At 36.7% G+C, this 117,152-nt stretch overlaps 6 protein-coding genes and 1 pseudogene across 10 annotated transcripts; 2 read left to right on the top strand and 5 right to left on the bottom strand.

The window, feature by feature from the left end:
• Nucleotides 1-4,840: 4,840 nt before the first annotated feature.
• LOC132632633 (uncharacterized) lies at nt 4,841-6,443 on the bottom strand. The gene has a single exon (XM_060348631.1). It carries the CDS (start codon nt 6,251-6,253, stop codon nt 5,180-5,182), a length of 1,074 nt encoding a protein of 357 aa, XP_060204614.1. The 5' UTR covers nt 6,254-6,443; the 3' UTR covers nt 4,841-5,179.
• A 6,101-nt stretch (nt 6,444-12,544) lies between these two features.
• On the top strand, nt 12,545-16,458 carry LOC132632634 (SUMO-conjugating enzyme SCE1-like). Its single transcript, XM_060348632.1, has 5 exons — nt 12,545-12,746; nt 12,980-13,063; nt 15,387-15,539; nt 15,631-15,747; nt 16,138-16,458. The coding sequence occupies exons 1-5, from the start codon at nt 12,678-12,680 to the stop codon at nt 16,198-16,200; spliced, it is 486 nt and encodes a 161-aa protein (XP_060204615.1). The 5' UTR covers nt 12,545-12,677; the 3' UTR covers nt 16,201-16,458.
• A 7,212-nt stretch (nt 16,459-23,670) lies between these two features.
• LOC132631392 (uncharacterized) lies at nt 23,671-24,708 on the bottom strand. The gene has a single exon (XM_060346968.1). It carries the CDS (start codon nt 24,706-24,708, stop codon nt 23,671-23,673), a length of 1,038 nt encoding a protein of 345 aa, XP_060202951.1.
• A 2,734-nt stretch (nt 24,709-27,442) lies between these two features.
• LOC132632635 (cysteine-rich receptor-like protein kinase 42) lies at nt 27,443-31,239 on the bottom strand. The gene is made up of 6 exons (XM_060348634.1): nt 30,016-31,239; nt 29,473-29,592; nt 29,010-29,360; nt 28,680-28,914; nt 28,446-28,590; nt 27,443-28,063 (listed from the first exon to the last, which is right to left on the bottom strand). Exons 1-6 carry the CDS (start codon nt 30,791-30,793, stop codon nt 27,668-27,670), a joined length of 2,025 nt encoding a protein of 674 aa, XP_060204617.1. The 5' UTR covers nt 30,794-31,239; the 3' UTR covers nt 27,443-27,667.
• A 928-nt stretch (nt 31,240-32,167) lies between these two features.
• Nucleotides 32,168-58,696, bottom strand: LOC132632636 (homeobox protein knotted-1-like 6). The gene is made up of 6 exons (XM_060348635.1): nt 58,285-58,696; nt 57,615-57,752; nt 56,567-56,693; nt 51,437-51,442; nt 33,703-33,965; nt 32,168-32,451 (listed from the first exon to the last, which is right to left on the bottom strand). Exons 1-6 carry the CDS (start codon nt 58,483-58,485, stop codon nt 32,299-32,301), a joined length of 888 nt encoding a protein of 295 aa, XP_060204618.1. The 5' UTR covers nt 58,486-58,696; the 3' UTR covers nt 32,168-32,298.
• A 3,627-nt stretch (nt 58,697-62,323) lies between these two features.
• On the bottom strand, nt 62,324-63,777 carry LOC132631393 (primary amine oxidase 1-like; annotated as a pseudogene).
• A 37,567-nt stretch (nt 63,778-101,344) lies between these two features.
• On the top strand, nt 101,345-110,445 carry LOC132632637 (protein TORNADO 1). Of its 5 annotated transcripts, none has more exons than XR_009579448.1 (6): nt 101,345-101,656; nt 102,591-102,677; nt 104,353-105,871; nt 105,976-107,216; nt 107,303-108,805; nt 109,871-110,445. XR_009579448.1 is itself a non-coding variant. In XM_060348638.1 (6 exons), exons 1-6 carry the CDS (start codon nt 101,501-101,503, stop codon nt 108,686-108,688), a joined length of 4,293 nt encoding a protein of 1,430 aa, XP_060204621.1. In that variant the 5' UTR covers nt 101,345-101,500; the 3' UTR covers nt 108,689-109,058. The 5 variants fall into 5 exon arrangements, 3 of the variants coding, with proteins under 3 accessions (XP_060204621.1, XP_060204619.1, XP_060204620.1); XR_009579447.1 differs by lacking the exon at nt 109,871-110,445 and adding an exon at nt 108,888-109,058; XM_060348638.1 differs by lacking the exon at nt 109,871-110,445 and having other exon boundaries at nt 104,353-104,470; nt 104,567-105,871; nt 107,303-109,058.
• Nucleotides 110,446-117,152: the final 6,707 nt, after the last annotated feature.

Raw genomic sequence — 117,152 nt, forward strand, 5'->3', positions numbered from 1 at the left:
GAGCTCTGACACTACCAATGGACGATCGGGCCACCGTTGATGATGCATTTCTGGCTTTCATGGCTGTTCAGCTCCACCGTTGGTAGCACAGGTTGGACACTTTAGCAGTGGTCTCCCATTTGACTCCCATTCAGGATTACATGCACTGGTATCATAGGATCACACGCCGATTGATCGGCAACCCAACTTTGCGTCCCGCAAGGGATGTAGGATACTCAGCACTCGCGGGGCAGTACGAGGCATTGGTAAGTTTATCGTATTTATACTTATTCAATTGTATTAATTGTTACGTTTTAAATATAACTTTTTCTTTTACTGTTGAACACAAATGCCGCTGGTGGCCGTACAGCCATTACGCATATTGAGGTTAAAGCATATGCCTTACCTCGGGGTTGCGGGGTGTGCGGCGGAGATTGTTCGGATATCCGAGAATGGTATCCGGTAGGCAGGAAAGTTTAGGCGTATGGATGATCGTGTTCCAGAGGCTGAGTATTAGGCAGCGCCAGGAGGAGGACGTGGTGCTGCCAGAGGAGCGGTGCGCGTAGAGGATGCGGTGTTGCTGCTAGAGGGCCTGGTGGTGGAGGACACCATCTAGTAGATAAGACAGATGAGGTTGTTCCCGTGCTAGTCCATCCGCAACCGTTCCAGGCGGTAGGCAGAAGAGTTTAGGCGCATGGATGATCGTGTTCTAGAGGCTGAGTATCAAGCAGCGCCAGGAGGAGGACATGGTGTTGCCAGAGCAGAAAGCGGTGCTGCCATAGGACACGGTGCGCATAGAGGACGCAGTGCTGCTGCTAGAGGACCTGATGGTGGAGGACACCATCTAGTAGATGAGACAGATGAGGTCGCTCCCAGTCCAAAGGCCGTTCCCGTGCTAGTCCATCCGCAGCCGTTCCAGGCCAGTGGCAGATCACCTGGACAGTCACCTATGTTTACGCCCGCGCTCCTACTTGCTGATATACCTAGGTCTCCATCTCAGCTGAGCCAGAATACGTACATGGAGGAGCGTGATGACTTCGATTAGGCGGCATTACGCACGTCATTAGCTGATGAGCAGCCTGTGAGGAATTTAGACGGACCCAGGATTCTTGACTTCGATGACTTTTTAATCCAGGTTAGTATTTAAAATACTTATTCGATCATTTAAATTACTTATTTTAAATATATATGTTACTTATTATTTCGTAATTTTTCATATTTTAGGATTCGGCCCCAGTGGGTTCACAAGAGCGACCCACTCAAGCATTTTCTCATGGGCCTACCGAGCCAACAGTGTCTTCCTATGTGACTGTCGAGCCACAGGTAAGCTTTTTTATTAAAATCAATTTTATTCAATATAAGGTGAATATTTAAAATACATATTTGATTATTTAAAGGACTTATTTTAAATATATATATATATATATATGTTACTTATTATTTTGTAATTTTTCATATTTTAGGATTCGGCGCCAGTGGGTCCATAGGAGCGACCCATTCAGGAGCCTACTCATGAGCCTACCGAGCCAGAGGTGTCTTCTCATGAGACTATCGAGCCACATGTAAGCTTTTTACTTTAAATCAATTTTATTCAATATAAGGTGAATATTAACTTAATATTTTTAACCTTTATTTGGACCTCGAACAGCATCTCGTCCAGGAGAATACATCATATTCAACACCAGACCCATCTCAGGAGCCTACAGACCCACCTCAGGAGCCTACTCAGGCGCCCGTTGATACACAGGTTTGATTATTCAACAAACGTTAATGTATTAAATTGAATAAATAAGAAATGGTACTATATTTTGCAGGTTCATCCTTCGGCGTCTGCGGTGGCAACTCCCGACGAGGAAGAGGTCGAGTTTCTAGACTTAGCTCAGCCTGAGGTTCTAAGCGTGCCAGCTGGACTAGATCCCAAGAAGAAGCACGTTATCGTCAAGGGCGCAATAGCGAGGGAAGAGGAGATGATCATGAGTTGTAGCGCCCGGTTATTAAGAGGAAAAAGGGCGATGAAAACGATGGCGAGGGTGGTGGGGATGATATGAGCCTTAGGCCTAAGGATAGTCTCCTGCATACCACATGTGGGACCCACTAATATATACTATTATCTTGTACAGTTTAAGTAAGTATTGTATATTTAAAGCGTTTTTATTTATATTTATAATATTATCGTAGTCTTTATTATTATTTATATGGTGTCACATCCTAAATTGATAATAAAAAAAAGTGACACATTCGAAATAAAGTTAAGCATTAATTTAAAAGAAACACGAAACCCTAAAACATAAATAACATAAAGCTAAGGACTACAAGTCTTCAAACGAAAATGGACTTCGAGGACTTTTCAACCACTAAAACGACAATCCGAATTTTTGCGTATCCTTGATGTATTGAACCTACCTTATTAATTGCACAAAAATAAGCAGGATTCTATATAAAATATTGAAGTTCCGGAGTCTCAAAGCATGATTAATATACGGCTAAATTACGTAAAAAAGTGTGAAAATGTAATAAGAGTCTGTTTTGGGAAAATAGTAGGGGTGGGCGTTCGGGCCATCGGATTGGATATGAAATTTTCGGTTTGGATATTCGGTTTTCGGATTGAAGAAGTTACAATCCAAATCCAATCCAAATAAGTTCGTATTGGATTGGATATTTTAAGTTCGGTTTCGGATTATTCGGTTTGGATATTTCGGAGTTTCGGATTTGACTCTTGAGGCTTAGGGAAAACTTATTAGGAACAAAATTCATGTGTTAGTTCCACAGAGGTAAATCTAAATCATAATTGCTCAGTAAAAAAAAACCTTTCAGTTCAAATTAGGATTAACAAATCCAAGTCATGTCCAACATGGTAAATCCATACCAAATAAAAACATTCTGGAAAAGTGGAAATGAATAAAATAAAATCTAAGTAGTCATCTGGAAAAATAACAAAGAACTCTGCCATGGGTGACACTAACGTGAGACTTTTGAGACTTGAGAATAAGAAACCCTATATTATATTTGATTTAGTAGAGAATTATATATTGGACTTAATATTTTAATGAATAGGGCCTTAGATACTAATCTATTGGACCTTTAGAAACTAGACTTATTAGTATTGGGCACATATGATATAAGTTGGGCTAGATATAAGGTATAAAAATTTGGGCAATTCTTTTGGGGTGGTATTTAAATTTTGCCCCTCATATTTGAAATCTTTAAATTTTGCCCTTCGGCTAAACCCCATGGGTTCCAGGTTCGAACCCCCACACAGTCAAATTTTTTTAAAAAAATCGCAAGGCAGAGTTTAAATTTCGCTATGCCCCCACTGGCATACACTTGTGAAGGAATTACCAAAGTTATGCCGGACCCAACATACTTATGCCTTATGGGCAGACTTGGTATAAGTATGTCGGGTCCGGCATAACTTTGGTAATTCCTTCACAAGTTTATGCCGGGTCCGCCATAAAAGTTTGCCCATTAAAAGTTTGCCCCCACCGGCATAAACTTGTTAAGGAATTACCAAAGTTATGCCGGACCCGACATACTTATGCCAAGTCTGCCCATAAGGCATGAGTATGCCGGCTCTGACCCAAACCTTGCCTTGCAATTTTTTTTTTAATTTATGCTTGAGCGGAGGTTCGAACTCAGAACCTCATGATTTCTGCGTGACCGCTCAGAGTTGCAATGTGAAGGGCAAAAATTAAAGACCAGCAATATGAAGGGCATAATTTAAAGACCACAAATATGAGGGGCAAAATTTAAAGACCACCCCAAAAGAAGGGCAATCCGCGCAAAAAAATGTAAAAATTTTGGATTTTCAGATATCCAAAAATCCGTAGTACTAAATCCATATTCAATCCGAAATTCATAAATTTTAAAAATAAAATCCGAAGTCCAATCCATAATCCAAATATCCAAACCAAATATTTAAAAAGTTCGGATTTCGGGTTGGCCCAAACTGCGTCCACCCCTAGAAAATAGGGACTCCTATAGCGCAGTATTTTACCGTGCTAAAGGAGAGATGGAATATCCTTTAGCGTAGTAAAATACCGCGCTAAAGGTACTTTTATACCAATTTTTTTTTTTTTGATATTTTGGTTCACTTGGGTTTTTATTGGGTCATATTAGTTGTGTACTCCAATTTAAACTTGCTAAGTAAATTAGTGTTCAGGCAACTGTTGATACGTTTCTATGGTAATTAATGTTGGATTTTAAAGTCTAATAATGGTAGCACGTGAAGGGACTCACGGGCTTCAATGACATGAATGTTACTACTATTATGCTGGTAAATAAGAGGCATGGGATACATGGTCCATAGGTACGTTTTAGCTAACAATAAAAAAACATGATAATTAATATGGTTTGGATATATATGATCCAAAACACCTTCAAACAAAAGTTAGATTATCATAACACCCACGAAAGGTTGAACAATTCTTCTGCCCTTCATTTAACGCTACTTCCATAATACAGTCAAATCTCTCTATAATAGCATTGTTGGGGCCGAAATTTTTTGGCCGTTATAGAGAATTGTTGTTATACACCTATAACAGCATTGACATATAAATAATATTTTGCTGTTATAGGCAAAAAAGACGCATAAAATCTAATTTTTCATTTTTAATTGTCAAATTCTAAGATTAATCACACTTTGTATAATGAAGGAAAATCATTAATGATGACAATATATATATATATATATATGATATTTTGGGTCATAAATATTGTATTAAAGGATCAAATATTTGGTCAAAATCTCTACAATTATTATTGGAAATCATAGATATTCTATTTTTATAAAGATGGTTAATTATTATATTACCAAAAAAAGAAGATAGTTGTTATATGGGGGTAATTTTACAAAGAGCGTACTATTATAAAATTGGTTGTTGCTGTTACATGTGAAATGTTGTTATAAAGAAGTAAAATATAAAATAAAACAGGGTCATGAATGTTTTAATGCACAAACATTCATTATTGCAACATTCCACAAACGAATTTCTACGAAGGAGATTGGGGTCATGAATGTTTTATGCACAATAAGAGGCATGTGGGATACATGATCCATAGGTACATTAATTTTAGCTAACATCAAGTGTTCAATACATACAGCCCTTAGTATAAGTTTCTAAATGCAAAAATTGGGCAAGTTTAAGTGGCCGTGTATGCATTCAGCCTAAAGAAATTACAATTTAGATAGAGATAATCACACTTATTGACGACGAGTCATGGACATAGAAGAAGCAACACTTCTAAAACTTGTATCATCCATTGTCGATGGAATGAACCCTAAGCAACCTAGTACCCCTAATTTCTTGTATGGCAAGAAAGTTTTCCTCTTCATCTCTTCGGAGAATGCCCTATTCAACGTGTAATGAAACTCATGAGCTGAAACCTCCCTCCTCCTCATCAAGGAGCTTGATACCGATGATGATCCAACACTACTAGCAGTTGATCTAAAGCTTGAATTACTCTTCACATCATCCTCTTTCTCATGAGTTTTCTTCAAAAACTTGTTTAAATGATCTTTACTGCTTGCTCGGCCTTCAGAAGCACTTCTGAATAGAAACAAATCTTTCAGCTTCCATTTTCTGTACCAGAGTGATATCGATGATGAAACTGAACACAAAGAGAAGGAGCTGGTCTTTGTGGTTTCCTGATTGCTTTCAGGATCAAACAGCAGATCGGGAACGGATAAAGATCTTGTCTTTTTGGGCCTAGAATTTGCAGAATTCTTGATTTTTCTCCTTCCAGGGATATCATTTTCTGTTCGAGCACTGTGTTCTATGGCTGCAGCAAATGGATCAAATTCCTTCTTGTTTCGGGCTGGAGAGAGAGTTTGCTTGAACCTTCGCTTTGGTGATCTCGGTGAATGGAAAGGTTTTCCAGCTTCACACTGTATTAACCTCGGTGGTGGTTTCAAAGGCCTGATCTTTCCACCATCAAAAAGCTCATCAGCGGCCGAAAACGAGCTTCTCTCCAACTGCCCACTAAAATCAAAAACAAAATCATCCTCATCATGAGCAATACTGTTAGTTTCTCTTGCTTTTGGAGTTCCAGACTTTTCCTCCCAATTGAATGGAACTTCACCTGTTGCTTTAAGAGCATCGCCGCTGCTCATGTTGAATTCGTCGTCATAGAGGGCAGGGACACGGGCAGGGCTAGTGGGGGCGCTAAGGAAAGACGTGCCATAACGTTGAGGGCTTGAAGAAGCACTAATATAAGGAGTAGTACCAGCACTGTCCAAGTTGAAGTCCCTTGGAGGTGACTTCACTTTTATCTCCATCTTTTTAACTTTGGTGTGGAGCTAGAGAGAATGGAGGAAACTCAGCTCAGTTTCAGAGAGAACAGGAGAAGAGAATGATATGATATAAGTAAATGCAAGGTGAGAATCATGTAGAACTTGGAAAGGGGAAGGAAAGAGATGATTAATTTGACCATAGGAGCAAATGGCAACGGCAGACAGAGTTGTAGCCGCCTTTGGTTTCTGTCTGGCTTTGTGGACTTTTCAATCCTTCTGGTCTTTGTTTTGACTGGGAGGACATTAAGCTTTTGGCTGGTTTAAAAGTACAATTTCTGAACAGTTCGAGTGTTTAATATGAGCAAATTTAAGTCCTAGTGTCCACGTGAAAGATGTGAACGAGTTTAAGAGGCCTATTATGTGAGCCTAAAATAATAAAGTAGGTACCTAACTAACTGTATGATAGAAATCAAAGTTGTAACAATAAATTAAGAACAAAATCGGGAGAAAGAGATAACAAGCATTTAGAAGGAAAAAAGAACAATTCTAACAATTAAGATAGTATTTAATTATAGAACTAATCAAAAAAAAAAAAAAAGAGAAAGACTCATATTTAGAAATAACAAAAGTGACTTTGATAGGTTATTTTCATTAATTATATGCCATTCAAGAAATTAACTCAATCTTATAGTAGATGACATTTAAAATTTCAATACTGCCTTCTAATCCGCAAGCATGGTGACCATGAGATGCATGCTTATCTTCACTTATAATACACTCTTTCCGTTTAATTTTACTAGATCCATGTTTATTTAACACTTTCCTTAAGAAAATATTTATTAAAGGTTTATTTTACTAAATTAAATTTGACTATTAGTAATTTACGTAGTTATTTAATAATAAGATTAATAATGTAAGAAACTAATAACTTTCTCTTCAAGTTAATGGAAAAATAATTTTTTTTTATTTTTAGTATAAAGGTCAAGTACAATGAAACGGAGGAAGTAGCGATAGAAGTCGAAGTAGAAGTAGAACTAGATATATTTTTATTTTTGGAAGGTTATATCCAACATTTATATTGGTTCAAATAATTTATTCTTACAAGTTAAAAATTAGAGTAAGATAATACATCAATTAATTATAATTAAGTAATAAGTATCTATCTATCTATCTATATCTATCTATACTCTATTAAAAGCATGAACTCCAAAATTAAAAAGTTAAATTATCTAAATACCCTTCTTTTAAACCTAAATACTAATTTATTTATTTTTAAAAACTAAGGCCTACTAACATCCCAAAGCCAGCCTTCGTACTCCTTCCTCAACAGACACAACCATTCAAATACAATGCTATTTTCTTAACCACTTCAGCAAAATATGATTCTTTGCAGTCTGCATGCATTGAGAGTCCCCCATAAAGTATTCACAAGATATTCTCAACCAGAGACATTGACGAATACCAAAACAAAACAAAAAAAAGATCTTTGAACTCTTGAAAAATCTTCTATCATGTTTGTGGGAAATTGGTATGACAACATTAATATTTTGGTCGGTATGTATGTCTATTGATTTATTATTTTTGTCCTTCCTTTTTTCCCTTTTAGTTGGTATACAAATTGATTGTTAATCACTTGCAGAGGGAAGAAAGTTAAGCTGTAGAATTAATTACACGAAAATTGTTGCGATTTAGGTTGCGGGTTCTATCTTCTTTTTTTTCTCGCGATTGTCGTTTAATTTATTATTTAACTATCTTTATTCCCTTTTCTGATTATCTACATATTATACTTTTCAGAAGCAAATCTAAAAAATCATAGTGTGTGTAACATTAAATCAATTTAAACGTGAATTGAGAAGAATAGGTGAAGAGATGTGAAGACCGAAGTACCTGAACATACATAGAACTCAGTTTAGGTAAATTTAAAGTAGGAGCTTGTTTACGGGTAAATTATATCGTGGTCATCCAACTTTAATTTGGAGTTTATAACGAAAAATTACTTTTCATTTTTTCTACGTAAAGTCATCCGAACTTTAAAGTTTATCACACAAATATCGCATAAACGTCATCAAACTTTACAATTTATCACACAAAAGTTATTTTTTTAATTTTTCATCAACTATATAGTAAACTGTAAAGTCATTCAACTTTGGCCAAGTTAACTGTAAAGTAAATTTCATCTGAATTTTTATAATTGTATCGAAAATATGACATCACACTCCAAATAAGTTAAATTTGGGATAACTTTAGAAACATTAATGTTTTACTTCATAACACTAATCTTTGTTGTAGTATAATATTACATTTACTTTCCATATTTTGACTCTTTTTGTAATAATTTTAATAGAGACATTAAAATTTATGTTTACTTTTCTTACTGGAGTGACATGTCATATTTCCGTTACAAAATATAAATTTAGGTGAAATTTACTTTTTAGTTAAGTTAGATGCCAAAGTTAGATAATTTTTATAAAAAAATAAAAGACTTTTGTGTGATAAATTTTAAAGTTTGATGACTTTTATGTGATAAAATTAAAGAAAAAGTAATTTTTGTATGATAAACTTTAAAGTTATATGACTTTTATGTGATAAAAGTAGTAAAGTAAGTTTGCGTTATAAATTTTTAAGGTGGATGACTTTTATATGACAAATATAGAAACGTGATTTTTGCGTAATAACTTCAAAGCTGGATAACCACCGGTGAAATTTACCCGCTACCTAAGGTGAAGGAAGAAATTGTATTTATCAGTATTTAGTACTTAACTTACATCACAAAATCAGTCACTTTAATTTGAATTCTTTACTGATTGCTCTTATTACATAGTTAATTGGACGGATTGGATGCCTGAACCAACTAACTAAAGTGTGGTCTTTGTTTCATATTTCTACTCTTTTAATTTTTTAAATCTTTACTAATACATATCATTCATTTTTTGAGAAGAATACCCCCACAATGTATAATTTTGACATGAAATGCTTTACACTATATTTTAAAGAAATTTTGTTCCTTTATTCAACATTCGCTCAGGAGATGACTTGGATAATTGTTGATGTTTTTTTGTATTATATTCTATCCTGGACCAGCAACAAGGATAAATAATCAGTTCAGCAAAGGTGCATATCTGGAATCAAGCAAGCACAGAAGTTGATACGTTTGGAAGATTTTTCTCATTTTAGCCAGCTCAAATTTTGAACATTATGTATTTACTTTTCTGTTGGATTCTGTTGGATTGTTTCCATTTTTTAATATTAAAAAAAAAGGATCAATAGGCAATGCATGTTGATATATTTACCAAAAAAAAAAAAAAAAAAATCTACATTCTGTATATGGTGATTGGTAGGGCTTTACTGTATACTGAAGTTACTGGTTAATTTAAGTTAAACGATATTTGCAAAGATTTGTGTTTGATTGGAGTGAGCTAGCTTTCAAATTTGTTTTTTTGATTAGCCGAACTTTCATATGAAAATATTATTCCTTTCCACACAAATTAATGTTGTAACCAGTATAAATTTATTTTGTACTCTTCTAACAGATTATTTAGATAACTGGATTATACAATTGGTTATGCTTCTGCTTTTTACTAATTAGAATTATTGCAATATACATACGGCTAACACAAGATGTTAATCTTTTTTGAAATTATTTTAACTTATTGTCTATTTCAAACAAGAATGTTAATCATAATATAGAAAGTAGTAACTGATATTATCATTATTATTATGCTTAATCAGTCTAACTATCTCAGGTTCAATCAAAATGGGAACTGAAGTAAAATGAAAATATTGTGTACTTATTAACAAGCTAAAAAAAATAAAGAATTCTTCTCACTAGGTGAAAAAATATTAGTAATTCAAAGAGGTTGAGTGACCATACAAAAATTAAAGACATAAAGGTGTTTTTAAGCCTAGAATATTAGTTGAAGAGGTGAAAAATTACATATACCTGATTAAACTTTGAGTGTTATTCTTTGTAGGTTCAGATGATATGCAATCATCTTGACCTTGACAAACAATTAAGTCACAATATGACGATCAACAATGATCGTTCCTGGAACCTTGTACTTCATTCTTTTCTGTATAATAATTCACTTAAAGCTTTGATTTAATATTATTAATATTATTGTAAATAACTGTGAATTACATCGTTTACATGACATGGTACACACTTGCAACGCACGTATTGAGAAACTAGTTATTATAAAAGCATGAATATAAATGTTGGTTGACCAAAAACATCCTTCAAATATTGAATGATTTTTATATCCTTTATTAATTAAATATCTCTACAATATTGATGTACAGAAACGTAAAATGAATACATTAGTTTTTGAGTGTAAAATCCAAATTTTAAGTTAAATTCGTACTCTTTGGTATCTGCAGATTTCTTTTGTTTTTTCACAACACCAATGAGTCTTATTTGTAGGGTCCAATTAATAACAGGTTTTGATAAGCCAAAAATTACGTTACTTGCAGTACTTTAATTCAAATTAGAATCTAATATCAAAATTTAAGAGACCTACACTACTTACAAACCTTCCTATTATTTAGGAATCAGCATGATTTTACTTTTAAAGTCCCTGTCCCGCGGACGATGTGTTAAGTGAGGTGTTAGCTCTGCTAACCCTAAACAAGCATCGTGGTTGGGATTAAGGTATTAAATTTTCTCTTTGGAAGCCATGTTTGAGGTGATGTTGTTTTTAATTTTTATTATAGTGTTTCAGCATTTTAAATTTGAGGGTCATTATTTTGAGCATAATTTTCTATTTTAAGGTTATCAACGCTAAATTTCTATCTTGAATCTTGATCAAAGTACGCTCCTTTAACTCTTTTTTTGTTTTTAATTTTATATTTTAAATCTTAAGGAAATGAGGTAATGCATATACGCCTATTAGTTTCTTCTTCTCTTTTCAACAGTGCATGATGTGTCTTTAATGGACATTTAACGATACTTCTTATATTCAGAAAATATTTGTGAAATCGAAAGTAGTTGTTTTGAAATATTTGACGCGTAAATAAAAGTTTTTGACTATCCTAACTTCTTGATGTTGATAAATTAGCCGGGAGCGAGAAATTCGGGGTACTCGACGATTTTGAAGTTAATTGTGGTAACATTTTTCTGATTCATGTTATAGTTTGCAGGATTAAATAAATGATGATGTTGTAGGTTTCCTTGCTCTTAAACTATTAGCAGACGTTTCATGTTATCTTTTAGTCATTACTTGTTTTCAATGTAGCGAAAAAGATGAAAAAATAAATACCGAGAACATCAATTACAAAGTATTAAGTGGATACAAGCATGAATAATAATGTTGGTTGACCAAAATATCCTTTAAATACTGAATGACTTTTATACCTTTTTAGTCTAATTCTACCATATTTCTATTGGTTATTTTCATAAATAGAAAAAATACAATAATTGAAAATAGAATTTAAAACAAATACTACTTCTGAATTACGATTCTGAATCTAATTAATTAAAGAGTCTTTACCTATCTTCAAATAATGAGAAGATTTCCACCCAGTATTCGTATTTTATTATTGGATGTTCCTTTGTCCGTATTAAAAGAAAAAAAAAATCTAACGTAGACAATTATTAGGTCATTATTTGAAGGTTTAGGTATCGTTAGATTACCTCATATATATGTTTGGTCTTAAAAGATAGAATAAAAGTTCATTAAAGTTAAGTACCATTTTTATTTTAACATGATGAGTATAGTAAATGTTTGATAAAATTATAATCTTGATGAATTTATCACTTAAAAGTAAAAAAACAGAAAAGTGCTTTTGTGTGATAAACTTTAAGTTGAATGACTTTTATATAATAAAAAAATAAAAAACGACTTTTGAGAGATAAATTTAAAGTTGTATGACGACCGGTTAAAATATTTTTGTGGGAATCAATACAGATATAATCAAAATAAAATAGGAGGATGCAAGAATAGGTATCATAAACTTTTGATTAACTTGCAAGTCGGAAGATATACATTTTTATGTTGAAAGAAAATAAAATAGTTGAATTTGTATAAACATTTCATCATGAAAACTATCATGAAGTCAGAAATATTTACGACGATTGGAGGACTTGATTTTTTTTAAGAATAATATATTTTAACTTTTGTGATCAATTAACTCAAATTTATTTAATAAATAAATAAATATTCTTAAAATTGAGAGATATTATTATAATTCAATTCTGCTTGGTATTGATATTCAGGGAATAACGTGCGCAGAGACTGGTGCATATAAAATACACGTATCCTACTAATTTGGCGTAAACAAGTGGGAATAAGATTTTACAGTAATAAAAGAGTGCATAAAAGTTATAAATAAAACCCTTTGGTTTCCCAGAGAAAATAGGACCCTTTTGTTTTTCGGTAAAGAAAATAGTACCCTTTTGTTTTCCCACAAAAAATAAATAAAACCCTTTGGGCTTGAGTTATTATTATTATTTTTGATATTGAGAGAAGGAAAGATGGTTGGTGGAATCGCGCGTGGTCGTCTGGCTGAGGAGAGGAAAGCATGGCGTAAAAATCACCCACATGTGCGTTCCCTTAACATCTTACTTTTGTTTACTTCTTTTAAAGAAAATTCAAGATTGTGATGGGCGGTGAGTAATTCTATATCTTTAATTCAAAGTTTGGAATTCGAGTCCTAAGAAACGGACTTTTGTAGGTGAATCCGAATTAATTGAGTCTCAAAGTGCTGGATGAAAAAGCAAAAAAGATGGATACAATAAGGGGTCTAATTGTTGCTTTTTGTCAATTTTATTGTTAGGGTTTTGTGGCAAAGCCGGAGACTAGTCCTGATGGGTCAGTTAATTTGATGGTTTGGCATTGTACTATTCCTGGTAAACCTGGGGTAAGTTCTCTTTCATTGTTTCTTTACTGCCCTTTTTGTGAATCTTTCTAATTTTCTTTTACTGATGTTCATCATGGGCCTAAAATATATATGTACACGTCCTAGTGAAGGTGTGTGGTGGGGACCGCATTAAGTGGAACTCTCCAGCTTCCACGAATGGTTCGAATCCTGATAAGTTATGCAGTACTTGACATCGTAATACAAAAATTATTTGAAAAAGAAAATAAAATATATATGTGAGCTCATGGGAAGCACCTTAAGTTGTACTAACTGACAGCTCATTCTTATATATACACATGAGCTTGAGTGAAACAAGAAAAAGAAGGTTGGATTTTCCTCTGCTTCTCTAACATTTCCCTCTCAATCTACTCTTCCACTCTTATCGGAAACAGCCTCTCTATCTGCCAAAAGGGGCGGAGGGAGGAAGGGCCAAAGATCCGAACCCCCTTCGGCGGAGAACTATACTGTTTATACATGGTTAAAATTATTTTATATGTATATATAGTAGACGTTGAACCCCCTTTTGGCTTCTTTGTGTGTTTACTTTTTCATATTTTGAACCCCTTAGTGAAAATTATGACTCCGCCACGGTCTGCCAAGGTAGGGGTAAGGTATTTCCCGGATCCATCTTGTGGGATTACACTGGGTATGTCGTTGTTTTTGTTGTAATCTAATCTTCCACTCCAATACTGGCAATGGATGCAACTTAAGGTTCCTTCAATAGTGAGTTGGGTTATATTAATTTCCTGCATTTGTTCCTTCAATGGTGCTGGAGATTTACTTACTACTATTTTCTCTGTTTGTTATATCGTAGATGAGTTCTTAAATTGATTTACTTGGCATCATTACACTAGTATTTTTTTTACAAAAAATTTGATCTTTTTTACATGATTCGAGTGCTTGTGCTAGTTTCTGTCGTAGTCCTTATGATCTGTATTACTGGTTCTGTCTATTTGCTACCTGTGTTGTCGAAGGTGAAAGCTTTAAATAATGCTTCAGGTCTATTGGGGCTTTAGACGCAAGCGCAGATAAAGTGTGAGCTTTGGTTAAAAAAGGACACAGTGGAGAGAAAGATATGTATATGCAATGCTAGAAAAAGTAACAAATTTATTCATAATGTTTTCTTTACAACTAATTATCTGTATGCTGATTATATTTATTGTTTAGTATGGCTCGATTCAAGATAGAACTGATGGGGTTGAATCTACTAACAGTTTGAGCTAGGGCATTACAATCACTGATACCACGTTTGTTAGTGTCCTCCTTTATAAGTGACCAGTCTAGTCCAGCATCCACTTATTGCATAAGGGATGAACATGCCAGCTTAAACTGAATGTATGGTCTGGTTATTTTGTGTCAAGATTAAAAATTTTGAACTTTTAGGACATTTGGACGAAAGTGAAAATCTGGATTCATGGTGTTTGAAATGTGTCTTTCTTTTTCTTTCATTAGTTCCAGATGAATGACCGAAATCTATGAGAAAGTGCACGAAGTCTGCGAAGTATTCATCTGTTTGATCATCTTAGAGGTGCAAATAATGATGACTTTGTTAGCGACTTAGCGTTAGACCTGAATCAATTTGCTGTTGTTCTGGGACAGGCACTGCCTTTTTTTTTTTTTGGTTATGCTTCAATCACTACTTCGTACATACGGAAGTCAGAGGAGTTAATAAAAACTCCCTGCTCTGAAGAAGACAGGCACTACTTTTTTTTTTTTTTTTGTTATACATCAATCACTACTTCGTACATACAGAAGTTAGAGGAGTTAATAAAAACTCCCTGCTCCGACGAAGAATAGAACAAACTCCATCCTGTACTAGATTGTTGGAATATTTCTAATTACAAAAGCATATTCTATCTGAGCTAGGAGGACACTTCATAGTTATCCCTCCCCTGTACAAGATTCTATATCATGGTACTGTGATAGACACTCAAGTTCATTGGAATTGACTTTGAATTTTGGAAATATGAAGAATCTCCGGGGCACTAATATTTGGATCGAATCAGAGTTCATGTTGGTTGCCTTAGACAAGCAGGAGGCCTGAGCAACATAACCGCCGGGTCACACGAAAAAATGTAGTGATGAAGTGATTACAGGAGGCTACTGGTTACTTCCCGTGATTATTCCATCTATCTGTCCCACATTGCTTGTGAAAAGCTTCTCGTTTCAGTTTCTTTTTTGGAAATTTAGTTAAGGCTAGATAATTCCTAGTGCGACATATATTTTGCTTGTGTAATCAAAATCCCTTTCTTTTCCCTAGATCTCTTCTCCCTATTGTATTCCTTCAGTTGATTGTCAAGAATGATGTGTTCAAATTTTGCAGACTGATTGGGAGGGGGGTCACTATCCGCTGACAATGCACTTCAGTGAAGACTATCCTAGCCAACCCCCGAAGTGCAAGTTTCCTAAAAGTTTCTTTCATATAAATGTCTATCCTTCAGGAGATGTATGTTTGTCCATCCTCAATGTCGGCGCTGTAAGTACTACTTGTTGCTGCCATTGTGTTATTTTATATGTTGCTGATTTGTATTTACAGCTCTCAATTGTCGCAATTGACTTTTTCTTAGGGGTGGAGTCCAGCGATTACAGTTAAACAAATTTTGTTGGGTATCCAAGAATTGCTCGACCAGCCAAATCCCAGTTCTTCAGCACAATTTGAATGTAATAAGCTCTATATGCAGCAGGTATTCTACTTGAAATTGACGTGCATTTGGTCAATTTTTTTTTTTTTGGACGTTCAACACTTACTTGGATTTTTTTTTTAATATCTAATCCTTACGACGTTGTCAATTGGATTATCTATGCATATTGCCTCGTAACAACTAATTTGCAGGGTACTAGAAATCCACAATGTTGTAATTCTAGCCACTACTTGGTTGTAGAAGTGAATCAAGTGATGATTAAATGAACTCGTTTAGTCAAATGATTCTTAATTTCCATGTTGCAGTACTTGTGATAAAAATATGCATTTGGGGATATGATGAATGCTGTCCAGAAATAATCTCATAGATTCCTGATAAAAGTGTTTCCCTGAATTGTCATTATTATGAATAATGTGGCTATCATTTTTGCAGGATAAAGCTGAGTACAAGAGACGAGTGAAGGAGCAAGCTAAGCAATATCCAGCTCTACTCTAATATTAGCTGGATGCTTTAAAACAATGTACTACTTAATTAAATTTGACTATGGCTAAACTTCTCTTGATTCTTAGCAACGTCAATATTAAGGGAAATTAGGGCATCTTTGTATCCTGGTTCCCTTTTTCAGAGGATTGTTAACCCCTAATAACTTATTTAGTTAACCTGTTCCCCAGTATAAGATAGTGATTAGTGGGAGCATTATATTCCACACTTTATTTGGAGGCTTACCAAATGCGAGATAAAAACTTCCCTTTTTTTTTTTTGTTTCCCATTTGGCGTCCAGTATATACATTGAGTTTGACTAAATTCGGATTCGCATAGGAAAGTCAACACATTAAGGGTAAAACACTCCTATCAAATGTGATCCAAGATTCAAATCTGAGACCTTTGATTAAGGAAAAAAAAAACTTATGATCCTTCTTCTTGTGGCACGTTAGAAAAAATTGGCGATTCTGTTTATGAAGCTTTAGTGTCAAGGGTTGTGTTGGGTTGGATAAGATTCCTTCACCCTCAATCAAAGATCTCGGGTTTGAAACCCATAATCTTGTTAGGGAGCACTTTTCCCGAGAATTCGGTTTAGTCGGGACATTAATACCGGACACTGGGGAAACAAAAAAAAAAAAAAATATTAACGGAGCTTTTATGACAACCTACCTAGTAAAACACGGACAAAGCATTTGACTATTTGTGCCTATATATGTATTGTCACAAAAGAAAATTATAGGAGAACAACTGGCGTCATCTACTTGTCCAACAGTGCCGGAGCGAAGTGTTTTTTGTTCAACAAGAATTGATTTATACGAATATCTGTAATAACTTTTTAGTACTATCCTTAAGTTTTTCAGTCAGTGGTATCCTTAATTAGTTTTGGATCGAAAGGAATTAAGGAGCAAAATAGTAATTAATAGAAATTGGAATTCTTACACTATACTGCAGCCCAACTTAAAAGTTAAAATAACCTCAACTTTTAATTTTTGTAAATTTTAGCCAATATAATCTGTCAGTTTGTCTAAATATATACGTTACACATTTTTTGATTTCCACTGTACAGTACCCGCATTGGTATTCGACTATATATACGTTACACATTGCTTTTACACTTTTCTTACACTGACTATACACTTTGTATATATTGAGTATACTCGGGTAATAAATACAAATGATTACGAATAGGAGGGTGAATTTTTTTTCAGCCGCCTAGCTATTTTTTTTAATTTTATAACCATGTTTGGTTTAGGTTGCTGCCATCTCGACTAATTCCATAAGGTACCTTCTATCTCCCACGGACGACCATTGTTATGATCTCTTAAGAATCTCTATACTCAATCAGACTATTTTTAGAATTGAAATATAACCGTTGTTGACCTTTTTTTAGTAGACTTTAAAGATAAATGTGCTACAAAAGAAAGAAAAAAAAAATGGGCAATCCCATTATAGCAGTGAAGCGTTCCATTTTGTGGACCAGGCGAGCCATTGGGCTGTACATATAAGAATCTTTTCATCACCTTCGTCTTTTTAATTCATTTTGGCCCTCTTCTTTTAGATGTCTCATTCACACAAAGTATTTGATTTAGATTCTTCTACTCTGTGCCGCTATTTCTATCAAAAGAAAGTACAGTCAATTCTTATTTCTTTTGGCTTGTTACAGTGATGGGTGGTTGTAAACTAATAACAACATTTGGTATTTACATCTTATTTGATTGTTTAGACAAAAATTCCCAAAAAACAGCTTTTTCAATCTATTTTTGTGTGGAAAATGACAGAATACAAAAAGTTTCCACCTTAATCTTTTAATTTCTCACCTCGTTTGAACTATATCTCAAACAAAATACAATTAATAGATTGTTTCTTGGTTATAATATTTGAATAAGATAGTTATAGAGGGGTAATTTTACAAAAAAAATGTACCTCTATAATGATAGATGATGTCATATATAATTAAAAAGCTGTTATAAAGAAAAATTGCCTCTTAGTGGATGTGGAAGATATATTTCAGCATAGTAATAGATAACAATTTCTGTACTTTGAATATAAAAAATTTCTGCACTTTGAATTTAAACACAATGTCTGCTCTTTGAATCTAGGAAGGTCAAACATATAAATAATGTAAACCTTTTAGATCCAGCAAAAGTACACCATATAAAGGGTACCTAGTTTTTCAAAGCATTATTTTCATTTGCGCAAAAGATGGCCGCTTTGCTCATTATTGTTTAGCAAGCGGATGGAAGATTTTGCACATAATTTCACAAACAAAACTCAAAAAATGGAAAATTAATTATCTGTTTCAACTTTTCCATACGTAAAACAATGATATAGAAAAAGTTAATGCAAAGCAGCTTCAAAGAAGCAGTAGAAGGCAAAAACAAAAAAGTGAGTTACACTGATGTATGTTATATGCTATAAAAGTGAGAGACATGAACTTTAACAAAAATCCATACATTGTGAAAGACAATAAATGCTATAAATGGAAAATATTTCAGAAAAAAAAAAAGAACAAAAGGAGGCGAACAATGAAATGAGGCTTTTTACTAGGGTTTGTATTTGTCTTATATAGAGTTTTATAACAACTAAGGTGCTAGAATACATGCTTAGGGTCTAGGGATAAGGGCAACGGGCAAAACACTAAAAGAAAAAATATCATATTTTTGGGCAGGCAAGTTGGCCTGCCACAGCATTAAACAAATAAGTAATACTTGATATATGTTATAAAATAAAACTAACCACTAAAATAAGTAAGTAGTATGACTCACATACAGAGAGAGAAATGAAAAATACTTTGTTTTATTAATTTTTGTTGTACTATCCATCAACAGATGAATGGATATATATAGCCTCATACAATGATGGTCATATGGGCTCACATGACAACATCATCATGACTTTGTCATCAACACTATCTCCACTAATGTCAACTATCTTAACTAATGTCCACTATCTTAACTAATGGACATCCACTATCATTTCATAACACTCCCCTTTGGATGTCTATTAATTAGATGGCGTGCCTCGTTAAAACCTTATTAAAAAAATCTGTGGGAAAAAGTCCTAGTGAAGGAAAAAGAGTACACATATCTAGTAATACGCTTTGAGAGCTGCCTCATTAAAAACCTTACCAAGAAAAACCCAATGGGACAAAACCTTGGTTAAGGGAAAAAGAGTACAACACGTATTTCACTCCCCCTGACAAAGACCAAAATTCAGATGTCGGAGTCTTCGCATTCCAATCTTGAATATCATCTTCTCAAGAGTTGAAGTTGGTAAAGATTTGGTGAACAAATCTGCAGGGTTGTCACTTGAACGGATTTGTTGCACATCAATATCACCATTCTTCTGGAGATCATGTGTGAAGAATAACTTTGGTGAAATATGCTTCGTTCTATCTCCTTTTATGAAACCTCCTTTCAATTGGGCAATGCATGCTGCATTATCTTCATATAAGATTGTGGGTATTTTATCACATTTCAAACCACACTTTTCTCGAATGAGATGTATCATTGACCTTAGCCACACAACTTCACGACTAACTTCATGAATAACTATTATCTCAGCATGATTTGATGAGGTAGCCACAATAGACTGCTTTGTAGATCGCCAAGATATGGCAGCGCCCCCACAAATAAATACATAGCCTGTTTGAGATCTAGCTTTATGCGGGTCAGATAAATACCCTGCATCGGCATAACCAACAAGATCGGGACTGCAATTGCTAGAATAATATAAGCCCAAATCGATAGTCCCCTTTAGATACCTCAATGTGTGTTTAATTCCGTTCCAGTGTCTCCTTGTAGGAGCACAACTATGTCTCGCTAACACATTAACTGAAAATGCTATGTCAGGCCTTGTGGTATTGGCAAGATACATTAGTGCACCAATTGCACTAAGATATGGTACTTCTGGACCAAGAATTTCCTCATTCTTTTCTTGAGGTCGGAACGGATCTTTATTCGCATCAAGTGATCGAACAACCATCAGAGTACTTAATGGATGTGCTTCATCCATATAAAATCGTTTCAACACTTTCTCTGTATAGGCAGATTGATGGACAAAAATGCCATTTGTCAAATGTTCAATTTGCAAACCAAGGCATAATTTTGTCTCTCCAAGATCTTTCATCTCAAATTCCTTCTTTAAATAATTAATTGCCTTTTTGAGCTCTGCAGGAGTTCCAATAAGGTTTATGTCGTCAACATATACAGCAAGTACAACAAACTCCGATATTACTTTCTTTATAAAAACACATGGGCAAATTGCATCATTTGTATAGCCTTCCTTTAACAAATATTCACTAAGGCGGTTATACCACATGCGCCCGGATTGCTTCAAACCATACAATGATCTTTGTAATCTGATTGAATACATTTCCCGAGACTTTGAACTACATGCTTCAGGCATCTTAAATCCTTCAGGGATTTTCATGTATATTTTATTTTCAAGTGATCCATATAGATAGGCTGTAACTACATCCATCAAATGCATCTTAAGTCTCTCATGGACAACGAAACTAATGAGATAACGTAATGTTATTGCATCCATAACAGGGGAGTATGTCTCTTCATAATCAACACCAGGCCTTTGTGAAAATCCTTGTGCAACAAGGCGTGCCTTATATCTTTGTATCTCATTTTTCTCATTTCTTTTTCGCACAAAAACCCATTTATAACCAACAGGTTTAATGCCATTAGGTGTTTGGACTACAGGTCCAAAAACTTCCCGTTTGGTAAGTGAGTTTAATTCTGATTGAATTGCCTCTTGCCACTTTGGCCAATCACGTCTTTCTTGGCATTCTTTAACAGATTGGGGTTCAAGATTTTCACTATCTTGCATAATTCTTGTTGCAACATTATAGGCAAAGACATAATCCACATTTATTTCCAATCTATTCAAATTAGTCCCAACATTAATTGGATTAATTGATATTTCCTCATTTTCTTGAGTCTCAGGCTCATTGATTTCTTCAAGAATATCACTATTGCTCAAATCTCGAATTTCTTTGTGAGGTTCTTTCGTAGTGTCATCTTGACCATTTGTTTTTCTTTTTCTAGGATTTCGATCCTTAGAACCCAATGGTCTACCACGCTTCTGGCGTGCTTTGGACTCGTTTGCTATGACACTAGTAGATGGTCCTACAGGGACATCAATCCGAATCGGGACATTCTCTGCAGGGATATGTGATTTGGTAATCCTTTTCAAATCTGTAAATGCGTCTGGCATTTGATTTGTTATTTTCTATAAGTGAATAATCTTTTGAACCTCTTGCTCACAAATAGAGGCACGTGGATCAAGATGAGACAATGATGAATTATTCGACAAAATTTCCCTTTTTATTTCATTATTCTCTCCCCCTAATTTTGGGAAAATTGTCTCATCAAATTGACAATCTGCAAATCGAGCAGTGAACAAATCTCCGGTTAATGGTTCAAGGTAGCGAATAATGGAGGGCGATTAAAACCCAACATATATTCCTAATCTTCTTTGGGGACCCATCTTGGTGCGATGTGGTGGTGCTACAGGCACATACGGCACATCCAAAAATTCTTAGATGGGATATATTAGGTTCTTGACCCAAAACCAATTGCAACGGAGAAAATTTATGATAGTTTGTCGGTCTGAGACGAACGAGTGTTGCTGCATGCAAAATAGCGTGACCCCAGACTGTCGTGGGCAACCTCGTTTTCATGAGCAATGGTCTTGCAATCAGCTGCAAACGTTTAATTAATGACTCTGCAAGGCCATTTTGAGTGTGAACATGAGCTACAGGATGTTCAACTCTTATCCCAATTGATAAACAATAATCATTAAATGTTTGGGATGAAAACTCTGCAGCATTATCAAGGCGAATAGACTTTATCGGATTATCAGGAAATTGTGCCCGTAATCGAATTATTTGTGCCAATAATTTCGCAAACGCCAGGTTGCGAGATGACAGTAGGCACACATGAGACCATCTAGAAGAAACATCTATTAGGACCATAAAATATCTAAATGACCCACTCGGGGGGTGAATTGGTCCACAAATATCCCCATGTATACGTTTCAAAAATTCAGGGGATTCAAACTCAACCTTTGTAGGTGATGGCCTAATAATTAACTTGCCTTGATAACAAGAAGGGCAAGAAAATTCATTGTTTAAAAGAATCTTCAGGTTCTTTAATGGATGCCCATTTGAATTTTCTATAATTCGTCTCATCATTATAGATCCAGGGTGTCCCAATCGATCATGCCAAAGTACAAACATATTGGAGTCCATAAACTTCTGGTTTACGACAGAATGTGTCTCAATTACTCCAATTTTTGTCCAATATAAGCCAGAAGACAAAGCAGGAAACTTTTCTATAACAACTTTTTGGCCAGAGACATCCTTGGTGATACCAATATATTCAAGATTCATCTCATCCATTGTTTTAATATGGTATCCATTTTGACGGATATCTTTAAAACTTAATAAGTTCCTTCTGGACTTAGGAGAGAACATGGCATCCTTTATAATGAGTTTTGTTCCCTTAGGCAAAATTATGGCGGCTCTTCCGGAGCCTTCAATCAAATTAGTACTACCAGAAATGGTATTAACATTTGCCTTACCCATAAGTAAATGAGAAAAATATTTCTTGTCCTTGAAGATCGTGTGTGTGGTAGCAGAATCAATCAAACATATGTCTTCATAATTGGATTTTAATCCAAACTTACTTTGAGAGTTATCCATATCTTCGAATGAAATGACACAAACAAAGCAAAATAAATACTAAGTATTAGAAATTCCAGTAATCTAAATACAAACCAAAGTTGTACAAACAAATGAAACTACATACCAATACAACGTTTCAATATAATAATCCAAGCCTATATATCATTTAGGATATTTACTTAACTTATTAGGTCAACAGACTAATTTAATAACACATTTCTGTGGATAACCAAAAATTTCTTATACCGAAATAAGGACTCGAAATTAAAAATTATGATTAACAGAGTTGCTGTAAACAATCGCTATAAATAGTACTGTACCCATAATTTCCTTTTCTTTAGTTAGGAAAAATAAGCATTTACGAGGTGTAAAGCAAGTACATAAAATAAAACTGCTTGTAAACTACCCATAATTTCCTTTTCTTTAGTTAGGAAAAATAAGCATTTACGAGGTGTTATAAGTGCATTATATAAAACTGCTTGTAAACTACCAATTGTCTTATATCATATACAAAAGTATCTAACATCTCTTTCTAAGTGTGTCATAGTTCAATTTAATAATTGTGCAACTTCACTTGTTTATTAATGATATAACATTCTTAAACCATTGCAAACGTAATATCTTTTATTAATATCACAAAATATATGCGTACTCGCATTAACTACATTCAATTAACACATAAATAATGATATTGTACTATTGCATTAAATATAGTAATCTTACTCACTGTCACATGGTCTTTTATTCATCAACTACTATGATTAGTAAAGATTAAAATAAACAACTCAATCATCTCTAACCACAGAACCATGACCAATCAAGTGATTTATCTTTCCTTCAGGATGCTCAAAGAAATCTGCTACATCCAAGTGTGTGATGTCAACTTGATTTTCAGAGATAAAATTAGCTTCGAGATTTTTCTCTTTTCTTTTAATTGATGCCTGATAAATCTCAACCACGTGCTTTGCCGTACGACAGGTACGTGACCAGTGTCCACTTCCACCACATCGATAACATTTGTTTTCTGAGCCACGTGCTTCTGGCACTTCATGCCTATCATCCTTCTTTTTCCCCTTTTGGTGGTGATTTTTCTTTGAAGAGTGACTAACAGCAGGAAAATAATTTCTTCTTTGACCATTATAACGACCACGACCACGACTATTATCATGACCACGACCGGGGCCACGACCTTTTCCACGCCTGGAGTAGTGGGCATACACCTCATTCACTTCGGGGAGTGGTGCAGCGCCAGTAGGTCGATTTTCGTGATTTTTCATCAGCAAATCATTATTTTGTTCAGCCACAAGAAGATGAGCAATCAAATCACAATGCTTTGTGAAACCTTTCTCTCGATATTGCTGCTGCAGGAGCACATTCGAGGCATGAAAAGTGGAGAACGTCTTTTCCAGCTTATCAGAATCACTAATCTTTTCTCTACATAGTGTCAATATAGAAGTAATTCTGAACATCTCAGAGTTATACTTCATAACTGATTTGAAATCTTGTAGCCTTAGATTGATCCATTCATGTCGTGCTTTTGGGAGGAAGACCATCTTCAGGTGGTCATACCTTTCTTTCAAGTTTTTCCATAAAACGAGTGGATTCTTAATAGTAAGATATTCAATTTTTAGGTCCTCATTAAGATGATGACGCAAGAATATCATAACCTTGGCATTTTCTTGGTTGGATGCTTTATTATTTTCTTTAATGGTGTCTCCAAGACCCATAGCATCAAGATGGATTTCAGCATCTAGCACCCATGATAGGTAGTTCTTACCTGAAATATCAAGGGCAACGAACTCGAGTTTTGTAAGGTTAGCCATAAAATAGAGAGAATAAAAATATTACCTTAGCCTTCAAGAATTTCTTGAGACGGTAGAGTCTCGTGCTGATAACGTGTTATAAAATAAAACTAACCACTAAAATAAGTAAGTAGTATGACTCACACACAGAGAGAGAAACGAAGAATACTTTGTTTTACTAATTTTTGTTGTACTATCCGTCAACAGATGAATGGATATATATAGCCTCATACAATGATGGTCATATGGGCTCACATGGCAACATCATCATGACTTTGTCATCAACACTATCTCCACTAATGTCCACTATCTTAACTAATGACCACTATCTTAACTAATGGACATCCACTATCATTTCATAACAATATATAAATATAGTCTGAGATCTGAGTCGATGCTCATCTGTTTACTCATAAAATAAAATATTTACCATACGAAGACTTCCGAAAATAGATACTCTACTTTTAAATATATGGAACATTTTGCTAATTAGGGAACTTAATGATGGTGTTTCCTTTATATGGTTTGAAGCATTACAAATTTAGCATTCATATATTCCAAAATAAGAGACAAAGATCAATTTCTTTTTAAGTAGGAATTGAACTAGTGGTGAACCTTTCCGGGAGGTAAGGGTAAAAACTCGGGTACACTTTACTAGTAGCGTACGCAAAAATTTTCGTAAGTGGTGTCGAACAAACTGAAGGGAATAATGAGTAATTTTTCAAGTTAAGGTTTTAAGTTTAGCTTGAAATATAATTCACCTTAAACTTCGTTTCAAAATATTTAATATTGGTTGGGATTTTTTGGCTTTTAGTAAGAACGGTGTTTGGGTTCGATCCTTACTTGGAACCTGCTTTTATTTAGCCATCAACCCTTAAAGAAAATTATAAGAAATGCTAGCGCAAAGGTATAGAGTGGATTTGATCCCTAGGCGTACAGTAAAGTAATGAGGCACCAAACCAGCAAGCCAAATAGTCTTTTGTGTAAGCAGAGTCATTTGTATTATAGTTATACTATTATGTTCTTTTTCTAGATTATAGATATAAATATTAATTAAAATTTTTGACGAAGCCGTGTCGGATGACATCCCTAGCCATAAGTTACGTCCGCCCCTGCACTCTACTCTCCTCAGACTTCACTTGTGAAAATAAGTTGTGAACCGTATGTAGTTGTGTTTTTAGTTATGTTGTGAACCATATGTAGTTGTGCTTTTAGTAAGTGCTAAACCTGCCAATGAATATGCACACAACGGTACCCGGTTTTCGTAGCCTAATTTGGACTCCCTTGTTGACAAAGCTTCAGAACACAAAGAAATTGCACGAGTTGTCCTTCAAATGGGCTGGTCTTTAAATTTTTATCCGTCGGCAATAGAATTTATGCCTAGCGGAGCATATATTCTTTACTCATGCGGGGCATAACTTGTTGATATTATGATATGAAAATATAAATTTATGCGCCGCAAAAAAGTTGTCTGTTATGAGGGGAAAAAATTAAAGACCAACACAAAAGAGGGACAAAAGTGCAAACCCAGTGCTTACTATTATAAAATGCTCCATAGATCTTATTAGGAACATTAAAGGAATGTATTTCAGATATGAAATATGTTTTGATAGAACCTATGAGTCCACCCTTTTAGTGTTCACCACCTGAAGGTTCACCAAAACAGTTTAAGGGACCTGGTCCCTAAGCAGTTTTCATAGATAATGATGGAAAGTAAATAAGACAAGATATTTACGTGGAAAACTCCTTACTCAAGGGATTAAAACCACGACCTACACCAGTAGGATTTCCAACTTCACTAAACTGAGCAATGTTTCAGATTACAAGCTTTTGCAACTTAGGAATTAAACTCTTAATCCCTCCCCTTACAATAACTCTATTGCAAGCACTTTCTTTGACTAACTCTAGTCAACCACCAAACTAATTTAGCTAACTCTAGCTGAATCCTCACACCACTATGACTAACTCTAGCGAAGTGTTTACAACAAAAGCTTGATAAAGACAAACTACCTACGAAACTCTTCTTAAAGAAGTGTAGGTTTACAATGTAGAGATCATAAAGACTAGACAATTCTAGGACTCAAAACATCTTCCATTGTTGAGATCTGGGCCTTGAAATTTGTCTTAGCTTGTTCTTGAAAGCCCCAAGAAGAACTGTGGCGTCTGCACTTGTAAGAGTCTAATCTTTTTAGGTTTTCAAGTGTTAGGTCAAATAATGTCCAACATGTTTTATAAATATGAGACCAAATAAAGAGCATGTGAGGAACATGTGACCATGAGTGGTAACTTTTCAAGGGCTTTTAGTTTCTAGTACACATACAGTTGTGCTGCTGCAGTTCTGCCTGAACAGTGCAGCAGATTTACAGCTGTTAAGTACCGTGCAGTACTCCCATGCAACCTGATGGAGGACCTGGTCCTTGGGTCTTTTGTCAATCATTAAAACTTATGAAATACTGTAACTCATCATGTTTATAGGATCCCCAAGATCTCATCACCATGGAAAAATGTTCTTAATGCTTAGAAAAAAGTTATGCAGCTCAAATTCAACTTCTCTTATGTTATTTTCTTATCTAAAAGACTAGTGCCCAGTAGGACAAGTAGCATATTTTTGCCCCTGTCACCACCATGTATTTTCTGTTTCTTGGAGGTCAATATTAAGTCTCTGCTTCAGAGGCTCAGAGTAGCTATCAACTACTAAGATCATTTTATCAGGACAAGAAACTGAAATTGCATTTTTCAGTACTGGCGATGTACATTTCCATAGACAAAAGCTCTATCGATTCAATCTATTTCATCCTCTTGAATTATACAGTTACAGTTACACCAACGAAAGAAACGATGTGATTTACAAGTAAGTCAAGGCTCTGCTCAGAAAGTTTACATATGTGCAAATAGGGTCAATTCCAAATCATTGATCTTGGTTCATTGCCCTGGGGAGGACTAATGTAAATCCATGAGTAATCGTAAGCAACCAAAATCCTCAAGAGATTTTCAAGAGTCTACTGTTTTCACTCGTCGAAAAATCACTTGATTGAGAGCTAGATAGGCTAGCAAACTCAGAAGATTGAATAGAAATTCCATCAGTGGAATACCATTCTGAGCAGAAACTATCTTTAGTTACGGACGGACTACTTGTATCTGGAGGGGCTAGTAAACTTGAGTTCTGGAATGGAGGTTGCATTGGCACTGGAATTTCAATTTCTTCATTTCTTAGGATCGTTACCACTTGAGACATAGATGGTCGTGAAAATCTTCTAGTTTGTGTACACAATAGCCCTAGCTGAAGCACGCGTGATGCCTCCTGTTCTTGAAAATCACTCATCAGCCTGCTGTCTATGGACTCAGTAATCTTATTCAACTTGTAATTTCTCCACACCTATTACAAGAGTTAAAAACCATGCTTTATTTATGGTCATGTAAATGGCAATGCAATCAGAAACAGTCAAAGGACGAAGCACGAACTATGTGACCAAGTGATCATCTAAAAGCTTAAATTATTAAGGAGAACACACTTTTGATTATGGAATTATATTCAATATATATTTGGGATAACTACATTTTTGGACCGCTCCAAAAAATAATAGCTGGTAAATGCACATGTTTTGTCTATTAAGTATACATATACATAAAGTATACATATTATATACAGAATCAGTGTATATTTTAGCCAGCGCTCGTAATTAATTCTGGCCAAAAATGAAAAAAGCCCATTATAATGTCTTCGAAACTCGATTAAGTGAGGGCGGCGTGAGACTTACAGATTGTAGAACTGATCCAGAATCGCTCACAAAGACATTGCTCTTTATACAACATGCAACCTCTATGGCCACCACTCCAAAGGAATAAACATCTGCTTTCTCTGTTAAACATCCTTGAAGAAGATATTCAGGAGCTAAATATCCCCTACAGCAGAATTATAATCATATCATCAGCACTTTAGCAATCTTCAGCTGAATAATTAAGAAATGAAAATTTGAATACTGATAACTTACAAGGTTCCCGCAACTCCAGTGCTGACATGAGTTTTATGGGGAGCAAAACGTCGAGCAAGTCCAAAATCAGCAATCTTTGGAACGAGTTGATCATCAACCAGAATATTAGTGTTTTTAATATCCCTGTGGATTATCTTTGCTTTGCTTCCTTCATGAAGATATGCAAGCCCTTCTGCTATTCCCAATATAATTTCAAATCGCTCTTTCCAGCTTAAAAATTGACGCTTGTTCTCATCTTCAATAAAAATCAATCAAATTATCGTATATGCTCCAACAAAAAGAGAAAAAAAAAAAAAACAACTAATTAGGCTAAGTTCAAAAAATCGTTACCAAATAGCACTTGATCAAGGTTCCTGTTAGATACACAATCAAAAACCAGAAGACTTTCAGGTCCTTCTATACTACAACCCAATAATTTCACAACATTCTTGTGTTGGATACTACTAATCAAATTGACCTCATTGAAGAATTCCTCCGCCCATTGACGTGTATTGTATAATAATCTTTTCACAGCAACAGTTTTGCCATCAGGAAGAATCCCTTTATATACTGAACCAGATCCTCCTTGGCCTAACTTGTTCAAGGGATCAAAATCCCTTGTTGCTTTTTGGAGCACTTCATACTTGAAATTTAGTTTCGATGTCTCGAGAGCCAGTGGAATCTTATGAACCCTTTTTGTACCTATATATGTCTCGATTAAGCAGAAGATCCATCAGAACATAAACAAACAGAAATTTAGTATATAGAATTCAAGATTTGAAGACATAATATATGTAGTATTAAAGAACTATACCTCCTTTGTCCTTAGAATATCTTCGGTAGCCTAGAAAGGCTCCTAAAATAGCAAATAGTCCCAAGATAGACGATAACACTATCGCTGCAATTATCCATGCATCCTTACACTCCGTTGGTCCTGGAAAAAAGATGAACAAGGGCCCAAAAGTAAGCTAGAAAATATCCAAATTAGCGATTAAATTTGTTAAGAAAATGGACATTTCGGCCTAGCAAAGCTAGTTTAGGAGGCGAAGATTTTCCAAAATCTTACAAGGAGACAATATCCCATCCCCTCAACCAATATGAGACAATGTAACACCCTACACTCCCAAGAATAGACATCTTAAGCGCGGATGATATAACATACGACTTCAACATTAGGTAAACTGAACCCGACCCTGATACCACGTTAAGAAATTGGACATTAAGTCTAATTCAACCACAAAAGCTAGCATGAGAATTGTCCAAAACCATATGAGGAAACTCCAGTCCATTCACTAAACTAACGTGGAACAATCTAAAAAAAAAATCCTTTTGTTTGATTTTTCACATTTTTTGTTACCTTTATCAGCGAGGACTAGTGCTCCATCACTGAAGAATTTATTAGAAGAGTATCTCAAATAGCAACCAGCATTTATGGCTTTTCCCTCAGCAGCAGGCAAACATTTTCTTACCATATCTCCAGCATTATTCAGACACTTAGTGCATTCTTCAGGTCCCAAATAATCCCAACATTGGCCTAATGCATAAATAGCAAGCAACCCGCTTTTCACAACCGTAGCCCCGAATCCACTATTTACTATTGACATGCCCGTGACATTCGCGATTGCACGATCAACTCTTGCTGCAAAATCCCTTTTCATGTACTGATCGTTTGTTATATCCGTGGGAACACCACAAACATAACTCGAAGAATTCTTCTGTATGCTCTCGTCGAAAAAATTATAATTGTCGTATCTGAGAAAACAACCGTCTAAATAAACAGAGCCACCAGGGGCAGGAATGCATTTGGTGAGCTTATTTTTTGCTTCGATGAAACAGAGCTTGCATTCGTCTTGAGAAAGATCGTTGTGGCATTTCGCTAATCCATAAATATCGGGTTCATTTGTGTTCATTTCATATGTTGCAGACTTATTCTCCGAAATAAAATCATCGAGAGTTCCCATGACTTCCATGTATTTAGGGAATAAATTGGTGTTAATCGCCACATTTGTAAGGGGTTTGCAAGAAATATTAGCTATGGTAGTTCTTGGATCAGCAAGAGAGGGAGATAACATAAAGATGAAGGAAATTAAGGAGATGAACGTGACATATTCAAGGTATCTTTGTGCAATAGGCATTAAATTAAAATAGGAATTTGTTTTTTCTTCCTTGTTTATGTGAAAAGAATTAAAGAGACAATGATTGATTTTTTTTTAATCCTAAACTACTCTATTCCATGTACATTTGGTATTTCTGTAACAAATAAACATATTTGTTACAGAGCATGCGAAGGAATGAAAAGATTAAAGTTTCAATATGTGAGTCTTATGGAAATATCTAAAAGTCGACTTATCTTCAATTTTCTCCACCTCTCCTTCTTCTTCTTCCTCTCTCTTTTTGCTTTATGAGAATACACATGAGAATGCATAAATGTGTTGTAAAAATTAAAAATTTGCAGAAGAAGAGAGAAGAAATTAACGGGGCCTACCCCGTTTGGGGAAAGTTGAAAGTAATGTCAATGATCTCGATTCAATTTTGTTCTTTTTCCGAAACAGAGAGTTGAGGTAATATCAATGGCTAGTATTAATTTCCAAGTTCCATCACAGCTTATTTGCTCTCAAATCTTAACGGTCTATGGTAATAATTCAACATGTTGGTTTTTGGATATTTTTGAACTTTTCTGTTAATAGATCATCTATATCATTTTGTTCATTTCTATTTTGCTAAAACTAAAATCAGGGACGAATCCACCTTTTTAGCAGCGACAAAGGGCGACCGTCGTTTTAATCTAGAATTTTATACATGTACGTAATTATGTACGTAGTTATCGTTGAATTTTTTTCATAGGCTTAATGCATGTGCGGCTCCCTAAATTTGTTTTTTATTTTTTTTTATTTTGACATCTCAATTAAGTGTTGTTCCTATTGAACTTATAAATTCGTCATCAAGGGTGTCTATCAAACATAATTCGACTTATATAGTATTCCATCTTCAATGTAGAAACATGCTAATATATATTCTAATTTAATTATGTTATCCAACAGAAGAGTAGAACCAGCAGATTCTGACACATCCATGACCTAAAGAATAACTTACAACATGTCTAAAATATTACTCAATCTTCATTTCCTCAATTTATTTTCTACTTCTAATAAAAATTAGATTTAGGGAGTTTGATAGACATACTTGATGACGAGTTTAGGGGTTCAATAGGAACGACACTTAGTTGAGGTGCCAAAATGAAAAAAATGACAAGTTTAGGGAGCCGCATATGCATTAAGCCTTTTTTATATTTATGCTTACATGCGAGTAGTTAGTTGATACTCATTTCAAATCCCGAACTCCACTTGTATGAGCTTGCTTACATTGCCGGTCTTAACCCCGGCAAGATAAAATAGCGTGTTGTGGAAGAGTGACAGCCAATAGAAAATTTGTCAATTCATGATAAATCTCCTTAAAATCCTGAATCTATATATCTTCTACTAAAATTCTGTAATATGAGACTTGGAGTTTGAACGATAAAGATTATTCCTGATGTAATCAGATCAGGTAATTGAATTAGGATAATTTTGTTACCAAGAACAAGTTAAAATGTCTTCTAAGAAACATTTCAGGAAAGAGATATACTTTCCTATGCTATAAATTACTGAGAAAAGTGACCATGTAGAGTTTCCATAACAGCAAATTGCATGTTTTCTGAAGGTTTCCAGTGACGTTTCCGCTGATTAACGAACCAATTGTTAATCTGCTTTGGATCTAAACCTGTTAATTCAGCTAGACATACTTTGTCTACTTCCTGCAATTCAGCAAGTTCAAAAACAGTTATATTCACATTTTCTTTTGTTGATAGAATAATAAATGTTTACATCTAAAATTGAAAAAGAAAAAAGTTTAATTCCACTTTCGAGTTCATTACTTAAACACTGTACTGCTTTCGAGTTCATTACTAGTTCATTACTTAAACACTGTACTGCTTTCGAGTTCATTACTTAAACTGTGAATAAAGTCATATTTCTTTCTTTTGTACCGAAAAAGTTATTTATATTTTGTTATTTCATTCAAAATATCGCTCAAAATGGAAAGTGAAATATCCGGACACTTATTAAGACGAGACCTGGTTCTTTAAGCTAAGAAATAGAAAGCACTAAGAATGTGCTTGGTATGGAGTAAAATATTTTCCAGAAAAAGTTTTTCACTTTTTTCATATTTGTTTGGTCAAAATATTTTAGACAATGGAGTATTTTTTTCTAAGAAAACAAGTTTTGTTAAAAATCAGAAAAATGACTTTCCTAGGGAAAATAGAGAACAAGTTCCATAAATGACCTTTATATTGATAATCTATCGCTCAAGTTGGAAAGTGAAATATCCGGACACTTATTAAGACAGACCTGGTTCTTTAAGCTAAGAAATAGAAAGCACTAAGAATGTGCTTGGTATGGAGTAATATTTTCCAGAAAAAGTTTTTCACTCTTTTCATATTTGTTTGGTCAAAATATTTTAGACAATGGAGTATTTTTTTCTAAGAAAACAAGTTTTGTTAAAAATTAGAAAAATGACTTTTTTAGTGAAAGTAGAGAATAAGTTCCATAAATGACCTTTATATTGATAATCTAACACCCCCCCTCCACCCCCAACCCGCTCCCCTCAACACCTCATTCCTCTTCACTCACATAGTATTTTTCTTAATTATTAAAAAAAATAAAAATCAAGATAATATTTTCTGCTGCTTATCAAACACCAGAAATTATACAACAAAACCATTTCATTTTAGAAAAATGTTTCAATACATATACACCCTAATCCAGCTTATTGCAAAAAAACTTCTTATCTTTCTATTAAAAAAAAATGGACAATATTTTCTGCTACTTATCAAACATCAGAAATTATACAACAAAATCATTTCATTTTAGAAAAATGTTTTCAATACATACACCCCATAATCCAGCTTATTGCACACCAAAAAAACCTCTTATCTGACCCAATACCCGATCCGTAAAACAAATCATAATAAAAAGAATTCAATTTGCAAAATAAATGAAATGGTTACCGTAGGATAAGGCCAATTGTAGTGAGTAGTCCACCAGTTTAGCAATATCTCCCTTGCTTCTTTTGGGAGTTTTTCCTTCTTATTCTTCTTGCAATATTCTTGCTTTAGACTACTTATTATATATCCACTGTACTTGCTCATTAACTTGTCCTTTATTTCACTCCTCCAGCACATTTCATCACTAGTACTCTTGTTCTGATCATTATTAGCCTCTCCACCACCACCACCAATTGTATAACCATCCTCCGCTTCCGCTCCTTCTTCTTTCAAAATAAATTAAAGTACCCAACAGAAAAGAAAAGAAATGAAAAAAAAAACAGTTAAAATTAGATTTCCTAATATATGGGCTATAACATGCACTGGGAATTAAAAAACTAACGGCTAATGACTACTATTAGGAAAATGGTCAAATTTGCTCATCTACTATTTGAAATTGAATACTTTCACTCTTCGTTGGACTTTTGGTCTAATCTTACCCATTGTTAGAAGGAAAAAAAAATCTTGTTTTTGTCTTACGCCCTAGCGGAGCTTTAATATGTGAATAACCAAAAGCTGAGGTACATGTGGAGTCCACTCATTTCATATCGGAGCTTTGTAAAACCTATAAAAAAATTAAAATTGGTTACGATCTTTGTTACTAAAACATTGCTTTGGTCGTAACTAACAAAAATTTGTGGTAATCTGTTGTCAAATACAACAACAACAACAACAACAACAACAACAACCCAGTGAAATCCCACATCGTGGGGTCTGGGGAGGGTAGAGTGTACGCAGACCTTACTCCTACCAAGGTAGGACGGTTGTTTCCAAAAGACCCTCGGCTCAATAAAAGCATAAAAGCATAAAAAGAAGTCAGATAAGGTTAAGAGATTCGAATAAGAGATTAGAGATTCAAAGCGATATGGAAATGAAATAATGCAAGCGGCACAGGAAATAACAGATAATAGCAGAAATCGGAGCAGATAACACAGGATAATCAAAGCACATGAAATAACAGATAATAGCATAATAGCATAAATCGGAGCACAAGAAACTATATTGCAATAGTGCGACTACTAATAAGAACGGATAACGAGACTATCTACTAGCCTTCTACCCTAATTTGGGTCCTCCAAACCCTCCTATCTAAGGTCATGTCCTCGGTAAGTTGTAGTTGCGCCATGTCGTGCCTAATTACCTCTCCCCAATACTTCTTCGGCCTACCCCTACCTCGTCTGAAACCATCCATGGCCAACCTCTCACACCTTCGCACTGGGGCATCTGTGTCTCTCCTCTTCACATGCCCAAACCATCTCAATCTCGCTTTCTCGCATCTTGTCTTCCACCGAGGCCACCCTCACCTTATCCCGAATATCCTCATTCCTAATCCTGTCACTCCTGGTGTGGCCACACATCCATCTCAACATTCTCATCTCGGAAACTTTCATCTTTTGAACGTGAGAGATCTTAACTGGCCAACACTCCGCCCCATACAACATAGTCGGTCTAACCACCACTTTGTAGAACTTGACCTTAAGTTTTGGTGGCACCTTCTTGTCACATAGCACTCCGGAAGCAAGCTTCCATTTCATCCACCCTGCCCCAATACGATGTGTGACATCATCGTCAATCTCCCCGCTGCCTTGCATAATAGACCCAAGGTACTTGAAACTACTTTTCTTCTGGATGGCCTAGGTACCAAGCCTTACTTCCAAGTCAGCCTCCTGAGGTGCTTCACTGAACTTACACTCCAAGTACTCTGTCTTGGTCCTACTCAGCTTAAACCCTTTAGACTCCAGAGTATGTCTCCAACACTCCAGCTTAGCGTTAACTCCACTACGAGTCTCGTCAATCAGGACTATGTCGTCCGCGAAAAGCATACACCATGGCACCTCACCTTGAATTTGCCGTGTCAATCCATCCATCACCAAGGCAAATAAAAACGGACTAAGAGCTGATCCTTGATGCAACCCCATCACAACTGGAAAGTGCTCTGAGTCTCCTCCTACTGTCCTCACCCTGGTTTTGGCTCCCTCATACATGTCCTTGATCACCCTAATGTACGCCACAGGTACACTTTTAGCCTCCAAGCATTTCCATAGGATCTGTCTTGGAACTTTGTCATAAGCCTTTTCTAGGTCGATGAATACCATGTGTAAGTCTCTCTTCCTCTCCCTATACTGCTCCACCAACCTTCTCATAAGATGGATGGCTTCTGTAGTTGAACGTCCCGGCATGAATCCAAACTGGTTTTCTGAAATAGACACACCTCTCCTCAGCCTCATCTCCACCACACTTTTATAGTATGGCTTAACAGCTTGATACCTTTATAGTTGTTGTAACTCTGGATATCTCCCTTATTCTTGTATAGAGGGATGATTACACTCGCCCTCCATTCTTCGGGCATCAATGCCGTCTTAAAGATGACATTAAACAACCTAGTCAGCTACTCCAAACCTGCCGGGCCCGGGCTCTTCCAGAATTCCCCCGGAATCTCATCAGGTCCGGTCGCTCTTCCCCTGCGCATCCTACGAACAACACCCTTAACCTCGTCAACCTTAATACTCCTGCAATAGCCAAAATCTTGACGCCTTCCTGTATGTTCTAAATCACCACACAATGTCTCTGTCCCCTTCTTCATTCAAGAGTTTGAAGAAGTATGACTGCCATCTCCGTCTAATGAGAGTCTCCTTTAGCAATACTTTGCCATGCTCGTCCTTGATGCATTTTACTTGATCCACATCACGTGCCTTTCTCTCCCTGGCCTTGGCTAGCCTAAACAATTTCTGGTCCCCTCTTTTCTCTTCTAGTTCAGCATACATGCGTTCAAAAGCTGCCGTTTTTGCCGTCGAAACCGCCAACTTCGCCTCCTTCCTCGCCATCTTATAGAGTTATGTATTCGTCCACTTCTCCACCTCATCCGTGCTTTCTATCAACTTCGCATACGCTACCTTGTTTGCTTCCACCTTTCCTTGAACTTCTCCATTCCACCACCAGTCCCCTCGATGCTGACCACGACTACCTGTCGAGACTCCCAACACTTCCCTTGCTACCACCCTAATGCAACTAGCCGTCTTATCCCACATACTGGTCGCATCCCCACTACTATCCCAGGCCCCCATATCCTTCAATTTCGCTCCCATCTCCAGGGCACTAATAGTGGTCAAACTCCCCCATCTGATCCTAGGTCGGTCCTCCACGACCCTCTTCTTCCTCGTCATCTTGATCGCTAAATCCATCACCAAGAGCTTATGTCGGGTTGTAAGATACTCGCTCGGAATGACCTTACAATCCTTACACAGACCTTTATCATCCTTCCTAAGGAGTAAAAAGTCTATTTGAGTCTTAGCCACCGAACTACGGAAGGTTACCAAGTGTTCCTCCTTCTTTGGAAAACTCGAATTGGCTATCACCAACCCAAAAGCTCTTGCAAAATCCAAAAGTGAGACTCCTTCTCCATTCCTGTCCCCGAAGCCAAAGCCTCCATGCACATCATCATAACCTCCCGAAATAGGTCCGATGTGTCCATTGAAATCACCTCTCACGAATAGCTTCTCAGTAGGCGGTATGCCTCCCACTAATTCGTCCAAATCCTCCCAAAAACGCCTCTTCTCCTCGTCCCCTAAGCCCGCTTGCGGCGCATATGCACTAATAATGTTCAAAGTGAGTCCTTCAACGACCACCTTAATCGACATCATCCTATCAGTGACTCTCCTAACCTCTACCACCTGATCCCTTAATTCACTATCTACTAAAATGCCCACCCCATTTCTATACTTCGACCTACCAGAGAACCACAGCTTATACCCATCTGCCTCCTTAGCTTTAGGACCTACCCATTTGGTCTCTTGGATACAAGCTATATTAATCTTCCTCTTCTTAAGAATCTTAACTAGCTCTATGGACTTCCCCGTTAACGTTCCAATGTTCCAAGATCCTACTCTCAACCTAGACGCTCCTTTAACCCACTTACCCCTCCTAACCCTCGCCCCCGTCCCCGAACGAGAACATGACCCTAGTCTACCATCACTAAGCAAAGCAACGAAAATGAGTATGAACTAATAAACTATTCAAAAGTCTAAAGTTAGCAAAAAAAAAATGTAACTACAAGTGTATGGACAAATAATGAATATGGCAACCGAAGGTACCAACTCCGGTTGAAATGAACCTGATCGCCGCCGGAAAACACTGTTCAACGTCAGAGTTACTGTACACTGTTCACTGCCGGAATTATTCTCACAGAGACCTGAAACAGGAGCAGAGAAGAGGGGGAACAAGAAAAGAAAAAGAAAAAAGAAAGAAAAAAAAAGGAGAGAAAGAGAGGGCTGGCCGGAAAATGGTGCCGGAAAAAGTCTCCGGCGATGACGTAGCTGTGTTCTGGCAGTGCCAGGAGCAGCTAAAAAAGGGGAAAAGGAGAAGAGAAGAAGAAGAGGAGAAGAGAAGAGGAGAAGAAGAAAAGGAAAGAGAGAAAAAGTAGATCTGGCCGGAAAAGTGGCCGGCGTTACCTGGTCGCCGGAGTTACCTGGGCAGTGGTGCGGTCTGGTCGCCTGACGGGGTGGCGGGTGGGGTGGGAGGAGGGAGGAGGGAGGAGATGTTACCGTTGGAGAGTTGGATCAGAGGAGAGAGAAAACAGAATATGATTAGAATTTGTCCGTTGCTAATTCCTTTTTTAAAAAATAAATAAAATGAAATTACTAGGTCAAAGACAAGACTTGTTATTAACGACTATGCTATAAGTATGCCAAAATTTTAAAGGATGATAAATTAAAATGTCTTCAAGTTTAAACAAGTACATGTATGATTTTGGACTTCTTTTTTCCTTGACTCTACGACCACTTGGGTTTGTAACTGCGTCAAATCAATCAAAGACATTCATTATGAGTACAAAGAAGAATGAAGATTATATGGTATAAGGACAAAGACACGTGAACTCGTGACAAAGGCGTAGGGTTCGTTATGTTGTTTCAGAGTCAGAGAATCATATAGCTTTTAAAAAAAAAAAAATTAAGCTATCACCATTAGGTTGTGGAACTAAGATGTGGATGTATACTGTGAAAATCGGATATGAGTCAAACCGGAGGAACGAGGAATCGAAGGGAGAAGAGGACGAGAGCATACACGAAGATTTTAGTTTTGAACCGGAGGAACGCTTGGACTGGAGCTAAGCAGAGGCGTTATTTGGTACGGTTTCTCCGTCGCTGGATCGGTCGAGGTCGTTGGTCTGATTATCCGTGGTCATAGGTCCGGTAAAGTCGTTGCGCGTGAGCCATGCTTCGGTAGCATCCTGCCATGGTCAACCACTAGTACGGCCAACCTAATCCCACCAAATTCGTTCAGAGTTGTCCTTGTTATTATTTTTTAATGACTTATGTTGTACAAGGCCCATAGAGGCAGCATTATAAATAAAGCAGATCCCCCTCCTTGGGAGGGGTTGGCTTCTTCACTTTCAAGGACATTTGTAATAGAAAATTTATACAATCTCTCTCTAAGTATCTGATTCGGCCAAGACCCGTTGTTTTTCATTTTTATCGCATTTCTTCCATCTAGTATTTCATATCGCTTATAAACGTTTACATCCACAACAAATCATTATTATTAATCGCTTTATTACAAAACATTCATACGTTTGCTCTCTCTCTCTATCAAATATACATCGAGATCCAAACACATATCTTATACCTATTTACAAATTTTATTTATTACCCGATTTCAGGGAAAACAGTTTGGCGCCTACCGTGGGGCTAGGATAATAGCGATCTTTGGTCTTGATTTCTATCATATTCATCAAAATAAAAAACATCTCCTGCCCGTCTCGGCGAAAACAGACTAAATGGCCGACATCGAACAATCCGGCATGTCAACAACACCGAGATTGTGGCGGAAAATGAAGGCAGCGGACTACGGGGATTGCCAAACCCCGCTGACTCAAACCTCGTCGATTCGAGGAAGGGACTTAACAGGCAAAATACTGTGGACCAGGAGAATGCCGCCCTGGCCACTGATCCTCTAAATACTCACAATTCCGATACGTTGTCTCGGACTCAGGGCCGGAGAGAACCGGACGCACCAAACGACAATGTTAACTTTCGTTTAATTTTCGAAATGTTACAGGAACAAAGAGCGGCAATCGCTGAGCAGGGGATCGCAATTGCCCGGCTGCAGAGCGGAAAAGGTGAAGCAAAGCCGGAAAGGGCAAAGGGTATCCAATTGGCCCTTAAGATCGTCTATCTCTTTCTGGGCACGAATGAAGGCTTCGTTGGCGAGCACCACACTCTTCAAAATAAAGCAAGTTTAAAGTTAACGGCAAAATTGAACGAAGCAAGGTTAGGGTTATCAGCAAAGTTATACAAAGACGGGCAAGAATCTTACCTGGTTGGCTGCGTGCATACTCTCGTTTATAAGGCACTACCAAGAGACCCCGGTTATCTTCCACTTGTCCGAATCCAAAACAAGAGGCCTCAGATAGCTGGCCATACCCACCGGGCGGGAAAGAAAACTGCAGTCTTCGGGGACAGTAACCACATCCAATCTTGTTCTCCTAGGCTCCACGCTTGGGGCTGGAAAGATACGCACCAAGCCATCCCTGGTCCCAGATTCGGAGGTCCGGCTGGCTGACCTCGTGGCCCAAGGGATCGTAAGATGTTCGAATCCTGCGGCTTCGCCGGTAGCGGGAGGAGTGCCCGAGAACATATCCTCAAATTAGTCAGGCCTTGGAACCGGAGTCGAAGAACTTGGAACAATATTAGTATCCTCAACAAAACTCTGGGGCCCTATGGTAGCAGCAGGCTCGTGCTTGGGCGCCGGATGTATATCAATGGGGACTTCAACTTCGGGGACCGGCTCAGTCCTTTGGCCTGTTCCAGCAGCGGCCGCCTCCCCGGGCCTTGTTGTCCTTTGAAGAGGAATCTCTTCAGAGGAAGTTTCACCTGAAATGTTGATGAAATCAATCGACCTTAAAGGAGCTGGAGAAAGGATTTCTTCCGCACCTGTGTGAGTAGCCGGAACTAAAAGTACTTCACCAGCGGGAGGAAAAGGTGCAATGGCGACAGACTCCTCCGGGATCGGGGCCCCTAAAGTTTCAGCACCGACTCTCCGAACTATGATGTCGGGATCTGTTTCGTCCCGTAAGGTCCGAGTGACGCTTCTCGCCCTTTTCTTCTTCGACTGTTGCCCTTTATTCGTGGGTCTTTTCCTCTTAGCAGCAGCAAGGGCTCGAGATGCACCTGCTGAATCAAATTCAGGTGCTAACGTTGTAGGTTTGGTTTCTGACCTCGGCCTGGGATCCACCGAGCCTTTAGGCAAACCTGAAAAGTAAAGATATAATGAGTACGGATGGTAGAGGACGTAATGAATATGGGCAGAAATAAAGTACTATCGTGGTTCTGGGAAACCTAGCGGTCGCGTGATAGGTGGGACCACGTCTGGTTGTCATGGTCATACTGGCTGAGGAGGGATGTGACCCATTCGTTCAGATTACGAACGACCGGAGGCATGTACCCATTGGCTAACAAAAATAAGGAAAACAGTGAGAAAGTGAGGTAGGCATTTGACGAAAGTGCAAAAGCAATCACTTGAAAGTTCGGATCTTACGCTTGTTGTTCCATTTCTCCAGGAAGGGCAAGTGACTGGCCGGACTAATGTCCTCGGTCTTCACCCGGACGTATCGCTCCAGCCAACCCCTATCTATGTCTTCATCCATTTTTTAGAACAAGGGGTTCCGGTTACGCTTGGCCAATTTTATTACGCCACCCTGGAACAGCCTCGGGGAGTATAGGCATATCAGATGGGACAGCGTGAACTCCTTCTCGGTGTTGTTGGCCAACAACCGAAGACACGCTACGACCCTCCAACAATCGGACCGATCTGAGCCAACGTCAAGCCATAAGTCCGGCACATGTCGAGAATGACCGGATCCTCTGGGGGGTCGAGCTTGAGAGTGAAAGGATATGTGTACACGCACGGAAATCCTTCCCGATGGTTAGTAACAGATTTATCTGGTCCAGTGGTGAAAACCCGTAGTCGGCCCAGACTATGTCGAGCCTCTCCTTAGTAATAGATGAAGGGTATCACCTCACATCCAATCCCCTATCGGCCACCGAGGAAGGTTTTTCAACCTCGGGATCCTTGTTGAAGTTAGGCTTGGAAGGTATAATATCCGAGGCAGTGGGCTCAAAAGCGCTTCTTGTTTTGACCGGAGATGCAGGCTCAGTCCTCGGAGATGAACCCGATGGAACATCGTGGGAAGTGGTTTTTGACATTTTGGAAAATAAGAAATGACGAGGATTCAGTAGAAAAGCTCAAGAAGATTGAGAGAACTAGTGATTCGAGAAGTGGCAAAGTGCAAACCAACACTTAAACAAGAACGATTAGCAGGAATGATGACAAATTTGCCCCTTTTCACGTAGTATATGCAACAAGTCAGCGACGGATTGGCCGTAGAAGACAGCTAGATATAGTGATGAAGAGGAAATGCAATGAAGAGTGAAAAATGAAGAAGAGATGGATAGTGAAAGTGTTGGAGTAAAGGGGAAAGGAGCCTTATATAGGCATTGGGCTGTGACAGATATGGTTCCCAAGCCAACCGAGGGATGCCACGTGCCCCCCGTAATTAATGAGAAATGACTCAAAGCGACGTACGTGCGGCGGTTGTCAGAACCGGCCATTCGGGATAAGACACGTGGCCGATAAAGGGGGAGCGTGACGCAACCGTTCCCGCCAAAATGAGAAGATAACGATGAAGCCAATTGAGTCACCGTTTCATGATTCATCCACTTCCCATTACTCTGATAGATCATTGGTCCAGAAAGTGTGGGGACTATTTATATATGGCGAAAACCGGATATGAGTCAAACCGGAGGAACGAGTAACCGAAACACAATTACGTTCTACCATTACGTTGCTTATTTTCAGCCTGAGGATATAACAACAAACACAGTCAATTCTTTCTTGAGCGCTAGTATTAGCATTATTCCAAGCTCTAGGAAAAGTCAATTTATCTAACAAAATTCTCCAGTAGATGAAGGACATTTTAAAAGAAATTGCTCTATGCCAAATTTCATTGATATAAGTGTCAATATTTCTGTGTTTTCTGATCAGTTCCCAGGCAAACCATTTGAATAATTACCATCCTCTATGAGGTTCCAAACTGCATAATCCCCATTGTCATCACTTCTAATTCCAATAGATATAATGTACAGAGCTACCTGATCTGGTAGTGTTCTATACAATTTCTAAGCATTCCACCTATAGTCCGCCATGAAATCCTGCACTTTGGCTCTGTAGTTGATTCTACTGATGTAGTTTTGAGAAAAACGAGCAATTAGGCCAATCTTTGTCCAATTGGCCCACCAGAAACTACAAGTAACTGAATTTGTGTGTCACTGTATATATTTCTCACTTGGCTCTGGCCCAACGAAAATGTTTCCAAGCTTGGGAATTACCAAATTGCCATTTCTTATACACAGAGTGTATTCTGGGGCAGTACTTTGCAATGAGAAAATCAATCCATATGGCTTTTTGGTTCTGAATTGCCATAATCTTTTGACAGCTAGAGTATTAGCAATATCACTCACACTTATTATGCCAATCTCAATTTCATTTTAGGGTAACATAATTTCTCCCAAGCACTCCAATGATACTTGTTCTTTCCACTGACAACACCCAGAAAAAAAATTGACAATGTGCTTCTCCATAAGCTCCAAAGTACCTTTAGGAGTGTTAATAGTAGACAAAATATATATGGGCAAAGATTGTACGCCAACCCCAGTTTCATTTTTAGGGTAACATAATTTCTCCGAAGCACTCTAATGATAACACCCCACTGACAACACCCCAGAAAAAATTGACAATGTATTTCTCCATGAGCTCCAAAGTACCTTTAGGAGTGTTAATAGTAGAAAAAATATGTATAGGCAAAGATTGTATGACACTTTTAATCAAAACTTGTCTACCACCACAAGATAACATTTTACCTTGCCAGGCATTAAGTCTCTTAACAACATTTGAAACCATGTAGTCAAAGTAGGAGATTATTTTTCTACCTATGTAAATGGGACAACCAAGATATGTGAAAGGAAATTTTTTCAATAAAACCAGTACAATTCCTTACTATGTTAATTCTGTAAGCACGAGTTTTGAGGCTAGTAAGAAAGATGTTTTTATCTTTGTTTACCATTTGGCCAGAAACCTTCTCATACCTTATAATTTGCCTTATGATCAGTTTAATAGAAATGAAATTACCACTACTAAAAATAACTATATCATCAGCATAAGCAAGGTGAGTAATTTGAGGACCATTTCTATGCATAGAGAATGGAATAAAGTTTGGATTATTCAACAGATTATTTAAGGATCTTGACAGAACCTCAGCAGTAATGATAAAAAGTGAAGGGGATAATGGATCTTGACCTTTGGAAGATTTGAAAAAACCATGTCTAGTTCCATTAGTTATGATGGGGTACGAAACATTAGAGATGCTTCTCAATATAAGGTTGATCCAATCATCGTTGAAACCAAATTTAGTTAAAACTTTAATAAGAAAGGACCAAGAAAGCCTATCATAGGCTTTGGCCATATCCAATTTCAAAACAACGTTGCCACCTTTGTTTTGTTTAGAAATCCCCTGAATTATCTCTTGGGTGAGCATAATATTATCAGTTATCATCCTTCTAGAGATAATGTTATATCCCGTATTTTTGAACGTCGAATTATTTGTAAGCTGAGGTGGGGCCCACACGTCAAGATATTTTTTTGGAACATGTGACAAGTTATATGAATCACATATGTAAAGTTAAACACAATTCACGAAGGACCCTTGGGCCAAATCAAAGTGGAAGCCCTCCAAACGAGTATTTTTAAGAAAACGTTTTCGGGTGACCTGACTTTGAGGGGAAAACACGGTATTATAAGTTTGGAATTTGGAAAAATACCAAGAAATAGAAGTTGTAGATAATCGAATTAGCTTTCCAACCATAGGTCGTGGGTTCCCAGGTGTCGTCGGTGCAAGGAGATATGGACGTTTTAAGGTCGAAAGGTCAGGGCTAGGCCCAACTCGGGACCAACCGGGTTAGGCCCAAAAAAAAAAAAAGAGAAAATTTAGGCCCAATAGGGGCCATCCGGCCATGGTCCATAAAAAGGACCCAAGCCCAAGTGAATATTCCATGTGATGAATTAATAAAAGGACCATTTAATCATCATAATTCATAGAACTTTCAAGAGAAGTTGAGAAAGGAGAAAAACAAGAACAAGAACACCACAAAAAAATGGCCATTCGGCCAAGCTCCAAAAATTTTGACCCTTTGAAATCTTCTCTCAAAAATTATTTTCTTGTGGTATTCCTACTAATTCAAGGGTCCTCTACAACTTGGTGTAGTTATTTTGGAAGATAGGGAGCTTGTTTCACCAATTTAACAACTTAGTCAAGTGAAGAAGTTGGGAGAAAAAGGTAAGAATTAATTCCTTTTTATTATGTTATGAAAGTTTGTTTATGTTGTAGTATGTAGAAATGAGTAGAATTTATGAAAATATGAAAGTTTGCAAAGTGGGTGTGTATATATATATATATATAGCCATGGGTATGCATGTGTGTAGAAGGATGAACCAATTTTATTTGTTATGTTAATTGTGTTGTTGAAGCCTTGTAATGGAAATGGAAGGAAATGGTTCAAGTTGGTATGGAAAATTATTGAAAATGATTATAGGAAATTATGTGATTTTAATGTAGTTTTTATGTAATTATGGAAGTGAAGTTCTAAATGTGAATTATTATGTTAGTTGGTGGATTTGGAGGGATGTAAGTCCATATTAGCATGAAAGGTTGGTTGTTAAGTTGTTATGGGAAGTTTTGTGATTTTATGGTAGATTTATGTAATTATGAAAATGAAATTGTTAAGGTGCAAATTATGATTATTGTTAATGAAATTGGAGGATGAAAATGTGTTATGGATATTTATGTCGAAGATTAGAGGTTTCGGATGAATTATGGAATTGATGGAATTGTTGAATATTGGATAAATGGCTTGGAATATTCTTGGCTTATGTTTGAATGATCTTAAATTAGTGTATGAATGTGGAAATGTTGATATTGATTTGAAAGTGCAAAGTTGAATTGGAAATTGTTGCACTATTTGGAAAAGAAGACAATTTATGATAGAATGCGTTTCTAATCGATTGTTGATGATTATTGGTATTGTTGTTGGTATGGTTGTTGATATTTGAGCCGAGTTAAATCTCGGGGATGTTGTATATATAGGGGAGATGCTGCCCAAATTTCTGTAGACAAGAATTGGGTAAGATTGAATTCTTAAAACCTTATGATTAATATTTGGTAAATATGACCAATTGTAGATTTTGGACGAAACGAGATTTGAATTTGGAGAAGCATAAGGAGCGCATAAGGTATGTAAAGCTTTACCTATTCTTCTTTTGGCATGTCCTAGGTATGATAGGCTTGGATACGAGCCTTGGAGACGACTCTACTCTTAGAAATCCGCACCTAAATTTGCCCCTTTTTCATTCAGTAGAATTGAATTGAATATGTTATGAAAATTTGGAAAAAAATTGCCTAAACATCTAGAACTTGCACAAATAGGACCCGACTACTTTAAAACTCTCATAAGTGATGTTATGAAGTGTAACATACGTAAATTATGTACGCCACCTCATTTGATCCTAGGTGGGCCCACTATTCCCGGATTTTTCTGATTTGTTCCGTTTGACTTATTTTGAAGTGGAATTCAAAGGAAACTCTTGGCTACTTTTCTAACTACTATACGACAGTTGTTTTGAAGTATTTCGTAAGTCCCACAACGTATTTTGAAACATGAAAACGATTTCAGAAAACTTATTTTGACATAAACCATTGTGACATCCGTAAGGTATACGCTATGATTACCGTCTAGTTTCTTTATATGGTTTGTCATCTGAATTATGCTATTGAGTCTCCGTAAATGTGTTATATTTTATATTGCATTAGTTTCTCACTACTCCATTCGTGGATGCCTCAATGTTTCCTTCACTGAGCCCGGGCCAGGATATGTTATCACGCGTATTCCACTGCATTGTTCGCCGTGACTCGATGTGAGGGGGCAGGTATACATGTACATGGGTTGTGGAGTATGATGTGCCATGTACACACATTCTGATATATGATGATATGATATGATATGACCATCTGATATGTTTGATATGTGCACATTCTGATATGATATGATATGTTACGGAGCTATTCCCTACTCTGGAGTATGCTGTGTTGTGGCGCCAGTGACGGGGTGGCGACCACGTTCTGTTCACCGTGTCCCATAATGGGGCCGGATATGGCATATGTTCTGACATGCATTACCTATGTTTTATGAGTAAGCATTTTTGATACTCCGGTTACTATACTTATTTTCTGTATCCTCTGTTCAGATTATGATTCTGTTTATTGCGCCTTATGCTTTACATACTCCGTACATATTCCGTACTGACCTCCTTTCTTCGGGGGCTGCGTTTTCATGCCGCGCAGGTACACCCTGATGATGCGAAGTTATTATAGAGGATGTTCCAGCAGAGTTGGCAAGCTCCATTTGTTCCTGGGGTGCCACCGAGTCAGAGTTTGTATGTGTGCTTCTTCTGGATTGGTGCTAGAGACTTTGCAGACAGAGTCGTGGGTATAGTATGTCAGTTGTGTATGCGGCTTCATCAGCCGATATGTCATTCTGTATTATAAATTTTGTACGACCATAGATTCTGTTTGATTTGGAAAGCATCGGACAAGCATATTTTGAGAGTTTATTATATATTTTATTTTTATTTGATTTAAAAAGTCTACCAAGATTATGTGTGTCCCAAAGGTATGTGGGTTCGCTCGGCTTCGGATGTGGAGTCGGGTTCCCAGCACACCCTAGTGGAATTGGGGTGTGACAGATAAAGTCACTTTGGTTTTCATAGACAAGATTAGGTAGCAGAACATTAAGTTTAATACCAAGAATTTTGGAGTTAATTTTATTGGTAAAGTTACTTAAACTAATAAGTCTTAACTCAATAAAACTAGTAGGAGTATCAATTTTGGGGATTAAAGTAAGACAGGCATGAGTATAACATTTTGTAAGATGTTTTCCATGAAAGAAATCATGAACAAATGCAATTATATCATATTTAATAATATGCCAACAGAATTGGAAGAATTTACCATTATAGCCATCTGGTCCTAGGGCACTATCCATAGTCATGCTGAAAACTGCTTGTTTAATATCCCTCTTCATCAGGGATTTTTGTCAACATTTCATTATCTTTATTAGTTATGATCTGAGGGATGTAGTTGATGATGCTACCATCTTTATTAGGAATATTCAAGTTGAATTGTTTTTGAAGTGTTTGACAGTAGTTTTGGCAACTTTCTCATCTTTTTGATCCCATCGTCCTCTATGATTCTTGATTATATGGATCTGCAACCTTTTTCTCCTATTTCTTAATACACTATGAAAGCACTTTGTATTCTTGTCACCATAAACCATTGGAGCTGAGTTTTTTGTCTCATCATTAAGTCTTGAAGATTCAACCATCTCACATATTTAACATAGCCTGTATTCAGCTCTTGCCTTCCTTGATCAGTATTATTCATCATATCCAGTTCTTCTAATAGTTCAGCCATAGCTTCCCAGTTTTTGACATTCTCATTGAATCTTTAATGTCTTGTCTAGACCACAAATTAAGAGCCCTGCTGAGTTTTTTGAGCTTGGTTTGAAGTCTCCACATAAGTTTGCCACTAGTTTCCCCATTCCAGTAGTCTTGAATAGTTTGTAAGACACCAGGAAGAGTAACCCAAAAATTGAGGAATTTGAAGTATTTGAAATGGCCATGTTAAGTATTATGACATTCTAGGAGTAAAGGCCTGTGATCAGAGCCAGATCTAGAGAGATGCTTAACCACATCGCTCTGAAAGAGTTTTGCCCAATCATCATTTCCTAAAATTCTGTCAAGTCTCATCCATATTCTTTTTCTAGGAATCCAATAGTTACACCATGTAAATTTAGGACCAATGTAACTAATATCATTCACTCTATAAGAGTTCATACAGTTAATAAAATCCAATCTCTTAGAGGCTCTACGAGGAATATCTCTAAGCTTCTCATTTGAATCCATAATGGCATTGAAGTCACCTCCTATATATCATGGTCCATCAATGTTGGTGTTCATGTCACAAATGCTTTCCCAAAGATCCATTCTTTCTTTAGGGGTACATTTTGCATAAATAACAATAACAAAGATACTTTATCAATAGGGTTATCCTTGAGATTGAGGGTAATTTGTTGATTAGTATTGGCAATGATCTCTGTATGATCAAATTTATTCCAAAAATACCAAATTTGTCCATTTGAGTTGGCTTTGCAGTGATGAAAATCAAAATACCTCTTGTAGCTAGTAATCTTGCTCACATCCATAAATGGTTCATAGATTGCTACAAATGCCACTCTATTGATGTTAACTAGAATTCTTAATCTGAGAAATAATTTCTTGGACCTCACCCCCCCTAATATTCTAAAAGATTGCACTAATCATGGATGGATAGGGGAGAGAGACTGTCTTAGACCTCTGTCTTTTCTTTTTTGAGAAGCAGTATGCTTAACTTTGGTAATTCTACCCCTCATGTCAATAGAAAAATCCTTTCTTTGACTCTGATCAGTGTCTTGTTGTTCATTTTTGTAGTTTTCAGAATATGTGGAATCAATGGACAAAGCATGTGCTCTTCCAAACTTCAAAACTTCCTTTCTTCCTTCATTCCTATTTTATTTCTGTGTTGACTATCATTCACTTTTATCTTGTCATTGTTCATCTTGGACTCTTTAGATAATTCTTCTACCTGCTGATTCTTATCGTTACTCTCAGTCAGGTTTTGGTTCTCATGGTTGATGTGCCGCGGATTTGTAGCACATTCGACGCCTTTTTACTATGAATTTTGGTTGTTTTCAAGTAAGTCTGGGTCTTGTTAATATGTTTTTGTTGTATTTTAGGAAAACAATGGCCCAAAAGCAAAAATAAAGAACAAAGGAAAAATTGGCCAAAAATGAAGAATCGACGTTCCGGCGATCAGCCGATGGACCGTCCTTCAAAGCGTCGATAAGCTCGATTTTCCAGTGATGGCTTTAGTTGAAGACGACAAAGGACAAAGTCTATTGTTTGTGTCGTCAATCAAGATCCGTCAACAAGAAGAGAGAAAGACGGAATACTCGACGGAGCGTCGAACTAGTCGACGACACCGTCGAGTGGATCACATTGCTGAAGATATAAAAGACGAAGGAATCGACGGATCATCGAACGATCGACGGTCCGTCGATCTTGCTATCAGGGGAAATTTTGTCAGTCGTTGCTGTGCGTTTTTGGAGCCTATTTAAAGAACATTTTAAGTTATTTTTGGCACCCGGATTTTATTGTGCACGTGAACAAAGTTCCATTGGTGGGTGAGCATTGATTACTCCACTTTTGGAGCTTAGTGAAGACAATAAGATTCCATTTCCATCATCTTTATCAGTCTTTTGAGACCATTATGTGTGAGTAGTTTCTTTAATCAAAGTTGTGGACCCAAATGATGGGTGTTATTTAATGAGTGTCTAGCATTGTATGTGTATATATATATATATATATATATATATAATGGGTTGTGATGTGTTTTATTATTTCTCATATTCATTATTAGTTAGTGGTTGCAAACACTTGCTTATGCACAAACCCTAGTTTATTTGGAAAGATGAACTAGGGTGTGAGTTGAAATAATATAACAAGGACTCGGGGCGCTAACCCTCGTTTAATGAACTCACTTAGAGATAAGATGAGTTCTACTTAGCATATTTAATCGGTCTTACTTGCAACTTTTCTACATTTGGGAAAATTATGAAAAGAAATACTTTCTAACTATTGAAAAATATTAGGAAGTGCATTAGAAATTAAGTACATACAAAGCCCCGACCCATTAGAAATATATCATATTGATACCCATAACATAACATCTAATCTCAGTGGGGAGACAACTTCGGTTCTTTTAATCCAAACAAATTCCAAATACTTCAAAATAGCGACTACAATCCAATCCTCTCCTCTACACTATTCAGAATAAAATTAAAGTTTCTAGAGATTAGTTACATAAATAATTAGTACATTTTTCTCTCCATATTCCCTATGGGATTCAATCACAACCTTGTTTGGGTTATTATATTCGACAACGTCCGCTTACACCACTAATAGATATAATTTGAGCGTATCAATGGCTATCACAGTTTATTTCCACATACAAGTCAATTCCAGGATCATCTTTGATATCAGATGGAAGGCTAACACATTGCATTTCCCCTTCTTCCAATTCATTCTTCCCATCTTTGTCAACGATCTCATGCATGTTCTTGCTATTTTCCACATCTTTAGTATTGCAAACATGTGTGATATCTACGTGGATACCCCTAGCAATATTAATATCATTATCATTGTTTTGTTTATCATGCTAAAAAAGAATCTCTTCTTTTCTTTTTTCATCAGTATAATCCTTCCTTTGCAGTTCATCTGTCCCTTTTCCCCCTCCTGACCATCTTTCCTTTGTTCGTCAACTTGCTGATTATGGAGAATTGACTTTCTTCTTTTTTTCCTTTTAGGAATCTCTCCAAGGGCTACAGTATTAAAACAACCTTATTTTTTTTCTTAGTAATCTTCTTGGCAGCTTTTTTCTATTTTTATTCTTTGCGATTGAAGCTCTTGCTTGAAGTCTCTTTCTGTTCCCCTTCCTTACCATCCTCTACACCATTATTATGGATGTTTTTACCAGAATCATTATTAGAAATATGTTGTGGAGAAGTAGCATCTATCTCTTTGTTTTACTTCTCCTTAGATTGTTATCCACCTCATTCTCATGTTGTTCACTATCTTTCTCCCCATCTTTTTTGGATCCATCATCCTTAGTAGTCTTATCATTTTCTTTCTTCTGTTCCACTCTTCTACACTGTAATATAGAATGCCCCAAAATTTTGCAATGAACACAAAATTTAGGAGGATTTTCATATTCAACCTTTTTGAGTGAAACCTTTGAGAGGGCAAGATCTTCAAGCCCAACCCAAATAGCATTAATATGGGGTTTAGTAAGATCAACTTCAACCCTAACCTTAGCCATTTTAGGTCTAGTCCTGTAATCAGTGGCAGCATCCATTGATAGAGGAATACCTAGAGTTCTAACAATTTGCTTCAAGTAACACCAAGCATGACAATGGAAAGGTAATTCAGGAAGAAGAACCCAAACTGGTACGATTGGGGAATCTTAATCTGGTCTGAAGTCCGAATTCCATTTCTCAAGCCACATGACGTGGCCTTCAATCTCAATGGATCGTTTAAACCAAACATTTTCAAAGTCGTCTTTGTTGGTAAAAGCTAGGAAGACAGTGCGATAATTAAAGACTCCAATTCTAGGCGTACCTCTCACAGTGATTTTCTTTGCAAATTTCAACCTAATCTTCTCAATTTGTGGTCTCGATTTCATGAATTTACTGACGAGGGTAAATTTTCACTCTTCAGCCATGACCCCATTGAAATCTTTAGCTTTGAATATGACTGTCGATATTTCGTTATGGGAGGCGATTCGAGATTCCACAGATATCCACAAATCGACTCTTATTCGTAGTGTTCTGATCCGGAGAAGTAAGAATAGCATTTGCAAAGTTGATTTTTCTTGGAATTTCAGAATCCGATGAAGTCGTATCATTGAGATTGGGTGTTTTCTGTGAGAGATGCGCCGGTTTCGGTTGACCCGGCGTCCCCATGGGGCGGCGCGTCTCTCAGACTCGGAAATTACCATATGAAATGTATGAAGAGTTTTTTAGTTCAGAAGCGCCTTTTGGTAGATAAAATTGATTTTTGTATTGATTAGCTTGATGTAAACACTCAATATAGATAAACTATCCCCAAAGCTTATAGGTTGTATTGTACAAACATATGGTTGCATTAATCTAACATAACCTGAATTCTGCGCTATATCTCTGTACCTTTTTTCGTTTTTGTCTTTCATGTTTTCTTTTATTGCTCAACTTGAAGTACCTATGTGATCAGTTCATCTGTAGTTCTCAGATAAAGGAACCAAACAAGGTAAATGGCTAATTAATGAGCACTGCAGTTTTTTTTTCTTTCTTTTTTGGCTTATAAAATTGTTCTTAAATAAGTAATACACTTATAGTTTGTTTAGCCAAACTTCCCGGATAAAAAAAAGTGCTTGTTTTAGAGAGTTAAAGTATTTGACCAAACTTTTAAAAAAATAAATTTTTTAAGTAATAGCAAAAGTTATTTTTCAGAAGTTAATGAAAAATAGTTTTCCCCAAAAATATTTTTGAAATCTTGACCAAGCACAAATCTTGTTCTAATATTGTAGAGGTGTTTTTTAAATTGATTATCTAAACATAAACTGTTATCTTCAAAATACTTTTCCGTTAAAAACACTTATAACAAAACAATTTAAAAATAAACAGATTTTAAATTTTGACCAAACAGACTATTGTAAGCTATATTAATTTTTTGATTTAACAATCTACTAGGCCGACTAAGTTAGATGAAGTTCATACATGAAAAAAAGAACTGAAGTGGTAATATTAAACCTGTAAAGGCAGTGACATCGCCACACGGAGTGAAGGGTGTTTTGAGATAGAATTGCAGATTTGAAAACTACATAATAATTACTAGTATAAGTCATAATAATTGATCATTTAAAATATTTAAAAGATATAAAAGGATCGTGGTTAAAGAATAATTCGTTTGACTCATCGAAATTCAAAAAGTACCATATAAATTGGGACAGAAGAAGTATTAGTTTACTTAGCAAGCCCCAAATAACCCTAAAGGAATTCTTCTATGCATGGAATGCGGTCCCTTTTTTTTTTTTTTGAAATCCATCTTCTGAAACCTGGATCATAAGCTTTACACATCTGATCTGTTAATATTATAAATTTAAAAGTCATAATCTCTCAACTACTTATCTTCAACAATGCATTGAATAACAGCTTTTCTAGACTGTATGATGCTTAAATTATTCAGGAGACCACACCATTTGTATAACTATAACCATTATTCTTTTTGATTAACCGGCAACAAAAGCAAATAAAAACTAAAGGTATTGGAGATATTTATCTACTTCTGTGTGTACTAACTGAATATATTATACATACGGCCATCACTTTTATACTATTTAATTACTCCATATAAGTTATAAGGCCTTAAAGTAGAGCTTATCAGACAATGGTGAATCGAAGATTGAAACTATTGGATGTCTGAGGACGACAAGATTATGGAGATGTATTGGGACCTTAACTTTTCTTGTACTTGATTCGGCCACTATATCACATGCTGACTATAATTGACAAGTTAAGATTCCCTCTGCTATTCTTTCTACCCATTTAATATTAGGGTTCTCCATTTTAGGCAAGATCTTTTTAAAATAAAAATAAAAAATTATGTGCATTAATTAAGAGTTGTACACACACTCTATTCTTTTCAGACCTCACGATGTAAGATTTCATCGGATTGTTGTTATTGTAATTAGGAGCTGCGCACAACTCCTTCCAACCAAGATGACTTGTCCTCTCATATAAAAGTTTAAGCATGTACAAGACTTATTATTTTTATGAACCAAGTGAGAATATTTTTTATAAAAAGTATGTAACGATAAGACTCAGACACAAGATATATGTCTGCTCTCGGGAGTGGGCTACCCATTGAGAAAGGAGTTGAAGAATTCGTTGGAAAAAAATATGCCTTGTAATACGGTAAATATAATTTTCTCTTATATTTATAGACTCTTGAAATCCCTCGACATACAAGTAATTTCCAGTAGTTGCTAAAAGGGTGTTTAAAAACTACTTTAGGCTGTAGGTTCAAATCTCAAGTGCTGCATTCTTGTATTTATTTGAATTTCCTTATTAAAAATTAATGTCTTTGCCACTAGACATGGGCCGAGTGAGAGTGGTTGTTAGCGGTTTAGCAGAACTAATAATTTTAGCTCAAATCTCATATTTGTGTTTAAAAAAATTCATTTAATATATATAGATAATTTATTTAGAATTCAGTAAAAAAAATTGTGATGCAGAATCCATAAACTAAAGATTATAACTTCGCCTCTACCACTAGATATATCATTGAATAGTGTGATCATCTCATCAAAGAATTTAAATTGTTAGGGATCAAAACACACTTTTAATTTGTTAATTATATATCTATAACATGAGACGCAGATTTAAGAGAAAAAAATCTTTATTTAACTTTTGGAGGAGTCGGAACTTGGAAATTAACGGGAAGAAACTCAGACGAATCTACTGAAAAACATTGTAATTGCTTTCTCCAGACATGGAAGCACCTAGGAAATGTCAAGTCACTCAGAGCCCGTGAGATAGCAGATGTGTTTTTTTACCTCATTTTTGGAGATAAATTCAAGGAGCTATGAAGTGTCGATTGAACTAAAAAAGAGCTTCCTACATCCAGCAACTGTGCAAAGCACTCATAAGTTTGGACATTATATCTCATTCAAGGTCATCAACTTATTATATTTTCTTAATTTCTTGTACGATATTCAGAATGTTTGCTCTTTCGTTGTAAATGATTCACCTTCTGCATTTCACTTTTTTATTTTTTCTACGGTTCTTCCTTTTTTACTTGCACCATTATTATTAGAAACAACAACAGAGCCCGAGAACAAAAGTAATTAGAAGCATTTGAGCCATAACCAAATTAAAGTAAAATACTACTTTGTCTATTGTAATACTCGTGCTCCGTCTTAATTTATATGACACGGTTTCCTTTTTAGTTTGTCTAAAAAGAATGTCACATTTCTATATTTAAAAATAATTTAACTTTATGAGATGATTTATAACCACCCAAGTATCTAAGACTTATTTTGGACCACAAGTTTCAACAGTTTTCTTTTATTTCTTAAACTGCATGCCTAGTCAAATAGTGTCGTATAAATTGAGATGGAGAAAGTATTATTTTATGTGTTTTAATTTGACCTAAAGTTTTAAAAAGATGAAAAGAACTTTTGAATCTCGTGGTACCTTGAACTAAAGGTGCATAATAAATTAAAAATACTCTTTGAATCTTGTGGTATGACATTTCTCTGAGGAGGGATTGCAAAATGAGAATGTTGTAACGAAGAACTTAATAAATATATAGTGTTATAATAGTCTCATATCTGTTGTGACATGTAATTGGTCTTCTTAAGTAGTTTTGGATAATTCTCAAATTATGAGCAAGTTTTTGGTATTGGGTTGTGTTCAAGATTCATTTTTACATGATATCAAAATCAGACACATCCACTTCTTGATTTACCCGATGTTTGGTTCCATGATATATTGTCCTCGATTTGTAGAGGGTGTTTGATTAGTCCCACATTGGTTATGAATAAGGTTAATCCGTCCCCTTATATGGTTCTCGATAATCTCACTCTAAATCTTTTAGTTGAATTAGGCTCAAGGTCTATTTTTCTCAATAGAAAGAGTTGTTAGTTCCTTCTGAACCAAGCTAAAAAGAAAAGTATACAACACCGTAATGTTGTTTTTAACGGCTAATAGTTGTTATTATAGCGGATACAATGAGTGTTTAAAAAGCATTCATTTCATGTATCCTTCGTCCCAATTTATGTACTTTTTTTTTTCGAGAGTCAATTTAACTTATTTCTGAAGCAAAATTGGCTTGGATCAATTTAATATTTTAAAATTATGAATATTCAAAATTCAATAAGTTGCTATCGAAAAGTGTCACATAAATTGGATCAGAAATATAGTACCGGTTAGGTAGTAATTTGTCTGGCTAAAACACGAGCATTTGTGATGTTATTAACATGCCAACGAACTAAAAGCTATTGTAATTAACAGAGAGAGAGAGGGAGACAGACCTGAGATATTGCTTGTCGTGCAGAGATTGCTAAGTTGAGCTTGAATATCGTTAAGAAAAGTAGTTGCTTCATTTAAAAGCCTTTCCAGATTGGACTTGAACTTAGCTAACTCATCACAGTAAGTTCTCTGCGCAGTACATTACCATTAATCACTAAAGAAGATATTATAAGGACAAACACATACACACACATATATAGATGTAGCGCTCAATTTATCAATTATTGGTTTGTAAATTGTTAAACCGTTAAAGAACCCTTACGATATTGATTAAAGGGTTATCGGTCAATCGATTGTTATTTCTTATCAGTTCGATTATCGGTTTAACCGTTAAGACTTCACAAAAAAAAAAAAAATCAAGAGCTTCGACTACTATTGTAGTCAACCACGTAAAGTTTGACCTGGTATCAAAAGAGGAAAATAAAGATAAATTTCTAAATCAACTAGTCGAAGAAAGATAAATTCCTTAATCATCAACCATGTACATCGTCATTGGAATTATCTAGTGTATAGGAACTGTAGTATTAACAAAAAGACAATTTGCAGAAGAATATAGTACAAAAAAAAAATAGAATCAAAATTTAGAATCCACTGAAAATAAAAAAAGTAGCACTTTCAGTGGGAAAAAAAATAATCTCACATCAATACCATTAACATGTTTTGGTGATCTGAGAAAACAAGAAAAATGGTTATGAAGTGGAAATCAAGTGAACCCTAAATCTAGTTAAGTGACTTAATATATGGAAGGGTAAAATTATAATTAAATAAATGGTTATCGGGTTATCGGTTTACCCGTTAACAAAAATGGTCAAACCGTGACCCGACCCAATAAGTCAATAACCAAAGGGCACCACTCAATACCCGAACCAGTAATCCATTAACCCGAACCATTAACTCAATAACTCAATAATCGGTTCGGGTTATTGGTTTAACCGTTAATTTGCACAACCCTATATAGATCCCCAATCCCTAACCCCCAAATAATATAGAAAATATATATATTTAAAAAAAAAAAAAAAAAAAGAGGGAAGAGGAATTGAAGCTATTTACCATAAAATCATTTAACTCAGAATCGTCGCTGATCAGTCCATTTAAGGCAGTGCTGCTGCTGCTGCTTGATCTCCTATGAAGATCATTTTCTTGGACAATATTGTCAAACATTTTACCAATCTCAGGTGGTGCTCCTACCTGCAAATTATCATTATACCATAAAGATTAATTCCTGATGAAAAATGTCAAAGAAGAAGGGACAATATACAACTCCATATCTTATCCCCAAGGTCTTCGTTAGCCCTAACCCTACAAGGTGCACATCATATCATATAGTAGTAGTGGAAATTCAAAACCCTAAAAGCAAAGCTGAACTTTGCTCCTAGCTGGCTAGCAGTTTTCAAACAAAAACCAAAAAATGAGTAAAAACAGTTCCTTTTTTTGTCTATCTCTCTCTAGGCCTACTTGAAGAATTTTAACTTTGCCTGCCGTTAACATTTTTTTCTTTTGCCTGTTGTGTTAACTATTTATTAAGTTTAAAATCCTATAGAGAGACAGTATTACAGACTTTTCTTCCCTCTTTTTTTCCTCTGATAAAGGGGGAAGGTCTAGGGTGTAGTGAGACATCAATTTAATTTGCATGGGCTAGATTAAAAATATTTAAGTACTCACTTAAATTTGTGAGGTCTTGATTTCCTTTTCCTTTCTAAAATGAAAATTATTAATTTACCTCGTGACAGTCGATGTAAGTAAGAAGAAGCTTAGGAAACAAAGGATGAGAAGAGATCTTTGCTTGAATATCTTCTTGTAAATTAGAAGAAGTCTCAACTACTGAATTAGTAGCTGATCCATATCCCATGGGGACGGATCCATAATATGCCGCCTGCATATTATGATCATCCGAGTAACCAAATTTGAACATTTCCTCCATCAGTTAATCTTAATATGCTAACTACTATATATATGTGCTGTTAATTAGTACGTCGTTGTGATATCAACAAGGAGAAAAAGAGGCGGAAAGGGAGAGATGGAGCTAATGCTTAGTGGAGAGAGAAACTTGTGTCTATAAACAAATGAATTAGTACCTTAATAAAGTTTTGTTGCGCGCAGCGCCTGATGATCATGAAAAGGAAGTACTGTTGTTCTCGTTATTTTATTTTATTTTCGGATTTAACTGATATTTGCAGTCATCGTCAAAAAAATCTCAAATTCTTTTACACTCAGTATATTTGTACGAGATTACTAATTAATATTTATTAAGAAATTTAAATGTAATCATCTAAAACTTAAACTCTTTTTGTATTTTGCGCACTAATTTTATTTTATTTACCCCGTCAATGCATAAAACTTAAGTTTATATATATATATATTGTGCACTAATTAATTAATGGTAAACAACAACAACAACAACAACCCATTGAAATCACACATCATGGGATCTGAGGAGGGTAGAGTGTACGCAGACCTTACTCCTATCAATGTAGGACGGCTGTTTCCGAAAGACCCTCGGCTCAATAAAAGCATTAAAAGAAGTCAGATAAGGTTAAGAGAATCAAAACGATATGAAATGAAATAATGCAAGCGACATAGATAACACAGGATAATCAAAGCACAGGAAATAACAGATAATAGCAAAAATCTGAGCAGAAGAAATTAATTAATTAATTAATGATAGTGTAAAGTTAATTAGTGCGTAAAACTTAAGTCCGAAGAATCCGAACTAAAATTCTATCTAGTGACTGCTGTAAAATTATTTACACAATTAGCATGATTATAGTAACTTCTTAATAAGCATTAATTTGTAAGTAAAAATACATGGTAAGTAACTAACATATTAAATTACATTACATTAATAGTGTAACGTAATTGTGTGTGTATGTTTAAAAAATCACAGGAATTTCAACACGGTTATATAAAATGTTTTTACGCATTCTGGTTAAAGTAAACCTGCAAGAATAAATAATTGTCTATAACCTAAACTTATTAAAGTAAAGAACGTACCAAGCTTAGACTGTAGTGGTGTTGGTAAAAATCTTTCATTTAGTGTGCTAATCCATGATCAGTCCCCTTCTTCTCCTCATATAAATTAAAAAATGTTTGTTAGAAGAGTTAATTATTATTGTGGTATAATATCTTGATATTATTTGATAGCATATTTTTAGGGAAATCCTTTTTCCCCCGACCCCAACTTATATTCTTTGAAAATCAAACTCAAAATTAAGTTTTTTTCCGTATTTTACAGAAGATTAGTCACATTTCAATACACCGGAATATAAATATTTTATATAGAACTTAATATTTTTTTTAGCGTAAAATAATGTCGGCTCATTACATCAAGTATACATATATGTTTGGATCGTCGTTTTACGTGTTGTAAAGTGTCTCGAAGTAAGTTTGGAAACTTGTTATCTTTAAGTTTTTTTTCGTACTTTGATCGAAGATTAGTCACGTTTCAAAACGTCAGAATAATCCCTCAAAGAATCATCATCATTGATATAATGCATACCATAAAGCGCTATACCATGAGAAACTGATTGTGGATATCTGCATGTTATAGAGATTTCATACTCATCTGGACTAATATTCATTTTTTCATGTGTGTAAGTGACTAGTGAAACGTGACTAATCTTCGGTCAAAGTACGAAAAAAAAACTTAAAGATAAAAAAGTTTCCAAACTTACTTCGAGGCACTTTACAACCCTAAAACGACGATCCAAATATATATGTATACTTGATATAATGAGCCAACATTATTTTACACTAAAAAAATAATTAAGTTCTATATAAAATATTTATATTCCGGTGTTTTGAAAGGTGCCTAACCTTCGATCAAAGTACAGAGAAAAGCTTAATTTTGAGTTTGATTTCCAAAGAATAAAGGTTGTGGTCGGGGGAAAAGGATTTCACGCACAGAATTTGTGCGTGAAAGGACCAAAGTATAAATGTACACTTTAGCCCTGTTTGGTTCTTTTTTTTATTTTTTAAGGGTTAGTTTAGCTCCAAAAATTATTTTTGGGGGTTAAAAATGTTTCGGACTCGGTCTATTTGTACTTTGGCGTACAGAATGTTGACAAGAATATGTATCTCCAAGTTGAAGCAAGTTGGTACCGTCTAAGAGTTATGATATTTATAAAAGATGGTGACTTTTATTCAAGTGAGGAAAGTTATCATCTTTTTCCTTTATTTTTTTGTGTGGTGAAAACATCATTTGATACAACATTTTCGGCAATTCAAGATGAGCTGACATTGAAGAAACTATTTTGATATTTCAGGATGATTTGACACAAAAGAATGGTACTTTAAGAAACCATTTCGATATAATTCAAGATGACCTGACGTTGAAAATGTTTTCAAGAAACTATTATAATTCATGAATAGTTTTTTGAAATTATTCTTCAGTGTCAAGATGACTTGACACTGAAGAATAATTTCAAAAAACTTAAAAAAAAAAAAAAAAAAAAAAAGCCATATTGTTTCTGTCAATCCAAGTACATCTAACAATTTAATTTGGTCAAGTGAGCCTTTGGAATCTTCTAATTCTCCCTTGTTTGAGGGATTGAATGAAATAACATCATGTTATAAATTTGGTATTGCTTTTAGGGCTGTTCACAGTTTTGGTTAAAACCAAAACCAAACCGAAAATTTAATCAAACTGAATAAAATAACCGACATTTGGTTTAGTTTGGTTTGGTTTGGTTTTAAATTTGAAAAACCGATAATATTTGGTTTGGTTATGGTTATAGTAAAAAATAACCGAATAAATAACCGAACCAAACCGATAATTATATACATAAAATTTATAATTATTTATATGTATAATATTAGCTTTTCATAAATAATTAAAGATATTTTATACCTTTTAATTATTAATTTAATTTTGGTCTACTTATTTTTAAGGCCCATGTCTTAAAAGAATATGTCCAACAATCCAAGCCCAACTCTAATAAGTCGTAAGCATAAGGGTTGTTTGTATTTTGAAACCTCTGTTTGACTTGTTCTTTTGAATCTAAACTGCGTTGCAAGTTTGATCCACCTGATTTGCCAACAGCGTGTCTTTCCCTCAATATGCAGCAAAGTTCACCCTTGTGGGCCATGAGGAAAAAAAAGCTTCATAAGAAATTTGAAGAATGTAGAGAGAGAATATTTGAATTGTCACGGCTAGTCATAAACCGAAAAACCGAACCAAACCGACAATAACCAAACCGGTGGTTATTATTTTACTTGGTTTGGTTATGGTTTTAGACATTTAAAACCGATTAAATTGGTTTGGTTATGGTTTTAATCAATAACCGACCCAAACCGAACCATGAACACCCCTAATTGCTTTATGTAATGTTTGGTTTGTCTTTTGAAACGTGTACAATTAATAACAGTATAATTTAATAACAAATGATATTTTATTTTATACCACTGACAATATGGGATAACTTATATCCATTTATCACTTATACCTGAATAAATCACCTAAAGGATAAAACTGCTCTAGTCTCTTTCTTAGAAGCCTATGAAGGTGAAGCAATCTCAGGGTGTAATTGTATACTCATTACTTTTACTTTTTTTTGTTTTAAAATTAATTAATTATTTAAAATTATATTTTGAATATCAAACTTCAATGCTATGAATCAGACAGCCCCACAAAACTTGATCAACGTATAACTAAGTTATGCATTAGCTCCGATTGCCACTATAAAAAAGAAAAAAAAAAAAAAAAAAAGCAAACAATCATCAAATATTGAACATATGACTGCGACTATATATGGCTTTTCATGTTAGATTCGAGAAAGTATACAACATAACGATTTACACAAAAAAATGACCCTTTCAGTACATATATATTTTTTTTCAAGAAATATTATTCTTTTTTTTTTAATGCCACTTTTTTTTTTCACAATATCATTGTTCCAGCAGTGGTTTCTTTCAAAGAAATTTGCTGGCCGGAGCTCAAAAGCATCATAAATAGTTGGCATTTTAGGATAATCTTCTTGGCAAGGAATATGATGGAATCCAAGTGTGTACCAAAGCACAATATCCTTGTTCTCAATTGATCTATTCCTCCCGCTCCAGATTGCTAAGTTATCATCACCATGGCTTCTATCAGCATAAAATCCTGCAGCCCATTTTTCTGATTTGTTATAAGGAGTCACCCACAGTTGATACTTGGTATAGGCTGCTCTAATTTGAGGGTAATCATCATCTGATAGCAAAGACATTGATGGTCTACCGGGAATTAGCTTATAAGCTACATCATTTCCAACCTTAGTCTTTTTTCTAGCATTAACAAACCACAGTTCAGCTGGTTCAATCCCAAGTTGAGTCCTAGCTTCAGATTCTGTTTTCATAGTTTCTTTAACAACAGTCCAATAACTCTTCCTTGGTGATATTTTCGAGTCCTTCGCTCTTGCAGTTTTCAGTTTGGCTTTCAAGAATGAATTTTTACTACCATCAACATCAAGATCAATGTGGTAGGTGAGGAAATGATCATGGTTCACTGCAATTGTGTTTTCTGCCACAAGGGTCCCATAAACATCTTCTGTAATTTGATTGTCGTTCGTGTATTTCACAGCTTTCATCTCCAAAATCCCTGTTAGACTTGCTCCAACTTTAATGGATCCACTTTGATTGAACTTCCAATCAAGTATATAGTCATAATTTCCAATTGTTGTCACCATTCTGATCACCAAATTAACTTCTTGCTGTCCCTTGGTGTTTAAAGTGCCAGATACTCCTATTTCAGTATGCCTCCATGCAACATCGCCAGCATATCGTTCAAAAATTCAAATAGCTCGTGGAACTTGCACTACTTGGCCTTCTGAATCATATCAGCCATGTAACCATCCATATACACTGCATTGTTTGGACAATCCAGCGACGGGACAAGGGTGCTAGCCGATCTCCCAAAACCAAATACGCCAACATCTATGAATGTCCTTTTCATGTTGTTTTCGCTGGTTTCAGTGCGATTCACTTCTGTTGGTATCTCATTGGAATCTCTATTTTTTTCATTGCTGACTTTCCATGTATCCTTGAATCTGTTTGTTTCCTGCTTTTTGGATTGTCCATGTTGTGGTCCTGCTTGTTCAATGCTTATGTAAGAGGTAGCTGCAAAACAAGGAACTAATGTTAGATAAAAATTGTTTCCCATGTTCTCCTCCCACAACAGGATCTGAACATGGAAAAAATGACTTGTCCTGCTTCCTTCAATGTGTCCATTCATCTCTTGCATGGTCTGATCCTTAAGTATGGTAATTGTAACTTATCATTGTTAATCCATCTCCTCCCTTGAATTCCCAACTCCTGGAAAGATTCTGAAGCCACCTCTCCATGATCTAGTGCCAAATTTGCCAGGTGATCTGCTAGCATATTACCCTCTCTCATTATATGTATCACCCTAACTGTTTTATTATTCATTAATCTTCAGATTTCCTCCACCATTTCAATTATCTGCCAGGGAATTTCCCAAACTTTAAGTATGATATTCTTTAATAAAAGAGAGTCTGTTTGAATTATAATCTGCTAATACTGCCTTTCCTTCATATATCTCAGAGCTTGTACTATAGCCATAGCTTCTGCCTGAGTATTAGTACAAGTTGGTTCGTCCATCTCCTTTGTCTTAGCAGCTATCAAGTCTCCAGTCTCATTCCTCACACAAAATCCCCATGATCCTCTTCTAGGATTTCCTCTAGACGCCCCATCGGTATTGCATTTCACCCAACTAGTATCAGGGGGCTTCCAGAGAACTCTAATCACCTTAGTTCTTGGGGTATAAGATTGCAAAGTCTGCACCAGTGCATTCCAGTTGTAGGCTGCCTGTTTGAAATTGCTTCTTCTTACCTTCATGAACACTATAATGTTGTGCATAATTTGATATATCAACTTTACCTTGGACATTTTCCCTCCATGTCTTATGGCATTTCTTCTCTTCCATAGTTCCCACATAATAATAGCTAGAACAACCTGAAAGATGTACTTCACATGATGATTAACATGAGTGTCCCACCATAAGTTAAAAAGCTGACTTAGATGTAGGTTTTGAATATTAATGCCTATAGGTCTGCAGAAGTACTTCCAGGTGTATTGTGCTACTGGTGACTGAAGAAACACATGAGATATGGTTTCTATTTCTGGTTCCTCACAACAATAACACCTAGAAGGAAATTAAAATCCCCATCTCTTCACTACATCATCCAGTGGTACCTTTGCTCCCCATAATCTCCACAAGAAGAAAGAGATTTTGATAGGCAAACCTTTTACCCACATCTTCTTGTATAGTATATTAGGTTCCACCCCTTGTCTAATTAAATTAAAAGTTGTCCCAACAGTGAATTTGCCTCTAGAATCAAGTTCCCAGTGAGGTTTGTCCAGTTCCAACTCTTGATAGGTGACTACAGTTTCTGGATAATATGATCAGCTAGATTCTCTGGTAGCAACTCCCTTATCATATCTTCTTCCCATCTTCCTTCAGTCACCACTTCTTTAATTAATACCATAGTATTGCCCTTTCTGAAGTTTTCAGGAATAAGTTTGTATAGTGCTCCCCATCCTGTCTAGTTATCAAGCCAAAAATAAAAATTTCCTTGCTTAGTTTGCCACCAGATTTCGGATTCTATCTCATCTCTATATTGCAACATTTTCTTCCATATGTATGTTCCTCTCTTCTAGTGGACAGTGATTGCATGATCTTTTTTTTGATACTTATTACTCATGTACATCCTCCACAATGATTGTTTGGTTCTGAAATTCCACCATCACTTTGAAAATAGTGCCTTGGAAACATCTTTTAAGCTTCAAAAACCTAACCCTCTTCCTCTTGAGGATGACACAAAGTAGTCCAGGAAACCCAATGCTTGCTAGAATTCCCAACTGAATTACTCCAAAAAAAAAAAAAATTAGCGAACATTCAATAGATTTGTGCCAATACCCCTGAGGGAGGATCACAAGCTGATAGCAAATGAATAGGCATACTCTGTAGTACATGCTTTATAAGTGTAACCCTTCCGCCAATCGATAACAATTTTCCTGTCCAAGATTTAAGCCTATTAAAGATCTTATCAGTAATTTCCTTGTAATGTGCTATCATTCTTCTTCCATAATATATTGGTACTCCCAAGTAGGTGAAAGGAAACTCCTTTCTAGGAATTATGGTAGTGTTATTTACCAAGCTTTCCACCTCCTACGTAACATTATGATGGAGAAATACTGCACTTTTTCCTTTGTTGATCTTCTGCCCACTCACTTTCTCATATGCTGCTAAAGTTTCCATTACCACTTGTAGAGATTGTTCCTCAGCAGAAGTAAAGATGATGGTGTCATCTGCATATGCCAGGTGATTTATATAGGGGCTCCACTTAGGCATTCCAAATCCCGAAAACTTTGAGTTATAGTGCCTGCATTCAGCGCCCTAGATAAACATTTCGAAGCAAGTATGAATAAAGTAGGAGATAGAGGGTCACCCTGCTTAACACCCCTTGTTGATTTGAAGAAGCCACAAGGCTGACCATTAATAAGAACAGAATACCAATTGTTGGAGATGATTCTATAGACCATGTCTATTAGAAATTCTCCAAAACCCATTTTCCTCAGCACTTTAGTTAAGAACAACCATGATACTCTATCATATGCTTTTGTCATATCCAACTTGATAACAACAGTAGCAGGCCTACCTCTTAACCTCATATCATGTACAATCTCCTGGACAAGCAAGAAATTTTCTACAATACTTCTTCCCTTCACAAATCCTGCCTGCCGGGGGAAATTAAGCTGGGCAGTATATGAACTAGCCTCTCATGAATGATTCTGGAGAACTTTCAGTACATATAGGATAAAAATATATACGGTAAAAATCGGATGTAAGTCAAATCGGTGAAACGGGAGTCCGGAGGGAGAAGGGGAAAGAACATACGTGAATACTTTCATTCTGAACCAGAGGAACTCCTGTCCGGAGCTGATGCCGTTGGTCCGGTACAAACGTTGCACACGAGCCACGCGTCAGTAGCGTCCTGCCATGGTCAATCACCAACCATGCGTGTGTCAGGCCGTACGGCCAACCTAATCCCGCCAAATCAGCTCAGAGTCGTCCTTTCTCTTATTTTTTAATGATTAGTATTGTATGAAGCCCATGAAGGCAACACTATAAATAGAGCCCATCCCTTTCATTTGGGGGGGGGGGGGGGGGAGGGGGGGTTGGCTGTCACACATCAAGAACACTTTGTAACAACAAAATCATATATGCAATCTCTCTCTAAGATCGGGTTCGGTCCATAACAATTATTTTTATCCCCAATGTATCCCTTCATAAGTATTGCATGTCATTTAGCATACGTTAGGACACTTCATTAATTTCTTTGCTACATAACGATCATACACTCCATTTCCTTACGATACATATTGAGATCCAAAGACATATCCTATACCCACTTACAAATTCAATTGATTACCCAAATCTGAGGTAAAAAGTTTGGCGCCCACCATGGGGATAGGATAATAGTAGTCTTTGGTCTTGATTCCTATCATATTCATCAAAATCAAAAACATATCCATCTCCTGTCCGTCTCTTCAAAAACGGACTAATGGCTAGCATCGAACAATCTGGTCACGACAACACCGAGATTGTAGCAGAAAACGAAGGCAGCGGACTAAATCCCGGGGGGCTCCGCCTTTGCTGAAGGGGCCAAACTCGAAAAGATACATTCAAAGGCTTTTTTCCTCCGAGTGCGGCTCCGAAATTAATCCCAAAAAGGTTCAAGATGCTGGACATCCAAAAATATGATGGTACAACATATCCGCACGAGCACGTGACCTCATACACCTGTGCTATAAAAGGCAATGATATGGAGGAAGATGAAATTGAGTCAGTATTGTTGAAAAAGATCGGGGAAACGTTGTCAAAAAGAGCATTGACGTGGTACGATCATTTGCCCGAGCACTCGATCACTTTTTTCAATATGCTCGCGGATGCCTTCGTCAAAGCACACGCCGGTGCCAAGAAGGTGCAGGCTCGTAAGGCCGATATTTTTCGTATAGCCCAGAGAGACGATGAATTACTGCGTGAATTTGTCAATCGATTCCAAAGGGAACGAATGGAGCTTCCCCCGATTCCAGAAGAATGGGCAGCACAGGATTTCACAAAGAGGCTCAATGTTCGAAGCTCAATGGCTTCGTTCAAATTAAAAGAAAGTTTGCTCGTGTACGAGGCCATAACGTGGGCCGATGTTCACAATCGGTACGAATCAAAGATTCGGGTGGAGGATGATCAATTCGAAATACCTCCAGGACCGATAATTGTCAGCAAAAGTTTTGAGAAGCCAAGGAAAGGTTATGAAACAAAGGCCGAGTCGTCGAGAGAGAGGTATTGGCCATATTCTCATTCGGAAAAGCCAAGCTTCAGGGAAGAAAAATCAAGGGTCAGCCCGAGTCGTTTCTCAGGTCAGGGTAGTAAGCGGGTCGAGCACCCATCAAACAGCCGGGGTCTCTCATTCAGGAACGATGCCGAGAGTTCCGCCGGTAGCAAGGGTTTGCCGAAGATATCGGAGTACAACTTCAACGTCGGTACTTCGGGCCTCGTTTCGGCCATCAGTCGCATCCCGGATATAGGATGGCCGAAACCTTTAAGGACGGATCCGGGCTAACGGGACCCGAGCATGGTGTGTGAATATCACGGAACCTATGGCCACAGAACCGAGGACTGTCGCGAGTTGAGAGATTAGGTAGCCCAGTTACTAAAGAACGGTTATCTCCAAGGTTTGTTGAGTGAACATTAAAAAATCATTACCAGAAAAGAGAAGCGCATCGCAGGGCCGAGCCGGTAGAACCCCAGCATACAATCAACATGATAGTTGGGGGTGTTGATGCCCCTCGGGGGCCGGTAATGAAACGGACCAAGATTTCTATTGTTCGTGAAAAGCGCACCCATGATCACTTATCCGGGGGCTCTATCTCCTTCGATGACGAGGATGCTGAGGGCATCATTCAACCGTATAATGATGCATTGGTAATTTCTGTACTTATCTTTAAAATTAAGGTTAAACGTATTTTGATTGACCCAGGTAGCTCGGACAACATCATCCGGTGGAGAGTGGTCGAACAGTTAGGGCTGCTTGATTAGATCATGCCGGTAGCCCGGGATCTCAGCGGGTTCAATATGGAAAGAGAAACCACAAAGGGAGAGATCTCATTGCCTATAAACATCGATGACACCATTCAACAAACGGTGTTTTACGTGATCAAAGGGGACATGAAGTATAATGCATTACTGGGCAGACCGTAGATACATAGTATGAGGGTCGTGCCCTCAACGCTGCATCAGTTGCTGAAATTCCCCACCCCGAAAGGGGTAAAAATCATCCGAGGTAAATAACCCGCTGCGAGGTAAATGTTCGCAGTAGAGGAAGCGGCGCCTCGGCCCATAGAATCGGTTCAGAAGGAAAAGGGTGTAACCGAAAGAGAGAGCGCCCAATAGCAATCAAAGCATACCGGTTGGATTCGTAACATGTAGAGGATGATTTTGAGGTACCCAGATCGTTCGTCATGCCGGATAACTCGGATGCAAGCAAGTTAACTGTAGAGGAGATGGAGCAGATCATCCTGTTCGAGTACCTACCGGACATAAATGTATACTTGGGCACAGGGCTTACCCGCTCAGGAGCAAGTTAATTAAATTTCTTCGAGCTAACGCCAATTGCTTCGCATGGTTGCATATAGATATAACAGGTATATCCCAAGAAGTGGCAACTCACAAGCTCAGCTTGGATGGGAAGTTCTCCCCGGTGAAGCAAAAAATAAGGCCCATGGTAGAAGCAAAACACGCCTTCGTAAAAGATGAGGTAACAAAGATTTTAAAAACAGGTTATATTCGGGAGGTGAAATACCCGGATTGGCTTGCTAATGTGGTAGTGGTGCCCAAAAAAGGTAATAAACTTCGAATGTGTGTCAATTACAAGGATTTAAACAAAGCATGCCCAAAGGACTCATTTCCGTTGCCTCACATCGACAGAATGATCGATGCGACAGCCGGACATGAGATGTTAAGTTTTCTCGATGCTTACTCCGGGTATAACCAAATTCGGATGCACCCGGAGGATCAACAGAAAACGTCTTTCATCACCCGGTATAGGACTTACTGCTATAATGTGATGCCTTTTGGCCTAAAAAATATTGGTGCAACTTACCAATGCCTAGTTAATGAGAAGTTTACATTGACGATATGGTTATTAAGTCCCTGGAAATAGAGGACCATTTTAAGCATTTGCAGGAAACCTTCGACGTGCTCCGCAAGTATAACATGAAGCTTAACCCAGAAAAGTGCATCTTCGGTATCCGATCCGGTAAATTTTTGGGGTTCATAGTGTCAAACCGGGGCATTGAAATCAACCCATACAAAATTAAGGCCATCGAGGATATCAAGGTAGTGAATAACGTCAAAGGAGCACAGAGGCTCACCGGAAGAATAGCGACATTGAGTCACTTCATATCGAGGTCTTCGGACAAGAGTCATCATTGCTTCTCCTTACTGAGGAAGAAAAATGACTTCGTATGGACACCGAATTGCCAAGAAGCTCTACAGGAATTGAAGAGGTACTTATCTAGCACCCCGTTGCTGCATACACCGAAGGTGGACGAGCCGCGCTTTCTCTACCTTGTTGTCTCTGAGATAGCGGTAAGTGGCGTCTTGGTCCGAGAAGATTCAGGTACACAATTCCCTATCTATTACGTGAGTAGAACTTTAGGGGATGCGGAGACTTGTTATCCCCATTTGGAAAAATTGGCATTGGCATTAGTGAGCGCTTCTAGAAACCTTAAGACCTAATTTCAATGTCATCCAATATGTGTAGTAACTACTTACCCTCTGAAAAATATCATGCATAAATCGGAATTGGCGGGTAGGTTAACCAAATGGACTGTGGAGATTAGCGGTTATGATATCGAGTATAAACCTCGAACAACCATCAAATCCCAGATCCTGGTCGACTTCGTGACAGATTTTACCCCGGCTATGGTCCCCGAGGTCGAGCGAGAGCTTCTGCTGACCTCGGTAAAGGCCTCGGGCATTTGGTCTCTATATACGGATGGAGCCTCGAACCTCAAAGGTTCCGGGCTAGGGATCATCCTTAGGACCCCGACCGGGGATTCCATTCGACAGTCCGTTGGAACGGCTAAATTGACTAACAATGAAGTCGAGTATGAGGCTATGATTGCAGGTTTGGAATTGGCTCGAAGTATGGAGGCCAAAATAATCGAGGCAAAATGCGATTCGCTTTTGGTCGTGAACCAAGTGAACGATGTCTTCGAGGTCAAAGACAAATGGATGCACAGGTATCTTGAAAACACCCAAGTGGTACTTCATCGATTTAAAGAATGGACCATGCAGCACATACCGAGGGAGCAGAACGGGGAGGCCGATGCGTTGGCAAATTTGGGATCCTCAGTCGAAGGGGACGAAATCAACCCCGGGGCGACGGTCCACCTGTCAAACACATCCATAAAAAACAGACACACTGAAATAAACACTATGGGTTTAACTTAGGATTGGCGCAACAAATACATCGACCAGTTGTGTGATGGTAAGCTCCCAAATGACCCAAAGGAATCACTGTCACTAAGGGATAAGGCAGCCCGTTTTTTCTTAGTGGACGACCAATTATATTGGCAGTCTTTCTTCGGACCGCTGGCCAAGTATTTGGGCCCCGGGGAGATGGAATACGTGATGAGAGAGGTACACGAAAGGACATGCGGCAATTACTCTAATGACAACGCTCTGGTCCAAAAAATTATCAAGGCCGGTTACTATTGGAACCGAATGGACGAAGACTCAAAAAATTTTGTCCGTAAATTCGATAGGTGTCAAAGGCATGCTCCGATGATTCATTAGCCCGATAGTTGGGAATGGACATTGTCGGCCCATTGCCGAGGGCACCAAGCAAAGCCCGTTTTATTTTGTTTATGACTAACTATTTCTCCAAATGGGTTGAAGTGCGGCCCTTTGAAAGAATTAGAGAAAAGGAGGTCATCAACTTCATATGGGATCGCATCATCTGTCGCTTTGGCGTCCCCGCCGAGATAACTTGGGAGAACAGGCCCCAATTCGTAGGAGGCAAAGTCAATAGATCTCTCGAAGGGTTGAAGATCAAGAAAATTACATCGACTCCGTATCACCCATGTGCAAACGGATAAGCGGAATCCACGAACAAGACGATAGTCCAAAACCTAAGGAAAAGACTCAAAGCATCATAGCACCATTGGAGAGAAATATTACTGGAAATATTATGGGCTTACAAAACTACATCGAAATCGAGCACCGAGGAGACGCCCTTCTCTTTAGTTTACGGGGCTGAAGCTCTTATCCCCGTAGAAGTTGGTGAACCGACCTTCCGGTTCCGATACGCAACGAAGGAATCAAACAGGGAGGCCATGGCCGTAAGACTCGACCTCACGGATGAGTTGCGCGGAAACACATTGGTCCGTATTGCCGTTCAAAAATAAAGGGTGAAAAGGTACTACAATCGAAGAGCCAATTTTTGTAACTTCCAAGTTGGGGACTTGGTACTCCGAAAAGTTACCTTGAACACCAAGAATCCTAACGAGGGAAGACTGGGCCCAAACTGGGAAGGACCTTATAAGAAAACCGAGGTAACGGGCAAGGGGTCGTATCAGCTGGAGTCCATGGACGGGCATCGGTTGTGCAATAACTGGAATGTGTCTCATATAAAAAGATACTATTGTTAAGGTAAGAGCACCCCATGTTTTCTCTCTTTTTGACCTTTTCCTTTTTTGCAGAAAGCCAAGTACCAGGCAGAGCGGAGAATCCAGAACTAAAAATACGTGTTGCATTCTTTTCCTTAGTACGGTTTTGTCCCAAAATGGGTTTTCCGACAAGGTTTTTAATGAGGCAACAAGTACAACGTGTTACTTGACAAAAATAAGGGACGAGCGCCCGAACCATCGAGGCCACGCCCTCCGAGTGGGGACTTAATAGCACTCACCCGACCTTGGAGCTCGGATAAGTGCTAGGGGAATACTATGCCCACATCGAAGATTACCCTGTTCAAAAGAAGACGGAGAAACTCAACACTTGCTACGACAAAACTAAGGCCCGACCATCAACCATAACCTTCGATGCAAGGACCAAACGATCATAATGAATCGTGTCCCATTTAGCATTTGCTACGGCAAAACTAAGGCTCAGCCATTGGCCATATCTCTCGATGTAAGGACCAAGCAATCATAATGAATCATGTCCCATTTTATATCTGCTACGACAAAGGCAGAAGGAATTAAAATTCTCATATGCACAAATATTTTGCAAACACAAAGCTATCGACAGTTTGGATAACAAAATCTCGGGTGTCTTTCTCTTAAATAGACTTTAGCCCGATGATAACCACTGTATTTCGGCACTGCCTCATTCACATACCCTATACCGAGTACTGTGGTCGAAATTAGACAAAAGGCAACGAGGTTGTAACGAGCCTAGCAAACCATTTAAAAATTCGAATAAGGAAACGAGGTCACAATGATCCGAGCCAAAATTTAATAAACTTCCCCAAACAGAGACTGCTACGTCAAAAATTTAGCCAAGGCAGAAAAACTACCAACCCTAAAGGAAATGCCTATCGTAATTCGGAGACGTCTAAACTTATAAAGCATCGAATAAGTCCTACGGGCATGATGATTTAACGACTACGAGTCTACTTGTTTTAAAGAAGCATCTAATAAATACTACGGGCACGGTGAACTAACGACTACGAGTCGACTTGTCCTAAAACGGACTAACGATTATGGCAAAAATAATAACAAACATCCGAACGAAGAAACAAGAAAGATGCATTTCTCATTTATACAAGGGATATTTTTACATCAAAAACAAAAGTCCTACAAAGGCAAAATAATAAAGAGATAAAAGCCAAATACATGCCCTAAATTACCCGGAATGGCTGGAGCCAGAATGTTCGGACACCGTCCGCTCAGAATCATCAGAGTCAGAATCGAAGGCATCCTTAGCCTCTCCCTCAATTCTCTTGGCCTCGGTAATAAGGGTCAGAAGATCAGAAAAGCCATGATCGGCTTTCTCAAGAGTGATCCTACAAGATTTCCATTTCTCATACTGAGCAACAATAGTAACCTGAGCTCGGTCTTCAGATCATCACCATTCGAGCCCTCATCTCAGCCTTCTCCTCGAATACCCTTGCACGCTCTTGATGTCGGACACTCTTTGATTCGAGCAGCCGATTCCTCTCGGCCAAACTCGCAGCTTCCGACTTCACCAAATCCAGCTCCTCCCGGAGTTGGGAGAAGGTGGTCTCGAGCTCACCAAGCCTCGAGGAAATTTGAACGTTTTCTCGGCTAAGGTCGATCTTGTCAGCTTCAAGACTCCGATTGTATTTGGTCATAGCGGCCAAATCGGTCTTTAATTGACGGTTTTTGGTGTTATCCGCGTCAAGCTCGGGACGAATATTGGAAAGGGCGATCGCCCGGGTCAACTCCTCCTTCTTATCCCGAAGAAGGTGCACATATTTCTCCGTTTCTCGACCCTGGGCATCCAATTGGCCCTTAAGATCGCCCATTTCTTGCTCGGCACGAATGAAGGCTTCGTTGGCGAGCACCACACTCTACAAAATGAAGCAAGTTTAAAGTTATTGGCAAAATTGAACGAAGCGAGGTTAAGGTTATCAACAAAGTTATACAAAGATGGACAAGAATCTTACCCGGTTGGCCGCGTGCATACTCTCGTTGATAAGGCACTGCCAAGAGACCCGGTCATCTTCTGGTTGTTCGAATCCGAGACAAGAGGCCTCAGATAGCTGGCCACAACCACCGGGCGGGAAAGAAAGCTGCAGTCCTCGGGGCCAGTAACCACAGCCGATCTTGTTCTCCTCGGCAACACGCTTAGGGCCAGAAAGATACGCACCACGCCATCCCTGGTCCCAGGGAACAATATGCTAGGCGATTAAGAAAGTAAGGAACTTTCACCAACTAAGCTAAAGCCAAACGATAGATAATAATTTGGTTTTTGGAGAAAATTATAGCTATTGCAAAAATGTAAACTAACCTAGAAAGCAAGTAAAATGATCAATGGCCACAAGCATGGATACAAGGGAAATTACACTCAAGTAACGATCCAATATATTTTATGATATTACAACTAAGAGCGGGTTTATGTTAATAGATAATGGTTTCTAAAATCTCATTGAAAGTCTTCCAACCAAATCAATGAATTTCACTCTAAGCTTTTCCAAACCTTAGAGTGTGATATCAAGCACAACCAATTGAATCTCAAGTAACTATCCTCTTCCGAGCTCAAGTTATTAGATGGGTTTAATGACCCAAATCCTTGTTAACTAATCTTTCCCAACCTAGATTTCCTCTTCCAAGCTCAATCTAAGTAAATGGGTGAGTCCTAGGGTTAGCTACTCCCTTTGGAAACATTCAAGAACGAGATTAATTAAATCAACAAAGACCCACTTCAATAGCAATAAAAATCATTCAATACATAAGCAAAACAAGAGTTTCAATCCAAACTTTAATCAAGAATAGTTTCACAATCAAGATTCAAGTCTAGAAATGAAATACTACACACTAAAATATTCAATACAAAACAAGGAATTGAAGAAAGGTTTAAGAATTATCTCATTAAAGTGCTCCAATCTTCTCCTCCAATGGTGTAGGTGAAACCTTAGCCTCCAAAACTTGCAAAATGACCAAAGATCATCTGATTTCCCCCCAAGTCTTACTTTTATGTTTCCCAATTTTTCCAAGTCCAAACAATGACAAAATAAACCCCAAAGTTTCAGTTTTGCAAATCTGTCCAGTTTTGACAGTTTTGCAAAAATGTCCAGTTTGGCCTCTTTTTGACTTGGTTTCTTCCGATCACTTCTAAATCACATAAAACTGGATAGAGCACCAATATCTCATAAATCAGCCGAGGTGCAGCATCTGCGACACAGGATGCGACTCGCGGGTTCCACATGTGAGTCGCATGTGGTGTCGCATGTGTTGCATCATTGTCTTATTTTATTTGGTCATTCTCTGTCAACAGATGCTGCACCACCTGCGACTCGCATGCAGTACCTGCGATTCGCAGGTGGTGCTCTGGTTCACTTCAGCTATCTTGGCTTGTTTTGCTCTATTTTGTTCCATTTTGGTCCATTTTGATCTATTTTGCTCTTTTATGCTCTCCAGACATCTTTTCCTACAAAACAACAAAAATACACAAAAAGTAACAACAAAAGTGCTTAAAGAGTCACAAAAACTTAAGGAATTAGCATCGAATATCGCGTAATTTCATGACTCATCAACTACCCCCAACTTAAAGTCTTTGATTGTCCTCAAGCAAATCAAAACAAAAATCTCAATGAGGAACCACTTTAAGCACAAAAACATGACTTTGGTTGGTACCAACAATTAGGCTACAAGCATGTGAAGCTTTAACCAAATAACTCCCTCATTTCAAAATACAATTTCAAGAATGCAATAGAGATATAAAACTATCAAGCAACAACACTCAAGTCTCAATAAGTGACTCAAAACCACTAGCTCACTAGATTTGCTCAATAAGTGAATTTTTTGTTTTTTTTAACATTACCAATCTATCGTAATTCATATGCCCTCACCAGCACCAACTATGAGAAATCCACCAATCCACATGTGATGTGTGAACAATGATATCCGTGTTATGATACAAGTTCACGTTTTAAAAAAAATGGATGAGATTAGGTCCCAGCGGATCTAAACAATCTTGTTTTTTTGAACATGAAGAAATAAAGAAGCCATTGCAATTGCCGGAAAGGCCTTCATTCTTGAAAGGGCTAAAAGTAGCGCCTTCGCTTTGTTTGTAATGAAAAAGAAAGAGAAGATCTTCGGATATTTTTTCCAGGGATTAGTTACTAGTTCGAATTTGATACAAATTTATATTTTTTGGGAATTGGTATTCGAACATTGGCTCGAGGCATTTTCTCTACCCCTCGACTTTATAGATAGAGCGTTTAGCGGCTGTGGTATCAGATGAAAAAGAAATTCGAACGGTCTATGAAAGAAAGTCCCAAAAACACTATATTCACAACAACGACACAAGGAACAAATACACAAAGTCACTCACACTCAACAAAGAAATTCTAGTGCTAACAAATATCATACCATAAGCTTGCCCTTATTTTCAATCATCACTAACTCAAGAACATTCGGTTGGAGATCACATAGGGACTTTTCAAGCTTGTAATGCAGGCTTAGGGAAGGGTAGGATAAGTATTTGGGATACAAGTGACTACGCCCTCCTTGAACACTACACAAAACCTTTCATCCACTTTCCTCTTCATTTCAAAACAACACTCCTTCCTTTGCATACTAGTTTCCCCAATTATTCCAACTTCCTTTATAAAGTTCCAAAATATAATGTGCTAGCACATGCCACCCCCAACTATAAATGTTGCAGTGTCCTCGCTGCACATAATCAAAACAAAACATAAAAATAGAAGGAAGATTTTTTATTTTTTTTTACTCCTTCATCACCGAGTTGGTCGAGGTCGTTATCCCGAGTATCCGTGTCGTTGGTCCGGTACAGCCGTTGCACATGAGCCACACGTCAGTAGCGTCCTGCCATGGTCAATCACCAACCATAGGTGTGTCAGGCCGTACGGCCAACCTAATCCCACCAAATCCGCTCAGAGTCGTCCTTTCTCTTATTTTTTAATGATTAGTATTGTATGAAGCCCATGAAGGCAACACTATAAATAGAGCCCATCCCTTTCCTTTGGAGGGGGGGGGGGGGGGGTTGGCTGCCATACATCAAGAACACTTTGTAACAACAAAATTATATATGCAATCTCTCTCTAAGATCGGATTCGGTCCATAACAATTATTTTCATCTCCATTGTATCCCTTCATACAAGTATTGCATCTCATTTAGCATACATTAGGACACTTCATTAATTACTTTGCTACATAACGATCATACACTCCATTTCCTTACGATACATATTGAGATCCAAACACATATCCTATGCTCACTTACAAATTCAATTGATTACCCAAATCCGGGGTAAACAAAAACTATATCCATTTATCACTTATACCTGAATAAATCACCTAAAGGATAAAACTGCTCTATTCTCTTTCTTAGAAGCCTATGAAGGTGAAGCAATCTCAGGGTGTAATTGCATACTCATTACTTTTAATTTTTTTTTGTTTTAAAATTAATTAATTATTTAAAATAATATTTTGAATATCAAATTTCAATGCTATGAATCAGACAGCCCCACAAAACTTGATCAACGTATAACTAAGTTATGCATTAGCTCCGATTGCCACTTTAAAAAAGAAAAAAAAAAAAAAAAAAGCAAACAATCATCAAATATTGAACATATGACTGCGACTATATATGGCTTTTCATGTTAGATTCGAGAAAAATGAGCCTTTCAGTACATATAGTGTTATGTATTGACCAAATAACTCCTACCATAGATTATTTACAGTATCTTGTTTTCTTCATTTTATTTTTCCTCAAATATATCATAATTAAAAATTTATTAGAGTAACTTTCGTATACGTATAGTTAATGAACCGAGACTTTGGAAATCTTTTAAATGGACAACTGCAAAAATCTGTGTTTAAGATACTTTTAAAATGGGGAAAAGGGTAAAAGATGCCCCTCTACTTTGAGAAAAGGGTTAAAATTATCTGATAATGGCATTTATGCAAATTACTCTCTGCCGTTTATGGCTCCATAAAGAGGCAGAGAAATGGTTTCATAATTTCTCATGTTGTGGTGGTATAAAGTGAATGAATGTGACCATTATTCAACTTGTAACTTATGCCATAATTTTTTCATTATTTACCTATATTATTAACCCACTTTCCCTCTTCTTTTCTAACTCATTGCAAAGATGAATTTCTCACCTATAAATAGAAATCATTATTAGCTTTTGGTGGGTAGAAAAAATATGAAAGAAATATTGTGTTATAGCGTGAGAACATGTTGTAAAGTAAGGTTAGTGTAGTGAAAGAGAGAGTCGACAATTATTTTTGCCTCAATGGTTGATATTTGTTGATCTTTGGCTCTAACATTGGTGTTGTTAAATTGAACTAAAAATATGTGTAGCAGCCATTTTGATGTGAGAAATTTGAGTGAGGCAAATATCGTTCGTAGAATGAAAAATATAAAAAATATGTGATAAAACTTTGGTTAAACTGTCACATTATGGTGAGAAAATTGTGAAGTACAATTTTGTGGATTGTACATGTGTGCAACTCCTTTTGATTAAGTGTTTATTTATTCCAATTCAAAGTGAAAAATTGTGATAAATAAAAAAGGAGTATGCTAGCTTAAATATGAGATATGTGACTCACTGCACTTGGTTGATTTTGTGTATGTAGCAAAAGTACTTAGCAGGTACAAGCAACCAGGTATATTTACTGGGTAAGAATTTTTGTGGCTTGTTATATAAAAATGTCCTGTTGTACTCAAAAGATTTTTTGGTGCAGATATAAACACTTGGTGCTATTTGCTAGAGATTAAAAATATTATTATTGACAACTCTACCGTGGAGGCTGAGCAAATTGTTTTAGCTTCAGCTAGTGAAGAAGAGAATTGGTTGAGAATTCTATTATCTCATTTTGAAAATGAATTTCTTCTAATTTTTATTTATTGTGAAAGCACTAAGATTATTGGTAGAATATAAAACTATTATTACAACGGTAAGTACAGACCCCATGAGGAGAACATATAATACTGCGAGATTATTTGTGAAAAGTGGTATACCATAAATACTAATTGTGTAAATTTGTGATAATCTTGCAGATTTATACAAAGGCCTTTGCAAGAGAGGGTCTGAAGCATATCGAGGAGGATGAGATTGAAGCCTATAAATTCCTAAGTCATGTATGAGGAAATCCAACCTAGGGACTAGAGATCCTATAATCAAGTTCAATGAGAAAAACGAATCATATGATGACTTGTTGTGAAATGCACTATTATTATTTTAATTCCCTTCCTTATGATGTGAGTGCATTTATTCTATAAGGATTTGTGGAGGTTGAGTTCATAAACTATTAATGAAATTTTGTAGCTCGTGTGAGTGGGGTGTTAAAGTTACATAAGCATCCTTGACAAATTTCACCAATATGAGTGTGGAAGAAGGCCGCTTCCTATGAGAAATGGGTTTATTCTCAAAAGCACTCATGAAAATCGGGATACGCAAGGCCATAATGTGTTGTCTAACAAAGCTTATATCAATACCTCGTGTCACGCCCCGAACCATGGCCTGGACGTAACACGGCACTCGGTGCCTGACTGCATGTGACCGAGCGAACCACATGGCTTGCTGAATCATCATGATACATAACATAAGCAGAATATAACGGAAATGCATGATGAACCTTTACAAAACGTGATAAGTCATAATACTTAATAAAAATACTTGTTTAAACATGAGTGCGGAAATAACATGAATGAGCCAAAAATGACTATACGACTCTGAATGTCTGACATAACATAACTGACTTGTCTAGTCTATGAAACCTCTATCATGATCTGACTGGAAAATATACTTACTGGTGGGACAAGGCCCCCAGCATACCTTAGATGCATAACTAAACATAAAACAAAAGTTGACTAAACCCCGAATGAGATGGGCTCACAAATAAGCTGATACGAATGCTGTCTTACTGAGCAGATGTGTCGTTCTGTATATCAGTACCTGCATCGTGAAATGCAGGCCCCCGGGCAATAAAAAGGGGACGTCAGCACATTGAATGTACTGGTATGTAAAACAACTGAAAGAAATAGCATGGGACATGGAATAACATGATAAGAACTGAAACTGAAAACCTGGACATGAACATGAGTGCATACATATATATATATATATATATATAACATGGTAAAAATATCATAAGTAGGGAGAGCAATAACTTATAACCGATCCATGGTCTGGTGCTTGCGTTCCGCCAGCAGAACACTCAGTCCTTGCCAGGGAACATGAGATTTAATAAAATATGAAAGGATCCAGTCATTATGAGAGATCGTCCGGGACATGGGTGGAGCGATCCTCATCCTACGGTGGCTTTGTAGTTTCAGGCTACCTAAAGCCCTCCTCGGTAATTAATGCAACTCCCAAAACATGAACATGTAAAATAGTGGCACTTGCTGCCCATGGTATATCATGAATCATAACTTGGTTGTACATAGTGTTCATGAATCATAACTTGCTTGTACATGGTTTTCATGAATCATAACTTGCTTGTACATAGTGTTCATGAATCATAACTTGCTTGTACATGGTTTTCATGAATCATAACTTGTTTGTATAGTTTCATAAGATAACATGTCATAGTCTTGCAAAACATGTTTTTGGTTCATGAGTAATAACAATAGTTCGAAATCACACACATATATATATACTTGTCTTAAAAACATGCTTGTAACTTGTTGGATGAAATCATAAAGTTTCATATAAACATAATGAGAACACATGAGGAAGGATTCATGATTCATGGATTAAGCTAGGGTTCCTAATAACCGTAATGGAAGATTAGGAATACAACAACGAATATAGATACAAAATTCATGTACATAAATACGGGCTACCAATATGGTGGGTTTAATGCCCTAAGATTTGAACTTCATGAATATCAAGGAAACGAAGCATGGGGAAGAACATAGAGATTCCGACATGTGGATGGAAGTTCTACATACCTTAATTGCTCCAAAACTTGAATTAAAGACTTGAATTTTGAAGAAGATTTCCTAAATCTTGATTCTTGAATCTTGAAATGGGTTTTCTTGAAAACCCTAGATTAGGATTGATGATTTCTTGTTTAGATTACAAGGATATATGTTAGAATTGAGTTGGAATAATTAGAATGGACTTACCTTGGTGTTCTTGATGTTGGAGGAGAGTAGGAGGTCGTTCTAGAGTTTGAAGGAATCAAAAATAATGAGTTGAACTGATATGGATGAATATATATTGTCCTGTGAAATTGCAATTTACGTTCTGAACAGTGTTGGTCGTAAATTCAGTTTACGGGTCGTAAACTGCAATACGGGTCGTATTTTGCAATACGGACTGCACTGCGTCTCTTCAGTAAAATGGCCATAAATCTTTGCACAGATGTCCATTTGACCCCCGTAAGATACCATTGGAAAGTTATTTCAATGATCTAAAACTTTCATCAAGGAAGTTTTCCCACATCATAAATACGTTTTGAAATACAGGTCGTAAAGTAAAATACGGTCCGTATTTAACCATATGACCTCAAAATGTCAAATTCCAGAATGTTCAGAAATTCTTGGTTTCAGTTTACGAGCACTGTTAATGGGCGTAAATTGAAACACGACCACTGTTCATGGGCGTAAACCACCATATCACAACTGAACAGGAAAATTTCAATTCCCACATTCTTTATCTGATTTTCTAAGTCTAGGATCGTGGTCAAAACTTTCGTTAAAGGTACGGGGTGTTACAATATCTCCCCCTTGGGATCATTCGTCCTCGAATGATGGGTCATGGTTAAGGTTATGGCTGGACATGCCTTGAATACATGAACGTGAATGAAAGATGACATAAAACATAAGAGCTTGACATTGGTACGTGGGAGCATGATCATGGATCATGAGAACTGAATGTGTGATTACATGGATACTGAAGCATGAGACGTGAAACATGAGCGTTGGATACATGAAATGAGCGTGAAACATGAGACATAACATGACATAGGGTATGGAGACTCACATGACATAGTTACATGAAAACGTCAGGGCCTAAACATGAGACATGAATAGCGAATACATGAACTTGAACGTGAAACGTGAGGGATGAATACATAAGGGACATTATAACTCTTCTCCAAAATGTCATTAATCCATCATTAATTCGATACTCGTAATTCTTGCCCGACATACAACATATACCTTGCTTTCCTTAACAACTTTCGTGTCCTACCTCCAATGTCTTTGAAATCTCATTTAGAATCATTAAATATTACTTCTTACTCGTCAACATGTCGTATACGTCATACCCTTCGTGGGTCTATTCGTGGTACGCTAACAGGGAAATTTCCAAGGTGTAACATTCTCCCCCCTCTTTTGGAACATTCGTCCTCGAATGTTAACATTCAGGATTCTTCAAAAATTTCTCCAGAGTTTACCTTGTAATATGGCACTACCAACCTGTCACAACAGCCCATAATGTCATTGCCTCACAGGGCTACATCACAATAGCACTATAAATTGGCCACACACTACTAAAAGCATGAAAAGAAAGCTTACATACCTCAAAATCTTGGTGTTTCATCATAAATCTTTTCTGCGGGATGAAACAAGTGCGGGTACATGGATTTCATATCCTCCTCGGCTTCCCATGTAGCTTCCTCAACTTTCTGACTCCTCCACAGGACTTTCACTGAGGCTACTTCCTTAGTTCTCAACTTGCGAACTTGACGATCAAGAATGGCTACGGGAATCTCCGCATAGGTCAAATAATTCTTAACTGTTATAGTCTGAATAGGAAAAAACAACGATGTGTCTCCTACACAATTCCTCAACATGGACACATGAAACACTAGATGCACAATAATCAAGTCATGTGGAAACTCCAGCTCATAAGCCAATTGACTAACCTTTCATTGGATTTTGTATGGTCCAATATGGCGGGACTATGCTTCCCCTTCTTACCAAATCTCATGCCACTCTTCATAGGTTAGAGCTTAAGGAATACCCAGTCGTTAGCTTCAAACTCTAAATCTCTCAGTCTCACATTTGTGTAAAACTTCTGGCAATTCTGAGTCATTTTCAAACGCTCTTGTATTAACTTAACTTTCTCCATAGCCTAGTAAACCAAATCTGATTTTAACAACCCTGTTTCACCAATTTCGAACCAACCAATTGGTGATCTACACCTTTGCTCAAAAAGGGTTTTCAAATGGTGCCATACCAATACTAGCATGGTAATCTTTTTTTTTTTTTAGTAAACTCAATAAGAGACAGGTGGTCATCCCAATTACCATTGAAATCAAGGACACATGGTTACTGAACTGAATGAATACAAGATTACTAAACTGCTGAGATACTAAATTGAATGTCTATTGTACTGACTGAAGACTGGGCTGACTGAATACTGAGCTAATTGAATACTGGATTAGCTGAATACTAAACTGGCTGAATACTGGATTAGCTGAATACTGGACTGGCATGAATACGTGAGTACTGGACTGATATATGAGTACTAAGCTGACATAAATATCTGAGTATTGAACTAACATGAATATTATAACATGAGATTTGAATAGCGTATCTGTCTGACCATTTGTATAGGGATGAAAAGATGTGCTGAGGTTCACCTTGGTACCTAATCCTTTCTGAAAGGATTTCCAGAAATTTGCTGTAAACTGAGCACCACGATATGAAATAATGGACACTGGTGTCCCATGCAATTTGACAATCTCATTAACATATAGCTTGGCATAATATTCTGCTGAATCTGTGGTCTTGACTGGCAAAAAGTGTGCTGACTTAGTAAGCCGGTCAACGATCACCCAAATAGAGTCATGTCTCTTAGCTGAACGAGGTAAAGCTGATACAAAATCCATATTGATCATTTCCCATTTCCAGACAGGAATATCAATATTCTGAGCCAAGCCACCAAGCCTCTGGTGTTCGGCTTTCACTTGCTAATAATTCGGACACTCAGCTACTAACTCTGCTACATTCTTCTTCATATCATTCCACCAATAAATCTCCTTAAGATCACGGTACATCTTAGTGGAGCCTGGGCGAATGGAATACCTAGAGTTGTGAGCTTCTGACATGATTCGCTCTCTGGGCCCATCTACATCTGGAACGCATAATTTGCCTCGATATCTTAAGGTACCATTATCTCCCCCTTGTTCAAAAGCTAAGGCTTTCTATTCATGAATCCCTTCTTTCATCTGCAGCAAGTAGGAATCACCAAACTGCTTCTCTCTAACTTCGATGACTAAGGAGGAATAAGCCATGTTCTGGGCAACAACTCCACCTACTTCGGAGCCTGAAAGTCAAATTCCTAGCTTGTATAAGCGGTGAAATTATTTCACCATAGTTCTCTTGTCTGTCTAAATCATGAGTCATACTTCCCATACTTGATTTTAGATACTTCCTAAAATACTCATAGTACTGTTGTGCGCTAAGTCTATGACTAGCACCCTAAAGATTAGAGTCTCATGCAATGACACTACCTTTGTGACACATAACTGGGCATGATCGTATAGCGTTCTTATGATCGCCTAATTGATAGTAATTGAACTTGACACGATTCGTTTGACGATCATTCTACTTATTTCGGGTTAGGCATATTCCCTATGGAGTCTATCTCATTATGCCAACCTAACTGAATTAAGGTTCTTCATATCTCATACTAACCCTTCGGGTCTTCAATTATCTCACTGCACTTACTGGAGATTTATGCATCTCCCCCTTAGACCAAGGCTAACATCTTATACTTATAAATTCGTCTCTTTTGATGAGATCCAATTAACATTCCTTATCTTCTGTAATTCCTTTGTACTCTACAACATTGATGAATCTTTCGAATCTCATCTGAGCAATTCCTCATGGGGGAAAAAAATAAATTTACTTACATGAACGGTTGCTACTGTATTCATAACTGGCATACTCCATCTTAATGATTTTACTCAGCTCACATTGTAAATCTTAGGTCAACACCTTTTTACAACTCTTACAGGCTATTCTTCTGTAGTTTGCTCTCTTACAGCTTAGCTGCTTCCTTCTTCCACTAATCACTCTACTCTGAACTTAACTTAAGCCTTTGGTTTCTAACACACATTCGGATGTATCTGAACTGTCACCCACTTAAGGTGTTCATCTGAATAGGAAATCAAATCATATTTCCCAAAGTCAGCCGTACTAGTAAAGTCAAATCTTATCATTACTGTTGACATGGCTTTTCCAAACGTATTACGAACTTATATCTCATTCTCCTTCTATTTCTAGGAAAATTTTGGCAGAGTTTCCTCTATATTTCTTACTATCCCAAAACCTGCACGCAGGAAATACCAACGATGCCTCACAAGGACAACATATATACATATATATATATATCATATCATATCATAGTCGCACAGGGCTCTCAGTTTCAACAACAATATAAAAATGATGAACTTACCTCATATGTCCAACTCAACTGTACCTGTTACAATTTCCTGTTTATTTTGTCTTTCAATCTTTAACAGCAGATGGAGTGGGTCCAGATGACCTCCGGTAGAAAACGGTCTGCCACCACTTCCTTGAGATCCTCCATGATTTACCTTTTTCCTGTTGACTTAGCTCCTCTTCTAATTTCTCTGATATCCTTTCCCTGTTGTATTTCATTATCCTTTCTCAAGAACATCATTATCATTCAACATACCATACATTCCACTACACCCCTTCTCAGGCAACTTACATTGTATTCCACTTTCAATAGCACTTGAAGTCTCATTCGTAACCAGTAAGTACTGCACAATTATACCCCCTATGGGTAAACATACTTACTTGGACCTTGAATTACCTATTCATGTCCTACGCATTCGAAACGTACGTAATTCGAGAGGAAGAGAAGTTACTTATTGCTCTAAGCTTCAAGGCACGATCTAGAGTAGAAAGAAATAAGACAAATCTTGAATGTCTTGGTGGTCAACTGTTTATATGTATGGGGCCCTCACACATATAAAAGTGACCCCACTGGACACGGTTTCATAGACTCCCTAAAGACTCTTGAACCTAGGCTCTGATACCAAGTTTTGTCACGCCCCGAACCATGGCCTGGACGTAACACGACACTCAGTGCCTAACTGCATGTGACCGAGCGAATCGCATGGCTTGCTGAATCATCATGATACATAATATAAGCGAAATATAACGGAAATGCATGATGAGCATGTACAAAACGTGATAAGTAATAATACTTAATAAAAATACTTGTTTAAACATGAGTACGGAAATAAAATGAATGAGCCAAAAATGGTTATACGACTCCGAATGTCTAACATAACATAACTGACTTGTCTAGTCTATGAAACCTCTATCATGATCTGACTGGAAAACATACTTACTGGTGGGACAAGGCCCCCAGCATACCTTAGATGCATAACTAAACATAAAACAAAAGTTGACTAAACCCCGAATGAGATGGGGTTCACCAATAAGCTGATACGAATGTTGTCTTACTGAGCAGATGTGTCGTCCTGTATATCAGTACCTGCATCGTGAAATGCAGGCCCCCGGGCAATAAAAAGGGGACGTCAGCACATTGAATGTACTGGTATGTAAAACAACTGAAAGAAATAACATGGGACATGGAATAACATGATAAGAGCTGAAACTGAAAACCTGGACATGAACATGAGTGCATATATATATATATATATATATATATATGCATATATATATATATATATATATAACATGGTAAAAATATCATAAGTAGGGAGAGCAATAACTTATAACCGATCCATGGTCTGGTGCTTGCGTCCCGCCAGCAGAACACTCAGTCCTTGCCAGGGAACATGAGATTTAATAAAATATGAAAGGATCCAGTCATTATGAGAGATCGTCCGGGAAATGGGTGGAGCGATCCGCATCCTACGGTGGCTTTGTAGTTTCAGGCTATCTGAAGCCCTCCTCGGTAATTAATGAAACTCCCAAAACATGAACATGTAAAATAGTGGCACTTGCTGCCCATGGTATATCATGAATCATAACTTGGTTGTACATAGTGTTCATGAATCATAACTTGCTTGTACATGGTTTTCATGAATCATAACTTGCTTGTACATAGTGTTCATGAATCATAACTTGCTTGTACATGGTTTTCATGAATCATAACTTGCTTGTACATAGTGTTCATGAATCATAACATGCTTGTAAAACTTGTTGGATGAAATCATAAAGTTTCATATAAACATAATGAGAACACATGAGGAAGAATTCATGATTCATGGATTAGGTTAGGGTTCCTAATAACCGTAATGGAAGATTAGGAATACAACAACGAATATAGATACAAAATTCATGTACATAAATACGAGCTACCAATATGGTGGGTTTAATGCCCTAAGATTTGAACTTCATGAATATCAATGAAACGAAGCATGGGGAAGAACATAGAGATTCCGACATGTGGATGGAAGTTCTACATACCTTAATTGCTCCAAAACTTGAATTAAAGACTTGAATTTTGAAGAAGATTTCCTAAATCTTGATTCTTCTTGAAAACCCTAGATTAGGATTGATGATTTCTTGTTTGGATTACAAGGATATATGTTAGAATTGAGTTGGAATAATTAGAATGGACTTACCTTGGTGTTCTTGATGTTGGAGGAGAGTAGGAGGTCGTTCTAGGGTTTGAAGGAATGAAAAATAATGAGTTGAACTGATATGGATGAATATATACTGTCCTGTGAAATTACAATTTACGTTCTGAACAATGCTGGTCGTAAATTCAGTTTACGGGTCGTAAACTGCAATACGGGCCGTATTTTGCAATACGGACTGCACTGCGTCTCTTCAGTAAAATGGCCATAAATCTTTGCACAGATGTCCGTTTGACCCCCGTAAGATACCGTTGGAAAGTTATTTCAATTATCTAAAACTTTAATCAAGGAAGTTTTCCTAAATTACAAATAAGTTTTGAAATACGGGCCGTAAAGTAAAATACGGTCCGTATTTAACCATATGACCTCAAAATGTCAAATTCCAGAATGTTCAGAAATTCTTGGTTTTAGTTTACGAGCACTGTTAATGGGAGTAAATTGAAATACGACCACTGTTCATGGGCCTAAACCACCATATCACAACTGAACAGGAAAATTTCAATTCCCACATTCTTTATCTGATTTTCTAAGTCTAGGATCGTGGTCAAAACTTTCGTTAAAATTATGGGGTGTTACACCTTGATTATTATGTGTAAGCAGTGATACTTTATTTCCAGTAAGTAGTCATAGTTCAATGCAGAGCACACTACTGACTCTGGAGTAGAGATCGTTGTTTCACTAAGTGAAGGTTTAATGCAAAGCGCACCTTCATTATACATAGTAGGGGATTGTAAGTTCTTTAAACATTTTAATATTATAAAAAATTTAAAAAATATGAGTGCATCATTTTACATTTCTTGATAGTGGCATTTATGCCAATTACTCTCTGTCATTTATGGCTCCATAAAGAGGCAGAGAAATGGTTTCATAATTTCTCATGTTGTGGTGGTATAAAGTGGATGAATGTGACCATTATTCAACTTGTTACTTATGTCATAACTCTTTCATTATTTACCTATATTATTACCCCACCTCCTTAGTTATTCTCTAATTCATTGCAAGGATGAATTTCTCTCCTATAAATAGAAGTTATCCTTAGCTTTTAGTGGGTATAAAAAATATGAAAGAAATATTGTGAGAACATGTTGTAAAATGAGGTTAGTGTAGTGGAAAAGAGAGTTGAGAGTAAGTCTCCAACTAATTCGCTGTAAAAGAGAGTATTTTGTTATGTTGAAGGAAGGTGTTTTCTTGGTGGAGCTTTTGGCACTTCAACTTGAGTCACACGATTTTGACGGGTTGTTGTATTCTAGAGGGGACAAGTCAGGGTATTACTGTTGGACCGATGAATATTATACCGTAGTGGGCTTGAATCTCCTTAAAGAGATCAAGATATCCGCGCTTCAGCTTGAAGAATATTTTATTGATTTTGTTCTTCATTTTTATTGTATCACTCAACTGTAATTTATTATAATTTGTGGCAATTTCACCAACAAAGTGAACTATTGGTTGAATGAACAAGTGGATCTTGATTTGTATTGCACATAGATTACACCTTTTCAGAAAAAAATAACCCGGGTTTGTCGATGTTAAGTTTGAATTTAAAGTTACTTTTCGATAAGTTTTTTATTAATATTTTCAGCAACATCTCAAATTGCATATCTTGATGTTATCTATATATTAAAAAGGTACGAAATGTTAACACAAAATGTTGACTAACTTTTTAAACCTTTGTAAGTGCATCTTATATTGGATAAAACTATTGAAAGAGTTGTTTTTTTGTCATGTGATAGAAAAATTCATATGACAATTTTAGTTGGATGATTTCTATTACTTGGAGCCAAAGGATGATTTACTTGGAGCCAAAGAATGCATTGCTTAGAGCCAAAGATGCATTGCTTAGAGCCAAAGATGCATTGCTTGGAGCCAAAGATGTGGAAGAGAATTGAAATGTCATGTAGCACACTTGAGCCCAAGTCATTTTATGCCTATAAAATGAGAGACAATTCTTCTTTGTTCATCATCCCAAAATTCATACAATCTTTTGTGGCGAGTAGAGGGTTAAGAGAGCAATTCTCTTAAGTGTAATTGGGAAATATCCCCTTCCTTTGTTAATAAAGGCAACTGTTCTCTGGTGGATGTAGGATCATTTTGGTCCGAACCACGTTAAATCTTGTGTTCTTTCTTTTACGTTTCCGCTAACAATTGGTATCAGAGCGTTAGGAATATTTGAAGATCCTAGTAGGAAAAACAAGCAAAGATAAGTTCCATGAAGTTTGAAATCGATAGATTCAGTGGACGCAACAACTTCAATATCTGGAAGATCCAGATGATGGCATTACTGCGAGGGAAGGTTCAATCCATTCTATTGACGGAAAGTATCCTGATGGTGCATCGGCTTCCAATAAGGAGAAGATTAAAGGAGATGCATTGAGTGTAATCCAACTGTCCCTTGCACCTAACGTGTTTTGTGAACTGAGTACAAGTACCGAAGAGACAGTCAAGCAGTTATGGGACAAGCTACAAAGGCTTTACCAGGACCAATAGGTGACAACAAGGATGTTGTTACAATGGTGTCTTCACACATTTAAGATGGGGTCAAGTACTTCGTTACAAGATCATTTAGACGCATTCAATAAACTTGTCATCGGCTTACAAATTGAAGGAATTACAAAGGGCGAGGAGACGCTTGCATGTGCTTTACTATTTTCATTAACTTCAGGATATCATTATATTGAGAATTCAATGATGTATAGCTAGGAGCCTATCAACTTTGAGCAAGTGCGGCAAACACTTAACTCTAGTGATATGAGGAGGCATTTTGAAGGAGACAGAGATGATCAGGTAAGTGGGCTCTTTGTGAGAGGCCAAATTAGTCAACAGGGAAGGAGAAAATCAAAGCATAGATCAAAGTCTCGTGTAAACAAGAAAAATGCAGATTGTTGGGGCTGCGGCAAGAAAGGGCATTTTAAACGAGATTGACCAATGTAAAAGTCCAAGGAAAAGACGAGTGCATCCACAATTGAATAGGTACATGATTCTGATAATGATTATATGCTTACAACATCAAACAATAACGAAAGTTATGGAAACAAATGGATGTTAGACTCTGCTTGTACTCTGCATATGACGTTTCGAAAAGACTGGTTTAGCAGTTATGAGAAAAGTGGAGGAACTGTAGTAATGGGCAATAATGCAACTTGTGCAATAGTTGGCATTGGCTCAGTTTGGGTTTGCTGCCATGATGGAACCGTGAGGACTATTACACAAGTCAGTTATGTTCCTGATCTAAATAAGAATTTGATCTCCCTGGGTACTCTCGATGAATAAGGCTACAAGTACATGAGCGGAGGAGGAACTATGAAGGTAACTAAAGGTTCTTTAGTCATGCTAAAAGGCAAGCTGGAGGATGGCCTTTACACATTGGTAGGAAGCACCATTGTTGACTCTGCAAATGCATCTACAACGCAATTATCTAATGATGACAAGGCAAGATTATGGCACATGAGATTGGGTCATATGAGTGCACGCGGACTGGAGATGTTGAGAAACCGTAACCTTTTAGAAGGTAAGAAGATCAACACACTTGAATTTTGTGAGCACTGTGTTCTAGGGAAGCAAAAGAAAGTCAGCTTCAGCACCGGCAAGCACAAGACAGAAGAGGTGCTAGACTACATCCATTCAGATTTATGGGGTCCCTCTAAACTTCTATCTAAGGGAAGAAAGAGGTATCTTCTCACTTTTATTGATGATTTCTCGCGAAAGGTTTGGTGTGTTTTTTGAAGGTGAAAAGTGATGCTTTTGAAGCATTTAAAGAGTGGAAAATTTTGATTGAGAATCAAATGGAGCGAAAAATCAAATATCTTCGCACAGACAATGGCTTGGAGTTTTGCAGTAAAGAGTTTAATGATTTCTGCAAGGTTTATAGCATCTCAAGACACAAGACTGTTAGGCACACACCACAGCAAAATGCAGTTGCCGAGAGAATGAACAAAACTCTTCTTGAAAAGGCTCATTGTATGCTCCTACAAGCCAAAACGTCCAAAGTATTTTGGGCTGAAGCAGTTCACACTGCTGCTCATATTGTCAATCGATCTCTAACATCAGCGATTTACTTTAAGACTCTGAATGAGGTATGGACAGGTGAACCCTCTAACTATTCATATTTACGAGTATTTGGGTGTCCGGCTTGTTATCATGTTAATAAAGCTTCAACCAAGGGCCAAGAAGGCTATATTCGTAGGATATATGGATGGAGTAAAAGGGTACAAACGTTGGTGTTTGTCTTTACTCAAATTTATAGTTAGTAGAGATATCACATTTGACGAATATTCTATACTTGATCCCTGTAAAGTTTTTAGGAAACGAGAACAACGAGCAGGTGGAGCTTACCAAGGAAAAGAATCAAGAGACTCAAGTTAAAGATGAGTCAAAAGATGTAGATCTTGAAGAACTTGCATTCAATGAAATATACACAATTGCGAAGGGAAGGGAGAAGAGGCAGACACGAAGACCGGAACTCCTTATAGATCAAGCCAATCTGATTACATATGCGTTCGTAGCTGCAGAAGAAAAGATTAAAGATCTTACGCCCTCCTCTATGTTGACTAAAATTCTTTAAAGGATGCTACACAATGGCGGTTAGCCATGACTGAAGAGATGGAGTCTCTTCACAAGAATCCGACACAGGTCTTAGTGAAAAGGCAAAAAGAAAAAAGAATAGTTGGATGCAAATGGGCCTACAGAAAGAAAGAGGGAATTACAGAAGTGGAAGATGCTAGGTTCAAGGGGAGATTGGTTGCAAAGGGTTTCAGTCAGAAGGAGGGAATTGACTACAATGAAATTTTGTCTTCGATCGTGAAGCATAGATCAATTCGTGTGCTACTAGAATTGGTTGCACAATTTGACTTACAGCTTCAACAGCTTGATGTCAAAACTGTTTTCTTACATGGTGATGACAATCTATATGGATCAGCCTAAAGGTTTCCTAGCTGAGGGAAAAGAAGATCATGTATGCCAACTAAAGAAGTCTTTGAATGGTTTGAAACAATCCCCTAGACAGTGGTACAAAAGGTTTGATGCATTCATGACTACACATGAATTCTCAAGAAGTGCATTAGATAGTTGTGTATATTGTTGACACCCAATTTTGTCCCGCCTCTCCTCCGAAATACCTAGTTACGCTTCTAATATTTTGGGAAAATTAAAATATATATATATATATATTATATTTTACTATAATTATTAGCCTCTTATCAATACCGGCGTTTTGTTATTCTATTACAGTTACTAATTATGATTATTATTATTAGTATTATTATTATGATTCACAATTTTTATCATTTCGGCATTTTTGCCAGCTTACGCACACGCATCGCATTTATCTTTGCATAATTAAATAATAGTGTTTATTTACTGTGGATTTTCGAAATATTATTGCACGACTATTACAACGCCATTTTTTATCTGAACGCTAATAATTGCATATTTTATATTAAATAATATTTTGATACAAGTTATTTAAATAGGTCTTTTATTTAAATATAGTATCCCAATCAACTCATATTATATTTGGACAAATTCACAAAACCAGTTCACATTTTAATTCAACCAGCCCATTCTTTTAATTCACCCCAGCCCAAATAATTAACCAAACATTTCGGACCAGCCCATTCTTTTAATTTTTTGGCTAGCCCATTCATTTAATACCCAGTCCAAAAATAAATTGACCCAGCCCATAAATTTTCGGACCTGGATCGTTCAAAACAAGGGTTTCCTTCACCTTTTCCCTCATTTTTTCTCCCACCATCGCCGCACACCCCTTCCGCCACATCCCCTCCCTTCTCCTTCACTTTCTCTCCCTTCCCCTCTCCATCTCAGCCCCGATCTCATCTCCCCTTCCTACGTTACTTCTGACACCCTCCCACGTTACTTCTGACACCCTCCACTACACCTCTGCCGCCCCATTTCTCTTTGTCGCCTCACGCCACTGACACCCCACGCTTCACTGCCAACTCTCACGTTTCCACTACCCTTGTTCCCCACGCGTCTCTTTTTTCATTCAACACAACGCAAAAACAAAGCTCTATAAAAGAAGGGCGTTTGAATGGTTTGGGGAGGATTTTTTGGGATTGGTGAAACCCCCCTAGAACCTGGAGGATTTTTCGGATCGTTAAGAACCTCCCCCAAGAACGAGATCTTGGATTGATAAAATTTCCCCAAACACAATTTGTTTTTAACCGCAGAAACCCCCCAAGAAATATTACTCATAGCCGTTTCGAAATCTGTGAAAAATAAGAGTTATTTCAATCCCTTTGGAATACCCGAAAATACAGTCTTTAATCGTTCAAATTCTTTTTTGATATCAATTTCAATTTCCTCGATATTACCTCAAAAAAAAAATACTAAATCCATTCTATTTTGCTCGTTCGAGTATAAGTACCGAGATTTCGGAGTTTGTGTTATTTCGAGTGTAGATCGGAGATTCGAGGCCTCATTTCGCTGCACCCAAAGAAGGTAAAACTTCTTCCTTTGTTTAGTTTTTAGTAGTTCTAAGGGTGTTCGTGGATTTATATGTATTTGTGTGAAATTAGTTTGTAAAATAATTATTGGTTCAGCCCGTTATTCGTTTTCACAATAGAAATCTGCTTGGGTTTAATCTGATATATGTGTCATTTAATAAAATTAGATCTTCGCTATGTGGAACATGTCAGTTAGAGTTTCCAAATCAGGTGTGGTTAAGTATTGGATTGTTATGAATTGTATTTGATCTGAGCTGTGTTATATGCACAATTAGCAAGTGTATGTCCCTGCCAAACAATCATATAGTCAATTAAGAATCATACATGTTAGATTTATGCATTTATTAACTTGTTCTATGTGTTAGAAGACAGCCATGTTAATTGCTAGTTTAGGACATATTTATGTGTGTTAATTGTTATCTTTGTTTAATTATGCTTAGTAGTAGTAATTACCAAGTATGTTCATATATGTTACTTACTAGGTTCAACTCTGTTTAAATTTCTTTATATGGTTTGGTTGGTAATTTAGTATTTGATATGTCTTTAAGACAGTCTCTAGTATACCTAGTTCTGATTTCATCCTGTTTAATTAGTACTTGCTTTGTTGAATTGGGATTCATGCTTTAAGAATTTATGTGATCCAGATATGGGACAATTTTTATATGTTACTAGTTGATTTATACATTGTTAGCCTTGTTTTAAGTTTCCCATTGGCTGAATATCAGTCACCTTGCATGTACATTTGATTTGAGGTCTAGTATGCTTACTGTTGGGATTGAATAAACAACAGGTCCCTTTTGTTTGGGTTTGCGCACTAGCCAAGTGATATAATGATCATATTTCGCACACTGTCTAAAACTGATCTGAAGCGTGTTCACCTAATCCATGGTGGACTAATATATTAGTAGGAGTATCTACAAACCTGTGATATATGATATTTTCCTCTTCAAAGATACTGATAATGTTGTTGAGATGGTTTTTGTGATAGAAAATGGTCCAGTATTAGCCTCCGAATCTGTAGTCATGTCCGCTGTCAAATGTACCCATGTTTCATTCTAATGCTATATTTTGTATGGAATTTGATAGTATCTCTGCTGGTTCTAGTGATCTTTACTGTGTATTAGCAGAAGAGTATGGCTATTTTAGGTTCAAACTGGAACTTATATGTGCATATAAGAGTTGAAATAAAGGCATTGGTTTTCAACTACAACGTATAAACGTCATGTCACTCCCCTTGATTGTTCAGCTTTATTCGAATGTGGTGTTTTGCATTTCCTGTTTGTCTCCTTGTTTTTTCTTTGTTATCTGGCAGTTTGCTTATGGATTTAATTCATGATGTTTCTTCTTTTAAAACTGAATACATCCTTTCATGATATGACCTTGTTTACTACTTAAATCGGTGTTTAAAATGAGTATATATATGCTACATCTGATATATAGTTGCTATTATAACTTTGCTGCCTTCTTAGAAGGAACAGATTACTATATTGTTTGGTGAAATATCATTGATTTAAATAAACACTCCAGGCTCCGCAATTATTTCTGTTTCCTAATTTCACTTTTGTGCTCACACTCGTCTTCTTTTACCCCTCTGGCCATGAGTTGCATCCCTATGACCATTTTATTACGTTTCTATACGTTGTGTGACTCCACGTAAGTCTCCAGTTAACTCCTAATAATGCATATGTGCGCACCGCTGCTGTTTGCCTACGCATTATGCATATGTATACTCGAAGTATACTTAATGTATATATACATCGCTTGTGTGCAATGCATAGTCTGTATTTCAGTTTGTTTCGCCCAAATTTCGTGCGTTTGTTGTAAGTATATTTCAGCTGAAAATCTGCATATAAATGCATATCGAAGTTGTGTTCGTGAAATGCACTTGGATATGCATAATATACATAATCAACAGAGTTGTTTTTGAATTCATATGTTTGTATGCTTAATCTTATTGATCGATACTAATCCCTTTTCTCTCATATCTTTTATGCATGAACCTCACATGCGAGTCCGAGGGACTCGTCTTCCGCATTCAATGTTGGGCTAAAGCCCAACGAAACTCTCTTATCGAATCAGCCCCATCAGTTTGCAAGAAATAATGTTGGGCTAAGGCCCATACGATAGCAACAGTCCACAGCAGAGGAAACAAAATATTGGGCTGTTGGCCCAGGCAAACAACTATCAGTCCGAAAATGGGCTGAGCCCATTTAACTCATTTCCCCTTCTATTTTATTTTGAGCATTTAAGTTGTGTTGTATGACTAACCCTTTTGTTTTGTTAATTTGGATAAACTTTAGCAAATTAGTGGGTTTTAATTTAATAATGGGTAGTTAATTTAAGGAAAACCAATTAATTCCATAAGGTTCATTGTTATTGATTTTCAAAAGCATGTCTTCATAATATAAAAAAAATGTATATTCTATGTCCGCTCTTGCTCTATAATTCACCCTCCAAACAACTTTCTAGAACTCACATTGTAATGCGATATATTCTCAGATATATGTAAATATAAATTCAAGTATATTTTATGAACATATTTTCAAGAATTATGCACAATTTAGTTAAATAAAGTTAGTGAAGGAGAAAGAAAAACTCACTTCCTTTTACATTCTATTTATAAAAAATAAGTCTAGATTTCTCTATATTGCCATATTCATGTAACCTAATCCAAAATTCAAATTTGCTATGCCCTTTCTTAAAAACTATCACATTGTACGCAAACTATTACATTTTATACAAATCTTATGTTAAATAGCATTTTATTTAAAAGTTTAGCCATATTTATAAGTCTTCTTTAAATGACATTTTTATCTTAACAATGCTTGTAAGTTTTATTTCATGCAAATTATCACATCTCCTATAGATCTTATTAAATACTATCTCTCATTTAAGGCTTCATCAATATTTTCAAGTCTCATTTAATTTTTTAGAATCTTCTTTTACGTACGTTATTATGTTTTTTTATGAGTATTATTTTAAACAACACTATTATGCTTTCGTCTAAAACCTTAACAACATTCATAAATCATATTTTCAAAAATGGCATTTAAAGTCTCTTTTATACAAATTATCATATTTTTCTGTAAATCTTATTTTAACTAACATTATTTTCTTTTTAAACATTATATTTACTCTTAATTAATTAACCTAAGTTTGGTCGGATAACCGTAGTTAACGAATGCTAAAGGATGCCTAACCCCTTCCCTTTAGGATAATATAGAGCCCTTACCTAGAATCATACTGGTTAAGCAGACTATTAATTGAGGTTTAGTTTTAACTTTGCCTTAGTTAACCTCTAGGTGTCCTAATTCACCATTAAATTAATTAGGTGGCGACTCCTTAAATAAAATAAACAGGAATCACCAATATGTCGTACCCTACCTCAACCCGATTAAAACGGGGTGTGACATATATCACAAGAAGATGTCTGGTAACTTAATGATTTATATAATGTTGTATATTGGTGATATGCTTATTGTTACTAACAACATTACAGAGATAAATGCTTTAAAGAAACTGTTAAGTAAGGAATTTGACATGAAGGATTTGAGAGTTGCAAAGAAAATTCTTGGTATGGAGATTTCAAGAGAAGACGGTGTTGTACATCTTTCTCAGAAGAGGTACATTGAAAGGGTTCTCGAGAGATTCAATATGCATACGTGCAATCCTGTAAGTACACTGTTAGCTCTTCATTTTAAACTTACAGAGTTAAAAATGCCTCAGTCCAAAGATGAGGTGGAGCATATGTCAAAGGTTCCTTATGCCAGCGCAGTTGGTAGCATTATGTATGTTATGGTATGCACACATCCAGATATTGCTCAATCTGTAAGTGTGCTAAGCAAATACATGCCCAACCTAGGAAAGAGGCACTGGGAAGCTGTCAAGTGGATTCTGACTATGCAGAGGATCTTGACAGAAGGAGGTCCACAACTAGATACATCTTTATTCTTGTTGGCAGTGCCGTTAGTTGGAATTCGACTTTGCAGTCGATTGTCGCTTTGTCTACGACAAAAGCAGAATAAATGGCAGCAACAGAGGCTGTGAAAGAAGCTATCTGGTTGAAAGGTTTGGTGGCAGAATTGAGTTTGGTTCAGCAGGAATCAACCCTTAGATGTGATAGTTAGAGTGCTATTCATCTAATTAAAAATCAGAGATTTCATGAGCGCACTAAACACATTGATGTCAGATTTCATTTTATTCGAGATGTTGTTGAAGAGGGAACTATCAAGGTCGCGAATGTTATCATAGACGATAATGTTGCAGAAATGTTAACCAAGATAGTCCTGCTCGCTAAGTTTGCACATTGCAAGGACTTAGCGGGAGTACGCATCAACTGCTGCAACTCGAGAGAACATTTGTTAGGTGGAGGTGGTATGCTCAACAATGGTTTGATTCTTCTTGTTTCTTATAACGGGGTTGCCTAGTAAGCTTAGAAGTTTTGGCCGGAGTAGTTCATACGCATGCTCGTGACGCAAACCAAGGTGGAGATTGAAAGAGTTGGTTTTTTGTCATGTGATAGAAAAATCCATGTGACAATTTTAGTTGGATGATTTCTATTACTTGGAGCCAAAGGATGATTTACTTGGAGCCAAAGAATGCATTGCTTGGAGTCAAAGATGCATTGCTTGGAGCCAAAGATGTGGAAGAGAATTGAAATGCCATGTAGCACATTTGGAGCCCAAGGCATTTTATGCCTATAAAATGAGAGACAATTCTTCTTTGTTCATCATCCAAAATTCATACAATCTTTTATAGTGAGTAGAAAGTTGAGAGAGCAATTCTCTTAAGTGTAATTGGGAAATCTCCCATTCCTTTGTTAATAATATAAAGGCAACTGTTCTTTGGTGGATGTAGGATCATTTTGATCCGAATCACGTTAAATCTTGTGTTCTTTCTTTTACGTTTCCCGCTAACAATTATAAATACAATTTATATCTACATGAGGATTTACTAAAAACAACCTCTCTACCTCCCACAATAGGGGTAAGTTCTGCGTACTCTCTACCCTCCCCAAACCACACTTGTGAAATTTCACTGGGTGTGTTGTTGTTGTACTATATAAATGCATGTTTTAAAATATATGTTGGATGCATTACATATTCAGGAGTTCGACAAGTATTTATGAAAATATTGGGTAAATTAAAATCGAGTAACTATTCAAATTTATTTTAACAAGATTTTTATTTTATCCTTGGGAATAATAGCTCTCTTGAAGTAACGGCAGGGCTTCCTCTCAAGCTAGTTGGGGAGAAAAACTGAAAAAAAAAGTAGACTATCCTAAAAATTAATTTCATTGAAGAATATTCTGAGGAAATTTTATAAGTATATTGGGCTAATCTTTATTTAAAATTTAACTTTGATTGATGATACGGTGATGTTGGGGGTTGGGAATTCATATTTTTTTGTGCAAACTTGTGAGCTTCAAGCCTGTGAAAATGAAACAAAAATTAAGTGTTTCGCTGAGATGTTGCGTTTTAAACTCATTCAGAATTTATAACTTAGCATGCATGTTTGGTTGGCCACTCATATGTATTTGACTCATCTTGTATCTCATATGAATTTGGCTTAAGTGTCATGTATTATAAGCCAAATACATTCAGGTATATATGAACCAAATACATATGATATACATTCAAATAAAGTTTAAATACATGTGACATCAGATACAAGTGAATATGTACACTCAAATACAGCGAAAATGTACCACTTAAATACAACATAAATACTGTCAAATACATGCAAATACATAAAAGGTGACTAAGAATGGTAATTTCGAAAAGGTAGCTACGAATAGTAAGGAGGGACAATAAGGTAATTATTTATGTAAGTTCACTTATATCTCTTCCTGATCAGTTGGGTATTATTATGAATGATTGATTTGAGATTCTATTAGTGGAAAAGGTGTATGTATACGTGTATATATACCTATCAACTTGGTGATTTAAAGCATATATATCTCTTATTAAGAAAATGGTGCATATATATTTTTGTCATTACACAAATGACACAAATATATCTTTTTCTCTGATGATATATATATATATATATATATATATATATATATATATATATATATATATATATATATATATATATGCATATAAAAATCATTTTGCTTGTTTTTTAATTAAAAAAATGTCATGTGGCTTTAAAAAATAAGTCTACCCATTTTTTAGTAGACTTATTTTTTTAAAGCCATGTGATAATTTTTTGGTGGGTTGGTTGGTTCCTCTAAAAAAATGGGTAGATTTTTTTTTAAGCCATAGATAATTTTTTTTAAAAAGAGCCAGATAACCAACTAGAAAAAAAATTGTCACGTGGCTTTTAAAAATAAGTCCACTAAAAAAAGGGTATACTTATTTTTTTGAACGCTACGTGGTATTTCTTTAAAAAAAATAAGCTAAATGAGTTTTTTTTTTTAAGTTCGTCAGCAAAAAGAATATATTTGCACTATTTTGTAATGGTAAAAATATGCATGCACTAATTTTTTAACAAGAGATATATATACTCTAAATTGTAAAATTAAATGATATATGTGCACCTTTGCCCTTCTGTTAATAATAACAAGAAGAAAAAGGGAGTTGATTAGTTTAATATGATCTTATTTGTCACATGTAGTTTTCCGTATACATTTTTACAATTTACAATTATTTATGATATGTATGTCTTACATTTTATATTTGTTTTTTCACTTTGAGCTTGTGGTTACAATTTGTTATCTCTTCAAATACTATCAAAATAAGACAACTTTTTAACCACATTAACAAATAAATAATGGGATTAATTACAAATTTCATCTCCACTACTCACTAGTACCAATCATGAAGAAATAGAATTCTTGTCTTCTTAAAAGGTACAAGTAAATAATATTCTTTAACTGTCTTAATCAAATCGCCGAAAGAAGAATGAAAAAAGTAACCTGATATCACGTCTCTCAATTATACAAATTAGTCAAAAAGCAGTACCTTTCCATTTCACACTATGTCATGTAAAATGACAGGATCAGACTATATAATATAAAGCATTAAGCCAAAAAATATTTTCCAAGTCCCAGAAATTAATTACTACTATATTGAAATGCGTAGAATTGGCTGAAACATTTGAGCAATATGCACTGTATATCTTTGATTTGGGTGAATTGCATTTTAAGCTAGCATGAAATTAATTGACAGCTTGTGTAGCAGAATACAACTGAGCTTGAAGAAACCGTTGAATAAGGACCCAAGTTCGAGCATTGGAATAGATTTTGAGGCAACAAGCATTGATAATTTTAGAGGTCCAGTTTCAATGGAGAAGCCGCCATTTTTTCCGGTAAGTGTTTGCTTCTCTGGATGCAATTTTCGAGAAAAAGAAGAAGAAGAAGAGATAATGGCACTTAAAGATGATAAAAAAAAATAATGAGAAAATGACAAATATGGTCTTTTATGTTGAGGTAGGTTCAAAATAGTCCCTCGAGTATGCATTGAGTAGTTTTGACCCTTTAAATTTGCTAAAAGTTAATAATTTTAGTCTCTGTTAAATATTTAACAATTTATTTCGGTTAGATTTAGCGAAAATAGTGAAAAAAGATATAATCATAAACACTAAGAAAATCTGATTACATCCTAAAATATGCCACACAAAAAACTATATATAATAATATCATAAATTATATCTTAAAATGCTACATCAAACTCTAAAAATAAATCAAAAATAACAAAAGCTACAAAAATTGTACTACCTTTGAATGTGAACTCTCAGGAATTAATAGCTTAATTAATTGATTATCTTAACTTTCACTTTATTGGTAAGAGTCGGTGACGGTTGAATTCCCATCATGTAATCTCTTTCCCATTTTCTCTTCACCTTCCCCTAATTTTTTCATTTTTATTTTTAATTATGAGCTCCCACTATTTTTTTCCCCTTAGTTCCCCTCAAATCCAGTAGATAGAAATCAATAAATATTAAAGATCAAAATTGTCCGGTGCATACCTAAAGGACTATTTTGAACCTATTCTCAAACCTAATGAACCATATTTGTCATTTTCTCATAAAATAATTTTGCTCGACCCCATAACGGAGAAGCGAATCAGAGGAGAGAGAACTTATTAATTCGTTAAATTAGAAAACGGCGTTTGTGCTTTGGACCAAAAGTGTCCAAAATCTAAATTTATAGGACGTGGAATGTTAAGTCTAATATTTAAAGGACCAAGGTTACACCAACCCTTAAAAACTTAAGGGCTGCTTTTGTCTTATTTCTCATCAGGAGTCTAGGAACCCAGTAGAGGAAGGCCTGCAATCTGCAGTTCCCGATGATTTATTGTCTGACGGTTGTTCTTCTAGTTCAACTCAGGTTTGTAAATACATTTCTAGTTTCCTTCATGATATGCAACTTATTGAAACTTACATTTATGACCTTCAAAATTTACAATCGCGTGGGAATTTATGGGACGCCAATTAGGAGAGAAGGAGATTTTGAGGTGCTTAGGTACTTTCTGAGAAAAATAGTGATATTTAAATGATTTTATTGTCCTAAATAAAATAAAAGTGACTTTTGTAGAAAATTCTCTAAATTGGATGACCATCCGGGAATTAACTCAAATATTTTGTGTGAAATATTGTTTTAGTTTAAATATTTTCTATACTTTATGGATTAAAATATGGTATGACAAGTTGGAATCTATTAAAATTTGCTTATACGTGGCAAAGATGTTTGATTTTTACGGTGCCAAAAATTTTGACTTTGAGTGAATTGTATTTTTATGAAATTAACACATGGTTAAGTGATTCTAAAAAAACAAAAAAGTAATTTTGGTATTTTATTGATATAATCTGTTCATAGAGGAAAACAACAAAAAGAAAAAAGAAAAAAATCGTCCATTTTTATCGAATGCTGAACTATAAAAATCATTTTGTATTGCCACTTTCAAATGCAATGACAATGCGTCAATGGCTACTCTTTTATTTGCACCAATTTTCCAAATTATTGTTCTGCTTTACAAGTAAAAAGAAACACATGATATGAGGAAAAACAAAAAAGAAAAGAACGAATAAATTTGAGATGAAAAAAAAAAAAAAAGATGCCGTAGATAGTTTAAAAACTAAAGGAGTCGACTAACATTCCTTTTAAATATGTTTATGACTACAAGATATGTTCTGTCTAATATATTCTTTGTCTTTTCACATTTTACTATTTATGCAATTAAAATGATATTGAAAGTTGGGTGTTAGTTAAAGAAATAAAGAAAGTTCCAATAGCTATTATCAAGTAGTCAAAGCTAATTGAGCTTGTCTTAGCTAACTTAACTCAACATAGGGAGCGCTCTCCCCCTATGTGGCACAAATCCAAATTAGAGCCCGTTTGGATTGGCTTATAAGTTGCTTATAAGCTGTTTTCAGCTTTTTCGAATGTTTGGCTAGCCAGCTTAAAGTCATTTTGTGCTTAAAATAAGCTCAAAAAAATAATTTGGTCCATTTGACTTAGCTTATCTAAAGCAGCTTATAAGCTGCTAAGCAGCTTATAAGCTGTTTTCAGCTTATAAGCCAAAAAAAATAAGTTAGACTACCCAACTTATTTTTTTTAGCTTATAAACTGTTTGCAGCTTATAGGCATAAGCCCATCCAAACAGGCTCTTAATCATACCATCTTGATTTTGGAATATCGAATGCATGAAGCAAAAAGAAAGAATTTAAAAGTTAATAAAGGACGGAAAGACCTAAAGGGTATTGGTATCTCTTAGAGCACATTACATGCCAGTTGTACTAACTGTAAGAGCAAATTCCGTCAAACAAGCTTGATTTGTCCAGCAGTTTTTTTGCCTTTTGCTTTGCTGATCTTGAAATCTCCCCGTAAATCTCATGTAATTGCAGCTACCAAAAGCTTTAAAGCAAAATGATATAATGTCCTTGAGTTCAATTTGGCATCACAAATAAGGGAACTATTTTCAGAAAGAAGATATCTTGTAGCATAGCTTGTGAATTGCATGGCAGCAAATCAGAAACTAAGGGAATTTCAAATGGTTTCTCAGGTGAAGAAAATGAAAGCAAGCCAGAAACTAAGAGATCTTCAATGGGGATATCAAGTGATCAACTCTTCAAGTCTAGACCTGCATAGTATCTCCTTCTATCTTTCTCAGCCAACAACAGGTTGTCATCAAGAAACGGAAAATTCCATTAAATTAAACATATCAAAGGAGAGTCTTTCCCATTTCTCTGACCTCCTTGTGCTCTTGAAAACATCAGAATGTACTCAAGCTTCCTTGAGAGACTTGGAGTTCCACCAGGTTGAATGGGAGTTGCAGCAAGTGAGAAATCTCAGAGTTTTGCTTGAAAATAGTTCCAGCATTAAGCAATTAGTCTTTAAGAGAAACAGGTTTACTGCACAATGCTTATCTGAGCTTTCAGAAGTTCTAAAGAAGAATGGAGTGATCAAGGAACTAATGCTGTCAGAATCAAATATTGGTCCCATTGGAGCTTCTCTTCTTGCTTCAGCACTTAAGGTGAACGGAAGCTTAGAAGAGTTGCAGATATGGGAAGACTCTATTGGCTCAAAGGGTGCAGAGGAGCTTTCCAAAATGATCGAAGTTAACTCAACTTTGAAGCTACTCACCATTTTCGATTCCAAGTCTATTACTGCCACACCTTTGATTTCAGCAGTTCTTGCGAGGAACAGGTCAATGGAAGTGCACATATGGAATGGAGAGAACAAGGAGAAAACTTCTAAGGTGGTTGAATTTGTACCTGAAAACAGCACCCTTCGGATATATCGTCTTAATGTCTCGGGTGCTTGTAGAGTTGCTTGTGCTTTAGGGATGAATTCAACTGTGAAGTCACTCGATCTGACAGGAGTTCGGTTGAAGTCCCGTTGGGCAAAGGAATTCCGATGGGTTTTGGAACAGAACGGGACCCTCAAAGAGGTAAATTTGTCAAACACTTGCTTGAAAGACAAAGGAGTTGTTTATGTTGCAGCTGGGCTTTTCAAGAACCACAGCTTGCAGAAGTTGTATCTTAAAGGAAATTGGTTTGGAGGTGTTGGTGTAGAACATTTGCTTTGCCCTTTAAGCCGATTTTCTGCGCTGCAACATCAAGCAAATGTTAATCTCAAATCACTTACTTTTGGAGGAAAAAGAAATAAAATTGGTAGGGATGGGCTTGCAGCTATCTTGCAGATGTTGACAAGTAACGAAAGCCTTACCAGCTTCGGAATATATAATGATGGGAGTTTAAAACCGGATGATATAGTCAGAATCTTTAGGAGTTTGGAGAAGAATGCTACACTAAGAAGTATATCTTTACAAGGTTGTAAAGGGGTGGATGGTGAAGCAGTCCTGCAAACTATCATGGATATTTTACAGGTAAATCCTTGGATTGAAGACATTGATCTTTCAAGAACTCCATTACAGAAAGCAGGGAAAACAGAAGCGATATATCAGAGATTGGGTCAGAACGACAAGGCCGAAGCCGAACCAGAGATTGATTTGCTCAAAGACATGCCAATGACAGTGCCAAAGAGCTGTAGGGTCTTCCTCTGCGGGCAAGAATATGCTGGTAAGCCACTAAAACAATGTTAGTTTAACTATATCACTGGTTAACTACATTGACTTAGTTGGTATGTTCTTTTTTTTTTTTTTTTTTTTTTTTTGCACCTGCAGGAAAAACTACACTATGCAATTCTATACATCAGCACTTTTCTTCTCCAAAATTGCCCTATATTGATCAAGTGAGAACTCTTGTAAACCCGATTGAGCAAGCTGTTAGACCTATAGGCATGAAGATAAAAACTTTCAAAGATGAAGACACAAAGATCTCAATTTGGAATCTCGCAGGGCAGCAAGAATTTTATGCACTCCATGATCTTATGTTTCCAGGACATGGAAGCGCCTCCCTCTTCCTGATCGTCTCCAGTTTGTTCAGGAAACCAAATAACCGGGAACAGAAGTCCTCTGATGAAGTTGAAGAAGATCTGCAGTACTGGTTGAGGTTCATTGTTTCCAATTCAAGAAGAGCTCTTCAGCAGTGCATGCTGCCAAATGTGACCGTGGTGCTCACACACTACGACAAAATCAATCAACAGTCACAGAACCTACAGCTTATTGTAGACTCAATCCAAAGGCTACGAGACAAATTTCAAGGCTTTGTTGAATTCTACCCGACTGTATTTACAGTTGATGCAAGATCTTCTGCATCAGTAAGTAAAGTTGCCCATCACCTCCAAAAGACAAGCAAGACGGTTCTTCAAAGGGTTCCTAGAGTGTACGAGCTTTGCAATGACCTCATGCAAATTCTGTCAGACTGGAGAGTGGAAAACCATAATAGGCCAGCAATAAAGTGGAAGGAGTTTGGTGATCTGTGCCAAGTAAAATTTCCATTGCTCAGGGTTCGTTCTAGACTGGATAATAAAGAGAAGCTAGAAATGAGGAGAAGGGCTGTTGCTACGTGCCTTCATCACATTGGCGAGGTGATTTATTTTGACGAACTTGGTTTCCTAATCCTAGATTGTGAATGGTTTTGTGGTGAAGTACTTGGTCAGCTTTTGAGATTAGATGTCAAAAAGCAGACTTCAGCTGGAGATGGATTCATAAGTAGAAAAGAGCTAGAAAAAGTTCTTAGAAGTAGTCTTGATAGCCAGATTCCAGGGATGGGCTCAAAAGTTTTCGAGAACTTGGATGCAAGTGATCTTGTGAGAATGATGCTGAAACTTGAATTATGCTATGAACAAGATCCTTCAGATACCAATTCTCTAATGTTGATACCCAGCTTTCTTGAAGAAGGTAAGGGGAAACTGCCAAAGTGGCAGATAAACTCAAGTGAATGCATTTATGCAGGAAGGCACCTCCAGTGTGATGACTCCAGTCACATGTTTCTAACACCGGGCTTCTTTCCCCGCTTACAGGCAAGACCTCTCATCTAATAGAATCCGTTTTGTTTTTATTTATTTCATTATCTCAGATAAGAATATAATTCACTATGTTTTTTTAGGTACATTTGCATAACAAAGTAATGGGGTTGAGGAATCAATATGGAGCAACATACAGCCTCGAAAAATACGTTATTTCAATGAGCATCAATGGCATCTATGTCCGCGTAGAACTTGGGGGTCAATTAGGCTACTATGTTGATTTGCTTGCCTGTTCCACAAAACACCTGACAGAAACTCTAAGGCTATTCCAGCAGCTTATAATACCAGCAATTCAGAGCCTTTGCCATGGGGTCACACTGACTGAAAACATTATTCGACCAGAATGTGTAAGAAATCTAATACCACCAAGGTACAGGAGAAACCAGTTACTGCCTCTCCAGGTATTAAAGCAGGCATTGCTCTCAGTGTCTGCAGACAATATGTATGACTATCAGCACACTTGGGATTTGGTAGCAGATTCTGGAAAGACTATTGTTGGAGCTGGTTTTGACTATGCTCGGGACCTTTTATCCGATGATGATTTTCGGGAAGTCCTCCAACGCAGGTACCATGATCTACATAACCTTGCTGGGGAGCTTCAAATTCCTTTAGATAACAGTCAGGATGGACAGAATCATGCTTCTACTACCAGTGAAGAAACTGAAGGAAAAATTGAACCAACGTTTACTGGAATAGCCAAGGGTGTTGAAGAAGTCTTGCAGAGACTTACAATTATACAGCAAGAACTTAGGGATATAAAGCAAGAAATACAAGGCCTCAGATACTACGAATACAGGCTTCTGATGGAGCTAAACCGCAAAGTGAACTATCTTGTGAACTACAATGTCCAAGTTGAAGAAAGAAAAGTGCCAAACATGTTCTACTTTGTAAGAACGGAGAACTACTCAAGGAGATTGATCACCACCATGATTTCAGGAATTAATGCTCTCCGGCTGCACATGTTATGCGAGTATCGGGGAGAAATGCATGTGGTTGAAGATCAGATAGGTTGTGAAGTGATGCAGGTTGATAACAGTGCAGTAAAATGCCTGGCTCCATACATGACGAAATTCATGAAATTGGTGACATTTGCTCTCAAGATTGGAGCTCATTTAGCAGCAGGGATGGGAGAAATGATACCAGATTTGAGTAGAGAAGTTTCACATCTACTCGCATCTCCCGCTGCATATAGTGCTGCAGGGGTTGCTGCTGCTGGTGTTGTCGGGGTTGCAGCAGCTGGCCGTGTAGAGAGAAATAGGGGATCAAGGGACATCCAACAAGATCTTAAAGCAGCACAACAATGGGTTGTTGATTTCTTGAGGGATCAAAGGTGCTCTGGTGGAAGAGATATTGCTGAGAAGTTTGGATTATGGAGAGTTAGATACCGAGACAGTGGCCAAATTGCATGGATCTGTAGGAGGCATATATACGCAAGAGCAAGTGAGATAATTGAAGTCCCACTTTGAAGTTTAGCTTTAGCCATAGAGTTCAAATAAGAGAAAAACAGAGGCAAAGGTTGAGAGATGAAGAAGATGGAGAGTGCACGTAGACTGGCCGCTGTGGTAGTTCAACAGTTGGCACAGGTGGGTTTATTTATTTTGTACGTTAATTATGGATATGCCAAGTTGTTATCTTGATGGAAATTCCAATGCTGTGGTGTTTCAGCCTCATGAAACTTTCCACCATATTCTGGCTGCCTCTACGTACACACTCCAAGGAGTTCGGAGTAGTTAGTCCTGTAGTATATCCCTCTTTGATATTGGTGCCGATTTCATATTGTTAAATTGGAACTGGTAATTCGATATAAAATGGATCCTTGATCCCTGTTGGGAGAAATGTTGCTCCTTTACTTTCCCAAGCCGATGCTAATGGTTACATCAGAGTTGACAAACTTAAATCTTCGTTGGATGAATCAGATTCATGGTATGTACCTAATAAGTATTTTAATATGTATTATCACTTGCATTGGTTAATTGATGTATAAAAAAAGGTTTACACTAGATGGTATTACTTTTTGCTGAGTGATTAGTAGGGGCTTACTTCAAGATATTACATAAGGTCTATTAACATATCTTACAATTTAAAGATGAGATGCATGTGAGTACCCATTGAACTAGAGGCAGAAAGAACCTAGATGATTGTAGTTTAGGGAATGCAACCAAATGGGATTTCATTTCTTACTCTGGATTAATTTTCCTTTTTTATTTTGTAGAAACACTTAAATTCTGTGTTGAAATACCGGTATATAATGGTAGGTATAAAACTCCTTCAGTTATCAAGAGATTCCACTAGATTGTGCTATCGGCACTCTCTGTCTCTTTTAACATTTCTCTAGCCAAATCAAGAGGTTATCAAACACGATAGTGAAAGAAACAAGTTTTGCCATACCCGTTTGTCTTAATTTGAGACTTCGGAAGATGTCTTGTATACATAAAGATCGGGAGCATATATTTTGTCAAGGGTGTCGTAGACGTTTATCATGCAATACCGCAACATGTTAACAATACTGTTTTTTTTTTGGTATCATGTTAATAATACCGCTCACTTTGTTGATGAACTCAAGAGCTCTCTTCTTGTTTCAAAAATATTACATTTTGTTAAGGAAATGACTGAAAGACTATCATGACAAAGTCTTCTGCTTCTTGTAGGGATCAATTTGTTGGAGATATGTCATAAATATGAGTTACTATGTGCTTGTATAACCATCAGCCACAACTATTGCTATGGGACTTTGAGATGGAATAGTTGTTGTACGATCAATCCTGAATCTTAGGTGTGATATTCTTGAATCCCCTTTACAGAAAATCCTGGCTCCGCAAACACTTTGCATGTGGATGCCTGAAGGTGACATTCTTTAACGACCTCTTGGTCTAGGATATGCTTCTCAGGAGCATGGCTTTAACAAGAAGTTATGAAAGATTCACCTCTTGGTCTAGGATATGCTTCTCAGGAGCATGGCCTTAACAAGAAGTTATGAAAGATTCTTTCTTTGGGGGATGGGGTTGTTTTTGTTTCTGTCCTGTACTGTTTTATGGTTATTGGATATCATCTTCGTGATGTTCCCACCTTTTATCTCAGCTGTAGAGAGAAAATTACGGGTTGTTGTGAATGGCTCATTAGTAACAACAGACAATTAAGGTGTAGTATTTGTGAGTGAGTTCACATAAGATAGCAAGAGAAGTACAAGAACTGCAATTGAATTGACATTATTTGGTTCGGATTATATGTGAACCAAACAACTCATCCCCCAATGAAATTATGGACGTCTTGCAGCTTGTAGTATATTTCACCTACTCCAAATTGATTCAAAAGTCGTGAGGGAAATGTCAAAGGAATGAGAAGGAATTGATAGTACTCCGTATTTGATTTGAAATTGTGGTCCTACTTTGGCCTGTTAACAGCCATGACCATAATATTTGGCCCACCAATGTAGTCCTATAAAACTCCCCTCAGAATTCGGGTTTTGTTATAAATATCCAACTAGTGGATATCCATTAATTTGGAAATATCCCAAAATATCCCAAATATCCCAAATATCCAAAATATCCCCTTTGTATGTTGCTCCTATAAATAGGATGCACAGATGCAATGTTGAAAGAACAGAAGTAATATAATCTGATATCTCTCTACATATTCTCTCTACATATTTCTTCTGTGTATCTACTTCATAGTTTTATTTTATAACACGTTATCAGCACGAGACTCTGTTATCTCGAGCAAATACTTCAAAACCTCGAAGGTATTGATTTCTTCGTTTTCCTTTACTAATGGCAAATCTTACTAAATGTGAATTTGTAGCCTTAGATATATCCGGTAATAGCTATATGTCTTGGATTCTTGATGCCGAGATTCACCTTAATGCGATGGGTCTGGAAGACACCATCAAAGATAAAAATGAGGCATCAAACCAAAACCATGCTAAGGCAATGATATTCCTCCGCCATCATCTTGATGAGAATTTGAAAATGGAATATCTCACGGTTAAAGATCCTCTTACGATGTGGAATGATCTGAAAGATAGATATGATCACCTGAAGATGGTCATACTTCCACAAGCACGTTTTGATTGGCTCCATTTAAGGTTCCAAGACTTTAAATCTGTTAAGGCATATAATTCTGCAATGTTTAAAATTATTTCTCAATTGAAATTATGTGGTGAAAATATTACTGATAATGATATGCTAGAGAAAACATTCTCCACTTTTCCTGTCTCGAGTATGCTCCTGCAGCAGCAATACCGAGAGATGAAGTTCAAGAAATATGCTGATCTAATCTCATATCTTCTAGTGGCTGAACAACATAATGAATTACTGATGAAAAATCATGAAAGCCGACCCACTGGTACTGCCCCATTCCCTGAAGTGAATGAGGCAAATTTTCACCATTCTAGGCGTGGAAGAGGTCGTGGCCCCAGTCGTGGTCGAGGAAGGAATTTTAATCATGATTCTCGTTTTGCACCATATAATACCCTTCACCACCAGCAGTGTAAAAGGAAGGATGAAAAGCATGAAGTTGTGCAAAAGAAAAATTCAGAAAATAATTGCTTCCGATGTGGAGGAAAAGGGCACTGGTCTCGTACCTGTCGTACGCCAAAGCACCTTGTTGAGCTATATCAAGCCTCCCTCAAAAAGGCAGAAAAGGATGCCGAAGCAAATTTTATTTCTGAAGATAATGTTGAGCCCATCTAGATGTGGCGGATTTCTTTGAACTCCCTGAAGGGAAAATAGATCATCTAATCGGTGATGGATCTGTATTAACTTAGATATTTCATACATGTCATTTGTATTAGCTAATGTGGTTATGTTTCCATAGTAATATATGAAATAAAGTGTGTGTAATACTTTGTCTAATCATAATATCTACTTCGATGTTTACTTTGCCTATTCTTTCGTTTTGAAGAATATATGGAAAATCCTCAAATATTATTTGGATCAATGACCAATCATGAAGATATTTGTGTGATTGATAGTGGAACAACGCATGCTATATTCAAAGATGATAAATACTTTTCTCACTTGCGTAGAAAAAGGGGAAATATTAATACAATTTCTAGCAATTCAAAATTAATTGAAGGCTCCGGAAGAGCTACTATATTTCTACCTAAGGGGACGAAACTTGTTATAGAAGATGCATTATTCTCTTCTAGATCCCCAAGAAACTTGTTGAGTTTCAAAGATATCCGCCGTAATGGGTATCACGTCGAGACATTAAATGAAACAAATGATGAATATCTTATCATTACAAAGAATGTCTCCGGCCAGAAATATGTTTTAGAGAAATTACCAACTTTGTCTTCTGGCCTGTACTATGCAGAAATTAGTACAGTGGAAGCACACTCAATCGTAAACCAGAAGTTTAACGATTCAGGAACTTTTGTGCTTTGGCATGACCGAATGGGTCATCCTGGATCAATAATGATGAGATGAATTATTGAAAATTCAAAAGGGCATCCACTTAAGAACCTGAAGATTCTTGAAAGTAGTGAGTTTTCATGCGTCGCTTGTCATCAGGGCAAATTGATAACCAGGCCATCACCAATGAAAGTTGACATTGAATCCCCTGCTTTTCTAGATCGTATACATGGGAATATATGTGGACCTATTCACCCATCTTGTGGGTCATTCAGATATTTTATGGTTCTAATAGATGCGTCTTCGAGATGGTCTCATGTGTGCCTCATATCGTCTCGCAACCTGGCGTTTGCGAAATTATTGGCACAAATAATACGCTTAAGGGCACACTTCCCAGATTATCCTATAAAGGCTATACGTCTTGATAATGCTGGAGAATTTACATCCCAAGCTTTTGATGATTATTGTTTATCAGTTGGGATAAAGGTTGAACATCCTGTAGCACATGTTCATACCCAAAATGGTCTTGCTGAGTCATTTATTAAGCGTGTGCAATTGATAGTAAGACCATTACTTATGAAAACACGGTTGCCTACAACCGTCTGGGGTCATGCTATTTTACATGCAGCATCTCTTGTTCGTCTTAGACCGACTCATTATAATAAATACTCCCCGTCACAATTAGTATTTGGTCATAAACCAAATATTGCTCATCTCTGAATCTTTGGCTGTGCTGTATATGTGCCTGTAGCACCACCACAACGCACTAAGATGGGCCCCCAAAGAAGGTTAGGAATATATGTTGGGTTTGAATCACCCTCCATTATTCGCTATCTTGAGCCATTGACGGGAGATTTCTTCACTGCCCGATTTGCAGATTGTCGATTTGATGAAACAAATTTTCCACAATTAGGGGGAGAGAGAAAAGAAATCAAAAGAGAAATTGCGTGGAGAGTTCCATCACTATCTCATTTTGATCCACGTACCCCTATATGTGAGCAGGAGATCCAGAAGATCATCCACTTACAGAAAATAGCAAATCAAATGCCAGACGGATTTACTGATTTGAAAAGAATAACTAAGTCGCATATCCCTGCAGAGAATGTGCCTATTCGAATTGATGTTCCAAAGGGACAATCTACTAGTGTCATAGCCTCTGAATCTCATCCACACCTGAAGCGTGGTAGGCCATTGGGCTCCAAGGATAAAAATCCAAGAAAAAGAAATACAAACAATGATCAGAATGACACTATGAAAGGATCTCATGAAGAGATTCAAGATCTGATTAATTCTGATATTCCTGAAGAAATCAGCAAACCCGAGACTTCAGTGAGTGAAGAACTATATCATTCGAAAATTGTGGTGAATAGTGTTTTTGCATATAATGTTGCACTAAATATTATAAAAGGCAATGAGGATCAGGAACCTCAATCTGTCGGAGAATGTCGACGAAGATATGATTGGCCAAAATGGCAAGAAGCAATTCAATCAGAATTGAATTCACTTGCTAAACGTGAGGTTTTTGGACCTGTAGTCCAAACGCCTAATGGTGTAAAACCAGTTGGTCACAAATGGGTCTTTGTACGGAAAAGAAATGAGAGAAATGAAATTGTGCGATACAAAGCACGCCTTGTTGCACAAGGATTCTCTCAAAGACCCGGCGTCGACTATGAAGAAACATATTCACCAGTTATGGATGCTATAACATTTCGATACCTCATGGGTTTAGCTGTATATGAAACCCTTGAAATACATCTTATGGATGTGGTTACAGCTTATCTTTATGGTTCACTTGATAATGAAATTTATATGAAAATTCCTGAAGAATATAAAATGCCTGAAGCATTTGGTTTAAAGTCTCGGGAAATGTATTCAATCAGATTACAAAGATCATTATATGGTTTAAAACAATCAGGGCGTATGTGGTATAATCGCCTAAGTGAGTACTTGATAAATGAAGGATATATAAATGATGCCATTTGTCCATGTGTTTTTATTAAGAAAACAAAATCAGGATTCATTATACTTGCTGTTTATGTTGATGACATAAACCTCATTGGAACTCCAGAAGAGCTCCAAAAGGCGATTGAATATTTGAAGAAAGAATTTGAGATGAAAGATCTCGGAAAGACAAAACTCTGTCTTGGTCTGCAAATTGAACATTTCGCAAAAGGGATCTTTATCCATCAATCTGCCTATACTGAGAAAGTTTTAAATCGGTTTTACATGGACAATTCACATCCTTTAAGTACTCCTATGGTTGTTCGCTCACTTGAAGTGAGCAAAGATCCGTTCCGACCTCAGGAAGAAAACGAAGAGCTACTTGGTCCTGAAGTACCATATCTTAGTGCAATAAGTGCACTTATGTATCTTGCTAATGCTACAAGACCTGACATAGCATTTTCTATTAATTTGCTAGCAAGATATAGCTCTTCTCCTACACGGAGGCATTGGAATGGGATTAAGCATATATTGCGATATCTGAAGGGAACTAGCGATATGGGTCTGTTTTATACTAACAAAGGTAGTACAAATCTTGTTGGTTATGCAGATGCAGGTTATTTATCTGATCCACATAAAGCTCGATCTCAAACGGGCTATCTGTTTACATGCGGAGGTACTGCTATATCATGGCGATCGACCAAGCAGTCCATTGTTGCTACTTCTTCAAATCATGCTGAAATAATCGCTATTCATGAAGCAAGTAGAGAATGTGTGTGGTTGAGATCAGTGATACATTTCATCAGAGAAAGATGTGGCTTGAAGTGTGATACAAAAATACCCACAGTATTATATGAAGATAATGCTGCATGCATAGCTCAATTAAAAGGAGGTTTCATAAAAGGAGATAGAACAAAGCACATTTCACCAAAGTTATTTTTCACACATGATCTCCAGAAGAATGGTGATATTGATGTGCAACAAATCCGTTCAAGTGACAATCCTGCAGATTTGTTCACTAAATCTTTGCCAACTTCAACTCTTGAGAAGATGATATTCAAGATTGGAATGCGAAGACTCCAACATCTGAATCTTGGTCTTCGTCAGGGGGAGTGAAATACGCGTTGTACTTTTTTTTCCTTAACAAAGTTTTGTCCCATTGGGTTTTCTTGGTAAGGTTTTTAATGAGGCAGCTCTCAAAGCGTATTTCTAGATATGTGCACTCTTTTTCCTTCATTAGGACGTTTTCCCACAGGGTTTTTTTTAATAAAGTTTTAACGAGGTACATCATCTATTAATGGACATCCAAGGGGGAGTGTTATAAATATCCAACTAGTGGATATCCATTAATTTGGAAATATCCCAAAATATCCCAAATATCCCAAAATATCTCCTTTGTATGTTGCTCCTATAAATAGGATGCACAGATGCAATGTTGAAAGAGCAGAAGTAATATAATCTGATATCTCTCTACATATTCTCTCTACATATTTCTTCTGTGTATCTACTTCATAGTTTTATTTTATAACAGGTTTGTCTTTATTCTACTTTTTCTTTATTGTGATCTGTATTGAATAACTTTATACAAGGATACAAATGAGAAAGAGACATATGCTGTTCATCGATAGGTAATATACTCAATTATTCTTTACATGAATGGGCACACGCAACAGTTTTTGTGGTGGAATGCCCCTTCAAAGCTTGGCCTCAAAAACATTATCACTTATAACTCACATTCTTCATAAATCTTACTCCCATAAATTTGTCAATTCCTGATTTTTCATACATGAGATTAGGATTTTTGTTTTTATTTTCAAGGTCGTAATTTAGACATAAGAACAATTACAATTAATAGTAAAATGTTCGTAAATCTTGTTTCAGAGTCAGACTTATAATTACCTATTACAAGCCAAATGTTTCTTATGATACCAATGGTGGATGTAGCTTCTGAGCTATGAGTTTAACTAAAATCAGTATTTTTGACACGGAACATGGATATATAAGTACGTGATGAACTACAAAATTTTAACAAATATTTTAACAAAATTCTGACATCATTAAGATTGGTAAGGTAAGGCCTAGCCCCCCTTACTTGTACTTTTGAGATTCTTTTATTATTAATAGAAAAGATCGCGAAGGGTAAATACCTGAGTGATACAATATTCGCTTAAAAAAACTTATAATTTCAAAAATATAATGAGTTCAGTGGTAAAAACGTTTTATAGGTGGAATCCATCAAATTCAAAACGTGGATGTGCCTCTGGTAGGAGACCTCGGAGGAGAGACTAATATTACGACTTGATATCATATCAACAAACAACAATACGCATAACATGGTTTAGATAGAGAAATAGGAAAGAAGGTCCCATTATTGTAGGCTATGTAATATGTTGATCAAAGTACTGAAAGAGAAGCGTCAATAAACAACCAGATTGGAATTCCGTTAGCAGCAGCACCTGACCTGAGAATTTTTGGTACACTGCCAAACTGTCCTTTAATTAGGAAAAGAGGGTACTATCTTCCGCTGAAATGAATGGATATAGCCATATAGGGGTTTTTCACGGTTGCGGTTACACATACGTAATAAAATATTTATTTTTGTATACCTTTAATGTATGACATATAGTTGAATCACATT

Source organism: Lycium barbarum, chromosome 3, assembly GCF_019175385.1.
Source record: "Lycium barbarum isolate Lr01 chromosome 3, ASM1917538v2, whole genome shotgun sequence".
NCBI classification, from domain to species: domain Eukaryota; kingdom Viridiplantae; phylum Streptophyta; class Magnoliopsida; order Solanales; family Solanaceae; genus Lycium; species Lycium barbarum.

Bases quoted from the DNA above. Each gene is read 5' to 3' on its own strand.
- LOC132632633 (XM_060348631.1), bottom strand. From the start codon at position 6,253: ATGGAGATAAAAGTGAAGTCACCTCCAAGGGACTTCAACTTGGACAGT.
- LOC132632634 (XM_060348632.1), top strand. From the start codon at position 12,678: ATGGTTGGTGGAATCGCGCGTGGTCGTCTGGCTGAGGAGAGGAAAGCA. The intron at 12,747-12,979 runs GTGCGTTCCCTT...TTTTATTGTTAG, and splicing joins GGCGTAAAAATCACCCACAT to GGTTTTGTGGCAAAGCCGGA. The intron at 13,064-15,386 runs GTAAGTTCTCTT...CAAATTTTGCAG, and splicing joins CTATTCCTGGTAAACCTGGG to ACTGATTGGGAGGGGGGTCA.
- LOC132631392 (XM_060346968.1), bottom strand. From the start codon at position 24,708: ATGGCTAACCTTACAAAACTCGAGTTCGTTGCCCTTGATATTTCAGGT.
- LOC132632635 (XM_060348634.1), bottom strand. From the start codon at position 30,793: ATGCCTATTGCACAAAGATACCTTGAATATGTCACGTTCATCTCCTTA. The intron at 29,361-29,472 runs GTATAGTTCTTT...AGACATATATAG, and splicing joins ATATTCTAAGGACAAAGGAG to GTACAAAAAGGGTTCATAAG. The intron at 28,591-28,679 runs GTAAGTTATCAG...ATTCTGCTGTAG, and splicing joins ACTGGAGTTGCGGGAACCTT to GGGATATTTAGCTCCTGAAT.
- LOC132632636 (XM_060348635.1), bottom strand. From the start codon at position 58,485: ATGGAGGAAATGTTCAAATTTGGTTACTCGGATGATCATAATATGCAG. The intron at 57,753-58,284 runs GTAAATTAATAA...GATAATTTGCAG, and splicing joins CTTACATCGACTGTCACGAG to GTAGGAGCACCACCTGAGAT. The intron at 56,694-57,614 runs GTAAATAGCTTC...TGTACTGCGCAG, and splicing joins CTGAGTTAAATGATTTTATG to AGAACTTACTGTGATGAGTT.
- LOC132632637 (XM_060348636.1), top strand. From the start codon at position 101,501: ATGAAATTAATTGACAGCTTGTGTAGCAGAATACAACTGAGCTTGAAG. The intron at 101,657-102,590 runs GTAAGTGTTTGC...ATTTCTCATCAG, and splicing joins AGAAGCCGCCATTTTTTCCG to GAGTCTAGGAACCCAGTAGA. The intron at 102,678-104,352 runs GTTTGTAAATAC...ATGGTTTCTCAG, and splicing joins GTTCTTCTAGTTCAACTCAG to GTGAAGAAAATGAAAGCAAG.